Here is a 121,896-nt window from a genome sequence, read left to right as displayed (position 1 = left end):
TTTACTTCTTGGTGTCCAAACTTTTGAGCCATATATATAGATGGACACATGAAACATTCTTTACTATTCATAGAATAGAGCGATTTTGCATTAACTGAATTTCATAATATATACATTGATACAAATTTTACCCTAGATCTACATTTATATTTATCTTATAAATAAATAAGTCATTTTTTAAATATAAGCGACATAACCTTGACATTGACTTCCATCATCCTCAGACGACTACTTCATTACGTAAATCTATTTTTTTTTTCTTAAATTAATATAAAAAGGCGCCTTATCAAAGGGGGATAAATCGACTTCATCTTCTGTTCTTATCGGCCTCGTCATGTTTCTATCTCCCTTTCCTCGCATGTAGCTCGAGGTAGGAGTGCTTGTCGCCCTTGAATGAACGAGCACCAGGGGATAAGAGTGTACGCGTGCGTGAGTGTTTAAAGTGTGAGTGTCCGGAATGAAAGGGGGGGAGGGGACTGGATAAAGGATGGAATGAATTTTGTGAGAGAGGATTGAAAGGAGGAAAGGGGGAGGCAATTTAAAAAACAAAAAAACAAACTCGTAGTTTCGAAATATCATTGCAAAAGTTGAGTGTCTTTCAACGGTTTTATTTTTTTAATTTCACTCATTCACAACTGGCAACACTTGTTTACAGGTAGTTGGCCAGATTTTTATGAATATCCAATGTGTGAACTTTATATTTCAGACCAATAGAAAAAAATAAAAGCAAATCAAAAACGGAATATGTTTCTTTTAATTACGTATTATTTATAGCGATGAATGTCAGACAGTGTATCTTGTTATATGAAAGAATCTAGAAATCAAAGTAAAGTCTACATAGATTTATCAATTTATATTTACATTAATTAAGACCAGAGATCTTTCTATCGGATTGGTTTATATATTCTTTTATTTCATGGAGTTATTTCGATTAGTTCAATGCCTGCCCTCCACCATGAAGGTAAGTAATGCTATTAGCCTTGTGACCATCAGTTACTGTAAGTCTTTTTATTCTGCAGTTTTGAAAAGTCTAGCAAATCTTATCTTATTAATTACAAAACTTCATTCAAAAGTGAAGACGATTATGCCCTACGCCCATCCATGTGATAATCTAGTTGTGCATGTTAATTAGAGACTTACATTAAGTCATTGACTTTTCCTAGCTGACTCAGACAACACACCCAACGCTCTAATTGCACATTGGAAAAAGAAGCACTAGTACAAACTTGTCCTAGCATATGGAATAAGAAATGTGCGGCTAATGTGCCTTTTATTTGTGTCTTTCGGAAAAAATAAAAAAGAGTAAACAGTGGCATAGCTAGGAACTCGCCATCCTTTGGGGGGCCGGGGTGGCTTGATCTCTTTGGGGGGGGGGGGGGGCTGCATTTAGCGAAATATTTAATATGTAAAAAAATTTCGAACACTCATTTGAAGGCACTCGAGTAGGGGCCCGGGGGGGATTTTCAAATTTTCTCTCCCCCCCCCTTTGCCACCCTATCTACGCCACTGAGAATAAAGTGAAGAGAATGCTAGACAAAGTACCAATGATTCGTGAGTTCCATTCCTTCCCCGTTTAGGCTTATACGTTGAAATTAAAATAGGATTTCGAGGTATTTTTGTAGTCAAATATCATATGGCAGAGGGCGGGAAGGGGAGGGGGGAGGAAACAAAAAGGCGTCGAACAAATCAACAAACGGTTATTTTGTAAATCTATAAACGACCACAATGACGTACGCCTAGTTCGTTGAATCACTTATTGATAATTTGTTGATAGACTTATTGATAATTTGTTGATACACTTATTGATAATTTGTTAATACACTTATTGATAATTTGTTAATACACTTATTGATAATTTGTTGATACACTTATTGATAATTTGTTAATACACTTATAGGTAATTTGTTGATACACTTATTGATAATTTGTTGATACTCTTATTGATAATATTGTTGATACACTTATTGATAATTTGTTGATACACTTGTTAATACACTTTCGATGCACCTTTTGATACTTTGTTGATCCGTTGTTGATACACTTGCTGACATTTTGTTGATACTTTAATGATACTTTGTAGATTTTTGGACGCCAGCTTAGCAGGTCTACGTCACCCAGCCACACGTCTCGATACTTGCAGTCAATAGCCAACCCACATGTCTCTTGATACTTGCATCCAAAGGCCAACCCACATGTCTCTTGATACTTGCAGTCAAAGGCCAACCCAAATGTCTCTTGATACTTGCAGTCAAAGGCCAACGCACATGTCTCTTGATATTGCAGTTAAAAGCCAACCCGCATGTCTCTTGATACTTGCAGTCAAAGGCCAATCCGCATCTCTCTTGATACTGCTGTAAAAGTATACTGTATATAACAAAATACTTCCCACATTTGGGACCTTTCCATTACATAATTATTTTTTTACGAAGCTTATATTAACTCTGTAACTCTGTCTGACCGGTACAGATCTTAATTTTTTTTTATACCAGTTCCAATGCTCGGATCAATATAAAATTTTGCACACTTATTCATAAAGTAAATTCCCCTTTCAGACCATGTGGTCTTTTTGACAGATGATGTGAAGGTCATTTGTTTCTATGGCCTATGGTTTAGAAGGGTGTCATGTGGCCAGCACAACGACCAACCGCCTTTACTTTTCCCCAAATAATGTTAGGTACCCATTAGAGCTGGGTGGTCTCAGAGGCGCCCAAGGATCCCGAAATTAAAAACCGCCGGTTCGAAAGCCAAGCGCTTTGACGCTCAGCCACCCCGCTTTGTCGGGCCTACAATTATTCGTAGTCGATTGCAATATATGAATCAATAAACCAATTAACCAATTAGTAAATTAATAAGTGGTAATTACTTTTGATTTATTTAGAAAATGGGAGTTTAGTCTTGCAGCATTGAGATATATGGCAGTGATTTTGCTGTTCTTCTCCTGAGAATTTTTTTTTTTAAAGTTATTTTTATATTTAATTTCTTTCTCCACGTGTCTACATTTCAAAATAAGTTTAAGATTAGAAATTTTATGAGACAGATTTGAGGGCAATCTTTTCTTTTTTTAAACTCTGAGAGGAGACAACAATCTTTCACAACATAGGTGGTCCATCTCAAACTTGTAAACACTACAGAGTTAAGGTTCATGACATCAACAAATAACACCTCGGGTGAAGAAATAATAGGGGAGCGGGGGGACACGATGATACATTGGCTTCTGTGTTGTATCAAACCCGTTAGGGATGTTTACATTTTTTAACGCAGAAACATAGTCGGGTTGACCGATAATGTCGATACGATTTTTTTTAAGGTCCTGCGGGAAGAGACGATAACTGCGTTTGTGTTTTTTGTCCGTCAGCTTTAGATCTTGAAACTAAAAGTGCAATTGTGAAAAAATGTTAGTAAAATGTTTTACATGTTTCGGATGTTCCTTCAGAGTTGAAGATAGTTTACTTCCTAGTCCAAACCTCCCGCAAGACGACGGGGGATGGGAGCGGGCAAGGTTTGAACCCTCGACCGTCGATAAATCCGAACGACAGTCCAGCGCACAAACCGCACGACCAGGCAGCCATCCTGAAATTCTCATTCCCCCCCATCTTCCATAATCGTGCTCGTAATAGTTGTAACGTCATCTTATGATCTTCAGGAAGTTTTGTTCTTATGATTCATTATATTTATACACAAACATATAGACTATTTTGAAAACAAACACAAAATCATTTTAAAATCAATTTCGATATAATTTTTTAAATAATGCACCAAACATAAAAGTCTAATTTAAACTCATTAAAGATGCTTTGAAATTTATATTTTATTGGTTGCCACAGAGGTTTCAATAACCTAATTTATTACCGAGCGTAAATAAAACCCAAAAAAAAACAACAACAAGGTTACAAAGACAGTTTGTGTGGAAACAACAACTCAAAATCGGCCCCCAAAGTGGTCCACCCTGGCAGGTAAAAAGTTAGGTATCAATATTTTTATATCCTAAAAAAAAAAAAAAAGAAAGAACATCAGAATGAAATTCTATCAAAGACAAATAACAGAGAAGAATGGAGAAAGAAGGTTGACAGATCTTGTGTGGTGCCCTAACGGTCCATCAAACCAAAGGATAGGTGAAAGTGAATGTGACGCTAAATGCGAACCTGGCCTAACTGATGTCTTATAATGAATATCTAATTTATCTAATTGTTTTGTAAAGGGTTAATCTCTTATTCAAATCCTCAAAAAAAAGAAGAAAAAATCCTTTAGTTAGGCTAAGTGTTCTATAACTATGGCCTAGTACTGCAGTTCATGCGATAATATGAAAATCTACTTATTAATTGTTGTTTTAAATTATGTCTGACTTATATGTTTACTAAATAGATTTTTTTTCTCTTAAAAAAAAAGTAAAAATTATTTTTGGGTAAAAGTAGTAGTTAATAGAACAGAACTTACATAACGTAGCAATACAAATGTAAACATATTTTTTTAAAACAAAATTCTTAAAACCATTTGCATAAATGTGTTAAAAATATGGTAAACAGTTATCTTCCTTACTAAATTGCCTCCTGTGTTTGTTACTATTAATAGTGAATAGTTGTAAAAATGGTTTATTTTTATGAAAAAACTGCTTGCATAGTTGACTTTAAAAATTAAAATTTTTCACTTTCAGAAAAGAAAAAAGTAGCCGTTGCATCAGAACTTTGAAAGGTCTCAAATATCATATGTCGGATTTTCAATATCTTTTTCTTGTTTACGAGATCTAAACGAGACGGACGTACAGACTTTTTACACAAAACTAATAGCGTCTTTTTCCCTTTCGGGGGCCGCTAAACATTGTTACAATGTGAATAGATATGTCTATAAAATTATTTCTACATTGTGCGTGAGAGAGAGAGAGAGAGAGAGAGAAAGAGAGAGTGAAAGGGAAAGAGTGAAAGGGAGTGGGCGAGTGTAACATATTTATATTTATGTGCATTTGCACATTAGCGCGTCAGTGCAACACCGCTTTTGTCTACGAAATAAACGGAGCTCATAATATGTCTTCCCCCATGAACACTTGTCTTGCTAATTCTATACTAAGAAAGTAACCGTGTTAACGAAATGTAGACAATTGACATTAGTATAGAGAATAGAGTCTCCTTTCAACAGTTTGACGTTATCCTTAAATAGATAGGAATATATATAGGTCAGTACGTTATCCTTAAATAGATAGGAATATATATAGGTCAGTACGTTATCCTTAAATAGATAGGAATATATATATAGGCCAGTAGTATAAAAAATGAATAATGCGCGTTGGTCCGTAAACTTCGGGTTTAAGTACTCCGTCTGCTAGCCGCACGGTGCGCGCACTTTACTTCCAATAAGTAGATCTTTAGTCTCCTCTACTGTGTGCATTTTTTTTTGTCTTTTCGTAAACGAGTGATACGGAGCGTGGGGGTGTAAAACCTATAAATAGAAGAAGCGTATATTTGAGTCAACGAGGTGAGCGAGGAACACGCAAAAATTGAGATGTTTATATTGAGGAGAGGAAGTATACAGCTCGCTTTTCTTTCAAGAAGTTTTGGAAACGTATTTATGTTTTGGTTTGAACAAAACACTTCCGTGAAGATGTGTGAACCTAAAAAATGATTAGAACACCTGTCTTCTGACACCATTTTATTCACAACAACTAGAAATTGTTTGGAATGTTACATTAAGAATCCACCTTTCAAAAATCAACGATTTAAAAACAAAATGTGTTTAGTGTTAAAGATAGAATTGGATTGTATATGTTGGTAACGAATAAAAAAGCTCTGAAAATATACATTAATTTACGAAGTGACATCTCATTAATAAAAGATTGTGTAACTTCTGGAATGTGGCAGATGTAAACATCTGGTTTAAACTTACCAATTGTAACAGATACAATAATATTAATATTAGGACTATAAAACCATTGGTATTAGATATAGTATACAGTTTCCTATACTGAATATCTGAATATAGGATTAGTTCTTTGAACCCCTTATCACTTGACTGCAAGGGAATATAGGATTAGTTCTTTGAACACCTTATCACTTGACTGCAAGGGAATATAGGGATTAGTTCTTTGAACCCCTTATCACTTGACTGCAAGGGAATATAGGATTAGTTCTTTGAACACCTTATCACTTGACTGCAAGGGAATATAGGATTAGTTATTTGAACACCTTATCACTTGACTGCAAGGGAATATAGGATTAGTTCTTTGAACACCTTATCACTTGACTGCAAGGGAATATAGGGATAAGTTCTTTGAACACCTTATCCCTTGACTGCAAGGGAATATAGGAATTAGTTCTTTGAACACCTTATCACTTGACTGCATAGGAATATAGGGATAAGTTCTTTGAACACCTTATCACTTGACTGCAAGGGAATATAGGATTAGTTCTTTGAACACCTTATCACTTGACTGCAAGGGAATATAGGGATTAGTTCTTTGAACACCTTATCACTTGACTGCAAGGGAATATAGGGATTAGTTCTTTGAACACCTTATCACTTGACTGCAAGGGAATATAGGGATTATTTCTTTGAACACCTTATCACTTGACTGCAAGGGAATATAGGGATTAGTTCTTTGAACACCTTATCACTTGACTGCAAGGGAATATAGGGATTAGTTCTTTAAACACATTATTACTTGAATGCAAGGGAATATATGATTAGTTCTTTGAACACCTTATCACTTGAATGCAAGGGAATATAGGATTAGTTCTATGAACACCTTATCACTTGACTGTAAGGGAATACAGGGATTAGTTCTTTGAACACCTTATCACTTGACTTCAAGGGTAAATAAAGACTTAAGTTCTTTATAGTGGCATTTCCGTTATCTTAAAAATGCCTTCACTCTGGAGGTCTTCCTGAAATTTTTTGGGGGAACTTTTTAGCTTAACAGTTCTGAAAGTGTTTGGTTTCGTTAAAATAGTTTTTTTTTTAAATTGATCTATAACAAAAAGCCCAATTTAAGGTACTGACCAGACTAGTGCTTCAGTGATTTCAATTTAATATGCAACATACAAAAGAATAATGAATGGAAAACAAAGAAGACTATTAACTTTCAGTTGTAACTAGACTCGGCTGGTCATGAGACTAGGAATCTAATTGTCTTTAATTTCGTTGTTTTGTTTTTTTGTATTCATTTTGGTGTTGTGATCATTCTAGTCTAAATAAATAAACAAGCAAATATTTTATAAATTCCGTAAAAAAAAACAATCAAGTGTATCTAAAGGAAAGAACTGCAGCTATTTACAGCTATATATCTCAATATTGTAAGATTTATTTTCCCTTTCCCATATCAAACAAAATCATTTGATTAACACGATTTGATTACTTAAATGGATGATTATTTTGATTGATTAGTGTTTTTTTAGGGACAACGAAAAATTGTGCAAACTTTAATGTTGATCCGAGAATGGGAAAGGGTTGAAATAACGTGTTGATATAAGCTTCGTAATAAATAAACATTTAGAAAGTGACAATGTCGGGGAGTACACAGATACAGAATAGTACTAATATCTTAGCATTCAAAGCTATGTTATAAACAATATCTTAGCATTCTAAGCTATGTTATCACCAATATCTTAGCATTCAAAGCTATGCTATCACCAATATCTTAGCATTCAAAGCTATGTTATCACCAACATCTTAGCATTCAAAGCTATGTTATCACCAACATCTTAGCATTCAAAGCTATATTATTATCAATATATTAGCATTCAAAGCTATGTTATCACCAATATCTTAGCATTCAAAGCTATGTTATCACTAACATCTTAGCATTCAAAGCTATGTTATCACCAACATCTTAGCATTCAAAGCTATGTTATCACTAACATCTTAGCATTCAAAGCTATGTTATCACCAACATCTTAGCATTCAAAGCTATGTTATCACTAACATCTTAGCATTCAAAGCTATGTTATCACCAATATCTTAGCATTCAAAGCTATGTTATCACCAATATCTTAGCATTCAAAGCTATGTTATCACCAACATCTTAGCATTCAAAGCTATGTTATCACCAACATCTTAGCATTCAAAGCTATGTTATCACCAATATCTTAGCATTCAAAGCTATGTTATCACCAATATCTTAGCATTCAAAGCTATGTTATCACCAATATCTTAGCATTCAAAGCTATGTTATCAACAATATCTTAGCATTCAAAGCTATGTTATCACTAACATCTTAGCATTCAAAGCTATGTTATCACCAATATATTAGCATTCAAAGCTATCTTATCACTAAAATCTTAGCATTCAAAGCTATGTTATCACCAACATCTTAGCATTCAAAGCTATGTTATCACCAACATCTTAGCATTCAAAGCTATATTATTATCAATATATTAGCATTCAAAGCTATGTTATCACCAATATCTTAGCATTCAAAGCTATGTTATCACCAATATCTTAGCATTCAAAGCTATGTTATCACTAATATCTTAGCATTCAAAGCTATGTTATCACCAATATCTTAGCATTCAAAGCTATGTTATCACCAATATCTTAGCATTCAAAGCTATGTTATCACTAATATCTTAGCATTCAAAGCTATGTTATCACCAATATCTTAGCATTCAAAGCTATGTTATCACTAATATCTTAGCATTCAAAGCTATGTTATCACTAACATCTTAGCATTCAAAGCTATGTCATCACTAATATCTTAATATTCTAAGCTAAGTTATCACCAATATCTTAGCATTCAAAGCTATGCTATCACCAATATCTTAGCATTCAAAGCTATGTTATCACCAATATCTTAGCATTCAAAGCTATGTTATCACCAACATCTTAGCATTCAAAGCTATGTTATCACTAACATCTTAGCATTCAAAGCTATGTCATCACTAATATCTTAATATTCTAAGCTATGTTATCACCAATATCTTAGCATTCAAAGCTATGCTATCACCAATATCTTAGCATTCAAAGCTATGTTATCACCAATATCTTAGCATTCAAAGCTATGTTATCACTAACATCTTAGCATTCAAAGCTATGTTATCACCAATATCTTAGCATTCAAAGCTATGTTATCACCAATATCTTAGCATTCAAAGCTATGTTATCACCAATATCTTAGCATTCAAAGCTATGTTATCACCAATATCTTAGCATTCAAAGTTATGTTATCACCAATATCTTAGCATTCAAAGCTATGTTATCACCAATATCTTAGCATTCAAAGCTATGTTATCACTAACATCTTAGCATTCAAAGCTATGTTATCACCAACATCTTAGCATTCAAAGCTATGTTATCACCAACATCTTAGCATTCAAAGCTATATTATTATCAATATATTAGCATTCAAAGCTATGTTATCACCAATATCTTAGCATTCAAATCTATGTTATCACTAACATCTTAGCATTCAAAGCTATGTTATCACCAACATCTTAGCATTCAAAGCTATGTTATCACTAACATCTTAGCATTCAAAGCTATGTTATCACCAACATCTTAGCATTCAAAGCTATGTTATCACTAACATCTTAGCATTCAAAGCTATGTTATCACCAACATCTTAGCATTCAAAGCTATGTTATCACCAACATCTTAGCATTCAAAGCTATGTTATCACCAATATCTTAGCATTCAAAGCTATGTTATCAACAATATCTTAGCATTCAAAGCTATGTTATCACTAACATCTTAGCATTCAAAGCTATGTTATCACCAACATCTTAGCATTCAAAGCTATGTTATAACTAACATCTTAGCATTCAAAGCTATGTTATCACCAACATCTTAGCATTCAAAGCTATGTTATCACTAACATCTTAGCATTCAAAGCTATGTTATCACTAACATCTTAGCATTCAAAGCTATGTTATCACTAACATCTTAGCATTCAAAGTTATGTTATCACCAATATCTTAGCATTAAAAGCTATGTTATCACCAATATCTTAGCATTCAAAGCTATGTTATCATCAATATCTTAGCATTCAAAGCTATGTTATCACCAATATCTTAGCATTCAAAGCTATGTTATCACCAATATCTTAGCATTCAAAGCTATCTTATCACCAATATCTTAGCATTCAAAGCTATATTATCACCAATATCTTAGCATTCAAAGCTATGTTATCACTAACATCTTAGCATTCAAAGCTATGTTATCACCAACATCTTAGCATTCAAAGCTATGTTATCACCAATATCTTAGCATTCAAAGCTATGTTATCACTAAAATCTTAGCATTCAAAGCTATGTTATCACTAACATCTTAGCATTCAAAGCTATGTTATCACTAACATCTTAGCATTCAAAGTTATGTTATCACCAATATCTTAGCATTAAAAGCTATGTTATCACCAACATCTTAGCATTCAAAGCTATGTTATCACTAACATCTTAGCATTCAAAGCTATGTTATCACTAACATCTTAGCATTCAAAGCTATGTTATCACTAACATCTTAGCATTCAAAGTTATGTTATCACCAATATCTTAGCATTCAAAGCTATGTTATCACTAACATCTTAGCATTCAAAGCTATGTTATCACTAACATCTTAGCATTCGAAGCTATGTTATCACCAATATCTTAGCATTCAAAGCTATGTTATCACTAACATCTTAGCATTCAAAGCTATGTTATCACTAACATCTTAGCATTCAAAGCTATGTTATCATCAATATCTTAGCATTCAAAGTTATATTATCACTAACATCTTAGCATTCAAAGCTATGTTATCACCAATATCTTAGCATTCAAAGCTATCTTATCACCAATATCTTAGCATTCAAAGCTATATTATCACCAATATCTTAGCATTCAAAGCTATGTTATCACTAACATCTTAGCATTCAAAGCTATGTTATCACCAACATCTTAGCATTCAAAGCTATGTTATCACCAATATCTTAGCATTCAAAGCTATGTTATCACTAAAATCTTAGCATTCAAAGCTATGTTATCACTAACATCTTAGCATTCAAAGCTATGTTATCACTAACATCTTAGCATTCAAAGTTATGTTATCACCAATATCTTAGCATTAAAAGCTATGTTATCACCAACATCTTAGCATTCAAAGCTATGTTATCACTAACATCTTAGCATTCAAAGCTATGTTATCACTAACATCTTAGCATTCAAAGCTATGTTATCACTAACATCTTAGCATTCAAAGTTATGTTATCACCAATATCTTAGCATTCAAAGCTATGTTATCACTAACATCTTAGCATTCAAAGCTATGTTATCACTAACATCTTAGCATTCGAAGCTATGTTATCACCAATATCTTAGCATTCAAAGCTATGTTATCACTAACATCTTAGCATTCAAAGCTATGTTATCACTAACATCTTAGCATTCAAAGCTATGTTATCACCAATATCTTAGCATTCAAAGTTATATTATCACTAACATCTTAGCATTAGAAGCTATGTTATCACCAATATCTTAGCATTCAAAGCTATGTTATAACCAATATCTTAGCATTCAAAGCTATATTATCACCAATATCTTAGCATTCAAAGCTATGTTATCACCAATATCTTAGCATTCAAAGCTATGTTATCACCAATATCTTAGCATTCAAAGCTATGTTATCACCAATATCTTAGCATTCAAAGCTATGTTATCACCAATATCTTAGCATTCAAAGCTATGTTATCACCAATATCTTAGCATTCAAAGCTATGTTATCACCAATATCTTAGCATTCAAAGCTATGTTATCACCAACATATTAGCATTGAAAGCTATGTTATCACCAATATCTTAGCATTCAAAGCTATGTTATCAACTATATCTTAGCATTCAAAGCTATGTTATCATTAATATCTTAACATTGAAAGCTATGTTATCACCAATATCTTAGCATTCAAAGCTATGTTATCACCAATATTTTAGCATTCAAAGCTATGTTATCACTAACATCTTAGTATTCAAAGCTATGTTATCACCAATATCTTAGCATTCAAAGCTATGTTATCACCAATATCTTAGCATTCAAAGCTATGTTATCACCAATATCTTAGCATTCAAAGCTATGTTATCACTATCATCTTAGCATTCAAAGCTATGTTATCACCAATATCTTAGCATTCAAAGCTATGTTATCACTAACATCTTAGCATTCAAAGCTATGTTATCACCAATATCTTAGCATTCAAAGCTATGTTATCACCAATATCTTAGCATTCAAAGCTATGTTATCACCAAGATCTTAGCATTCAAAGCTATGTTATCACCAATATCTTAGCATTCAAAGCTATGTTATCACCAATATCTTAGCATTCAAAGCTATGTTATCACCAATATCTTAGCATTCAAAGCTACGTTATCACTAACATCTTAGCATTCAAAGCTATGTTATCACCAATATCTTAGCATTTAAAGCTATGTTATCATCAATATCTTAGCATTCAAAGCTATGTTATCACCAATATCTTAGCATTCAAAGCTATGTTATCACCAATATCTTAGCATTCAAAGCTATGTTATCACCAATATCTTAGCATTCAAAGCTATCTTATCACCAATATCTTAGCATTCAAAGCTATGTTATCACCAATATCTTAGCATTCAAAGCTATATTATCACCAATATCTTAGCATTCAAAGCTATGTTATCACCAATATCTTAGCATTCAAAGCTATGTTATCACCAATATCTTAACATTCAAAGCTATGTTATCACCAACATCTTAGCATTCAAAGCTATGTTATCACTAACATCTTAGCATTCAAAGCTATGTTATCACCAACATCTTAGCATTCAAAGCTATCTTATCACCAATATCTTAGCATTCAAAGCTATATTATTATTAATATATTAGCATTCAAAGCTATGTTATCACCAATATCTTAGCATTCAAAGCTATGTTATCACTAACATCTTAGCACTCAAAGCTATGTTATCACCAATATCTTAGCATTCAAAGCTATGTTATCACTAACATCTTAGCATTCAAAGCTATGTTATCACCAATATTTTAGCATTCAAAGCTATGTTATCACTAACATCTTAGCATTCAAAGCTATGTTATCACCAATATCTTAGCATTCAAAGCTATGTTATCACCAATATCTTAGCATTCAAAGCTATGTTATCACCAATATCTTAGCATTCAAAGCTATGTTATCGCCAATATCTTAGCATTCAAAGCTATGTTATCACCAATATCTTAGCATTCAAAGCTATGTTATCACCAAAATCTTAGCATTCAAAGCTATCTTATCACCAATATCTTAGCATTCAAAGCTATATTATCACCAATATCTTAGCATTCAAACTATGTTATCACCAATATCTTAGCATTCAAAGCTATGTTATCACCAATATCTTAGCAATCAAAGCTATGTTATCACTAATATCTTAGCATTCAAAGCTATGTTATCACCAATATCTTAGCATTCAAAGCTATCTTATCACCAATATCTTAGCATTCAAAGCTATATTATCACCAATATCTTAGCATTCAAAGCTATGTTATCATCAATATCTTAGCATTCAAAGCTATGTTATCACTAACATCTTAGCATTCAAAGCTATGTTATCACCAATATCTTAGCATTCAAAGCTATGTTATCACCAATATCTTAGCATTCAAAGCTATGTTATCACTATCATCTTAGCATTCAAAGCTATGTTATCACCAATATCTTAGCATTCAAAGCTATGTTATCACTAACATCTTAGCATTCAAAGCTATGTTATCACCAATATCTTAGCATTCAAAGCTATGTTATCACCAATATCTTAGCATTCAAAGCTATGTTATCACCAAGATCTTAGCATTCAAAGCTATGTTATCACCAATATCTTAGCATTCAAAGCTATCTTATCACCAATATCTTAGCATTCAAAGCTATGTTATCACCAATATCTTAGCATTCAAAGCTACGTTATCACTAACATCTTAGCATTCAAAGCTATGTTATCACCAATATCTTAGCATTTAAAGCTATGTTATCATCAATATCTTAGCATTCAAAGCTATGTTATCACCAATATCTTAGCATTCAAAGCTATGTTATCACCAATATCTTAGCATTCAAAGCTATGTTATCACCAATATCTTAGCATTCAAAGCTATCTTATCACCAATATCTTAGCATTCAAAGCTATGTTATCACCAATATCTTAGCATTCAAAACTATATTATCACCAATATCTTAGCATTCAAAGCTATGTTATCACCAATATCTTAGCATTCAAAGCTATGTTATCACCAACATCTTAGCATTCAAAGCTATCTTATCACCAATATCTTAGCATTCAAAGCTATATTATTATCAATATATTAGCATTCAAAGCTATGTTATCACCAATATCTTAGCATTCAAAGCTATGTTATCACTAACATCTTAGCATTCAAAGCTATGTTATCAACAATATTTTAGCATTCAAAGCTATGTTATCACTAACATCTTAGCATTCAAAGCTATGTTATCACCAATATCTTAGCATTCAAAGCTATGTTATCACCAATATCTTAGCATTCAAAGCTATGTTATCACCAATATCTTAGCATTCAAAGCTATGTTATCGCCAATATCTTAGCATTCAAAGCTATGTTATCACTAACATCTTAGCATTCAAAGCTATGTTATCACCAATATATTAGCATTCAAAGCTATCTTATCACTAAAATCTTAGCATTCAAAGCTATGTTATCACCAACATCTTAGCATTCAAAGCTATGTTATCACCAACATCTTAGCATTCAAAGCTATATTATTATCAATATATTAGCATTCAAAGCTATGTTATCACCAATATCTTAGCATTCAAAGCTATGTTATCACCAATATCTTAGCATTCAAAGCTATGTTATCACTAATATCTTAGCATTCAAAGCTATGTTATCACCAATATCTTAGCATTCAAAGCTATGTTATCACCAATATCTTAGCATTCAAAGCTATGTTATCACTAATATCTTAGCATTCAAAGCTATGTTATCACCAATATCTTAGCATTCAAAGCTATGTTATCACTAATATCTTAGCATTCAAAGCTATGTTTTCACCAATATCTTAGCATTCAAAGCTATGTTATCACCAATATCTTAGCATTCAAAGCTATGTTATCACCAATATCTTAGCATTCAAAGCTATCTTATCACCAATATCTTAGCATTCAAAGCTATGTTATCACCAATATCTTAGCATTCAAAGCTATATTATCACCAATATCTTAGCATTCAAAGCTATGTTATCACCAATATCTTAGCATTCAAAGCTATGTTATCACCAATATCTTAACATTCAAAGCTATGTTATCACCAACATCTTAGCATTCAAAGCTATGTTATCACTAACATCTTAGCATTCAAAGCTATGTTATCACCAACATCTTAGCATTCAAAGCTATCTTATCACCAATATCTTAGCATTCAAAGCTATATTATTATCAATATATTAGCATTCAAAGCTATGTTATCACCAATATCTTAGCATTCAAAGCTATGTTATCACTAACATCTTAGCATTCAAAGCTATGTTATCACCAATATCTTAGCATTCAAAGCTATGTTATCACCAATATCTTAGCATTCAAAGCTATGTTATCACCAATATCTTAGCATTCAAAGCTATGTTATCGCCAATATCTTAGCATTCAAAGCTATGTTATCACCAATATCTTAGCATTCAAAGCTATGTTATCGCCAATATCTTAGCATTCAAAGCTATGTTATCACCAATATCTTAGCATTCAAAGCTATGTTATCACCAAAATCTTAGCATTCAAAGCTATCTTATCACCAATATCTTAGCATTCAAAGCTATATTATCACCAATATCTTAGCATTCAAACTATGTTATCACCAATATCTTAGCATTCAAAGCTATGTTATCACCAATATCTTAGCAATCAAAGCTATGTTATCACTAATATCTTAGCATTCAAAGCTATGTTATCACCAATATCTTAGCATTCAAAGCTATCTTATCACCAATATCTTAGCATTCAAAGCTATATTATCACCAATATCTTAGCATTCAAAGCTATGTTATCATCAATATCTTAGCATTCAAAGCTATGTTATCACTAACTTCTTAGCATTCAAAGCTATGTTATCACCAATATCTTAGCATTCAAAGCTATGTTATCACCAATATCTTAGCATTCAAAGCTATGTTATCACTATCATCTTAGCATTCAAAGCTATGTTATCACCAATATCTTAGCATTCAAAGCTATGTTATCACTAGCATCTTAGCATTCAAAGCTATGTTATCACCAATATCTTAGCATTCAAAGCTATGTTATCACCAATATCTTAGCATTCAAAGCTATGTTATCACCAAGATCTTAGCATTCAAAGCTATGTTATCACCAATATCTTAGCATTCAAAGCTATCTTATCACCAATATCTTAGCATTCAAAGCTATGTTATCACCAATATCTTAGCATTCAAAGCTACGTTATCACTAACATCTTAGCATTCAAAGCTATGTTATCACCAATATCTTAGCATTTAAAGCTATGTTATCATCAATATCTTAGCATTCAAAGCTATGTTATCACCAATATCTTAGCATTCAAAGCTATGTTATCACCAATATCTTAGCATTCAAAGCTATGTTATCACCAATATCTTAGCATTCAAAGCTATCTTATCACCAATATCTTAGCATTCAAAGCTATGTTATCACCAATATCTTAGCATTCAAAGCTATATTATCACCAATATCTTAGCATTCAAAGCTATGTTATCACCAATATCTTAGCATTCAAAGCTATGTTATTACCAATATCTTAACATTCAAAGCTATGTTATCACCAACATCTTAGCATTTAAAGCTATGTTATCACTAACATCTTAGCATTCAAAGCTATGTTATCACCAACATCTTAGCATTCAAAGCTATCTTATCACCAATATCTTAGCATTCAAAGCTATATTATTATCAATATATTAGCATTCAAAGCTATGTTATCACCAATATCTTAGCATTCAAAGCTATGTTATCACTAACATCTTAGCATTCAAAGCTATGTTATCAACAATATTTTAGCATTCAAAGCTATGTTATCACTAACATCTTAGCATTCAAAGCTATGTTATCACCAATATCTTAGCATTCAAAGCTATGTTATCACCAATATCTTAGCATTCAAAGCTATGTTATCACCAATATCTTAGCATTCAAAGCTATGTTATCGCCAATATCTTAGCATTCAAAGCTATGTTATCACCAATATCTTAGCATTCAAAGCTATGTTATCACCAAAATCTTAGCATTCAAAGCTATGTTATCACCAATATCTTAGCATTCAAAGCTATGTTATCACTATCATCTTAGCATTCAAAGCTATGTTATCACCAATATCTTAGCATTCAAAGCTATGTTATCACTAATATCTTAATATTCAAAGCTATGTTATCACCAATATCTTAGCATTCAAAGCTATGTTATCACCAACATCTTAGCATTCAAAGCTATGTTATCACCAATATCTTAGCATTCAAAGCTATGTTATCACCAATATCTTAGCATTCAAAGCTATGTTATCACCAACATCTTAGCATTCAAAGTTATGTGATCACCAATATATTAGCATTCAAAGCTATGTTATCACCAATATCTTAGCATTCAAAGCTATGTTATCACCAATATCTTAGCATTCAAAGCTATGTTATCACCAATATCTTAGCATTCAAAGCTATGTTATCACCAATATCTTAGCATTCAAAGCTTTGTTATCACCAATATCTTAGCATTCAAACCTATATTATCACCAACATCTTAGCATTTAAAGCTATATTATCACCAATATCTTAGCATTTAAACCTATATTATCACCAATATCTTAGCATTCAAAGCTATGTTATCACCAATATCTTAGCATTCAAAGCTATGTTATCACTAACATCTTAGCATTCAAAGCTATGTTATCACCAATATCTTAGCATTCAAAGTTATTTTTTCACCAACATCTTAGCATTTAAAGCTATATTATCACCAATATCTTAGCATTCAAAGCTATCTTATCACCAATATCTTAGCATTCAAAGCTATGTTATCACCAATATCTTAGCATTCAAAGCTATCTTATCACCAATATCTTAGCATTAAAAGCTATGTTATCACCAATATCTTAGCATTCAAAGCTATGTTATCACCAACATCTTAGCATTCAAAGCTATGTTATCACCAATATCTTAACATTCAAAGCTATGTTATCACCAATATCTTAGCATTCAAAGCTATGTTATCACCAATATCTTAGCATTCAAAGCTATATTATCACTAATATCTTAGCATTCAAAGCTATGTTATCACCAATATCTTAGCATTCAAAGTTATTTTTTCACCAACATCTTAGCATTTAAAGCTATATTATCACCAATATCTTAGCATTCAAACCTATATTATCACCAACATCTTAGCATTTAAAGCTATATTATCACCAATATCTTAGCATTCAAACCTATATTATCACCAATATCTTAGCATTCAAAGCTATGTTATCACCAATATCTTAGCATTCAAAGCTATGTTATCACTAACATCTTAGCATTCAAAGCTATGTTATCACTAATATCTTAGCATTCAAAGCTATCTTATCACCAATATCTTAGCATTCAAAGTTATGTTATCACAGAGTGATAAAATGTTTCCTCGCCAACTATTAAACTCTCCGATGGAATGTCAAGAGAACGAGAGGTGGAAGAGAAAGGAGAGAGAGAGAGAGAGAACGAGAGAGAGAGCGAGAGAGAAGGAGAGGGATGTTTATTCCGGATACTAACATTCCTACAAAGATGAGTCAATCCCCAAGGAACTCCATTGAATTACTTGATCACATTATCTTGTCTCTGAGGTTCCCAAACGAAGGGCGAACATTGCCAATGTAGCCATGTGCAGACACTACTTAACAAACTGACAGGGGTGAGCTCATTCGCCCGTCACGCGGCACCCCACACACATGCTCATTAGTGGAGAAAGCAGGGGCGAATCTCACTGACATGGGCACAGCAAGAAGGTGGTAGACATACAGTCTTAGACTCAACTTCCGATACCATACAACCTCATGGACCTGGGGACTGCCATCATAGAATCGATATCAACATGGTTACACGTGTGCTAACAATAAATTGTATACCCTAGCAGTGGCGTAGCTAGGGTGGGGGGGGGGGAGGGAGGGAGGTCGTATAAATTGGAAAATTTCGCCCGGCCCCCCACTTGAGGGAGTCCCCCGAACGAGTGTTCGAAATTTGTTTTTACATTAAATATTATCGCCATTATCTCATGTCATGATGTCGAATCTCAAAATGCAGGGGGCCCCGGTCTTCTTAAGCTATCGTCTACATTTCGTCTTATTTTATTGCAAACTTTTCATGGGTGAAAAAGCTGGACACTAGAATCTGGATATTGGACAGTTATTTCGAAAACGTCTCTAGCGATTTCCATAGAAATGCAACAGTTTATGTTGGGAAAAAACTAGCTAATTGGAGACACAGTGAAAACTCTAATTTGATTTCTAACTTTCAAAATATAATCATTTTAAAATTAAATTATGCTATTTGGAACGAAATTTCAGCGGGAATTCCCAGACTCGACTCAAACGTTTCTTTGTATTCAGTAAAGAGTTGAATGTTTATGAACTTTTTGCGCACCGACTTATGTAGAAAGTACTAGGTCTAAATAGATTTAGTAATTTAGTTTAGACTTCTGTCTTATGGCGTTTCCAAGTCAGGATACATATCACTAAACTAGAATCTTCTATACTCTGAGATCTATACATGGGCGTAGCCATTCTTTGGGGGGGGGGGAGTGTGTGTGACGGGAAAATTGGTTCCGGACAAATTTTAAAAAATCTTTCTTCACAATTCATAATACGCTAGTTACTGAGTGCGAATTAATCGCTGTTACACAATGTCATCAAATTTGTTAAGGAGGAATAGGTGAAAATGTAAAAAAAAAATTAGAGAGAGAGAGAGAGAGAGAGAATGTCTGTGAAAAAGTGATTAAAAAGAGAGTGAGTGAGAGAAAGAGAGAGTAAGAATGAAAGAAAATAAATAGAGAGAGAGTGAGAGTACCTACCATTAGTATTATCAAAAAGCAGTATACCTTTCCCAACCCCTGCTCATTGATGGGAAGCTGACGGATGTCTTGTCAGCTAATTGAAGAGAGCTAGAGGCTCAATTAGGGTCGAGTCTTTGCACATGTAGCAGTTACCTGCTCTTTGCTCCATTGATTGTTGGTACATAGAAATACCACTTGGAGAAAACATATTGGGTCGGGGAGGTGCGGGCTTCCTTGGATTCCTTCGACTTCTTTCTTTCAGCCTGACGTTTGGAGTTGCGGACAAAAAAAAATGTGATCAACAAAACAAAAGGCGAAATCTCTTGGTTAAAAGAAGTTTTGAAAGTTTGGCATTGCTTGAAGCATCTTACCAACTTGTCTTTGTCTTACCTGAACAGTCTTTCTCTGACTGGGAAGAAAGTCTTAGAACATTTCTCCAAATAATAACTGAATGTGTTGGGGTAAAAGTATTGAAAGATTAAATAATCGCTCTCTTACGGCAGACCATGACAATGCGCAGCTCATGATGAATCTCAGCAATTTTCGCCATTAGTTCTAATCTTCTGATATTTTTTTTAAATTTTCCAGTGAATTTTTTTTTATTACAGAAATTGATGGCTGTCTGCCTGGTTGTGTGGTTTGCGCTGTGGACTTTTGTTCGATGATCTTGGTGGTTCGAACTCTGCACGCTCCCATCCCATGTCGTTCTGCGGGAGGTTTGGGCTCTTCAATTCTGAAGAAACACCCGAAACATGTAAAAACCTATTTAAAAAAAAAACATGACAATGACATCTTTGAGGAAATCATTGTCTTCAGTCACTCTATGGAAAAATCAAAGGCTCAGAGACCAGAGATATTTGAAAAATGTAAAATAATGTCTAGAATATCATCAATTAGATTTGAGTAAACTCTTAAGTGTCTGTAATCACGGAGCACCCTTAATGACACAGTTCCTGGAACTTGAAAACTTGCTCAAAACATTTACTTTCTGAAATATTGCATTATCCACCAAGAGACTGTGTAGAAAAAATTGTGAATTTGCACCATGTTATAATACCTGCTGAGAAATGTATGAATAAAATCAAAGCAAGAGATTTAACAGAAGAGAAGAGAATATTGGAATCGTTAGAAATCGCATATGGTGATCTCATTCTCTATTGCGAGGTGCGCTGGTTTACCAGATTTAGAGGACAAGGTCTTAGTAGACTTTGGAAACACAAAAATATTGTACATGATTTACTAGATTATCGAGATGTGTCCGAAAAATCCCATTTTGAAAAATGTAAAAAAAAAATGATTTTGTGTGGCGCATAAGAAATAAATAAAAAAAATAAATAAATAAAATTATGGTGCATGGAATCAAAAGGTTGGCCATACGTGATCAGACAAACGTCAGAATTGGAGAACCATTTTTGTTTTTTTTGAGTAGATTCCGGTAGACTGGGGTTGCTAGGGAGCTATATAAAGTACGTAGGAATTATCCATTTTTCAATGTATTCAATGTATTGTGTTTTAAATCTAGCTTTTAAATCTAGATATTCAATTTGACTACCATTTCTATTTAACCTTTATGACGGGTTCAGTCAATAGCCAACTTATCATTTTAAAATAGACATATTATTACACCGATAAAAACTAATTTAAGATGCCTACAAGTTACTTAAATACCAAACTTAAGCTCCACAAGAACCACCCACAAACTACTTAAGATGCTTCCGCTAACTACTTTCTAAAAGCTTACAAACTAAATAAGAAGCACTTACAAACTGCATAAGAACCGCCCACAAACCTTTTTAGAACCACCCACAAACTACTTCAGAACCACCCACAAACTAATTTAGAACCACCCCTAACTACTAGGAAACTTCTACAAACTAAATAATCTTTTGCAAACTCCTTTAGAAACTCACACAAGCTATTCGAGAGTTACCCGCAAACTACATGAGAACTGCCCACAAGCTACATAAGACTAAGAGACACCTACAAACTACATGAGAACTACCCAGAAACTACATTTAAAAAAAAAACGGCCACCAACCACACAAGGAACCACCCACAAAACTATTTAAGAACCACCTTCAAATTTCGAAAGAACCACCTACAATGCGACCACCTATTACAGAGCGACCAATGCCACTCGTCTATTTCCAGTCTCGTGAGGCCAAAGAGAAATAAAAGTCAGTTTTACTTTCCCCCTAAGATAATTTCGACAGACAGTTTGGAGCAGTCATAAATCAATGCCTGAAAGGAACGCTGCACAAAAATCATAATTAAATTTATACAACAACAAAATAAAAAGGCGAATGGAAGAGAATCCGGCAGAAGAAGAGCGAGACTAAGGGACATAAATAGAACAACAATCTGTAATATGTTAAGGCGGACGGGAGCAATGATGATGGGCCAGACATTTTTTTTTCTCTAATAGTTGCCAGAAGAATTTTTCAGTTGCTGCTTCCCAAACTTCTAATAGATTCATTAACTCAGCAGGATGTCTGATTGATGGATTGCATTACCGAAGCTCACATGGCGGTCCTTAAGGCAGCGGTTGAAGTTGTGGGAATTTGAGTTTCTCTGCTACTTTTATGGTGTCTGTGTTTTTATTTGAAATGAAGTGCGTGTAAATATCTGATGTCCTTCAAACAATTATTGTGTATGGGTGGGTAGGTTTTATAAATATCGTTACCCTCCATTATGCACTCATTGGTCAGTATAGTCCTGGATGATAGCCATGAATGCCCAAAGAGAAAATGAACTATAAACTCAATAAACTTAGATCTATGTTATTTTCTATTCTCACGATATTTTGTCGAGTAGTAGACACTTCGCAAGAAATGATCCACTCCACTCTAACTATAGATTGTATGCTCAGTACAATGATGCAATGGTGTATTACGCAAGACTTCTTGTATTCCAATCACGCCAGACACATATGCTTGAACTCTGTCTCCTCTCTCTCTGCCCACTCCCTCCTTTCTCGTTCTCTCTTCTTTCTCCGTTTCTCGTTTTACTCTCATTTCTCGTTATGCAATTGTTCCTCTCTTCTTGTGTTCCCTTCTTTCACCTCTTTCTATCTTCTTCTTCCTCCTTTCTTTACTTTTATCTCATTCTCTTCCTTTTATTCTCTTTGAGGTATTTGATAGTATTTCTTTATTTGACTAGCTCTTTCTTTTCTTTATAGAGTGGTATGTACCAGATTTAGTAATGGAAGACTTGCTGCTGTTGAGGTTCAAATGTTTAGTCCTTAATCTATATTGAAGTACATCCGTGCATTTCGATAATTTTTTCGTCTTCTTAATGTAAATAAAATCAATTATAAAACAGATTTAAAGGAATTTCCATATGCTGTCTCCTTCTAACACACTATTTATAATGAAATTACAAAATTTGATGACTATGTAACCACAAACTTTTTTTTGTATCATAAAGATTGTCTAATGAAGCTTTAAACCCTTATTGTACACAAATGTGTATCGAGATGTTGTACTTAAAGCTGTCTTGAACACCCTTTTTATAACATAATGTTACGATCTTCTCTGTCAGGCCTTCAGTAAACACTGCTAAACACAACAACACATCTAACACAAGAACTTGACAACAAGAGCTTCAATAAACAATGTGGCGGTTTTATTTACAAATACGTCAATATAGCCAATAAACACAAATGGCTACACTAACTTGAAATGCTTTCTTGTACTTAATAGAACTGCCAAACTAACACTACAAGTCTCTCTTATCTCCTTATCTTATATAATACACACGTTACTTCAAAAAAGAAGATGATTACGTCCTATGCGTCATGCATTTAGTCATGCAAATTAACCAATGACTTAAATTCTGCCAAGTCACTGGTTTTCCTGGCTAGCTCAGGCAACCCATTCCATGCTCTAATAGCACTAGGGAAGAAGGAGTATTTGTACGAATTTGTCCTAGCATATGGAACGAGGAATGTACCTTTATCTTTGTGTCTTTCAGAGTATTTTATTAAATTTTGTTTTTGTATTTCAAGATTATGGTTCAGTGTTTTATGTATAATTGCTACTTTACTTTTGAGTCTTCTGTCCTGAAGGCTTTCTAAATTTAGTGATTTTACTAAAGGTGTTACTCTAGTCAAATGTGAATATTCGTTTGTTATGAATCTCACTGCTCTATTTTGTGTGTGTTCCAGTTTCTTAATGTTTTCTTCAGTTGAGGGGTCCCAAACGGAGGATGCCTATTCTACTATTGGCCTAACCAAGGTTAAATAACATTTTAACATCTCTAGCGCGTACAGCTACATTCTCGAGGACTCAAAGGTACATCGCAGTCCTTCTGCTTGCTGTCCTGGACTCTACTGTCTTTTGTTACACACTGTGTCTCTTCGTGAAGGCTCTCGATCACATGACCACAACATGGGTCATACTTGCGGTTATTAGCGGTACTGTCCCTTGTCCATCGACAGCCGTTGACCCGTGAAATTGGCCTGAGTGGTGTGTATCACTAGGCCGCACACATTAACCCTTTCAGTCCGCCACAGGAGTTACTACAATAATATTAGTTGTTAAGCGGAAGTAGCAATTCCACCTACATTCTAGAAGTGGTAAATATTTTCATCTATTGCAGAAGACTATACATAGGAAGTAGCAATTCCACCTACATTCTAGAAGTGGTAAATATTTTCATCTATTGCAGGAAACTATACATAGGAAGTAGCAATTCCACCTACATTCTAGAAGTGGTAAATATTTTCATCTATTGCAGAAGACTATACATAGGAAGTAGCAATTCCACCTACATTCTAGAAGTGGTAAATATTTTCATCTATTGCAGGAAACTATACATAGGAAGTAGCAATTCCACCTACATTCTAGAAGTGGTAAATATTTTCATCTATTGCAGGAAACTATACATAGGAAGTAGCAATTCCACCTACATTCTAGAAGCGGTAAATATTTTCATCTATTGCAGGAAACTATACATAGGAAGTAGCAATTCCACCTACATTCTAGAAGCGGTAAATATTTTCATCTATTGCAGGATACTATACATAGCTAGCTGTTTGGTCTATCCGGTGTATATCTTCATTTGCAGCTCAATGATTTTTTTTTTAAATATTAAATTGGCGCGACATTAAAGTTCAATGCAACATCCTAAACGTTGTTGAGACTATCGTGAAATCCCCCAGATTTTTTTTTTAAAGGGCGTGTACTACTCCACATAAGTCACACGTCAGTAAACTTTTTTTACAATCGAATTCGTAATGCATTTGGCTCGTCTGCTATTTAAACGTAGATCCGGGGGCGCTATCGGTTATCCAGTTTAATGTTATATTGTTTTCTCATTCATGATGGTGAGTAATGGCCCCACTTGCCCCTCGTGAGCCAGACGTTATCAGAACAAAAGGCCATAGCTAGAAAAACATGTTCCCGAATAGCACATATGTGTTTACTTTTTTTTTTTTAAAACCGCAGCTTCTACTTGTCTCCCCCTTGGATATCTCACAGTGACCTTTCAACTTAATGAACTGGATTATGGGTAGCGACGCAATTAAGCTAATCAGCCAATAGAAACTGACAACAAGGTTGCATAAAGGCATTGTTTATACCCATGCGACTTCTATTTCTTTGGGAAACAAAAGTGTTTGCTACAAGTACGCAGTGGTGGCAACGTACAAATAGGCATACCAAGTACAATTAGGCATACCAGGTACAATTAGGCATACCAAGTACAATTAGGCATATCAGGTAAAATTAGGCATACCAAGTACAATTCATCATCGTTGTATATATTATATTTTTTATTGACATAATAACGAATTTATAAACATGATTCCTGAAGGTTATACAAAAGCTTTATTTATGATACATATGTTATAATGTTATACGTAACACACTATGTTATGCGTAATCTTAAAACCATAACGAATTCAGCTCAATATTTAAAGGGGGAATCATTTGAGTCTTGGCTTTCTTTGTCACAGTTACACTGAGGCTCCTCCCAAAAAAAAAAAAAAGAAGTGACTATTTTCAAACGCATTTAAACAAAAATATGTGACAAAACGGGAAGAGAAAATTCATATACCTATATAAAAAAAAGGAATTTTACATTCTTTCAAAAAGTTTTGGAATAGTTTTACACGCTTTTATACTCTTCACAAGAAGTTAGTTTGTGTATATCTTTATGGAGAAGTATATTCTTTTTGAAAAGTACAATTGAATGTGAAAACTATCAAATTGTAAATTTTTCACATAAGGTAAGAATGAGAATATTTTTTACATATACTCTTTAGAAGTCATCAGGGAATAGCCGCTATAAGTTTTTGTGTGGTCCGTCCGTCCGTCCCATTTACATCTCAAAATAACTAATAAAGAGGATGAGAATCTAATAACGATTTTTTTTAAAGATATAAAAAAATATTGTTAAATTAAATTAAATATTTTTTTGTCATACAAGGTACTTACATTTTAAATAAAATGTTTTTTAAATAAAATGTTTATATTTGTTTTAAAAGAGAAAAAAATGCATTTGGTTTGTATATAACTCGAATATAGTTTGAAAACAACAATTAATAAGCATCTCGTGACACTTCACCGTTATTACCATCCATAGACATCTATTTGCAATTTTAAACAAAGAGGAATATTTGTTCCTTGACAAAACTATTAAATCAATTAGATAATCATTCAATAACATCAGATAGGCCAAGTTCACATTGAACATTAGGTTCATAACCATCATTTCATTGAATACATGAATATTATCAATGTAATAATACTAGCATTAATAAATCTCCGTATCCTGTGGTATCAAGTCGTCAGTCGGATTAACAATACAACAGTATCTGTCACTAAATTTCGACCCCTCCCCCTGCAAGGGGGGGGGGAATTTATTTCGGGGGGGGGGGGGGGGGGGTCTGCTAGGCCCATGGTGTCGACTGCAAACCCTTAGATAAACATATTTCTCTAGTTCCAATGCATTGCTTTGGAGGGTTGAAATAATTAACGTAATCAATTTTAAATTCATTTTTTTGTTTAGATCTGAAGTCAACTCCGGTACGCAGTATGACCTTTAACCCTCCTTCTATCAAAATAAATGAAATAAAATTGAAAAAAGAAAAAGAAAAACACACACACACACACGTTTTTCCCCAGTCTCTTAAGGGTTCATACAGTGCTCTGTAGAATCTAAAGATTAATAAAAATTCATAATTATAATTAAGTTAAAGGGAAGATATAAACCAGATGTGTAGAGGCACTGATAAGATGTTGGTGAGGGAAAACAGTTTTATTTATAATATCGACATCATAGAGAAATAGATCACAACACATTTTGTTTGTTTATTCAGTGAGTACTCTGGGATACAATAGAAAGTAGGCCCACAATAGAATCATACACTTAATACAGTGCTATACATTTTAAACAAAGTCAGGTATACCGATGAGTGGTAAACTAGAATCTAGAATACTGAAGTGTTATAAATGGTTGAGAGGCTAGGTACGCTTCAACTTGGCTTGGCTTACGACAACCCGACTCGAGCAGAGTTGTGTTTACGCCGGAAAAACCTTCTCACAGATACCCCCTCCCCCAAATGGTCACAAAATGAGATTGGACCATAGCGCTCTGAGAATGAAAGTAGCGCTGTATAAAAGATAAAATATCTAAACACATACGCCGCTATTTTGCAGGGAAGGCCTTAGTCCACTGCAGCCTATGCGACCGTAGTGGGCCCCGCTTTTTCACTGGCCCAAGGCCCAACGCTCATTCTATGTGTAAAGTATTAAATAATACAATTTTTAACTTATAATAGATTAATCGCGGCTTTCTGATTTACCAAAAGCTCCTGGAAATCTCCTGAAATTGCAAAATAAACGAAAAAGTCCCGGAAATCTCAGGAAATTATTAAAATTTTTTGAATACTCATAAAAATCTCCTAAAGTATAGACAAAATTGTCATTTTGGGGTGTCATTCAATGTGGAACACGCCAATCCTACGCGCGATAAAAAAAAAACGGCATTATACAATACCCATAATTGTGGAATCTGGTGAAAGAAGCTTCTCGATCTCAAACTAATGAAGAATTATTTGAGGTCAATAATTCTCGAAGATAGATTGAAACATTTGGAAATTCTTGCTACTGAGCGTGATCTTTGTAGGAAACAGAATTTTTATGATATACTGTATGACTTCGCTACACGCAAGGCTCGTAAAGTAATTCTGTACGTAGTAAAGAATGAATAAAATGCAAAGAAGAATTTATTTTCTAATACAAACTCTTAATTTTCACTTATTATCCGTACACCTAACCTAAATAGGCCCTGCGCAATCCGTTTCGCATAGGGCTCGGCAATGGTTAAGTCCCGCACTGCTACTTAGTGGCGGGTGAATACAGAGAGGACTACTTGTTCTCCCCCCACCCCCTCTTGTTAGCAAAAGTTACCATGGGATAACTCTAGTTCGACTTGCAGAAATAAAAGAGTTATCTTTCCATGACATTTGGTGGTGCCAGGCATGGTTGGGCCATGAAGAGAATTATATATAGATAATAAGTCAGAAATAATAAAGACTGTTACAATTAGGTCTGGTATAAGTCTGATATAAAGATGTTAAAGATATCTAAATCAGTGTCAGGTTTTTTAAGCCTTGACCCGTTTGCAACCCCCCTCCCCCCATTAATCAAATTTTGTTGATATGAATACTTAATATAAATACAGATGGGGATGCGTAGCCAAGGGAAATACTGCATTCCTCATTAATCTTCGGACTCGAAGACAAGCTTTATTATTGATACAGGTGATAGTCAATATAAATGTGAACATTTTTTGTTTGTCGCCAATTCATTTGAATGTTAATGTTTCCAAGACTTGTTGTTTCTAGAGAACATTGTCTTCCGGAACAAAGGAACATCTAGTAAAATACTCAGAAAGTCACAAAGATAAAGGCACATTCCTCTTTGCATATGCTAGGACAAATTCGTACAAATGCTCCTTCTTCCCTAGTGCTATTAGAGCATGGAATGGGTTGCCTGAGCTAGCCAGGAAAACCAGTGACTTGGCAGAATTTAAGTCATTGGTTAACATGCATGACTTAATGCATGACGCATAGGACGTAATCGTCTCCTTTTTTGAAGTAACGTCTGTTTAAAAGTAATGTTATAGAATATAAATAAAAAATGAACTTTTAACTTGTTTATAAGCTTTGGACGTTCCTTCAGACATGAAGATAATTACGTCCTTGCCAAAATCTCCTGCAGGACGTCAGGGGTCGGGAGCAGGCAAGGTTGAAACTATAGATTATCGGGTGTGAATCCGACACGACGAGGCGTGAATTCTCTATTGCTGAAAATTTAGTCGACCAATTTTACTTGAATTAATTACATACGAAGAAAGAGAGAGAGAGAGATAGATAGAAAGAAAGAAAGATAGCGAAAAAGATAAACGTATAGCCTCTAGTTGCTTAACTCACGGATACACTCGGTGTAGGCTCATCGGGTCACTTCAGTACATAACGTCATTTCTCATGAAATCAAAAATACCACGTGATAATGTTATGATGTCATGGCCAATCCTAAGGGGAAAAAAAAGTTATAATTTATATTTCCTCTTCCAGAATTAGTAACTAGAAATTGGCGCTGAGTGAGTGAATGTGAGTAACACGGATGTATAATGTAGCAAATCTAAGGCAAGCACTCAACGAGAAACAAATAGTTAGATATGGACTTCACCTACCAAGTCCTACTTAACACTAGAACAGACCACCGACAAACTTCCCAGTGTCGCTTCAGGTCCTCCAAACAGTTAACTGGTATCACGCAGGACATCATTTAGCCCCAGACAGTTAAGACATAACCTTCAGATCCCTTCAGCCGGATCTACAACAGTCCTTCCTGTAGAATCAACATGTGTTCTACATGTTGAATGGTGCTCTGATGCGCACCATCAGTGTCGGCGCGGGAGCGGAGTTACAACAATAATTTTAAACGCAAGATAATCTTAAATATCTTTGAAAAGAACAAGCTAAAAATAAAATGTAAAAGACGGTCTCATCAATATAAATACTTAGAACATTCCCATGGCCATATTGATGAAATTATTTTAAAAAATCATGCAAAGCATTAGGAGTTATAAATTATAAATTATTTTTTTTTTACAAGTAATGCAAGAACATAAAACTAAACGCCAATATTATAATATGCGTCCTTGGTTTGGCACCCCCTAAACTCAAGAAAAACATAAATAATATAGAACAAACGCAAAATAGACGCATGAAATTTTTAGCAAACGAATATTTACATTTGATTAGAGTAACACCATTAATAAAATCACTAAAATTATACAACAAATTCACGACAGAAGACTAAATAGTAAAGTAGTGATTGTAAATTGTACATTTAACACTGAACCATAGTTTACAAATACAAAAAAACAAAAAACCTAATCAAAACTCAGAAAGACACATTCAGGAAACCCAATGAATCAGCAGAGGTTAGGGCTGTAGAGGTTAGGGCTGTAGAGGTTAGGGCTGTAGAGGTTAGGGCTGTAGAGGTTAGGGCTGTAATTAACATACACAAGATTAACACTTGCAGAACGTAATTAAATAATAATTATAATATTAATAATAATAAACTTTATTCTCCGTGAAAAAAAAATGTGTTTTGCAATTGTGCATCACATCTAACAATACATTAGTACAGCCAAACATCTGTACAGCACACCAAATTTACAATCATACCCCAGTTTGTCTTTGACGTTACATGTGAAACTTACCACAGCATGTTGCAATTTGAAGAAACGTCTCCTTAGAGCAAGAAAAATACTTTAATAAAAGAAACAACAACAAAGCTTATACGAAATGTAATTGTAACAATGACTTTTGATCAGCCTCGTTAATGCTATAAATTTAGAGCCAATTTAGACCCAAAGTAATTTGTGTGATTAGAAATATTTTTGCCGATTGTTTTTGTTTATCGCTATTTCATGCTTTTAGTTTTCTCAATACGCTATGATACTATCACTTATCTGGGGTCTTATCACTTATCTGGGCTCTTATCACTTATTTAGTCCAGTTAGGAAAATGGGGGAGGGGAGGGGAATAAAAAAAAGGGATATCTGTGTAAAAGCATTTATAAAAATAAAGGGGGAACGACCTGAATTCAAACTCATGAGTCAAGCCGACATTCTAACCACTCTGCTAGTGAAGTGCTTATGAAGTGCTTATGAATACAGTGACCGTATAGTTGCTTACTGTTTGTTTCAAACTTACTTTCAAGCGGTGACCCATAAAGATGACTTACCCCCTTAACCAATCCCTTAGTCTGTCGGACCATTGGGGCACAACACAAGATTTGTAGACGAACTTTCTCCACTCCTCGCCTCTCTCTTTTGCATTGGATAAAGCCTCTTTCAATGGCAGGCCCGTCCATTCTTTGATGTTGTCTTCCCATCACTTTCCCTGTCTGCCTCTTCTTCATTTCAGTTCTGAAATACCCTCCCTGGAGTCGTAAAGCGGATTCTTGAAAGCCTGTAGCTGGTTATTGAAAGTTTGTAGCTTGTTGTTGAAAACTTAGAGACGGTTCTTGAAAACTTATAGCTGGTTTAAATAAATGTAATTTTACATTTACATCCAGAAATAAATAAAATCTTAGATTTCAAACAGAAATAAATAAGCAGAAAAAAAACAACAGTATAATTTTAAATTTCTCTCTAGAAAAGAATGTAAAAGTACTATTACCTTTCCATCTAAAAATAAACAAAGTTTTACATTTTATATCTAGGGCAGTAGAAGTAAGTGCGATTTTAAATGTCAAAATCAAATTTAAATATCTTTATATAAATCTAAGCACATGCAGCCCCAGGCATGTTATAACCGGCACTGCCAACGCGTAACAGCAGGTCTTTGTACAATATAATCTATCCATAAACACAGGCTGCATCAATCTCTCTAGCACGCTATTAGCTGCAACCACCAGCCATGAAATAAGAAAGGAGATTAGATGACATGCTGTACAGTGCGCAGCACTCATGTCTTCAGGTGGAAGGTCTGGTTGTTTCAACAGACTCCACCGTCATCATCTCCACCTATAAAAGTGTCGTCAGGTGTGGAACATGGATTGAGTTAAAGTCATGGGGTGTCAAATTGTTGTCTGCTGGGGCGCAATACAGATTTTTAAATATATATATATATAAAATACTTTTTTTTTTAAACAAAGATTATTTAAGGGAAAGAACTACACATTTACTGCCATATTTCTTAATACTGTAATATTTATTTACATGTTTCTATATCAAACAAAGTTAAATAATTAACTGGTCAATTTTTTTTTATTGATTCGTTTTTTTGTAAGGGACAATGAATAATTTTGCAATGTTTCAGCCTGATCCGAGACTGGGAAGTGAGAGCAATAACGTGTACACAATTTTGTACCTTACAGACAGAGTGAGTTTATATAAGCTTTGTAAGAGAATTGAGTACACTTGAACCGAGCTTCTAAAAGACTTTATTGATAAGGTTACCAGACGTCAAGCAAACGAAGGACATGACCTCCTTTTCGGGGTCACGGCCTCCGTCTGGCAGGCTTTGGTGTTGAGTGTGAAAATGTTCGTCTTTCCACTTTGTTATTGTAAAGTAGACCAATTTTAACCCTTCATAGTGCCTGGTTTAACTCTTTTTGAATAGTAGATCAATTTTAACCCTTCATAGCACCTGGTTTAACTCTTTTTGAATAGTGGATCAATTTTAACCCTTCATAGCACCTGGTTTAACTATTTTTGAATAGTAGATCAATTTTAACCCTTCATAGCACCTGGTTTAACTCTTTTTGAATAGTAGATCAATTTTAACCCTTCATAGCACCTGGTTTAACTCTTTTTGAATAGTAGATCAATTTTGATCCTTCATAGCGCCTGGTTTAGCTCTTTTTGAATAGTAGATCAATTTTAACCCTTCATAGCACCTGGTTTAACTCTTTTTGAATAGTAGATCAATTTTGATCCTTCATAGCGCCTGGTTTAGCTCTTTTTGAATAGTAGATCAATTTTAACCCTTCATAGCACCTGGTTTAACTCTTTTTGAATAGTAGATCAATTTTAACCCTTCATAGCTCCTGGTTTAACTCTTTCTCTCCGTAATTATTTTCCTCGTTTCATAGTATTTTTCATTTTGCTCATTTGTATTTCACTTTTCTGTTAGGATTAAACTGATATAACTTTTTTGTTTGTTATCAGAGAATGTTATATTTGGTATTGAGTTATTGGAGAATGCATACTGTTTTTACATAACACGAATACAAGACACTCTTCTTCATGAAAGGGTGTCGTATAGTCGAAGGCTGTTCGAAAGAAATCTATCACTCAACTTCCTCATGTTTTAAGTTTGTTTTTCCCTGAATAAAATGCTATAATCGAAAGGTAGTTTCTTTGTTATTCAACGTACGTTGGACAAGACGAGAAAGGAGATTCCACTTTGAGAAGCAATTATTCCACTTAGTAAGAGGGACTTGTGTGTGTGGTTGCAAACATAGGTTTGAAGGAATGATGAATTGCATTTAAGGGGAGGTCCTTTCGTCTAAGAAAGGCGATCTTTGGATCTACACATTTTACAGACTTTGATTTGATGAATTTTTAATAATTAAATACATTGTCGGCCTAGTTAAATTCGTGTGTGTCTTCCTTTGTGCGTTCCGGTGGCCCTATGCTGTGACAAATTTAAAGAAAATTCAATGAAAAGCAAGTCGCAAGCGTATATAACAGGACAATCCACCGTGTAACATTTAAGAATATTAATAGTTCTTCGCGAACTGTAATAATATAGATTCTTATTTAATTATCCAAGAAATAATTTGATTTATACTCTATTATATTGTTTGTAATTTTGTTTTAAAAATGGTATTTACTTGTATACACAGTTTGCATATTTAATTTTAATAATTAAAAAAAAAACACCACAAAACCAGTTAACTGTTAATTCTAAAAACTCAATCCCGTACACGTTTATATATGCCCCTAATTTAAACAATCCGTTTTCGTTTTTAGTTACTTCCACAAACAAATATCCTAAAAATATTTATTTATAAACTGTGGGGCCAAGTCCTGACGGGGGATGAGGGACGGCACACGACGTCTAGATAGATGAAGGGGCGGGGGAGAAGGGAGTCACAAGGCCGGTAAATTTATTTCTCAAGGAACATTGTAGTTGTACTTTTGGATATTAACCAGATAGAAGGGCATTATTTAAAATACTTAAACGTAAGACACATAGCTTTATTGAAAGGAGTCTATATCAATATTGAATAAGAACTTTTTGAAGCAGACATTTCAAAATAGCTCCGCTAATGCTATTCTTCTCGACTTTCTCAACGGTCGAATTTCTCTCAACACTCGTTCAATGTTTCCTTTCACTACTATATCTCTCAATAATGTACAATTTATTTCCCTTTCTCACTAAAACAAAAAGATACTAATAAAAGTAATTAAATGACTAATTGATTATTTAAACAAATTGATTCATGTTTTGTTAGGTACAATAAATAGTTATTTTAAGTTTCAACTTGATCCGAGAATGGGTTTGGGAAAAATAGCGTCTACAATTATCTAAGGGAACAAACCCCCATATATTTAGCCATATATCTCAATACTATAGGATTTTTTTCTATTTTTTTCCATTTTCTAATCAAACAAAATAATTAATTACCAGTAATTATTAGACTGATTGTTTTTTAAATTGATTCCTATTTTGTTAAGTACAATAAATAAATGTGTATAATTTCATCTTGATCCGAGAATGGGTGTGGTAGTGACAGAGTAAGCTGAGATAATCTGTCAAATTGTCAGCAACAAGACATCTTGCTTCCTCTCCTGCTGGGAGCTCCTTTCCAGACTGTGCCAAAGAAAAAATAGTGTGCTGTTCTCTTCAGTTGTACGGAGTGTTGGTTTTGTTGGTCTGCCTAAGGTGGATTAGGAAGGGGCATTCAAAGTGGATATGGTTTACGGTTTCATAAGGGTGTCTACAAAGGGGTAGGTGTGTGGAATTTATTTTGTTCAGATGGTAGACGTCTTGCTTAATAACACGAAGGCTTTCTCACGACGACCACGCCCAGTACAGACGCTACACATGTCTCGAATGACCTGCGCATAATAGTATTGGTCAGTGATTCCTCCTTCTTTATAAAACTTAATAAGTCATGCGTATTAACCCGTCGCAACCTTTGTCTTCTTAACTTTTTTTTGTATTCACGCTCTTCTTACTGTGAGAAAAAGGTTCGTTGTAGACGTCAGGGGAATGAGTTTTTGAGGGCAGGAAAACGGTTATCGAAGGGATGTTGATGCATCACCAGAACTTTCTCCCAAAAAATATTTGCAAAACATTACCAACACAAATTAATGAACGTACATTGCAAAAATTTGGATTCCTGATATATTGTAAATATATATGCAAAGAAAAGTAGGAAAATTGTTTTGTAATTAAATATTTCTAAGTTTCTTTTCTTTTTTTCATTATATTCTTAAACAATCCCAGACACCATTGTGGGAGCTTACAGTGCTCCCCCCAGAGCTGACTGAAGAGAGGCGCGAACGAAATTATTTTGGTGCGCAACTGTTAAAAGTTTTAGAAACACAAATGCATAATCTTAAGTATAACGGAATTAGGAAATATTGAATTATAAAAATCAATAGTTTCTTAAAGAATACATTGTCATTCCATTTTATTTATTGATTATAAAATAAGTGTTTGTGTTTTTTCATAGTTTAACACAATGGGATTTATGTTTAGCTATTTATGTCTTTGATCCAACGCACCTCTTAAGTTTTAGCCTTGGGTTCGAATCCTAAAAAAAATTAATTTACACACTTTTTTTTATATCTTGCTGAGCTGGACAGACGAAACGACAGACAATTGACGTTAACTTTGCTTTTGGAAGAGATAAAGTAGAACTGTACATTTCTTTTTGCCAAGACACCCGCAATAGTGAAAATTGTATTCTCGATAGTGCTTTTAGTTTTGAGATCTTTATCTACCTAGGCTCCTTGACTCGAGAACGTCAAATAGAAGAAACCTTTATGAGGTCATTCTGTTGGTTTTTCATCGTTTAGACCAGTATCATGGCTTCAAAATGTAGTTTAAAGATAATTTTTTGACTCTCACTGTAGATTTAGAGATGAGGGCCCTGGCCAGGGGCGGACTGGCTATATGGGCATTTGGACAAATGTCCGGTGGGCCGGCACCCAATTGGGCCGGTATGGCCACCGAAAGGGCCGCATGAATGCCACTAAATAAAGACTCTATAATATTTTCTTTAAAAGCAACGCTTTGAGCTTCGTGATTGAAAAAAAACAACATCTTATACACATTAAAATCTAATACTATTCTAAAGCATTGTCGCAAATATAGGTAGGACAGGTATGATTGGATGCATATTAGTATGGTAAACTATTTTTGGGCCGGTTTGTATAGAAATGCCCGGGCCGATTTTGACACCCAGTCCGCCCCTGTTCCTGACCATGCAATTCAGATGTTATAGATGGATTTTAACAAAGACTGCATTCCTATTCCAAAAAAATGAGATAACCCGAAACAGAAACTCAACGGCGATTGGGTCCCACGATGAACGTCTGAGCAATGTTAAATATCGGAAGCTGAGGGTGTACGGGCATAACAGGAGATCCTCAGTACTCGATATACCATTTCTGTAAGGAAAATTACCAGAGAAAAGAAGGATAGACAGACAAAGGAAAACAACATCAAAGAATTAATGGCTCGCTCTCTCTCATCGAATGAGACTCTCCTGGCGAAAAAACAACAGAAGACTGGAAAGATGGTCAACAGATCTTGTGTAGTTTCACATCGGTCCAACAGACTAACAGACAGATGGTGGTGAATTACACATGTATTTTATACAGAAAATAGTTTTTATAATTAAAAAAAAATACGCTATTGCTTTAAGATGTAGAAGTAAAAACTGAAACAAAAATAAATAACGAAAATGGTTTCTATTTGTGAAACTTCAAAGAGCACGTAAATTATCTCCCCTATTTCTCTCAGAAAAAGCTAATTTGGTCTTTGAAGAATACTCAACAGTTACGAGAAAGTAACAGAAAGTGCCTCTGGGTGAAGGGGCAAAAGGCGGGGTGGGGGGTAGAAAAAAAACGGACAGGAGGAGGCATACATTTTGTATAATTATATTCCACTTAAAATAAGACATTTTTTATGTCAAGAGGCCGAAGAGGAATGTCAGGGAGCGAGTAGGCAGGTGATCGTGGTCCACGCACCATTCTTGAAACGGAGGCAATGTGAAGAATTCGTTGCTGTATTCAATAAACAACAGATTACACTGGGGACGTGACATAAATCGATGCAAAATTCTATTTGAATAGTTTTGTTTTCAGCCATTTTTATTTCAACTTTTCTACTGGTAATTAGAAACTACAATGATTCATTTTGCTTTGGTAATTAGACAGTACCTGTTAAGCATGGTACGCTAATAAACTGTGAAAAGTGACAGCCGTGAAGATCTGTTTCTAGCTCTAGATGTTATCTATATCAGAATGAACTAGAATCCAGGCCTGAACGATCGGCTGGAAAAGAAAAGGTCAAATACCTGCTTGAAGAAATTCGAGATATATTTGGAAGTCAATTTGTGATTTTTTTCATGGCAAATCAAAGATCTAACGTTCTCGTTGTGTGTGTCCATTGAAATTTTCTTTTGTTTTATCGACGCCTCTATTCAAGGTACATTAGTAGGTCCTAAAAATAAGTGCACTGGGGTCTTGAGTTCTCTGTGTGTGTGTGTACTGGGGTCTTGAGTTCTCTGTGTGTGTAGTGGGGTTTTGAGTTCTCTGTATGTGTGTACTGGGGTCTTGAGTTCTCTGTGTGTGTACTGGGGTCTTGAGTTCTCTGTGTGTGTAGTGGGGTTTTGAGTTCTCTGTATGTGTGTACTGGGGTTTGAGATCTCTGTGTGTGTACTGGGGTCTTGAGTTCTCTGTGTGTGTACTGGAGTCTTGAGTTCTCTGTGTGTGTAGTGGGGTCTTGAGTTCTCTGTATGTGTGTACTGGGGTTTGAGTTCTCTGTGTGTGTACTGGGGTCTTGAGTTCTCTGTGTGTGTAGTGGGGTCTTGAGTTCTCTGTATGTGTGTACTGGGGTTTGAGTTCTCTGTGTGTGTACTGGGGTCTTGAGTTCTCTGTGTGTGTACTGGGGTCTTGAGTACTCTGTGTGTGTACTGGGGACTTGAGTTCTCTGTGTGTGTTCTGGGGTCTTGAGTTCTCTGTGTGTGGACTGGGGTCTTGAGTTCTCTGTGTGTGTACTGGGGTCTTGAGTTCTCTGAGCGCCTCTGTTACACCATCTGTCCATCTATCTACTTGGGAGCGCCTCTGCAACATCATCTGTCCATCCATCTACTTCGGAGCGCCTCTGTTACACCATCTGTCCATCCAACTACTTGGGAGCGCCTCTCTTACACCATCTGTCCATCTATCTACTTGGAAGCGCCTCTGTTACACCATCTGTCCATCCAACTACTTGGGAGCGCCTCTGTTACACCATCTGTCCATCCAACTACTTGGGAGCGCCTCTGTTACATCATCTGTCCATCCAACTACTTGGGAGCGCCTCTGTTACACCATCTGTCCATCTATCTACTTGGGAGCGCCTCTGTTACACCATCTGTCCATCCAACTACTTGGGAGCGCCTCTGTTACACCATCTGTCCATCCAACTACTTGGGAGCGCCTCTGTTACACCATCTGTCCATCCAACTACTTGGGAGCGCCTCTGTTACACCATCTGTCCATCCAACTACTTGGGAGCGCCTCTGTTACACCATCTGTCCATCCAACTACTTGGGAGCGCCTCTGTTACACCATCTGTCCATCCAACTACTTGGGAGCGCCTCTGTTACACCATCTGTCCATCCAACTACTTGGGAGCGCCTCTGTTACATCATCTGTCCATCCAACTACTTGGGAGCGCCTCTGTTACACCATCTGTCCATCCAACTACTTGGGAGCGCCTCTGTTACACCATCTGTCCATCCAACTACTTGGGAGCGCCTCTGTTACATCATCTGTCCATCCAACTACTTGGGAGCGCCTCTGTTACATCATCTGTCCATCCAACTACTTGGGAGCGCCTCTGTTACATCATCTGTCCATCCAACTACTTGGGAGCGCCTCTGTTACATCATCTGTCCATCCAACTACTTGGGAGCGCCTCTGTTACATCATCTGTCCATCCAACTACTTGGGAGCACCTCTGTTACACCATCTGTCCATCCAACTACTTGGGAGCGCCTCTGTTACATCATCTGTCCATCCAACTACTTGGGAGCGCCTCTGTTACATCATCTGTCCGTCCAACTACTTGGGAGCGCCTCTGTTACACCATCTGTCCATCTATCTACTTGGGAGCGCCTCTGTTACATCATCTGTCCATCCAACTACTTGGGAGCGCCTCTGTTACACCATCTGTCCATCCAACTACTTGGGAGCACCTCTGTTACACCATCTGTCCGTCCAACTACTTGGGAGCGCCTCTGTTATACCATCTGTCCATCCAACTATTTGGGAGCGCCTCTGTTACATCATCTGTCCATCCAACTACTTGGGAGCGCCTCTGTTACACCATCTGTCCATCCAACTACTTGGGAGCACCTCTGTTACACCATCTGTCCGTCCAACTACTTGGGAGCGCCTCTGTTATACCATCTGTCCATCCAACTATTTGGGAGCGCCTCTGTTATACCATCTGTACATCCATCCGTCTAATCGATGCCCAGACTATGTTCCGCTGGTCTTGTCCGACCCGTAACGCGGAACTAGGCAATCCCCTCAAGGCTACTGCCCGCATTACATGAAGAAGCCTTTGCCCTCATTTAGATGTGCATCTCTCTATTGGTCTGAGTCTCAGTGATTCAATTAGTGCTTCTCTACCATCAAATAGAGATATTTACCAATAAAAACGAACAGAAGTTTGTTTCTAATACAAACTTCTTTTTTACCCATTTTTGTGAATTTACCTTGTTTCATACAAAAGTTTATCACAGTTATCTGTTCTTCGTTTTGATGTTTAGAAATACAGTAAGCGAGAAAAGAGAAAGCGATATGATAAAATGGTGCGACAATATATGGGAGCTAAAGAAATAGGTGAGAAAACTGAAAAGAGGAAGATTGTTAGAGATTTTAAAATAAAAAGACAAAAAAAAATATCTCGACCAGGCTATAATGATCAATCTTACCAACTAAATAATAATAATAATAAGGCTTATCTTCGAGTCCGAAGATTAATGAGGGATGGAATATTTTCAGTGGCCATGAAGCCCCAGCTGCAACCTACATATTTTGCCACATCCAGCGCAGGCATAACCATTGTCCGCCGGTGCTCGATTTAGATTATTTTTTCACCGACCACGTCTGTCCAAAACAAAATACCAACAAAATATAAATCTAATAATAACGTTTTTGTGATCATAGTGGAGCGTAGTATTGTAGCTTAGAGTGTAGTTTGTGCTTGGGTAATGCTTTAAGGTGCTTATAAATTATTTCGTACACTTTTTTTTATGTCTAATCGAAAGGGTTAAATTTTAAAGTTAAATTTTATTTAAATCTTTAACCCAAAAAACTTGATTCATTTTTATGTGTAAGGCCAGGACCGGATGTAACTAGATCTATAGGTAACACAAGATAGGGCTTAGGGCCACTGGCGGATCCAGAACTTTGGAGTGGGGGGGGGGCGATTTTTTTCCTAACCCTAACCCTAACGCCCAGTAAACCCTAACCCTATGCATAAACGTGCGTACAGCATATATATATATATATATATATATATATATATATATATATATATATATATATATATATATATATATATATATATATATATATATATATATATTATATATATATATATATATATATATATATATATATATATTCGATATATGAGAATAAAATAAGACTGTTTCTCAATCTTCGGCGAAACAAAAAACGAAAAAAAAACCAGTCATGTTGAGGCCTTTCTCTTGCAAACTTGGAGGTCTGGGCGATCGCTGTAAGCTTCCTCAGTGGAGCCCCGACACCCAAAAGCGTTTTCTTGCATTTTTCACTGCAGAAACGCATTCTCCTGACATCTACAGCTCATTATTTATTAGTGGGGTTCGGGGCGAAGCCCGAACGCCAAAAGCGTTTTCTTGCATTTTTCACGGCTGAAACGCATTCTCCCGACATCTTCAGCTCATTATTTATTAGTGGGGTTCGGGGCGAAGCCTCGACGCTAAAACGTTTTCTGACATTCTTCACTGCAGTAACGCATTCTAATATGAATTTATAGGCCCTTAAATACATTGCAAATAAAACCGATTATCTCCTTGAAAAGATAAGATACCCCACATATTTAGATTAAGGCTTTGAGGATCGCCGCCGAAAAAAAAATTATTCGATAAATAATATTCAATATAATTCAAGGTTTGTCCGATGGGGGGAAGGTGATTGCATGTATCACACTTCCACGTGTTTATATTATATAGATATTCGACTAATTTTGTTCACATACTATGATTTCTCCATAAAAGTAGGACCGCCCCCCCCACTCAAAGGGTTTAGATGGGAAGGGCGGTGGAGGTATTCGCTCCTCCCCTTCCAATCGGCCAACAGGTGAACGACAATATAAAGACCGGTTAAAATACCAATAACAAGTTTTAATCATATAGATACTTAATTGATTCTGTTAGCAAGCTGTGATTTCTATAAATAAATAGGACCGCCCCCCCACTCGACAGTTTATGGTGGGGGGGGGGGGCGGATTGATGCCATCGCCTCTCCCGACCCTACTAAATCGGCCAACATACTAGAGGAGGGAGGGGGGGGGGCGAAATAATCTAAAAATAGGTTGAAATATAAATAATTAGTATATATTATTAACATAAGTAATAGATTCATATATAAATTGTGTGAATTCTATACTAAAATTCGTCCGCCCCCCCCTTCGGAGGGGGGGGGTCTGCAAAGTGGGGGGGGAGCGATCGCCCCTACCGCCCCCCCCCCTGGATCCGCCAGTGCTTAGGGCCCCCAAGTAATATTAACACTGACATATAATATCTAGACTTATAAAGTGCCTCAAAGCGACCCATATTGCCAATAGTTTAGCGCCTTTTAAAATGCTAAATGCGGTACTGGGTGAGGGCCTAAGGCCTTGGCAGACTCAAAGGCTCTGCATTAAGATTATATAACTTAAGTTTTTATATATACAATTATACATGGAACCAACATGGCCATTAGAAGCAGTCGATCAGAACTCAGTCTCTATCCCATACTGCACTATTCATATCCCGTCTGGGACTCGCTGAAATCCTCCTCCCCCCAGTAAATAAAACATTAATTAACCACGCAGCTCATCTAACAGTTAAACTAATTTAATTTGAGTGAAGTCCCAGTGTACCATTAAAAGATTCTTAACTCTCTATGCCTGCTGTTTATGAACTTTGATTTATTCCTTTCTCTGTGGCCATTAGTGAGTTCTTATCGACCCCATTAATGCCTCCAGAAACTCAGAGGTCTGGCCCTTGTCACATTTACATCCGTGCTACCTATATCAAGAGCTTCACCTTCCTACCACACATTCACCCCAACACCCAAACACTACATCTACAGTGCGACGAGTGGGCCATCAGATAGCTTCAGGGCTGGAGCTTTCTCGGAATTCCCAGTCCACGGGAATACCCATCCTTTGTGAAAGGCTGTCAAGGAGTCTGGCTGTGTCGTTGATGCGAGAGGAATTGTTCGTGTCTCTAAGATAAGGCTGAGACAAGTGCGCACTTTCTTAAGATGCCCAGGAAATTTCCAGAATAAATCTTTATGTTTGAATTTATATCTCGAATGTTATGCCCCTCCTTCTTGCACTCCCCTCCCCCCACACCTTTTCTTTTTTTTTTTTTTTATCTCCCGGTTGTATTGCACGGATTGAAAATGAGACAGTGATAAAAGTAGATAAAACATCACCAGTGATAAAAGTAGATAAAACATCAACTGCTTGGCGGTCAGTTAAAGATGTTCCTACTCTAGATTTAAACCGGAAGTCGAACATCCAAGTATGTCTTAATTCGCAGTCAAGCGTCGATAAGAGAACTCGATAAGCCGCCGGTTTGTAGGCTATATTGAAAAATAAGATTTTAATACTGACAAGACCTAACAAGCAAAAAAGTTTAACATTAACAAGACCTAACAAGCAAAAATGTTTAACATTAACAAGACCTAATAAACACAAAGTTTAACATTAACATATACTATAACAAAAAAGGTTCCACATTAGCAAGACCTAATAAACAAAAAAGATTAACGAATAAGTTTGACATTGGCAAGACCTATGAAGCAAAGAATTAGCATTGATTTGAACATAAGCAATACCTACTGAACCGTTTTATATGTTTTGGTTGTGCTTTCAGATTTGAAGGTAATTACTTTAAGCCCAAACCTCCCGCAGGCCGGGACCATCGAAAATCAAGGCCACCGAACGACAGTCAGCCACGACCAGGCAGCCATCCATACTAAAAATGAGATCACATTGTTAAAAAGTTACCCTTTCAGTGCTTGCGATCTATACGGTCATCTGTTTCCGTGGCCCACGCTTCACGAGGGTCTCATGTGGCCAGCACAACGACCAACCGCTTTGACTTTTCCCCAACTAATGTCATGTACCCATTAGAGATGTCTAGACCCGATGCGCATAATGATTCAGAAATTAGAAATCCCAGTCTTCACCAGGATTCGAACCCAAGACCCTCAGTTCGGAAACCAAGCGCTTTATCGCTCAGCCACCGCGCCTCCATCATATTGTTAAGCCATTTTTAGAGAGAGAGAGAGAATTAAAGAGAATGAGAAGAGAGAATGATATACATAGAAAGAGAATGAGAGAGAGAAAGAGAGAGGGAGAGAGAAGAGAGAGAATGAGAGAGAATGAGAGAGAGAATGAGAGAGAGAATGAGAGAGAGAGAAAGATCGAGAGAGAGAGAATGATAGAAAGAATGAGAGAGAGAGAGAAAGATCGAGAGAGAGAATGATAGAGAGAATGAGGGAGAGAAAGACCAAGAGAGAGAATAAGAGAGAGAAAGAGAGAGAGAATGAGAGAGAGAGAGAGAGAGAAAGATCAAGAGAGAGAATTAGATTAGAGAGAGAGAGAGGATGAGAGAGAGAATGAGAGAGAGAATGAGAGAGATAAAGATCGAGAGAGAGAGAGAGAATGAGAGAGATAAAGATCGAGAGAGAGAGAGAGAGAATGAGAGAGAATGAGACAGAGAGAGAGAGAGAGAGAGAGTACTTCAATTCATTTCTATAAACAAATTGTTAGAAGATGTTCACATTCACAGCATACTTTCTACGTGTTACAACCATGTTGGCAGCCTGAGACTAAATGACGACGTGATTGACTGTCTGTAAACATTCTTGAAATAACCCAAAATGAAATATGTTATTGCATTGATGCTATTTCAATTACATTCTAAATATTTTTTTTATAACTTTTACTTCTATTTCAGATATGTGATGAGATTAATTAAAGTTGAGTTGAACAGCGAGCCCTAGTTCAAAGGTTATTGACCTGCAGTGCAACATAATTTTTAGCAGTTGGTTTGCTATTTCTGTATAGGCCAACACGAAGCCAGTGGTTATTTGTTTTTAAATTTTTCTTGTAAATACACACTGGCATCGAGGATTACATTAAAGAAGACTTCATTTCTACTGGACAAACACATTTTGTATCAGATTTGATCAGACTCTAATTGCATTCTGGGATACTTCTGCGTAAAAGTTGTATTGTTTAAAGTTTAAAAAAGTGTTGCTCATTGATGGCCTATAGCGGCCCACTTGTGAAATATATTCTGCGACCATCTGGCGAAAGAGAAAAGCTGTATTTGATTGGACAGACGAAAGTCATGTGACCATGGGCTCAAAAGGTGAGTTGCAAATACAGTTACAAACAATTAGAGCTTTTTTTTAAAAACAAAACAAAACAACATAACGCTTCTGACAAGAGATTTGGCAGGGGCGACGACAACAAAAGTATATCGCACAGAGGTAACCTGACAGAGGCAGGGAAACGCCTCGTAAGATGCCAAAAGTAGGGACCCAGTATTAAGAAAGTTGAACTTGTAACTAGGCTGTATTCATTTGGATTTGAACTCAATATGTTGTGACCTTTGACTCTCAGAACTTTGACTCCCAGGACCAAAGACATGTCAATTAGACGCCGAATATTCTATCTCGCAGAGTCCGCATACCCCCCCCCCCCACCCCCTCTCATCCCAACACATTCTCTTCCCATGTTAGGTGACAATGATAGGTGTAGGACTATGGAGTTTCTTAAGAGAGAAAATAACTAAGGCAGTACACGGACAATACCTGGAGGGGGAAATCACTCTCTTCTCCACAACCGTCTGTTGATCAGCAGACACAAGGACACGTACAGACTGTCTCTCTGTCCAAACCTCTAATCCCTTCAATCCCCCTCCCTATATTTTGTTTTTTTGTTCTATAAACACACATAACAGTAAATAGCTTGAATTCCCAACACCTTCACTCGCCAACTTTTCATTATAAGCGTAGCTCTATGTTTGTTATCTCCCTTAGCCCAAGCAAAGATAACTCCATGATGCCAACTTTTGTTTTCCTTAAAAAAAAAAAAAAAAAGTACTCCATTAATTTTTTTTTTGGTTCCAAGAAATACAATGAACACCAAATGTACATGTTTTCTAGCATTTTTAAAAAATGTTTCGGCTGAAGTTTTTCAAACTTTTTGAACTTTGCTGAGAAAAAAACAAAACTTATATTGCAATAGTGAACAAAATGTTTATTATAAAAAGTTTAGTATTTTGTAAATTATCATGGTGATCACTCACGTCAAAACGGCTGCTCCAGAACGGCTCGCGCCAAAGCGTCCCGTGTCATTTAATAAACTAGAAGAACCAATTAACGTAGGCACGAGTAGAGAGTAGAAGGCATTACTATTGTTGGAATGTCTGTTAATAATAAGCTAAGATAAGAGAATAAGAAAAGTTAGAAAACAAACGCAAGCTTTTACGCGAGGCCTATTATTTTTGATATATCTCCATAGTTGTATGTGTATTATCTTTATTATTAAATGTTCTAATATATCCATATGATGAACAAAGAATCCAATCCTTCATTTTTTTTTTTCTGTGCTATCTTTTTATTCATTTCTCCAAAGGTCATCTCTCCACCCCAAACAGATAAATCTGTCTCAGACACAACAAAGGCCATCTTTGACCAAGAGACCAAAGGAAATAGAAGACGCGTGTGTGTGTGTGTGTTTGTGTGTGTTTTGGCTTGTGTGGGTTCTACTTCTGTATGCTTTGCTTGGCCCATCAACGCCATCTAGTGACGGGAACTAAGCGAACTTTTTAAAAAGTCAAACTAAAACTAAGTTTCAACTAAAATAAAAATGTGTGTCTGTTCAACGTTTACCACCGATTTCAAAAGATAGTTAAACTAAACTAAATAAAATTAATTAAACTTTAGTAACTTTTCATTTTTTTTTTAAGGGGGGGGGGGAGGAGAGTTGTTCGATCTAGATCCAGCTAATCGAACCTCGAGCCCGCTCATAGGTAGCCAAGACAAGCCAAGTTAAAGCGAACTTAGCCTCTCGACCACGCTTCCCACATTGTAGAAACCTATAAAAATTTGAAAACAAAAATGTCTAAATAAATATGTGTCATGGGTTTGTATTTTTGCCTTGAATTGAATACCTTTAGAAAAGAAGGGTACTTTTATTTTTTTACAAAGCTTATACCAACTCACTCTGTCTGTCTGTCTGTCTGCTTAAAGTGTGAGAGTTATTTCTTCCACAATCATTCACGGATCAAGTTGAAACTTCACACAATTATTTACTGGCATAGACAAGACATGAATCAATAAAAAAAAAAATTAACTAATTAGTCATAAAATACTGGTAAATTAATTATTTTTTTTATACTGACAAGGGAAACTAATCCTCCAGTTTTCACAGATATGGCTAAAATTGTTAGGTTTAGTCCTCTTGAATAATTGTTAACGCTATTTCTCCTTCACGCATTCTCCTATAAAGTTGATACTTTAAATAATTATTTAATGTAGCTAAGAAACCATGAATCAATAAAAATAGAAATACTCAATTAGTCAATTACTTATTGATAATTTATTATTTTATATATCAAATAAGGGAAACAACTGTACATTATTGATATATATATATATATATATATATATATATATATATATATATATATATATATATATATATATATATATATAGTTTTAGGGGTGGAGTTCTTCCCCTTTAGATAAGTTTTGTTTTTTCTTTAAAGAATTTTTTATATTTCGCTTGCTAAAAAATTATATTGACTTACTATATAACGTAAAATCTTACAGTAAAATTTAAAGTTGCATTAAGAAATAGATCTTGAACTTCAAACGTAGATCTTAACCAAAGAAATAAAAACGATTTTTTGTTTGAGTTATAAGAAACATCTTAAAAGAGTTTCAGTCTTAGTGCAAAGGTAGATCATCATGCATGGGCTTGCCAACTTGCCAACCTGGCTGATGCACTATTTTCTAGTCTGACCACTCAACATACACTGACTATTGCGTAACGCGAAAGAAAAAAAAAAGCACAGAGTGGTCTTATCATCATGGACTAAACGTCACAGAACACTACATGAGTAGGTCTATCTGACCAGGTTGTTATAATTAGTCGAACACACAGCTATTTACTTTTTGGGGAGGGAGGGTGTGTAACCATTTACGTGTAAAGATAGATCTACTTACAAGTTTGACAAGCCATGCCATTGTTTTATTTACTTGTCTGACCACTCAACACACAACAAACGCTATTTCATAAAGCGCAAGGAAACAAAACGCAGATTGTCTTGTCATCATCGACTACACACTAAAGTACACTAAGGCTACATGACTACTACATGTGTATGTCTAGCTAACCAGATTGTTAAAATCAGTCGGACCCACAGTCTACTTACATTATGGGCAGTGATGGTGTGGATTAATTCTTTTGTCCTAGAGTTGGTTATCGTTATATATAATACTTTTATCAACATAAGCCTGTCTTTAGATTTGGACCTAGATTTCAATCATCAGCCTATTAAAGATGGTTCCCGGTCATTTCATCCCCGGTCATTTCATCCCCGGTCACTTCATCCCCGGTCATTTCATCCCCGGTCACTTCATCCCCGGTCACTTCATCCCCGGTCATTTCATCCCCCGGTCACTTCATCCCCGGTCATTTCATCCCCTGGTCACTTCATCCCCTGGTCACTTCATCCCCCGGTCACTAAATATTGACCTAACACGCTTATCAGATTTCCACTATAAACGAATTAAAATTTAACACCACCATCGACAACCCCATCAATAATATTGCGTTGAAGCTTTTGACAAAAAAATGTTTAACAGCTTTTATAATGCTGCTACTACAGACATATATATAATTATAAATATAGGCTGGAAAATGGAAATTGGTTTTCTTTGGTGTGAGACAAATTTGTATGTACTATATCTCTTAGACCATATTGAAAAGACAATTGTGCTATAAATTCTAGAATGTCACATTTCATCATATATATAAAACCTTGATCTTCAGTTGTGGAAAGTACGTAATTACCATATTCCCGAGATTTTACCTCTATATCAAAATCATAGGCATAGGAATCTATATATATATATAGGTTTGTGATGTGGATCTATATATATATATATATATATTAGGGGTGCACCGGATAGTACTTTTTGATATCCGGCCGGGGCCGGATATGACCGGATAGTAAAATTTGATATTCGGCCGGAGCCGGAGCCGGATACCGAAGTGTCTTGTTAATAGCTTGTGTTGCTGAACATTTTACGAAACTGTTAAATAACATGTGACCTATATTGGTTGGTTTTATTTTTTTTCCTTTTATATACCTTATTGTTTTAAACTCTGTTACTGATTGATTTATTCAAGCTTAACAGTATTTCTAAAAATCTGTATAGCATGAGTGTGTCTGTGTGTATGTACGATGCCACCAACTGTAAAGGATGTGTGTAGGAAGGTCAATGTAAACAATGTTAGTATATATTTAACTAGTTACTAATGTAAATCTCTCATAAGTAAAGTGCATCTGCCTTGCATAGTGGTCGGATGTATGTGTTCATGAATTTCAGACCATCAACTTGGTCAGATATACCTAATGAGCCTACACATGTAGTCCTAGTGTAGTGTGTATAGTTGTTTGTGTTAACCATCAAGAATTGTTTTTTTCCTTGAGCATACGCACGCAATAGAGTTGGGTGTCAGTCAAAAAAGATAACACATTGGCATGGTCAGTCAAGCATGTAGATAACTTATACCCGTCCACTAGTTAGAGGTCAAGGGTTACGCTCCAGCATATTGTTTCTTTGTTTGCTAGATCTGCGGTACTATTATTCAATTTATTTTATGTGATTTAAAAATTTACTGTAAGGTTTTCCGTTATTTATTAAGTCAAAAGAATTCAACAATGAAATTAGCTTTCTTTCTAAAGGTTTTAATACAAGGCAAAAAAATACACACACGCAAACATGCACATCTTTGTTTTATTTTATTGTGCAAAGAACGTACGTAAGAAACATTAAATGCAAAGAACTTATGTAGGAAACATTTTCCTTAATTATTACTTATTAATTATTTTATTCGTCGTTACAATAGGGAACGATAGTAAGCCTATGGATGTCAGGTGTGTAAAAGTCGTCCTGGCCTGATATACAGTGGCTAAGTACGCATCTTAAGTAAAAAAAAATAGTAATAACAAGGAGTTAATTGACTGTCAAAAATTATCATGAATATTGTTATCAAATCAAGACACTTAACTGCAGGAGTAATATTCAAGTTAACACGTTAGAAAAATTATTTAACCGTAATATTTATTGACAGTGTAATATCCTTTGTTAGCACGTTGTGCTTTTTCATTCTGGTTAAAAATGGTCAATGTCTATCAATAAATTGGGTGTCAAGGACCAAAGAAATAAAATAAAGAGTAGGGGGTGTTTAGCCATCCATTTAAAGATAGCCCTGGTCCTGTCTTCTACAAAATAATTAGTTACTGGCTTACTGGGCTATATAATCTCGCGGTTTGTGTTCTGTGTAGCTAAAGGTCACTCGTTTAGGTGCGTGTGATCTCTAGTCCAGCTTACTAATTAAGATTTATATTCAAGTAACTCGGCACACTTGAAAAGGTGTGGCCTCTAGCCCACGTGATTAAGATTTTTTTCCAAATAAGCAAACTCTTTGTCCGGATACCCGTGTAGATGTTTGGCTTGAAGTCCAGTCCACCCCCCTCCACCCCCAATTAAGATTAACTACTAAGTAAACAAACATAGTTCCCTCGTATAAGGCATCTTAGCCATCAGTAGTGTTTCTACTTTACCACATCTTAGCCATCAGTAGTGTTTCTACTTTACCACATCTTAGCCATCAGTAGTGTTTCTACTTTACCACATCTTAGCCATCAGTAGTGTTTCTACTTTACCACATCTTAGCCATCAGTAGTGTTTCTACTTTACCACATCTTACCTTCGTCCCAGGAACTGACGCCAGCACATTTTCGGTCGACTGCTGCTGTGCTGTTTTCCCTCATGTTTAGAACTGCCATGCTTTCTATTGTTATTAATAAATGTCTACTTACAGTATTTAGAAGTAATATAAGTTGGTCAGAAATGTCGGGAACAAATAAGTTGGTCAGAAGTGTCGGGAACAAATAAGTTGGTCAGAAATGTCGGGAACAAATAAGTTGGTCAGAAATGTCGGGAACAAATAAGTTGGTCAGAAATGTCGGGAACAAATAAGTTGGTCAGAAATGTCGGGAACAAATAAGTTGGTCAGAAATGTCGGGAACAAATAAGTTGGTCAGAAGTGTCGGGAACAAATAAGTTGGTCAGAAGTGTCGGGAACAAATAAGTTGGTCAGAAATGTCGGGAACAAATAAGTTGGTCAGAAGTGTCGGGAACAAATAAGTTGGTCAGAAGTGTCGGGAACAAATAAGTTGGTCAGAAATGTCGGGAACAAATAAGTTGGTCAGAAATGTCGGGAACAAATAAGTTGGTCAGAAATGTCGGGAACAAATAAGTTGGTCAGAAGTGTCGGGAACAAATAAGTTGGTCAGAAATGTCGGGAACAAATAAGTTGGTCAGAAATGTCGGGAACAAATAAGTTGGTCAGAAGTGTCGGGAACAAATAAGTTGGTCAGAAATGTCGGGAACAAATAAGTTGGTCAGAAGTGTCGGGAACAAATAAGTTGGTCAGAAATGTCGGGAACAAATAAGTTGGTCAGAAGTGTCGGGAACAAATAAGTTGGTCAGAAGTGTCGGGAACAAATAAGTTGGTCAGAAGTGTCGGGAACAAATAAGTTGGTCAGAAATGTCGGGAACGAATAAGTTGGTCAGAAGTGTCGGGAACAAATAAGTTGGTCAGAAGTGTCGGGAACAAATAAGTTGGTCAGAAATGTCGGGAACAAATAAGTTGGTCAGAAATGTCGGGAACAAATAAGTTGGTCAGAAATGTCGGGAACAAATAAGTTGGTCAGAAGTGTCGGGAACAAATAAGTTGGTCAGAAGTGTCGGGAACAAATAAGTTGGTCAGAAGTGTCGGGAACAAATAAGTTGGTCAGAAGTGTCGGGAACAAATAAGTTGGTCAGAAGTGTCGGGAACGAAAGGAACAGTGACAACACGAAGATCGACGTTCAACATTCGGGAGTTCCCGCTTAGAAAGAAGGCAAACGGAATCTGTTGGCGTCAGTGCCGTATTTAGACATGAAAAGGCTCTAAGCTATTTGAGATGTGGGTCTCTTTTTGGGGCCGTATGTCCAGATATTATAAGTCTGTGCTAAATATTTCTTGGTAGCCCTAATCTTAAGATTGTGTTGTATATAGGTAAACCAGGTCCAGCGGACGTAATGATTAAGCCAAACAGCTGAATATATATGTTATTTGCAATAGGAAGCTGCGGTGAACAGGTTACTTCTCCAATAAAATATTAAAACAGACGCTGGACGTAATTTTGCCTATTGGATAGTTTACTATATTCACAGTCGTAAGTATTAGATCACTTCGAAAATTGCTTTAAAAAATATATGACCCGAATTAAACATGCAGAACCAAATATGAATCAATCATAAATACTGTATAACACATAAATAACTTTTTTTTTCTACTCCAGATATGAATGTAATATAATTTTCTCTATTGCCTAGAATATATACATATGTATGGCTATGGCTGCTACGTTCAAAAAAGTTCAAGTATAGAGATTGGCTCCATAACTTGTACCAGCATCTTACTTTACCAATTATTCTTCAAATGCAGACTGAAAAATATTTGTTAATTGCATCATGTTTTGTTATAGTCAACACTGTTGATATCATGAACATGAGCAGAAAACAGGGATGTGCGTTTCAACCACTACCACACGTAGAATTGTTTTACACATTCTAATTGAACTTTTTAGGTTGTAAAAAATTAATTAAACTACTATTTTAACTAACACTTGTTTTCTAATTAAACTTTAGCCTTAATTAACATTTTGTAGTTAAACTAAAAGTTTCTACCTTTTTAGTCTACATTTCCCCATCACTAATGCCATCACTTGAGTTTCAATGATGGTACCGAGATGTCTACATTTCCCCATCACTAATGCCATCACTTGATCTCAAGCGATAGAGTCATTGAGTTGCAATGATGAAACCAAGATGAAACGTTTTATGTATGTGGTCCTGGGGAGGGGCGGACATCTTTCAAGTTGGGCTCTAGAACAATAAACAAAGAGGCTTAGTGTGGTCTGTTTTATTTGTACATAATGAGAAATCACGTGACTATTTAAACAGTCTCTAAGACATGTTCGTTTTGACTCAAGACCCGAACCCGTTCCCTACTGTAACGAACAGTCTTTCATTTTCATTTGGAAAAGACATTTTAAAAAATGGCGATTTATAGGCAGGATTCCAAATACAATATTTCCCCCCTCCCACACTCGCATTCACTCACCCACTCACTCTCTCTCTCACACAAACATACACACACTCACTCTCACACACAAACAAACACACACGCAGGCACCTGTTCTGATGAAGACTTAGAGGTCTATTTCTTCCAAGTATAACAAGAAAATAGTCTCGCGCAATCCCAAAACACTAACAGCTCTTTTGTCACTTGGTCTCTTTATTTGGTATAAGGAGGAAGGACATGGGGGCGGGAGTGGGTTCCTTTTATTACAAAACTTATGTCAACTCACTCTGTCTGTCTGTCTGTCTGGTAAAAAGTATGTACACGTTACTTCTCCCAAACCCATTCTTGGATCAAGCTGAAACTTCACATTCATTGACATAGACAAGACATAAATAAATAAATAAAAAAAAAGTAACCAATTAGATACTTAATTATTTTGTTTAATAGCAACAAGGGAAACTAACACTTCAGCATTCACAGAAAAAGCTAAATTTGTTGGTTTTAGTCCACTTAAATAACAAAAAAAAAGAATCAATAAACACAAATAATTAATGAGTAAATTAATTATTGATATTTAGATATTTTGTTTGATATTGAATTAGGGAAATAACTTGTACATTATTGGTAGATATAGTTTTAAGGACGAAGTTCTCCCTCTTTAGATAAGCTTTGTTTTTTTTTAAAGGCTTTTTAGCTATTTTGCTTGTTATCTCGAGACTTTCGTTCAAAATTTTAAATTGTATCTTTTTTATCTATCAACTGGTAATTAAATAGTCACAGCACATCATTAATTAGCCTTAGTACTTCATTAATTAGCCAGAACGCTTCATTAATTAGCCTTAGCACTTCATTAATTAGCCTTAGCACTTCATAAAAAAGCAAGAACACTTCATTAAATAGCCTTAGCACTATATTAAAAAGCCTTAGCACTTCATTAAATAGCATTAGCACTTCATTAAGTAGCATTAGCACTTCATTAAATAGCCTAGGTACTTCATTAAATAGCCTTAGCACTTCATTAAATAGCCTTAGCAATTCATTAAATAGCCTTAGCACTTCATTAAATAGCCTTAGCACTTCATTAAGTAGCCTTAGCACTTCATTAAATAGCCTTAGCAATTCATTAAATAGCCTTAGCACTTCATTAAATAGCCTTAGCACTTCATTAAATAGCCTTAGCACTTCATTAAATAGCCTTAGCAATTCATTAAATAGCCTTAGCACTTCATTAAATAGCCTTAGCACTTCATTAAGTAGCAGGGGCACTTCATAAATAGCCTTAGCACTTCATTAAATAGCCTTAGCACTTAATTAAAAAGCCATAGCACCTTATTAAATAGCCTTAGCACTTTATTAAGTAGCAGAAGCACTTCATTAAATAGCATTGGTACTTCATTAAATAGCCTTAGCACTTCATTACGTAGCCAGAGCACTTCATTAAATAGCCTTAGCACTTCATTACGTAGCCAGAGCACTTCATTAAATAGCCTTAGCACTTCATTACGTAGCCAGAGCACTTCATTAAATAGCCTTAGCACTTCATTAAGTATCTTTAGCACTTCATTAAATAGCGATAAAACTTAAGCTACAAATGAACACGTAGTATAAATTATTATTTTTTTTGTAATCGATTCTTACTTCATGATCAAACGAGAGACAGTCAACTCAACAATCCTATTTGTATTTGCCATTCAACAAAATAAAGAGAATAGGGATCGATACCACAACATCCGAATTATGAGCGCGACGCTTTGTCCGTTCAACTGTTCAAACATAGATCTACTTTTACAGGTGAACTTTGTGTGTCTTTTGACCAACTACCAACTTTTTGTTTCACCTGCTAAGTGGGTCAGCTATTAGTCAACATTGTTTACCTGCTAAGTGGGTCAGCTAATAGTCAACATTGTTTACCTGCTAAGTGGGTCAGCTAATAGTAAACATTTTTTACCTGCTAAGTGGGTCAGCTAATAGTAAACATTGTTTACCTGTTAAGTGGGTCAGCTAATAGTAGAAATTGAAAAAAAAAAGGCATTTAAATTTTCAACTACCGGGAAGAAGATTAAAAACTAATTGCAAAAAAAAAATGTTCCTTGATCTCAAATCTTGTTTTTCTCACTATCATTTAACCACAGGCATTTGCATTGACTGAGTGATGTACTTTGATCCACCTTTCGTAATTCGCCCCCCCCCACCCCAGAAACGTCTTTCTAATCGCCGTGCGGACAGAAGAAGGGTTCCCAATGTGATGAATTCTTTTTTTTCTGAGGAAAACTTGCTTCTGAGATTTACCCAGATAACCCAAGCTTAAACTTACACTTGACTCACTCTTTTCCTTTTCTCTGCCACTGTCTGTCTCACTGTCTGTCAGGACCAAGCTTCTTGAAAGGGAAACACATTTCAAAGCGGCCTGCAGTGTCCATTCGGGGATTCCCCCCCCCCCTTCTCTGTTTCTTTTTAGTCCTATTTATTGTTCAGAAGAAACAAACACACGTTTATACCTAAGTCCTCAATGTCCTCAATGTCCTGAATGGACCTTTAAACGTTGACAAAGAAATTCAGGCTGCAACGTGTAGATGTCAAATTCAAAAGCTTATTGTGAGCAGTCTATTCTCCACACTGGATGTCACGTTCATATCTTTCATTGTAGGCCACTATTGTGGAACAATTGTGAACAGTCGCTGGAAATCATTTTTTTTAAATATCTGAATTAGACTCTATGGAATGGCATGAAGAAGCGCGGTGGCCACCTGACCCACACTTTTTTTTTCACGAGTTTGAATTCCAGTGAAGACTGGGATTTTGAACTTCCGGATGTTTTAGGGCGTCACTGAATCTTCCAAATCCATTATAAACCTGACATAAATTTGTAGAAAATAAATACGTTTGGTCCAGTGGCGTAGCAAGGGGCCCACAAATGAGTGTCTGAATTTATCTTTATTGCACTTAATATTAAATATTACGGCACTACCATGTAATCTTGCTATTCATGTTGTTATATAAGTTAGTGACCCTGTTGCATGTATTCCACACAGATTAACTATTTCGTGCGGGGTTATTCTCAGGGAGTATCCTGAGTTATGTATCATTAAGCTCTATATTGATTAAGTACATTTTCTCATGTCATGATGTCGAATGTCAAAATGCAGGGCCCCCTAAAGAGGTCAAGTTCCCGGCCCCCAAATCCCTAGTCACTGATTTGGTCACTGTCTTGGCCACATGAAAACCTCGTTAACCGTTGGCCATTAAGGTATAGAACTTTTACATTATCTGCCTCTTAACCCAACTCTAATAGGGAGGTAACTTTGCACTGATTGCTTCGCTTTCCAAAAACATGAATCTAAAATTATCGAAATGTATGTTCAGAATTTCGCGTAAAAATTCTATTAAAACCCAGTGAGACCACGCTGGATTAGAGGGGTGACTCGGAATTTTACTCTGAAAGATCTTACAGGTGGAAACACTGAGAGTTGTGAGTACATGTTCTCGCCACCGGGCTAGAGAAAAACTCCAAGGGAAGAGATAGAAGATCGCCAACACCGATAACTCCTGGTGGCGACGATGAAAGAAAGTGGTTGTCGAACGTAACCGAGACGCTCAGCGAGTCAAGTCAGGCGAAAGACCAGACAGGGATGAGCAAAGTGCGAGAGAGGAGAGAGAGAGAAAGAGAGAGAGAGAGAGAGAGACAAAGACAAGAAATGGAGAAAAATTAAAAACAAGAAGAGAGAGAGAGTGAGAGATAAAGCCGTCAGGTCTACTTCCAGGACTAGGTAGAGGTAAAATTGCAGACGATAATTAAAAAAAGTGGAGATAAAAAAATGGAAGACTTGAGAAAATAAAATAAGAGAAGAAAAAAATAGCCGAAAATTTTCCAGATTCTAAAACGGAATATTTTCTTTCAGCAGACGTTCGGTCCATTAGATCTACAGTCAAGAGAGTCAAACGCATGTACACTATATAGTCAACTTCTAGCATCACCAACAGTCTCATGAGCACCAAATAACTAATGTCCTACTAAACATGTCCTTCTGACTACATACTACGTAAATATGTTTCAAGTGTTTAGTCACGAAATCTCACAGAGGCGGATTAATATTTGTGTCCTGTTGTTTCGTGTTATTTCTGATGAATGTGGATAACCTTCTATTGTGTGCGCATGATTCGAGTGTTGGAGGGTTAAAATTCTGTGGATTACTTGTGTATACTTTAAAAAGGCAAATTCCATGGTACGAAAAATGGATCAGAGCGATGACCTATGCAGGTAATGGTGAGACTTGGTTCTGTTCGTGTGAGTTTGTGTGTATCTTTAGTACCAAGATGTTATTTAACCCATTTCATGTCACCGACATTTTTAAAGGCCGTACTTGTACAAACAGTAAAGAATGTTTTTACCTTCAAATTGAAATAGGTTTTTAGAAACATCAAGTGGAGGTTAAAGATGAAATGAACATGTGGAGTGCAAGTTTTAAATTCACTGTAATGTTTTTATTTTATAATTTACGAACCTACTTTACATAATTATTCGCCAAACTCATTTAAAAGTAAATATTTTTTTTTCTTTTTCTGCTGAATGTTCTAGAATTGTAAACAAATATCACTTTTTAGCTTCGCGACATTTTAGAGGTAAATTATTAACTTAAAATAATTAATTTAAAAATTATAACTTAATAAATTGTCATGTTTACTCTTATGATGTATTGATATTATTATATAATAATCATTATCTTCTTAGAGATTCGGTTTCATTTTTTTAAAAGCTTATATCAAATCACTATGTCTATGTTTCTGCATGTCTGGTAAAAAGTTTGTGCATGTTATTTCTCCCACATCCATTCTTGGAACAGGTTGAAGCTTTGCACATTATTTATTGGCATCGACAAGACATGAATCAATGAAACAAATTAGTCAATTAATCACTATTAATTTATTATTGCGTTCGATACCAATAAGGAAATTTAATCCTTTAGTATCCACACATATGGCTAAATATGTATGTTTTGTTTTGGTTTCCTTAGATAATTGTACACTTGATTTCTCCCTCAAGCATTGCTGAACCAAATTTAAACTTGAAACAATTGTTTATAGTATCTAACAAAACATAAATCAATAAAAAAACAACAACTTATAATTAGTTAATTAATTTTTGATAATTAATTATTTTGTTTGATATTGAAGAAGGGTAATAACTTCTACATTATTGAGATATAAGTTATAGATGCGGAGTTCTTCCCGTTAAATAAGTCTGCTAATTACAATTATGATAATTTACTATCTTGTTTGATATTGAAGAAGGGTAATAGCTTCTACATTATTGAGATATAAGTTATAAATGCGGAGTTCTTCCCCTTAGATAAGTCTGCTAATTACAATTTTTAAAAATATATTTTGCTTGTTTTATTTTAACTTGTTTCGGAACATCGTTCAGAAGATTGAAGATTGCTTACATCCTAGACTATTCCTCCCGCAGGACGGCGAGGGATGGCGGCTGGCAGGTTTGTAGCCGTGGGCATCGAGACGACAGTCCAGAGCGCTTAACACGAACAAGCAGTTGCTCTAAATGTTTCTTTATGAGGTTACAGTGAAGATGAGTGCGGACAGTGTTCTCCACTCCTCTAGGCCAGAAACCATCCCTAGTAGATTATCAATTAACATACTTCCCAATCAACTATTTCTTTATATAAGCGTTTTTTTTCTCTCCTAATCGACGACACCATCGTTGATTTTGACCTCATTAAATTAAATTAATGTTTAATTTTTTAAACTTGACTTTGAACTCTATAAAAAGAGCATGCATTTCCCTTTAATTCTATACTAAATACAACATTTTCTGATAACAAACAACAAAGCTATTGAAGACCAATCATAACAAGGTAGTGAAATAGTAATGAGCAAAATGAAGAATTCCTTCAAAACGTGGAAAAATAATTACGGAGAGAAAGAGTTAAAGTATTTTTTTTTAGGTTTTTCTTGATTCTATCCTATATACACTAGCCTCCAAATATTCATGTACTATATATGTGTGCGACTAAAACGCACTGAATTTTTCAGAAAATTATAACGCACTTAGTTCTTATATTTATCAACACAACCTCGAAATATTTTGAACTTTGTATTTGCGCCCTCTTACAAATCTAGAGGTAGACGCTAACCAAACTATTCTGTGATATAGACCACTCTACCATTCCCCAGTGTTATCGCTGCCATCTACGACACATCAGTTGTCCAGCAACGCCAACAAGGCAACCATTGCTCACGGATCAGGGACGACTCTGCATGGTTCTCCTGTAACCATAGAGAGGTAAATACTTGACCACTAAACATTTTAGAAAGATTTTTATAACATGAAAATAAAAAAAAAACATTTGAAGTTCTTTTCTTAAATTATTAATATTATTATTATTATCATTTTTGGCTTGATTTTTATAAGCAGTGCTGCTTAATCTGGACACATCTTGATAGCATTGTTTTGCTCTTTTAATCAGTTCAATTCAGTTCATCGCTATTGTGCGAAGCTTGCCAACTATTCGACTATTGTGTACTAATTATAAGAAGGAAATGGGAAGGTTTTAAATAATAGTACAAATTACAGATTGCAATTTAGTCCCTTAAATAAATTTGTCAATTTTTTTATGTAACCATAACCAATTATGTAATGATCTATATTAGAAGTGCAAAATACTACTGACTGACTGGGTCCAGAGAAATAGAATGAGTGCGGTAGAGGGAGCAGTAGAGAAAGAAAGCGAGAAGTAGAGAGAAAGAGAAAAGGATATATCCAATTCAACCTAACAGATATCAGAATTCACCGGCTAAAAAAGTTTATTAGTAGAATCGTTAAAATGCAGGCAGTTTTATCGGAAGTGCAAAGAAAAATAAGGCGGCCTGGGAGGGGGTCAAAATAAACAATTTTTAGCCTAAGAATAGATTACTAAGGGTAGCTGATTTGTAATGCTGCTACTGTATTGACATCTAAGGTAGAGCTACATTTACACGCCTTGGCTAGAGGGTAGCTGATTTGTAATGCTACTACTGTATTGACATCTAAGGTAGAGCTACATTTACACGCCTTGGCTAGAGGGTAGCTGATTTGCTATGTTGCTACTGTACTGACATCTAAGGTAGAGTTACTTTTACACGCCTTGGCTAGAGGGTAGCTGATTTGTAATGCTGCTACTGTATTGACATCTAAGGTAGAGCTACATTTACACGCTTTGGCTAGAGGGTAGCTGATTTGTAATGCTACTACTGTATTAACATCTAAGGTAGAGCTACATTTACACGCCTTGGCTAGAGGGTAGCTGATTTGCTATGTTGCTACTGTACTGACATCTAAGGTAGAGTTACATTTACACGCCTTGGCTCACTTATCGTCGACATATTTTGTTCACATTCCCCAAGAGTCATTTGTTGGTATCCACCTTACTTCAGTCATAGCTTTTTGTTGCCCCCACGGTCAAATTATAATATAGTCAATCACGTAATGGGGTTAGTGACAGTCCATTTTATTTATAAAAACAAACAAAAAAAGTCGTTTTTGCATGTTTTCCTTTCAGACATCATGCTAAACCAGCGCCTACTTAGAATACTTCGAATAATGCAGATATAACTTGTGGTACAGCGACTTCTGGCTCGATTTCATCAGACGTCGACTTTTTTTTTCGTCTGCTGTCTTTTGGCTTTTCGCCTGAATTATTTCTTTGTCACAATTATTTTCATCATCGTTCTTCTTGTAGTCAACGATGAAATCCTTCAAATAGTCGGCCCGAAAGATGTTTCATTAGCCTGACATTCCGTGTCCCGAACAAGCCGAATAGTGACCAAATAACGAAGGTAATACATGCACCATTATCATGTCCCGATTTGTTATTTGTATTTGAGTCTAAAGCTAAATCACTGATGCTCTACTACGGACCGCGTCTCAGGGACGTTGTTTGCTATCTGGCCTATGCAAATTTATTCAAACAGTGTGTCTTCTTATCTTATAAATAATTTCTGACGTACTTTTGATAAGAAGTGTGTTTGTGTTTCTATGGTGACGATGAGAAAGAGTTAGCGATTGGGTGGTTGCTATGCAGTGTGAATGATGCAAGATAAGCGGCGCCGTCGAAAGCTGTCTTGGGTAGACCTTCGGTAAAGTCCAGTAGGGAAATCGGCGCCGAAAGTTCCATTATCCCGTTGATCATTAGGAATGCTTTTATCCAACAAAAAGGCCTGGACCATGAGCTCTTCATATATGTGTTAGCCTCATATTCCTATACTGTAGCCGCCACTGTTCCGTGCAGGCACCGTGTGTAACGGTGTGTCGGACTTGTTGGACTGGGTTGCTGGCTTTTGTTCCATCCCCACCACGAGTGAGTTTAAAAAATTAAGCTCATCCAGGGTATCCAGAGTTTGATTTTAGTTTAAAATACCATTTTACAATTTAATTTTAAATTATTACTAAAGTCTGCTACATTTATTTCCTTTCTTCTCAAATTAAATTTGCTATTTTGTAATACAAATTTTGTTATGTTTGTTCACAAAAAAAGCTTTTCAAAGTTATTTCAAGTTTTGTATAAGTTACGCCTAAAACTGTTTATTTGTCAACCAGTAGTTGGATATATGGTCATATTACAAGATCCACGGAGCTCGCAAAGACTTCAGGGAACAGTACCAGGAAAAAGAGAAGAAGAGACAGATAGAGAAATGGGTGGGAGGACAACATAAAAGAATGAACGGGCCTACCATTGAAAGAGGTTTTAAACAAGGCAAAAGACAGGGAGGAATGGAGAAAGACGGTCGACAAATCTTGCTTGGTGCCCCAACAGACTAAAGGATAGGTAAAGGTAAAAGTTGGGTGCTACAAGTCAACGACCGTCAACAACAATCTTCAAAAGAAAAGAATTCCGTCCTAAGCGTATGTCCATGTATTCATCTAGTCGTGCATGTTAATTAGAAATTTAAACTTTGATTTTCCTGGCTGATCCAGTGAATTCTTACCATGGCATTAGGGGAGAGAGAGAGCACTTGTACGAATTTGTCCTAGCAAATGGAATAAGAAAAGTGCCCTATGAAGTGCATAATCAATTTATTGCCGCACTTACACCATGTCTGAGCGGAAATAATAAAACTACCGGACTTCAACGTGACCACGTGACATTTCTCTACTAGTATGCGTCTTTTGGACTTTAGATGTCACTAGTGCAGGGGTCGGCAACCCTTTGAGTCGGAAGAGCCAAAAATTACAATTTACAAATTTCAAAGTTTTTAAAGAGCCACATTTTTTTTCCTTCAAAACATAAATAGTACTCGATGGCGTTGCATGTTTTAGAAAGTTTGGATACATTTGGCTCATAACTTGTTTTTAGTTTCAAACACGGCTCTAAATTTTCATTTTATAGTTGGCTTCTTACTTTACTTTTAATTATATTAATGCAAGATAACACTTGCTCGCACGAATATGTCAATCTGATGATAGACAGCTTTCCAAATGCAAACTTCTTTAACTCGCTTTTGCAATATGGAGGACTGTTCCATGCTTCGAATATAAGTGCCTCAACTCGAGGCATTTATTTAAAAGCTTTTCATTTTTTGTTGCGTTACGTACATACATCTCTGGAGCTCAAACTCTTCCAACTTGACTTTCAACTCTGTAATTTAACCACTCCACAAACTTTTACTTTTTAAATCAATCAATTGCATGTTTAAAGATCCAGTATCAATTTCAAATGGATCAATGTGGACTTCGTTACTATTTGTGTTGAGAGGATTTACTCTAATGTGTGAATGGTTTCGTCGTTTTTGAATAGTTCAAACTGTCAACAAATTCATCTTTAATTTTATCCAAAACATCGGCTGGGTTTCCCTTTCCTTACAGTTTTAGACTCAACTCATTTAACTTCTCTGTTATATCAACCAAAAAGTAAAATTTTTGCTACCATTTGTCGTTCTCTAATTCAGGGAGATTAATGCCTTTGTCATTTAGAAATGTACTTATTTCATTCAAGCACAAAGCAAAACGTTTCAACACCTTACTTTGGAAAGTCATCGCATTTTATTGTAAATTACAAGGTCGGAATACTGAGTCTCCATTTCGTTAAAGAACTCTTTAAACTGTCGATGGTAAAGTGCTTTTGGCAAGATGCTGTTGATTAATCTTGATCATCAAATTCATGACCTCAACTATTTTGGCCGGAAATGTTTGGGCACAAAGCGCTTCTTGGTGCATTTTGCATTGAAACGTAAGAATTTCAAGATTTATTTTGCTTGGATGAATCGTTGTTGCACTTTTATTTTATCAGTCATACTTCTGGCTCCATCAGTTGCTAATGAAAAGATTTTATTTAAATCGATCTTATTGTCTTCAAGGTATTTTTGCAAGGCATTCACTCTATTTTCCTCTCTAGTTTGTGACGAGAGCGGTAGCAATCCTAGAAGTTCTTCTTTTAGACCTTGGGAAGACATATATTTGACAAAAAAAAAGGGGCAACTTGTGACTCATTTATAGCCAGTGATAAGATAGAAAAAAAAACAACTGAATATCTTTCACCTGCAAATATGTTACATTTCAAGACATGGGGGAGGGATGAGCTGAAAAGCGAGTACGATTGGCTGAGAGATAAAATCGGTGCCTAATCCTCGTTAATCGATTCAGAACGATTTAATTTTTTTAAAGTTTAAAATAAATCCTATTTGCGTATGGAACTAAAGAGCCGCAGCTTAACATCCAAAGAGCCGCATGTGGCTCGCGAGCCGCATGTTGCCGACCCCTGCACTAGTGACGACAGCTACAAAGACACCGTAAGAGCTCCTTCAAGGAATGTGATATTGACATTCACGGCAGGGAAACACTAGCTCTCGATCACTCCACATGGCGTGAAGCTGTGAGTCTCAGAGTCACGAGATACGAAGCAAGGAGAGCGGTCAGCATTAAAGAGTGCAGAACCAAATAAAAGCTGAGAGAAGAAGCAGGCCTATCTGCAACTGACCAAACCTACCCATGTCACGAACGCGGCCGGCCTTTCAAAGCGAGGATTGGACTTTAACAGTCATCTTCTAGTTCATAGGACGTGATCACGAAGGAGGATATATATATATAAACTGACGACATACTGTCTGACCTATAGACCTGCAAGGGGATCATTAGGGCCGGCTCTAACAATTGCGTGGTCTTATGCGAAACGAATTTTGCGGGGCCCAGTCTGGGTAGGGATAAGGATAATAAATGAAAATTAAGACTTTGTATTAAAAAATAAATTCGTCTTTACGTTTTATTCTTTCTTTACAAAGTAAAAAAAATCAAGATCAAATTTACTTTACGAGCCTTGCATGTAGCAAAGTCATACAATATATCATCGAAATTCTGTTTCCTACATAGATCACGCTCAATAACAAGAACTGCCAAATTGTTCAATCTATCTTCGTGAATTGTTGACCTGAAGTAATTTTTTATTAGTTTGAGGAGCGAGAAGCTTCTTTCACCAGAGGCCACAGTATCAGGTATTGTTAAAAATAGTCTGAGGGGACAGATAAGCTAAATTTTCTACTGGGGTTTGGTGTTATTTTGGTAAAATATGCCTTAATGATCACAATTTTGTCTATTTTTAGGAGATTTTTGTGAGTTTTCAGTAGATTTGAATAATTTCAGTAGATTTCCAGGAGCTCCAGGAAAATCAGGAGGCCGGGAACAGTGTTATACGTTATTATTGTTTAATTTAAAAATTTACACCTACAAATAGCACGGTAGCATTGGTTGCATTGGTTACATTTGTTACTAATTATGAGATTCAGACTGGCCATACTAAGTAATTAGAGTTGTTGATATCAAAGTTGGTAGACCGAATTTACATTTAAACGTGTAATGTGTGAGGAAACATTGTCACTGATGTATCTTCCCTTTAACCTTGCTATGTCAGCTTGATTTTTTGATCACCTCTTTCAACATAATTATTTCTGATCGTATACGGGAGGGGGGGGGGAAAGAATTAACACAGATAACAGTCGTAATACATTCCTTCAATATTTAAAACATATCCAGTTTGCAAAGTAAAGTACATGCCAGAAGTCACCGAAAGTCACAGCGACCTCTGAGTTCATCAAGGCAGATAAGACCTGCCCTACACAGAGTGGCTTAAATTGTGCAAATGTCCGGCTTGTACTCTGTAGGTTTCTCTTATTTCCTAGTATCACATCCATCAATGAACTTCAGTCCTTTATAAATGTAAACACACAAACTCACTCGTAAATAGCAGACAGAGTGCACAATTTTTTTTTGTCAGCCTGCATCCCGAACAGGTGTTCATGTAATCTGTTCACAAGAAACCAGTTACTCAGAAACGCTTCAGTTTTGGTAGCTTTTATTTTCTTTTTCAATCCAGGTCATAATGCTAACGCTGAAAGTTTTTCCACTGTTTTACAGACAGTGGACAGACACAAGGCAGAAAAAAAAAAACTCTTCTCTGTTACCAGACGAACTGCTTTGAAAAAAAAAAAGTCCTACTAGTTTTTTTCTGTTTGTATTCACAAATCATTGAAACGTAATACTATAAATACAACATGTATTAAACAAGGCATTAAAACGTGGCCTAGAGTGGCCTTGACCTAAATTTTAAACTTTGTCTTTTTAGCGGCCCCCGAAAGGGGAAAAGACGCTATTAGTTTTGTGTGGAATGTCTGTCCGCCTGTCCGTCCGTCGTCCCGTTTAGATCTGGTAAACTAGAAAAGAGAGTGAAAATCTGACATCATAATATTTTAGACCATTCAAAGTTCTGATGCAACGACTACTTTTTTTCTTTTCTGAAAGCGAAAAATCTAATTTTTAAAATCAGTTATGCAAGCAGTTTTTTCATAAAAATACACCACTTTTATAACCATTCACTATTAATAGTAACAAACAGGGGAGGCTCTTTAGAAGTGGAGACACTATCGTAACATATTTATAACATATTTATGCAAATGGTTTTAGATTTTTTGTAAAAAAAATTTTTTTATTACATTTGTATTGCTAAGTTAAGTAAGTTTTGTCATACTAACTACTACATTCACAGACTAAAAAAAAAATTCTTTTTTTTAAAACAGAAAAAATCTATTTAGTACGCATATAAGTTAGACATAGATTAAAACAACAATTAATAAGTAGTTTTTCATATTATCGCGTGAACTGCAGTATGACATATTGGAAATAGTACACTGAACTATTTTTTTTTTTGCGAAATGTTTTTTTCTTGAAGATTTGAATAAGAGATTGACCCTTTACAAAACAATTAGATCAATTAGATATTCATTATAAGACATCAGTTAGGCAATGTTCACATCTAACTTCACATTCACTTTCACCTATCCTTTGGTCTGCAGGACCGCTGGGACACCACACAAGATCTGTCAACTTTCTTTCTCCATTCTTCTCTGTCATTTGTTTTTTTATAGAATTTCATTCTGATGTTCTTTCAGAAAATATTGAAACCTGCCTTTTACCTGCCTGGGTGGACCACTTCGGGGGCCGATTTTGAGTTTGTGTTTCCACACAAACTGTCTTTGTAACCTTGTTTTTCGTTTGATTTGCGATTTTTTTTTAAATGATACTTTCTAAGGTCTAATGGGGCATGTTGGCCGAGTGGTAAAGCGCTTGGCTTCTAAACCGAGGACTTTCGAGTTCGAGTCCTAGTGAAAACTGGAACTTAGAACTTCGAAATTTTAAGGACGCCCCTGAGTCCACGCAACACTAATGTTTACCTAGCATACGTTGTGGAAGTATAGGCGTCTGGCCTTTGTGCTGGCCACACGACACCCTCGTTAACTGCCGTGCATAGAAACACATGAGCTATACATTATATGAAAGCTTCGATCTCAAGGTGTGATTGGGGTATCTCTTCTTATATAAGAGCTTGCAGGAGTTTGGTAACTCTTGATAAGATACATGGAGAGAAACCGAGAACTGACATTGACATCTTTTGATAATGTCCTCAACATTGTGTACATTGGAGAAACATAAAAGGTCAAACTAAGGTCAAATAAGTTAAGAGTTTAGTAAATTCATCAGACACAATGGTCTGCGTAAGAAACAGACAACGAGATGAGATGTCTTGGGATGTACGACTCAGTGGCATTAACTACTAGATTACCTAATTGAGGGGCTAGCGTTCGAATCCTGATGTAGACGCTTGAAAATTTTCATTCAAGATTTTCCTCGAGTTGTGTTTGTTGTTCTCTCTCAGCCAGCATGAAAACCTTCCTCCTGACTCCAAATCGCACTGCCCATACTATAGGAGCATGGAAGAATACTAGACAATAATTATGATAATAATAATAATAATTGACATCGCCGTACCGCTGTCTTATAATTTAAGAAAAACTGAAATTGAAAAACAACGAAAATATGGGAACCTAGGCTTGGAGATTAAGCGTTTATGGAAGTTATCTAAAATAAAAATATACCCCATTGTTATATCAACCGAGGGGATAGTAACAGCTGACCTCACAGATACCTTTAAGGCCCTTAGCATTCCTAGGAATATTCTCGTTGCCTGTCAGAGGGCGGTACTGCTGCAGACCTGCCACATCACCAGAACATTCCTTAGGGGAAACTGATAAAGGGACTACAATGAATTGTCTCTATCGAACGAAAATTGATCCTTGTAGTGCCAGAGAATGAATACGCGTTCGTTTTTAACATAATAATAATACATTGTTTCCCTTTAGCGAAGTTCGACCCTGGTAGTGCCAGAGAGTGAAAATTTAATTCATTTTTAAAAATAATAATAACATTAATACAATTTTCGGACTAGACAAAAAAAATTTAGAGGGAAAAAATGACCGACGTAAACAAAATGGTGCCAGGTTGTGAAACAGTCAGCGTTTGTGACCACCACATTCTATTAGTTATGTTGGTGGTTAAGTATTCAAGATGGGCATCATGACGTCGATGTGAAATTCAGATTCTGATTCGCACCTGGTGGTGAAGTGACTAGCTATGCGTGACCTAGTTGAACGACCTGAAAAAAAAAAAGTCCAGTGATGTATGATCTGAACGAATTAATCGTAGTTTAAAGCGGCGCAAATGTTCTCACTGCTAATGAAGATTGACGGTAACGGTCTTAGAAAGTAGGCCGCCATTACGTGGAATGTTCTTGGCATTTCCGTAAGCTTTCTCCTTTTGTTAGAGCGCATTCTTTTTTTTTCCTTTTTGCATCCAACTTCCAAGATTTATATGGCACGTGAGGCTGAGTGGTGTTACCTGCTTGACCTCTCAACTTTGTGGGCTCGAGTCTGACAAGGAATTTTTTAATTGGAGATTTCACTCGAATTGTGTTTGCTGAGTTATCCACTCCCCCCCCCCCCCAAACCACCCAAAAATAGGGGGGGGGATAGTATCATAGTAACAACTGACCTCACAAACACATTCAAGGCCCTAAACATTCCTAAACATTCCTAAGATTCTCGTTCCATATCAGATGGCAGTACTACTGCAGACCAGCCACGTTACCAGAACATTCCTCATAGACGCTGTTAAATGGACTACAATGAATTTTGTTTCTCTTTCACGAATCTCAACCCTAACAGTTCCAGAGAATGAAAATTAGTTCATTTCTACCATGATAATTTCAATGTAATACTAATAAAGACTTGTAAATCTGATTGTCCAATCCAGGCTCGTTGAATGATTTATGTGAGCCTTGTAGACCATGTCTTGTATGTTATAAACTTTTTGACTGCTTTTCAATTTGAGTAATTATTTTGCATTGGTTTCTGTGCGAGGAAATGTGCGACTGATGACGTGGGGCGGAGCGAGACCAGTTGTTATCTATAACGATTGGTCTCGAGTGGAGTAGATTCTAGATCACCAGATGACCTTTTCCATTGCACCTATAGCACTACTGTAACTAAAATAAGGGTTTCAGAATCTAACATGCCAATAGGCCCTAAATGTTGGCATGGCTGCTGGTAACAGTCTACTGCACCTACAGAACATTTACACTAGTTATGGCATTACTGGAGACTCACATATTAAAAGTGAATAGGTCATACTGTGTCAACAGGAAACGATTAATTTATCTTATTTATTACTATAAATTAGGGGTGCACCGGATAGTATTTTTTGATATTCGGCCGGAGCCGAATATTGCCGAATAGTAAAAAAATGATATTCGGCCGAAGCCGGAGCCGAATACCAAAGTGTCTTGTAAATAGCTTGTGTTGCTGAACATTTTACGAAACTGTTAAATAACATGTGACCTATATTGGTTGGTATTCATTGTTTTCCTTTTATATACCTTATTGTGTTAAACTCTATTACTGATTGATTTATTAAAGCTTAACACGGACCTAAAGTGTGTGTATCACGTGATAGACGTAAGGCAATTTTTCCCCACCGTTCGGATTTAGATTCATTTAAAATGGTTATTACTAGCACTAATTTAGATTAGTATCGCAATCTTGGTCTTTTCGTAAATACATATTATTCTAATTATCTTATCTTATAAAATACAGACGTTACTTCAAAAAAGAAGATGATTACGTCCTATGCGTCATGCATGTTAACCAATGCCAACTCACTGGTTATCCTGACTAGCTCAGGCAACCCATTACATGCTCTAATAGCACTAGGGAAGAAAGAGCATTTGTACAATTAAAATGATCACATTATTTGACATATAATCAGGGCCGGATTTAGACTTGATATGGCCCTACTCTATTAGAGACGTTATATATTCGGTTTTCGCATAAAGTAAGGAAACATATTGTTACACAATTGAAATAAACTTGAACTTAAAAATTACATTTATTCACAACAAACATATTATCGACAATTTTATGGGGGGACCTCACAAAAGTACGGGCCATAAGTTATTGCATGTGTAGCCTATGCGTAAATCCAGTAGCAAACGTAATTAATAAATTAGTTCACTCTCAAATATGTGATAGATGACAGAATGAGCAGCTAACAAGTCATACAAAATAGCTCCTCTTAAACGGCTTAGGATCGGGTTTGAATCTCGTGGGAACTGGGGCGTGGATTTCTTGGCATGTCCTTTCCCTTGACTCTTTCATGTTTATGTCTTGTCCAGCAGTTAAGTGGGATGTGGCTGCGCTGGTCACTAACGACCCTCTACGTACTGCAGCTGCTGGTGCTGTCCAGCATGGTGGCCGCCTACATCTACAGCAACATGTCCAAGACCTCAGCCCATGAAACACCACAGAATGTATCCCAGGTGGCTGCCGTGGACTCAACGGCCCAGGAGCAGAAAACCGGACCTAGCAATTCAGAGCCACAGGTATGTGCGGATATGTCTGTACGTCTGTCTCTCTAATTGACGGTTTGTATATTTATCTCTTTAGCTGCATAATTGGTCAAAATGTACATTAGCGTGTACTCTGTCTCTGTCTCTTCCCTGTGTGTGTGTTTTACTTCTAGTTCTAAATATGTATTTATTTTTATTGCAAAGCAAAACTGTTACTTAAAAGGAAGTAACTGGAGATTCGTATATAAATCATACACTTTTGCGTTTATTTATTAATTGATTTTGTTTTTGTTTCTAGCAAAAGATATACCATTTTTTCCCACTACAATCATTTAAAAAAAGACGAGCAGACTTGAAATAAACAACTTCAAATAGCTGTTGACCTTATCTATACATTGTTTATTTCGATAGTGTGAGCACTCTTGAGTTTATCAGTTGAGTGCCTTTTTTTTTCTTTCTTATATTGACTCAACAGACAGTCCCGGGGTGTAAATCTAATGAGCCAGGTCCTGGAGTGTAGACCCAGTGTGTTTGGTCTCAGAGTGTAGACCTAGTGTGGTTGGATTTGATGTTTCAGAGGGATCAGGGTCACCAAATCAACCGAACAATCTGTGAGGTGGTGCAGCAATACATGTACACATTTGGTCTAGCTCTGAGTAGATGATTCCATACGTAGAGCTGAACAATGTATGGTAATAAAATTTACGGACACACTGTATACAGTCGATAGTTTTGCTTGTTTAAAATTATATCATTTAGGGGGAGGGGGGTTGCTTCAATTGAAACAAACAAAAAAATTAAGTAATAAGTACATGCCCCCCCCCCCCAAAAAGGAGATTCAAAAATAGAAAACAATGAACTGACCTGTCAATGCACAACTAGGATGTATGATCAGCCATTCTTTTACAATAAAGTGCTAATGGTGGCCATTGGTGAAGGGTTTATCTCAAATTTACATAATAGACACTGACAGATAGACACATTGATAAATTTATACATATATTTGTAGATAGTTAGATAGATAGATAGATAGATACTGCAAGTGTGAAAGAGGCGGGTATCAATTCAGAGGAAGATAATAAGAGAGAGAGAAAAGTCGAGTAAAAGAAGTAGGGGAAATATAAGAACGAAACAGAGAGAGAGAGAGGGAGGAGAGAGAGAGGGGAGAGAGTAGAGAGGAAGGGAGGAGAGAGGAAGGGAGGAGAGAGAGAGGGAGGAGAGGGGAAGGGAGGAGAGAGGGAGGAGAGAGGAAGGGGAGAGAGTAGATAGGAAGGGAGGAGAGAGGGAGGATAGAGAGAGGGAGGAGAGAGTAGAGAGGAAGGGAGGAGAGAGAGGAAGGGAGGAAGGAGAGTGGGGGAGAGAGAGAGGGAGGAGACAGAGGGGAGAGAGTAGAGAGGAAGGGAGGAGAGAGAGAGGGAGGTAGAGAGGGAGAGAGGAGAGAGGGAGAGAGGAGAGAGAGGAGAGAGAGAGAGAGGGAGGAGAGGGGAAGGGGGTAGAGAGGGAGGAGAGAGAGATGGAGGAGAGAGAGGTGGAGGAGAGACGGAGGAGAAAGAGCGGAGAGAGGGTGAGAGGAGAGAGAGAGGGAGGAGAGGGAGGGAGAAGGGAGAGAGGGAGGAGAGAGAGGGAGGAGAGAGAGGAAGAGAGAAAGGAGAGAGAGGGAGGAGAGAGAAGGGAAGGAGAGAGAGGGAGGAGAGAGAGGAAGAGAGGGAGGAGGGAGGGAGGAGAGAGAGAGGGAGGAGAGAAAGAGGGAGGAGAGAGATGAAGGAGAGGGGGAGGGAGGAAGGAGAGAGGGAGGAGAGAGAGAAAGACAGAAGAGAGATGGAGAGAGGAGAGATAGAGGGAGGAGAGAGGGAGGGAGGATGGAGAGAGGGAGGAGAGAGAGAAAGGCAGGAGAGAGAGGGAGAGAGGAGAGAGACAAGGAGGAGAGAGAGAGGGAGGAGAGAGGGAGGAGGGAGTGAAGGAGGGGAGAGAGGAGAGAGAAACAATGAGGAGAGAGAGGGGGAGGAGGGAGAGAGGGAGAAGTGATGGAGAGAGGGAGGAGATAGGGAGGGGAGAGAGGGAGGGAGAGGGAGGGAGGAGAGGGAGAGGGAAGTGAGAGCGAGGAGAGAGAGAGGGTGGAAAGAGAGGGAAAAGAAAGTGAGAGGCAGGAGAGAGAAAGGCAGGAGAGAGAGAGAGAGAGAGGGAGGGAGGCTGCCAACATAGTTGTTTAGATTGAAGTCTGTAGTCAAGGACGTCTCATTTCTAGGACATCAAATTGACAATCTTCTTTGATGTAATAGAAACCCGAAGAACAAGCGACTTAAGCCAATACCTCATCTATGAGTTCTACACACAGTATCAATTCAGAGGAAGATAATAAGAGAGAGAGAAATGTCGAGTAAAAGAAGTAGGGGAAACATAAGAACGAAACAGAGAGAGAGAGAGGGAGGAGAGAGAGAGGGAGGAGAGAGAGAGGGGAGAGAGTAGAGAGGAAGGGAGGGGAGAGGAAGGGAGGAGAGAGAGAGGGAGGAGAGGGGAAGGGAGGAGAGAGAGAGGGAGGAGAGAGGAAGGGGAGAGAGTAGATAGTAAGGGAGGAGAGAGGGAGGATAAAGAGAGGGAGGAGAGAGTAGAGAGAAGGGAGGAGAGAGAGAGGGAGGAGAGAGAGGAAGGAAGGAAGGAGAGTGGGGGAGAGAGAGAGAGGAAGGAGACAGAGGGGAGAGAGTAGAGAGGAAGGGAGGAGAGAGAGAGGGAGGTAGAGAGGGAGAGAGGAGAGAGGGAGAGAGGAGAGAGAGAGGGAGGAGAGGGGAGAGAGTAGAGAGGGAGGAGAGAGAGATGGAGGAGAGAGAGGGGGAGGAGAGACGGAGGAGAAAGAGCGGAGAGAGGGTGAGAGGAGAGAGAGAGGGAGGAGAGGGAGGGAGAAGGGAGAGGGAGGAGAGAGAGAAAGACAGAAGAGAGATGGAGAGAGGAGAGAGAGAGGGAGGAGAGAGGGAGGGATGAGGGAGAGAGGGAGGAGAGAGAGAAAGGCAGGAGAGAAAGGGAGAGAGGAGAGAGACAAGGAGGAGAGAGAGAGGGAGGAGAGAGGGAGGAGGGAGTGAAGGAGGGGAGAGAGGAGAGAGAGAGAGAGAGAAACAATGAGGAGAGAGAGGGGGAGGAGGGAGAGAGGGAGAAGTGATGGAGAGAGGGAGGAGAGAGGGAGGGGAGAGAGGGAGGGAGAGGGAGGGAGGAGAGGGAGAGGGAAGTGAGAGCGAGGAGAGAGAGAGGGTGGAAAGAGAGGGAAAAGAAAGTGAGAGGCAGGAGAGAGAAAGGCAGGAGAGAGAGAGAGAGAGGGAGGGAGGCTGCCAACATAGTTGTTTAGATTGAAGTCTGTAGTCAAGGACGTCTCATTTCTAGGACATCAAATTGACAATCTTCTTTGATGTAATAGAAACCCGAAGAACAAGCGACTTAAGCCAATACCTCATCTATGAGTTCTACACACATTATTTGAACCATCCCACTACCAGACGCGGCCTTAGGGGATGGCGTGTGCAGCAACCGGCCAGGGCCCCGTGGCTGAGGGGGGGGCACCCGAGATAGGTGATTACTTTGTCACCGTCAGCGTCGAATACCAGACCAGTTCTCATCAACGAGGACTTACTACTCACTATATCCTAACACCATGAGAGCTCTTAGCATGACTTGTTTGGTTTCGAAGTACCGTATTGCCAGATACGTAAGGTACAACCTTAGGCAACAATAATAAAGACTACCACGAGAAGGACGGTGTGTTAAAAAATAAAGGAAATTTTCCTTTTCAGACCTTGTGGTCTACTAGGCATATGATCTGTTTCTGTGGCCTACGGTTAACGAGGGTGTCATGTGGCCAGCACAACGACCAACCGCCTTTACTTTTTCCCCAAATAAGGTCAGGTAGCCATTAGAGGTGGATGGACTCAGAGGCGCCCGAAGATTCCGAAATTAAAAATCCCAGTCTTCACCAGGATTAGAACCCAGCACCCAGTCCGGAAGCCTAACGCTTTACCGTTCAGCCTCTACAGCAGCGGTTCTCAACCTTATAAGCTCAACGACCCCTTTTTACAACCCCCCCCCCACTCTGCCGCGACCCCCCCCCCCCACACACACACATACAGCAATAGAAGAATAGACAAAAACAATTCATATTTTCGATGGTCTTAGGCGACGCCTGGCAAATCGTCAATCGACCCCCAAGGGGGTCGCGATACACAGGTTGAGAACCCCTGCTCTACAGCATGATGTGTTACGGTTTATATATGGACTATGCTTACGGCTCCCGGGCCCGCTTATGCCACGCGCCTGTTGCCCCAGTACTGCTAAGGCCGCCTCTGTTCCCACAACTTAACACACTTTCAACCAATTTATCTTTGTTTTTTCAGGTTCGGCTAAAGCCTATATCGCTCGCTTACTTGAAAGAGAATTTGAAACACGTGACATCGCAAGCAGATTTCACGCGCCTGTTTGTCGGGCTGGATGTAAAGGATGCACAGCTCAGCCAATTGTTAGAAGGAAATCAAAGTAACCTTGACTACAGCGACAACTTCCGGATAGCGGAGAATGGGAGTAGTCTGCAAGAAGTAGAACTTGAGAGCCCCGATTATCAGAATGACAATGCAGCCTCGTTTGAATCAGAAGGTTAGTTTGTTTTTTAATTTGTCAGTGATTTATTAATGTATTTGGCTAAATATGATTATTTATAAATATAGCATAATTTTAAAAAATTAATAAAAATAGTTGACCTCCTTCAGTCGTAGAGCGACTGAGGTTTATCGCGAACACTTTTTCATGTGACTGTGGAGCCCTTTTTTGGAGAAACATTCCCGTCCACAAATATCGCAGGTTAAGATGGTTTTTGCTTTGGTGGTAGAGGAGCCTGCCATTTTCCATGTGGCTCACTTTTCTTCCAGAGCTGAGGCCCATGTTTTCTCGGTGTCCATAGCTTTTTTGGTTACCGTCTCTCTCCTACTAGTGCGGTCTAAGGCTATGTCTTCCCAATGGTCAGTATCAATGTTCACTGTTTTGAGGTCCCGTTTTTATTATATCCACGTAACGGAGGTGGGGGCGACCAGTTTTTCTTGAGCCAGACGCGATTGTCCTCCATCCGGCGAACATGTTCTTGCCAGCACAAGCGGCGTTGTCTGAGGACTGTAAAGATGCTGGGAATACCTGTTCGCGCAGGGATCTAAGTATTTCACACTCTTTCATTTGATTTTCAAGATCCTTCAGAGACATCGCAAATGGAATAAGTTTATTTTCCTCTGTCGCTTTGCGTAGGTGGTCCACGACTCACTGCGTACAGTAATGTACTTGTTTGTCTTGTTTTACATTTTTTTTAAATTCTGCTTTTTGTTTTTGTAGTGCAAATAGCACCGAAAACTGAAGCGAGTGATTCCCTTCCACACAAGCATGCCACCATAACATGTGTAATTACGATATTAAGACCAAAGTTCATTTTTTATTTCTTATTTCATTAATGTTCTCTGTTTTCCAAATGTTCACTTCTTCATTCCAAATGTTCACTTCTTCATTCCAAATGTTCACTTCTTCATTCCAAATGTTCACTTCTTCATTCCGAATGTTCACTTCTTCATTCCAAATGTTCACTTCTTCATTCCATATGTTCACTTCTTCATTCCGAACGTTCACTTCTTCATTCCAAATGTTCACTTCTTCATTCCGAATGTTCACTTCTTCATTCAAAATGTTCACTTCTTCATTCCAAATGTTCACTTCTTCATTCCAAATGTTCACTTCTTCATTCCGAACGTTCACTTCTTCATTCCAAATGTTCACTTCTTCATTCCGAATGTTCACTTCTTCATTCCAAATGTTCACTTCTTCATTCCAAATGTTCACTTCTTCATTCAAAAGTTTAGTTTTTTCTTATTGACTCCAGTGTTCCAAGCAGCTGTGCATCACGCAGCTGAGGATTCTACAATGCAATATCCATGCAAAGTACCCACACCCTACATCCACTGCATCACCGACCCTCTCCAGCCTCTCAAGCTTTACCTCCCGGAGTGCGTGCAGCTCCACAGGTGTATGAACTTCTCGGGCTGCTGCAAACCCCCAGACATGGAGTGCGGCCCTAAAAAAGTGGATCACGTCAGAATGGCATTTTTAGTAAGTAGATTGACATTTGTGTTAAGTAGTGTGACACTTTAGTAAGTAGCTTGACATTTGCATTAAGAAGGGTGATATTTTAGTAAGTAGATTGACATTTGTGTTAAGTAGAGTGACAATTTATCAAGTAGTTTATCATTTGCATTAAGAAGGGTGATATTTTAGTAAGTAGATTGACATTTGTGTTAAGTAGAGTGACAATTTATCAAGTAGTTTATCATTTGCATTAAGAAGAGTGACATTTAGTAAGTAGATTGACATTTGTGTTAAGTAGAGTGACACTTTAGTAAGTAGTTTATCATTTGCATTAAGAAGGGTGATATTTTAGTAAGTAGATTGACATTTGTGTTAAGTAGAGTGACAATTTATCAAGTAGTTTATCATTTGCATTAAGAAGAGTGACATTTAGTAAGTAGATTGACATTTGTGTTAAGTAGAGTGACAATTTATCAAGTAGTTTATCATTTGCATTAAGAAGAGTGACATTTAGTAAGTAGTTTATCATCTGCATTAAGAAGAGTGACATTTAGTAAGTAGATTGTCATCTGCATTAAGAAGGTTGACCTTTAGTAAGTAGATTGTCATTTGCATTAAGAAAAGTGACATTTAGTAAGTAGATTGACATTCGCATTAAGTAGAGTGACATTTAGTTGGTAGATTGACATTTGGATTAAGAAGAATGACATTCTAGGAAGTGAAATGGCTATTTTTCTTACACACATGTACAAAGACATTAAGTTTTGTTTCTTGAATTGCTTCAATCATAATTGACTTAAACATGACTGAAGCCACTGAAGGATTTAGTATAGAAAGTGGACTCTCTGACCTGACCAATACTTGGTCGTTAATTGTTTCTTTATAAGCTCTGTTGATCTGGTTGTAATGTACAAACCGCATTCAGACAAAAAAAAATCCTTCACAAGTCCTGGAAGAAAAAAATTTAAGAATGTTTAAACCAATAATTATGCAGATTAGAGTGTTTGCGATTTTTAAAAAAAAACTATATTGATATGTAAAAGATGTTAGTCTATAAACGACCTTGTACCCTATGAATGTTGGTCTATAAACGACCTTTAACCCTATGAATGTTGGTCTATAAACGACCTTTAACCCTATGAATGTTGGTCTATAAACGACCTTTAACCCTATGAATGTTGGTCTATAAACGACCTTTAACCCTATGAATGTTGGTCTATAAACGACCTTTAACCCTATGAATGCTGGTCAAGTGATGTGCAAAAGTAAGTATTAATTAGAAAGGGAAAGGGAGTTCATGAAGTCTCGACTACATCCATGTCTAACATTAGCGAGAGACGTCACTTAGCAACAGCACGATGCTAGGTTTTAGCATCATTTGTCTGGTAATGTCAAGATTAAATCCAGTGCTAGTCGTCTCCCTTTGGCAGCAGGCGTACTTACCTGTTAATTGATGGGCCCCAGGTGCTCGCTGGGAAAGGGAAGGGCACTCTTCAGTCGAAGGATGTGATTTCGGAAGAGTCAGTGCTTGAATGGTCCTGGGTTGTCTCCCGTCATTTACAGATTTGCAGTACAGATATAGATCTAGTTAGATAAATATTTCATAAATATACAATAGTAAATAAATAAATAAAATAAATATAGATACAAGATATACCAACAAGACATTTTTTAGCTACATTATTTAGCTATGTTGGACTTGGAGGCGCGGTGGCTGAGTCATAGAGCGCTCAGTTTCCGAACCGATAGGTCTTGGATTCGAATCATGGTGAAGACTGGAATTTCTAATTTCGGGATCTTCATGGCGCTTTTGACTCCACCCATCTCTAATGGGTACCTGACATTAGTTGAGATATTGAGCTATGTAAAGTTTGCATTGTTTGGATTGAGATATTGAGCTATGTAAAGTTTGCATTGTTTGGATTGAGATATTGAGCTATGTAAAGTTTGCATTGTTTGGATTGAGATATTGAGCTATGTAAAGTTTGCATTGTTTGGATTGAGATATTGAGCTATGTAAAGTTTGCATTGTTTGGATTGAGATATTGAGCTATGTAAAGTTTGCATTGTTTGGATTGAGATATTGAGCTATGTAAAGTTTGCATTGTTTGGATTGAGATTTTGAGCTATGTAAAGTTTGCATTGTTTGGATTGAGATATTGAGCTATGTAAAGTTTGCATTGTTTGGATTGAGATATTGAGCTATGTAAAGTTTGCATTGTTTGGATTGAGATATTGAGCTATGTAAAGTTTGCATTGTTTGGATTGAGATATTGAGCTATGTAAAGTTTGCATTGTTTGGATTGAGATATTGAGCTATGTAAAGATTGCACCACTTTCGTAGATGTAGGAATTTTACAAATCAAATGGCCATGATCATGGGCGTAGCCATGAATTGTTTCGGGTGGGGGGTTTGGGGGGGTATTCCCATTCAAGTCAATTTCTTTTGCAGCTCCTTCCATATTTTGATCACTGCGTAAACTATAGACAAATATTTAAACAACCTGGTAAAACGTCTATAACAAAAAACAGTAATCTGCTGAATGGCCCAGGTCACAGACGGTAGACGTCAACTCTTCTTTCCTCGGTAGAAGTTTTTGTGGTCCTGGGGGTGGGGGGGGGGGAGCTTCGATGGAAGTCTTGTTTTTCTTTTATTTTCTTTATTTATTTCTTCGCACCCTTTCAATCACTAAATTTGTTTTGAGTTTTAGTCCCTAGGGAAACTGTCGGGAATGAACTGCCCTCCCTGACACGGGGGGGGGGGTGTAACTCGAACGTAGCCGAGAAATTTCAGCTTCTTACAGATTCCCTTCATAATTTGTAACAGTAAAAGTCAAATCGAATCAATTCATTTCAACCAATAAAACGTCATATTTATAGCGGGACGTCACACCGAGGATATTATCTCGGTAAGGTCACGAAGGTCACCGAGAGAAAAGGGGAGGGGGAGGGAAATTTATTTATCCCCATGCCTTGCCATGGCGTTTCAGGTAAACACCCCTTCATTTGTGTTTATTGTCGACGCCCCGTCATGTTATAGCCCCCACCGAGATAAATGCTCTTGATTTTATTTCCCCTCCCCCCTCCATTATATTTAACCTTGCTTCAAAGATGGTGGATAAAAGTACCACCTAGATGACACCGAGAACCATTCAGGGTTACGGCTATCATAATTGACTAAAGGGCTCACAACTCACAAAAGAGTTCCAATGAAAATGATTACATACGCGCACGCACGCAGGCACTTACACTAACGCACGCGCGCACCCTCCCTTCCCCCTATTCCCAACGCAATCTTTTAGTGTCTAGACCTAAAATTATGGTTGCATTTAATGGCGTAACGTTTTATGACACAGCACGCTCTGGGTGTCAGAAGTGGGATAGACTAAAAATTGAGCTACTTGGAAATACTCAGACAAAGCGTTGCGTACACGGGACGTGTTATAAGACAGCTAATACCGTTAAAGTAAAACAAAAAAATGTCATAAAATTGAAATGGTTGATAAGATATTACATAGCTACACTTTCTGAGATATTTTTTTCTTCTGATAACGCGAATATCCAGCCATGATACCCAGTATTGTGATCCGGGTATATTATATTAATATATAACATATAAATTAAAGAATTTCAAGTTACTGGTTCTACAAACATAATAAATACAATATATTAAAATGTGTAAAATTTACTTCATTTTGCCACTATAGTAACAAAAAAATAATTTCAAAATGCTTTTTTTTTTTAAAAAAAAAGACAATACATTCTTTATACAACATACGAGCAATTATTTTGCTATTAATATCTGATGAATGTTAAATTTATTTTGAAAAGAAGAACATTTTTTACCCCACCTAATCTTCACCCCTCCCAGAGAAAACAATCCTGGTTAAGAAATGGTTATAAATCTACTAGACTTTATACTATTCTAATGATAGGTCTTTAGACCTAGACACAGAAGACGGTGCGCAATATGTTCCTGAACATTCATTGATTAAACTCTTGAACGAATACCGTAAGACATATAGTCTGTTGGAGCGAAATTTAAATTTATACATTTCCTTTTATCCTTCGAAAAATGTAAAACTAGAGTTGTCCATGTGCGACCAAAGAGCTAGTAACTCTTTTTCCAACCATATACATCAAATCTCACATTTCTAGGAAAATCGTTAGAGCCGTTTTCGAGAACCCTGTCCACCTAGGTTTCCCCCCCCCCCCCCATTCGGAATGTGCGACCTGAATAAAAGTGTATAATAAATAGAATGGACTTGCATGAAATGTTTGAAACTGTAGCAGTCGTGTCTAAACGTTGTAGTGCTATTTGAAATGAAGGATTGATTATATACGATGATTGATTATATACGATGGTTGATTATATGCGATGATTGATTATATACGATGATTGATTATATACGATGGTTGATTATATGCGATGATTGATTATATACGATGATTGATTATATGCGATGATTGATTATATGCGATGATTGATTATATACGATGATTGATTATATAAGATGATTGATTATATAAGATGATTGATTATATAAGATGATTGATTATATAAGATGATTGATTATATACGATGGTTGATTATATGCGATGATTGATTATATACGATGATTGATTATATAAGGTGATTGATTATATAAGATGATTGATTATATAAGATGATTGATTATATACGATGATTGATTATATGCGATGATTGATTATATAAGATGATTGATTATATAAGATGATTGATTATATAAGATGATTGATTATATAAGATGATTATATGCGATGATTGATTATATAAGATGATTGATTATATAAGATGATTGATTATATACGATGATTGATTATATGCGATGATTGATTATATGCGATGATTGATTATATGCGATGATTGATTATATAAGATGATTATATGCGATGATTGATTATATAAGATGATTGATTATATAAGATGATTGATTATGTAAGATGATTAATTATATGCGATGATTGATTATATGCGATGATTGATTATATGCGATGATTGATTATATGCGATGATTGATTATATAAGATGATTATATGCGATGATTGATTATATAAGATGATTGATTATATAAGATGATTGATTATATAAGATGATTGATTATATAAGATGATTAATTATATAAGATGATTGATTATATGCGATGATTGATTATATGCGATGATTGATTATATGCGATGATTGATTATATAAGATGATTGATTATATAAGATGATTGATTATATGCGATGATTGATTATATGCGATGATTGATTATATGCGATGATTGATTATATAAGATGATTGATTATATAAGATGATTGATTATATAAGATGATTGATTATATGCGATGGTTGATTATATGCGATGATTAACTGTGAGGCGATTAAGTGTGAGGCTTGTCACCAAAGGGAAGTGGGCTTAGTATTTTAGTGATCTGTGATTTAACAAGAGAAATATTAACATGACAAACATGACTATACTTTTTGAAAAAGCTAATTATCATTCATGTAATTTACATAGCGATTGTTTTTTCTCTTAATTATTAATGAATGTTAGATTAGAAAACAATGGAACATTTTGACCCCGTCCAAATCCTGGCGTATAGAATGTATAGTTCTACTACAGTTTATAAAGTCCAATGATAGACCTTTAAATCTAGATTTAGAAGACGATGCGCAGAATGTTTCAATGCATTATTATTTTTTTAAACTTTCCAATGAATGTGACATAGTCCGTGCAAGATAAACATGTTCTCGTTCTCTAGCCAATTTTTTTTTTTCTTTTTAAGTTTTAAAAAAAAAAATTATAACGGCCAAAACTAGAGTACTAATTCTTTACCCAACGATATACAGTAACTGTCAAATTTCTAGGAAAATCGTTTTAGGTTTCTGTTTCTACGAAGTTATGAATTGAATAGAGGTAAAAAAAAAAAAAAAAAGAAAAACATGTGGCTAATTTATTTTTACTGGAAGAACAACTATCTTGTGTATCTACAGGTGGAAAAGTTGCGTCTGCATTAGTAAAATATCTATATGTATGTAGGACAAATGTAGGGTATTATAAGGGGAGTTAACTATTATTAAACAAATGGAAAAATAATAATGCTGGAGGAATTCAAATTGGGTCTAGCCAGCTCAAGGAATTAAAATAGCACACCCTGGATGTCTTAGTCTTAGCAGACGACTAATCTCTGAGCTAAATGTCTGCGCACTTAGCTTGCTGCTAATGAAGATAGTGCGGAAGATTGGCGGGACATGACTAATAGTTCACCTGAGAGAAGAAACATTTGTTTCTAGCCTCGTCTGCTTATGCTAATAAACCGCTAGGGAATTCTGGGATATAATTATTGGGTAGAGAAAGAGCAGAAAGGAAAGGGAGAGCCAATTTAATCACCAGTAAAACAAAAAATGCAGCTACCGCCGAGGTTTAGCTCACAACAGTAGAATCCCCAAGTGATTTTTAGATGCACCCTAAAGGGGAAAAACCGTAATTAGTTGTGTGTGGTCTGTCTGACCGTCCGTCCGTCCGTTAGCTTGTCAAATTTTGATCTCAAAAAATAAGAATAGATATTGCAGATATTTCCGTTCTCTCTCTCTACTCTATCTAATCGACTTCATAACATAGTCAGTTCTCTACGAAAGTCTCTACTTTATAACATAGTCAGTTCTCTAAGCAAGTCTCTACTTGATAACATAGTCAGTTCTCTATGCAAGTCTCTACTTTATAACATAGTCAGTTCTCTACGCAAGTCTCTACTTTATAACATAGTTAGTTCTCTATGCAAGTCTCTTCTTTATAACATAGTCAGTTCTCTATGCAAGTCTCTACTTTATAACATAGTCAGTTCTCTATGCAAGTCTCTACTTTGTAACATAGTCAGTTCTCTACGCAAGTCTCTACTTTATAACATAGTCAGTTCTCTACGCAAGTCTCTACTTTATAACATAGTCAGTTCTCTACGCAAGTCTCTACTTTATAACTTAGTCAGTTCTCTACGCAAGTCTCTACTTTATAACATAGTCAGTTCTCTATGCAAGTCTCTACTTTATAACATAGTCAGTTCTCTATGCAAGTCTCTACTTTATAACATTGTCAGTTCTCTACGCAAGTCTCTACTTTATAACATAGTCAGTTCTCTATGCAAGTCTCTACTTTATAACATAGTCAGTTCTCTATGCAAGTCTCTACTTTATAACATAGTCAGTTCTCTATGCAAGTCTCTACTTTATAACATAGTCAGTTCTCTATGCAAGTCTCTACTTTATAACATAGTCAGTTCTCTACGCAAGTCTCTACTTTATAACATAGTCAGTTCTCTACGCAAGTCTCTACTTTATAACATAGTCAGTTCTCTACGCAAGTCTCTACTTTATTACATAGTTAGTTCTCTATGCAAGTCTCTACTTTATAACATAGTCAGTTCTCTATGCAAGTCTCTACTTTATAACATAGTCAGTTCTCTATGCAAGTCTCTACTTTATAACATAGTCAGTTCTCTATGCAAGTCTCTACTTTATAACATAGTCAGTTCTCTACGCAAGTCTCTACTTTATAACATAGTCAGTTCTCTACGCAAGTCTCTACTTTATAACATAGTCAGTTCTCTACGCAAGTCTCTACTTTATAACATAGTCAGTTCTCTACGCAAGTCTCTACTTTATAACATAGTCAGTTCTCTACGCAAGTCTCTACTTTATAACATAGTCAGTTCTCTATGCAAGTCTCTACTTTATAACATAGTCAGTTCTCTATGCAAGTCTCTACTTTATAACATAGTCAGTTCTCTATGCAAGTCTCTACTTTATAACATAGTCAGTTCTCTACGCAAGTCTCTACTTTATAACATAGTCAGTTCTCTACGCAAGTCTCTACTTTATAACATAGTCAGTTCTCTATGCAAGTCTCTACTTTATAACATAGTCAGTTCTCTATGCAAGTCTCTACTTTATAACATAGTCAGTTCTCTACGCAAGTCTCTACTTTATAACATAGTCAGTTCTCTACGCAAGTCTCTACTTTATAACATAGTCAGTTCTCTATGCAAGTCTCTACTTTATAACATAGTCAGTTCTCTACGCAAGTCTCTACTTTATAACATAGTCAGTTCTCTACGCAAGTCTCTACTTTATAACATAGTCAGTTCTCTACGCAAGTCTCTACTTTATAACATAGTCAGTTCTCTATGCAAGTCTCTACTTTATAACATAGTCAGTTCTCTACACAAGTCTCTACTTTATAACATAGTCAGTTCTCTACGCAAGTCTCTACTTTATAACATAGTCAGTTCTCTACGCAAGTCTCTACTTTATAACATAGTCAGTTCTCTATGCAAGTCTCTACTTTATAACATAGTCAGTTCTCTACGCAAGTCTCTACTTTATAACATAGTCAGTTCTCTATGCAAGTCTCTACTTTATAACATAGTCAGTTCTCTACGCAAGTCTCTACTTTATAACATAGTCAGTTCTCTACTCAAGTCTCTACTTTATAACATAGTCAGTTCTCTATGCAAGTCTCTACTTTATAACATAGTCAGTTCTCTACGCAAGTCTCTACTTTATAACATAGTCAGTTCTCTACGCAAGTCTCTACTTTATAACATTGTCAGTTCTCTATGCAAGTCTCTACTTTATAACATAGTCAGTTCTCTATGCAAGTCTCTACTTTATAACATAGTCAGTTCTCTATGCAAGTCTCTACTTTATAACATAGTCAGTTCTCTACGCAAGTCTCTACTTTATAACATAGTCAGTTCTCTACGCAAGTCTCTACTTTATAACATAGTCAGTTCTCTACGCAAGTCTCTACTTTATAACATAGTCAGTTCTCTATGCAAGTCTCTACTTTATAACATAGTCAGTTCTCTACGCAAGTCTCTACTTTATAACATAGTCAGTTCTCTACGCAAGTCTCTACTTTATAACATAGTCAGTTCTCTACGCGTGTTTTGACTTCATTAGCATGTAACGTTTCTAAATACCCCAAGTGCTGTTGAAATACATAAACTCAATGTAATCCACATTTATCTCCCTGAATACTGCATCCTATTCCTTCAGTCACGTCAGTCTATATACCCACACCAACTCCATAAGACATATATTTTTACAAAACGTATAGTAATTCATTCCGTCACTTTGTCTGTCTGTCTGTCTTTCTGGCTGCAAACTGGCAGGATTCTTGTACACGTTTCTTTTCCCTTTCTCGGTTGTAATAGAAACTGTGCACAATTATTCGTTGTCCCTAAAGACATGAATCAAGAAAAAAAAACAAGAAATTATTAATTAGATAGTGATAATAAATTAATTTTGTTTGATACCGAAAAGGAAGAAAACTACAGAATTGAGATATATGGGTGTAAATGTACAGTTCTTTTACTTATATAAGTTGTTTGTTTTTTTCCAAAGTATTTTTTAAAATATTGTGCTCGTTAAATGTGTATTTTAATGTTCAAACAGTTTTGAAATAGTTTCAATCAATTGGCTTGGAATAAATGGAATGGCAGTGACCTACAAACTGACATTAGACATTACGACACGATAGTTATAGTCATAAAAAACTGTCAAGTGACTGCCAACACTTTATGGACTGCTAAAACATAATTGACTGCCAGTGACAGCCAGGACTTGATGGACTGACATTGATTTCAAATACTTGTTTGATTGCTAGAGACTGTCAGGACTTGAAGAAATGACATTGACTGTCAAGTTTTGATTGATTGCTAGTGATTGCTCAAATATGATTGGCTGTGATTGATTTCATGTTTAAGAGCAAGCTTATTAATAGCGACTCTAAAATAGAATAATCGTATATTAGTTTTAAAACTTTCAATAGTAAACTTTTTTTACCAAGCACAGGAACTGTGTCTCAATCTAAATCTTGCCGGAAAACTCTTACCAACAGTGTTTTAAAATGAAACATTAATTGTCTTCGTCATATTTGCCAGGGCTAACAATCTTCAAGCATACGCATAATTAGTTTTGCTTTCATACTATCCAGAGCCTAAGTCCTTGCGTTCAGTCTGGATCAAAGTTTTGTTTCTTCCTTTCTTACCTGTTGAATGTCTAGTGCCGGTTCTAGTTGGCTATGATAAGGACGTGCTATTTATGGTTCTTTGGTAGGCGCTCATCAACATTTAGACTTCTACTGCATAGGCGTGACACGATGATACGAAAAGAAAGAAGGAAGGTAGAAGCAAAATATAAGTATAAAAAAAACGAGCCGACCCTCGGGGTAGCATACGCCCCTCCCCCCCCCCCTCTTGTTTATTCTGAGCCTCGTTCTCTGTCACCTCGAAAGTTACGTGGGGTAACTCTAGTCCGACTTGCAGAAATAAAAGAGTTATCTGTCCATGACTTTTTCAAGTGTTGTCCTGCATGGTTGGGTCACGAAGATAATTATATATATAGATCCTTTAAAAAAAAATGCTCATCTAAAGGGGAAGAATTCCGTCCTTAAAATTATATCTATTAATAATGTACAAGCTGTTTTCCTTAATCAAACAAAATAATTAATTACCAATAATTAATTGACTACTTGAGTATTTTTGTTTATTGATTCATGTTTTGCTAGGTACAATAAATAATTGTTTAAAGTATCAGCTAGATCGGAGAACGCGTGAGGGAGAAAAATAGCGTTAACGATTATTTAATGTGGACTAAACCCAACAAATTTAGCCATATATGTGAATACTGAAGGATTAGTTTTCCTTCTTAGTATCAGATAAAATAATTAATTACCAGTTATTAATTGGCATTTTTGGTTACTTTTTGTATTGACTCATGTCTTGTCTATGCCAATAAATAATTGTGTGAAGTTTCAACTTGATCCGAGAATTGGGTGTGGGAGAAATAACATGTAGACACTTTTTACCGGACAGACAGAGTGAATTGATATAAGCTTTGTAAAAAGTTCTTAACATCATGAAACTCAAATGCTTATAATTCTTATGCTCTTGGATAAACAACACCCACCCAACTCGCTGATAGGTGAAATTACCCAGTTGTGTATATTGAAGGTATATTGGAAACAAAGTATTATTATTGTATCATTGATGATTAATTTATGCTTAATTTACATATAATCACATCAGTCATTCTGCAAAGAGTCCCAGATAAATCTTATTAACCGTTCGATGAAAAAATAATGACACAGATGAAAAAAAGCATGAATTGTTTTTTACCTTTACCTTTACCTATCCCTTAGTCTGTTGGACCGTTGGGGCGCCAAGCGAGATTTGTAGACGTCTTTCTCCATTCCTCTCTGTCTTTTACTTAAAACCTCTTTCAATGGCAGGCCCTTTCATTCTTTTATGTTGTCCTCCCAACGCTTTCTATGTCTGCTTCTTCTTCTTTAACCCGGTACTGTTCCCTGAAGAAAGGTCTTTGCGAGCCTCGAAGACCTTGTAATATAAACCATGGATTTAAAGCTTACGTTTTTTTTAACGATAGCTAGCAGGTCATCATGGGGGAACAATCGCTGCGGTAACCCTAAATTAGCCATGAATTAGTTAACGCATAAAAGATATTTAAAAGGAAAGAATATACAATACAATGACTCCAATCCTCAATAATACAATAGAGTAAAAACATGATTGCATATATCAATGAAAATAAAACTTGCTCTCATCACTCAAGTCTAGATGTCAATTATTTCCTAGTGAAAACGAAGTAAAACTGTTTTAGTTTTTTTTGGGGCTTCAGAGATCTAGCTTGGAATACAGTATATATTCCCGAATGATGGCTGTCTGGTTGTGAGGTATGCGCTCCATGCTGTCGTCTTTAGGGTCTCAGTTTAGAACCAAACCCGACAACATTCCTTTCTGTCCTGCAGACGTTTGAGCTATTATGTAACAATCTAATAATCTGAACAAGTAATGGTCATTGATCTTTTCGATGTAAAACAAAAATTCACGTTTTGTTAGGTACAATAAATAATTGTTTTAATTAGTAACTTGATCGGAGGGAGAAATAGTGTTAACAGCTATTTAAGGGGACTAAACCCAACAAATTTAGCCGTATCTGTGGTTACTGAAGGATTAGTTCCCCTTGTTGCTATCATACAAAATAATTAACCCTTCGCCAGAATATCGCATTTCTTAAAGGACGTTTTCGCTATGTTGTGTCTGAAGCATAAGAACATTATGGATAAATAATGGCAATATTAGTGGTAAATAAGGGTACTACATACTATGGGTTCTAGTATTTTACCTGTGATACCGGTGAGAGGTAGTAGACTGTGGTACGATGGATCAGAGTTACCTACTTTTTGAATAGTTAAAAAACATTAACTTCTTCTAGTCGCTGAAGTGTTGGTTTAAGCTGAATTACTCCCCTTTATTTAAAGGTCGTCGTTTGAGTCTTAGTGAACACAAACATGAAATAGGACGAAACTATAGAAGCAATCTTCCATGTTCATAAGCTCTTCCCTAGCAGAGCAGTTAGCGTGTTGCCTTGAGAAGCCTGCGAAGGCTTTATCCCGCGAGTTCCTCTTTTCAACTGTTCCAGGTAGGATCATAGAGTATTGAGAAAGCTAAAGGCATGAAATTGCTCTAAACAATATTGGTCAAACTATTTCCAATCGCCCAGATTTATTATTGTTTGTCAGATCTATTACAAATGTAATAGCATGTTGGGCCAAACGAATGGATACAACTACACTTACTATAAGCCTTGTTTTATGTTTAAAAAAGAATTTTATTTTGGTTGTATTTTGCTTGTTACAAAGTTTATATAAGCTCACTCTGCCTGTTTGTCTGGTAAAAAGCTCGAATGTCTGGTAAAAAAGTTTGAACACATTATTTCACCTACACCCATTCTAAGATGAAGTTGAAACTTTGAGAAATCATTCATTGGTGTAGACTGTAGAGTGTAGACAATACTTGAGCAATAGTAAAAAAAATAAATTTAGTCAATAATTAATTATTTTGTTTGATACCAACTAGGAAATAAATCCTTCAGTATTCACAGATACGTCTAAATATGTAGGATTGAAACTTCAAACCATTATTTATTGTGCCCAACAAAACATGAACCGATTAAAAAAAACAAAAACAAATTAGTCAATTAATTACTTATTATTATTATTTATTATTTTGTATGATATCGAATAATGGAAATAACTTCTACATTATTGAGAGATATAATTGTAAGTTCCGAGTTCTTCCCCTATTTAAACTTCTCTTTTATTGTTTTTTAAAACAAGATTTCTTATATTTTGCTTTCGGTAGTTAAAACATTGTACTTGTCTTTAAAATCTTTTTAGCGGCCCCCGAAAGGGGAAAAGACGCTATTAGTTTTGTGTGAGATGTCTGTCCGTCTGTCTGTTCGTCCGTCCGTCCGTCCGTCCGTCCAGTTTAGATCTCGTAAACTAGAAAAGATAAGGAAAATCCGACATCATAATATTTTAGTCCATTCAAAGATCTGATGCAACGGCTACTTTTTTCTTTTCTAAAAGCGAAAAATCTAATTTTTAAATCACTTATGTAAGCATTTTTTCATAAAAGATACACCACTTTTACAACTATTAACTATTAATAGTAACAAACACTGGAGGCTCTTCAGTTGGGGAGGATAGAATGAACCATATTTTTATTACATTTTTGCAAATGATTTTAGATTTTTTTGTCAATTATTTTTTTTTTTACATCTGTATTGCTAAGTTCTGTAGGTTCTGTCCTACTAACTACTACATTTACTCAAAAATAAATGTTTTTTTTTTTTAAGAGAGAAAAATCTATTTAGTATGCATATAAGTTGGACATAATTTAAAAAAAACATTGAATAAGTAGTTTTTCATATTATCGCGTGAACTGCGGTTCAGTACAATATACATAGAATACTTAACTAACGGAATTTTTTTTTAATGAAATGTCTTTTCTTTTCTTTTGAGGATTTGAATAAGAGATTAACCTTTTACAAAACAATTAGATATTCATTATAAGACATCAGTTAGACCAGATTCACATCTAACTACGCATTCACTTTCACCAATCCTCTGGTTTGCTGGACCGCTGGGGCACCACACAACATCTCTCAACCTTCTTTCTCCCTTCTTCAAATTATAGAATTTAATTCTGATGTTCTTTCTGAAAATATTGATACCTGCCTTTTTACCTGCCTGGGTGGAGCACTTCAGGGGCCGATTTTGAGTTTGTTTTTCCACACGAACTGTCTTTGTAACCTTGTTTCTTTTTCTAATTGACCGTAAAACATACTGTATTCGACCAAAGAAAGATTGCATTTAGCCGTAAAAAAAGATTGTATCTACACTATTTTGCTGTTGTTTTTTTTTTGTAAAGTATTGTTGGCAACCAATGTCTATGAACTCGGTTTAGGTCAGCGCGACCAGTGTAGATATCTCTATCTAATCACCTTCCTTCTACCCTTCTACATTTTTTTTCCAAAATCAACAGCTTCCATATTGGCGTCATGATTGCTTTTTTTTTTTTTTTTTTAAAGAACTATTTTTTAATGCGTAAAGTGAACATCAAGCTAACATCCAGGTCACTTATCGTGTAAACATTTCCTGTCAGGTCACGGGGGTGAGAGGTGACTCACTTGCAGGTAGACACGACACGCGAGCCACAAAGGTCAAGGCTGCATGCAATCTACACCTGTTAAATTATTATCATCAAAGATTTATATTTTAATAAGGATAACAAGAAGAACAAACAAAGTATGAAAAAGAAAATACTTTCAATAGGCAAAGGTTTATTTTAAGGGAAAGAACTGCACATGTACAGCCATATATCTCACTACTGTACGATTTTTCCCCTTTCTCTATGAAACAAAATAAAATAAATTGTTATTAATTAGGTAATTTGTGGTTTTTTTTTATTAATTCATATTTTGATAGGGATAATGAATATTATGCAAAGTATCAACTTGACCCGAGAATCGGAAGTTAGAAAAAAAAAACGTGAATAAAATGTTTACCAGACAGACGGGATGATTTGATGGAAGCTTTGTAACTAGCAAAATATAAGAAAAATCTTTAAAAAAAAGCTTATATAAGAGAAATGATTCCGCACTTAAAATTATGTCTCTCAATAATGTAGAAGTATTTTTCCATTATTCGACACCATAAAAAAATAATTAATTACCAGTAATTAATTGACTAATTGATATTTTTTTTATTATATTGATGAATGTCTTATCTATGTCAATCAGCAATTACAAATGCACACAATTTCAGCTTGATCAAAGATTGGGTGCGGGAGAAATACCGTGTACAAACTTTACAGCAGACAGACAGAATGAGTTGGCAGTTGGCATATCGTTGTAAAAATAGCGACATTTGTCTCTTTTGAAATGCAAGCATAACTCAGAGACTGATCAATTGTTCAATGGATGTCATAAAACAGGTTTCCTAGCAGCATTCCTTGTTAGCAATACATAATGACGCTGATATCAAAATATTAGCGAGTCAGCCTCAAACCTAAACACAGACCGTTATCCTTGCTGGGTACGTACCAAAAGAGATCACCACTGTCCTTGTCCATCGACACCCGAAGCAGTGGCGTAACTAGGGGGTTTTGAAACTGATAGCGTCCATAAGACAAATGATAAAAAAACAACCTACCTGTTTACATTTCTGTGGAAACCTTGACGCATACACTACGTTACAATGTCAATCCGATTTCCGAGACGCATGTCGAGGGCCGCACCACAACGAAAAATTATCAAGTCCAATGAAACAGAGCCTCTTGCCTTGGAAATTAATTATGAAATATGTCGGAGGTTTCAAGTACGTCGAACTAATGACCCACTGCCGTAGTTTGGACATTACCGATATTCTGTGGCATAGTACGTCTCGAGAGACGATCTTTTACCTTTGCAACTTCTTGTGTGGCTAAAGAGGCCAATCCTTGATGCACAGATTGGTCACATGTTGGGCATATGTACTCCTCAGGCGCCGTTGCATTTTCTCCTTTCTGTCAACTACTGTAGGGTATGGCGTCTGAAATCCGGGACACTTCCTTTATGCTCGCTCTCTATGTCAATCTATCCAATGCCCCTTTTCCCAGCTGCCAGTGTCGATTTTAAAGAGCTTCATGTCGCGTTCCCATACATCCCGTATACCATAAAAGTGGGCGACCAGCGGCTTTCTTCCTTTTATTAGATCGCCTTACAGGATGTCCTGTGGAAGTCGACCTACTGGCATTCTACGAACGTGGCCAAGCCAGCCGAGGCGTCTTCTGCTGATAACAGAGCGGATGCCCTGGCACTCTGTTCTTCGTAGCACTTCCTCATTGATTATTTTATCTTGACCCCTTATTTTAAAGATTCGCAGTAGGCAATGGAGGTGGAAGACATTCAGCTTTTTTTCCTGCCATGAGTAGGTTGACCATGTTTCACTTCCGTACAGCAAGGTGCTCATCACACAGATTTATAGTATCTAATTATTCTATGCATATTATGTGTTACAGTAGAGTTAATGTTTCTCTTTTCGACTCAGGTAGTTACGCTTGTGGACAATGGCCATGTCTTGAAGGAGTCGCCGGACCAAGGGGCGATTCTGCTCTATCTCCAGAATCACACAGAGTGTGGCTGTATGTTCAAGAGAAAGGCAAATGAGTAAGTTATTTAAGAAAAGAAAAACTGATGTTCAGGGCCGGATTTAAGTATATGGGGCAGAATTTGTGTTCACGCCCCTGCACTTTTTTTCGACAGCTTTAATACCAAATACCAATAATCCATGGATTAATTGGTGAATTTTTTTTTTGTAAGGTACAATAAATAATACTTAAAGTTCCAACTTGATCCGAGAATAGCTGTGGGAGAAATAACATGGTCAGTTATCTAAGGGATGAAACCCTACATATTTAGCCGTATTTGTGAAAACTGAAGGATTACTTTCTATTGTTGGTATCACACTAAATAATTAATAACCACTGGACGCAGACTAAAAAAGCTCATAATACGTAAGTGGTATAATATGAAAAGTCATCACGGAACACCCATATTGATGCAATAACACGATTATAAAGAGAGTTTGTGTTGTCACACAAACTCAGAGACGGCCCAACTGTAGAATTCATCCATGGAACAGGAATATTCAAGCTTGTTTGGATCGTTTAAAGTAGGAAATTAAAAAAAAAAATTCGGAGTGATTTTTCATACAAATAGATTCTAAAAAATATTACATCATGGTTCAAATTTACACAAATGATCATTTGCATTAAACATTATCCAACTCAAGGAAATTTCGTTGTGGGTTTCAAATTCACTCTGATTGCTTATATAGTTTGTTCTTTTCTTTCTCAGATGCACAAAACAGTGTCCAGCCCCTTTTAGGTTGACCCGCGAGGGACACAACTGCGTCTGTCAATGTTTTCCCAATGGAAAAAAATTCGAGGAGGAACGCATCTGCAAAAAGATTATGAACGGCTTGCAAGAGCTGTCTCACAGTGGATTGGTGTAGGTTATCTAGTTCTTTGAACATTTTAATAATAATAATTATAATAATAATAATAATAATAATAATAATAATAATAATAATAATAATAATAATAATAATAATAATAAATCTTATGATGGTTAGTGGTGCTTTCGAATGTGGATTTGTTTGTGAGGCGGCTCTGTTGAAGGAAGCGTTTATTCAGAATGCTATCTTGTATGTTCTAGTATGGCATTCTTATCTTATCTTATATAATACAGATGTTACTTCTATATTATGTTTAGAAATACTTATAGAAGTGGTATAAATCCCCTGCCTCGTCTTGACTTATTGTGGTGGAAGAGTAATCTTCTATCAATATATATAATTCTCTTCATGGCTCAAGAGTTTGGACACCAAGTCATGGAAAGATCACTCTTTTATTTCTGCAAGTCACGTAAATTTAGAGGCGAAAACAAAAGAAGGGGGAGAACAAGTAGTATTCACCCGTCACTAAATAGGAGGGTCGGACTTAACCATTGTGACCAAGAAGTCATGGAAAGAGAACAAGTAATCTACTCTGTATTCACTTGTCATAAAACGGATTTCGCGGGGCCCAGTTTGGGTAGGAATACGGATCATAAGTGAAGAGTTTGTATTAGAAAATATCTTCGTCTTTGCATTTTATTCATTCTTTACTACGCACAAATTTACTACACGAGCCTTGGGTGTAGCAAAGTCATACAGCATATCATAAGAATTCTGTATTCTACATATATCACGCTTAATAGCAAGAATTACCAAGTGTTTCAATCTATCTTAGAGAATTGTTGACTTCAGGTAATTCTTCATTAGTTTGAAGCGCGAGAAGATTTTTTCACCAGATTCCACAATTACGTGATAATGCCGTTTTTATTTTATCGCGCGTAAAATCGGCGTTTTTCATATTGAATCACACCCCAAAATGACAATTTTGTCTATATATTTCATGAGATTTGTATGAGTTTTCAAAAGATTTTAATAATTTCCGGACTTTTTCGTATATTTTGTAATTTCAGGAGATTTCCAGTAGCCCCTAGTAAATCAGAAGGCCGCGGGAAATCTGTTATCAGTTATAAATAAAATGGTTTAATTTAATAATTTATACATCTAGGATAAGCGCGGGTCCTATGAAAGTGCGGGGCCCACTGCGGTCGCATAGGTTGCAGGGCCTAAGGCCGGCCCTGGAAAATAGCGGCGTATGCTACGACGCCGGTTGACTTGTATCTATAATTCTCTTCGTGGCCCAAACATGCGGTACACCACGATAAAAAAGTTAACAGTTTTATTTCTACAAGTCGGACTAGAGTTACCCCACGTAACTTTCGCGGTGACAAAGAGCGAGGCTCAGAAAAAAAAGAGAGGGGGTTTATGCTACGACGCGGGTCGGCTCGCACTTAATTCTTTCATCTCTATTCTGATTTAGATTTAAAACTGGATCAGTTTCTTGTCATTGTTCTTTTTTTATTACTTTACCTTTACCTATCCCTTAGTCTGTTGGACCGTTGGGGCACTAAGCAAGATTCATCTATCTCTATTCCTCCCTGTCTTTTGCCTTATTTAGAACCTCTTTCAATGGCAGGCCCATCCATTCTTTTATGTCGTCCTCCCATCACTTTCTCTGTCTGTCTCTTATTCTTTTTCCTGGTACTGTTCCCTGAAGGAAGGCCCTTGCGAGACCCGAAGATCTTATAATATGACCATAAATTTTAAGTGATAATTAAGAGAAATTGTTCACTTACAGCTAATGTAATTTGTTCACGTTTCCTTAATTCATACAGTATTAATATATATTGTTTTTTTACTCTACTGTAGATGCATAAAGGAAAATAAATGCTACGAACCTTCGTGCGTAATAGGAAAATTTAACATCTTAAAAGGAGTTTGTCCTCTGTCCGAGGAATACATGTTGCACAGATATCTTTTCAATTCTTCCGCGGAGCAGATGATGTACTATCAGCATCTTTATCGATTTCAAACTACTCCGTCTTACAACACTACGTTACGGCCTCGAACTCGCAGACCTAGCACTGCAAGGTGGGTTACTACTCCCAAAGTGACGACCACAATCTCAATGGACAGTGTGAACGCATCGCAACAACAGAACAAAAGCCAGCCACGGCCGCCGCAGAAACAGTTTTCGAGCCACGCTCATCACGAGAAGCCCCACAGAAAGTTCAGGAATAGAAAGAAAGACAGAGGGAATGCTAAGCTTGCGCCCACAACAGTACCAAAGACAAAGCCAACAGCGCCAGCCGAGAGCAGCACCAACAGCACTGCAACGCTGGTCACGTCCACTTCTCCGTCTTTTACAAATGAGAAAATAACTAAGGATAGAGACAACACATATCCGATTACTCGAGATACGGAACCTGTCAACTCTACGGCGGAATCGCCCGGACCTACGAATAAAGAGTCCACGGTGACGGCTAACACTACAGAGACAGTTCTGCCATCTGACGTTCCGTCGCGGAAAGACGAAGAGACTGCGACGTCTCTCCAGCCAGATCTGAGAACCATCAGTTCGACAGCTGAATCGCTCAAGACTTCGGACAATGAGTCCGAAAGAGCTATCAACACCGTAGAGACCATGTTCCAGTCAGACATGCCTGCCAGGCCAGGTGACTCTTCCTTTGGCAAGGAAGGAGTCAACAAACGCTCGCTTGGGCAACGGAGCGCCCATCACGCGATTCCGGAATCGCTTCCATCCAAAGAACATTTGTCAAGAGCTTCGTCGAAAGTAGACCATTCTGAAAACAAAAGAAGTTCAGAATCTGAGCTTTTGTCACTGCACTTTAAGAACTCAAAAGTGTCTAACGCGGATGAATATTACGAAAGTTCCGGGGAAGATTACGATCAGTGAAATGTCTAGTGATTTGAAATACTTTATAAAAACCTACAGAAAGGATTCGAACAAAAACTGTCACGGGACGATTGATGTCATTACGAGCTACGTGTTTCAGAAATTGTCTCATGAAATAGTTTGTTAGTCCTTAATTAATAATAGAGGATTTCAAAGTTATTTTATATATTTTTAACATTAATTTAACATTTATAAATGCAAAATATAGGCAACTGAAACCAATATATATATATATATATATATATATATATATATATATATATATATATATATATATATATATATATATATATATATATATATATATATATATTACTGAGAAAGACAAATAGGAAATTTGATTTGTACTCTTTTAGAAACTCAAAAAAAAAAATCGCTTAATCATCAACTTTCTAAACTTAAAATTCCACACATAAAACTTTAAAGCCATATAGAAACAAAAACTTGCAAAAAAAAATAATAAATATAATAAAATATAACCAACAGAAAACAAATAAAGTAAAAAGATAAACAAAATGAATAAAATTGTTCTTGAAAAAAATTGTTGACTTTCTAAAGTACAATTGTTTTTCTGACAGCATATTCTCAGATCTTTCTGCTCTCGATAACAGACGTACAAACTTGAAAAACGCGAATGTTTGCCACATCCATCAATGTCCCTCGCTGAACAATGTACGCTTCGTGGGAACCTACTCAACAGAACAATAAACCATCACACACACATACAAATAAAGAGTTCGGAAAAAGTCAGAAGACAACGAAACAAACAACAAACAAAACAAAAACAAGCTGCGTTCTGCCTCAGATAACCTGCTAAATGAGTTACCTAGATGGCGTTGTTGTTACGCTTTGCGCATGCGCTGCTGTTGCCTCGAGAGTCGCAATGGTAATGGCGGGAAACTTCACGCCTGCTGCAAAGATGACGGGTTGAAGGCTGGAATGGGTGTAAGAAAAAGTGTTTTGGTTTAAGGATAGATGCCAGCGACAACTGTTAAGTAATCATGGTGGCCATGTTAGTCTTATGCTTGGGGAAATGACAAATGGATTTCTGATAGTAGTTTTAGAGAGAAAATGAATTTAGTTTTCTGTTAAAAGATTTGCTCTTGCCATCAAGTTCTTTTTTGTATTGCTTCTCTCTCTCTCTCTCTCTCTCTCTCGCTCTCTCTCTCTTCCTCTCACACAGACACATTTTCAGACCTTAGAATAACGCAGGTATTGGAAAGATGCTAACAGAGCTTTTATAACTTTTTATATTGATAAAGAAGAAACCTCTGCTGCTAAAAATCAAACCTCAGTTCAACTCAGGTCTAGTTTTATCCAAAGCTGCATCCCAGTTTGACTGTTTGGTATAACGCAGAATTTGTTGCCTCATTACAAAAAAACAGCTAATTTGACATGACGTTGTAAGCCGTTAGCGAAATAGCTTTAGGGGTATGAGATATTGTGATAACGCTTATAACAGTTTTGATAGGTGATGCAACACACACTTTCATTAAATGATAAAATAGTATCCCTATAGAAGCAATGCTTTAGCCTGACACTAGCATCAATAAAGCTTACGTTCTTTAAAAGAAAAAGGAAAGTACCACATTCAGGCCTTGAAAAATCTCAGACCTTTACTATTTCTAGTAATGACCTAACTGATTGCATTAGCATTGGAACACCAATGTAACAATTTGTGGAGAACTGCGAAGTTCTATAATATAGAAATATGAAAATACAATATAGGATAATGAACTATGACCAAAAAAAAGTTGACTAGTTATCCAAACAAGAACCAACTGGAGTCTCTGGACCTTGTCTTACCACCTAGCTTAGAGCCATCCTTTAAAAGCAATTAAAAACTAACACTTAAAAAAAAACAACTACATCATGTTAAACCAACGAGTTTAGACGTGCAATACTTGTATGTATTAATGAGAAAGCTATCTTAAAATACCAATGTGTATGAATTAATATAATAAATATAGATATACGAAGAAGGCGCTACCTAAATTGAAATGATATTTAATCTGACTAAATCTTAAGAAAAAAAAGTATTTTATGTTTATCCTTACAGGGCCGGCCTTAGATAATTGGAGACCTTAGGCGAAGGGAATTTGGTGGCCCCAAATGAAAAAAAAAAAGATGCGAAAAATGAACAGCGAAAAACTTAAAATGACACAAATTATTTCAAACCTAGTGTGTTATATAACAAGAACAGTGGGCACAAGTTTTACTTTTTTTTTCCTCTCTAAAAAAATGTTGTAAGTTCTGGGCGAGGCCCCCACCAATCGAAGGCCGCCTTAGTAGGCCTAAGGCAGGCCTTGATCCCAAGTAAGCATTCATTATGAACAAAAGTAACATCGTTTGGTAACTTCACTGTATATAGCCGAGAAGATTAAAAAGTGCCTTTGCAAGAAAATACTAAACCTTAATTTTAAAAACAAAAAAAATAATTACTTAACTTATTACAATTCTAAAAAAAAACAAAACAGAAGTCAATTTTAATATATTTTTCTATAAGCGACGACAAACTCACATAAGTACTCTTTCTTTACAAATGCCATTATATCAGAGAATGGGTTACCTGAATCAGCCAATAAAAAAAGAAATGACAAACTTTTTCTACTTGCTTTTGAGTTCAAATTTTGGGGTAAGAGTGCAGCGCTTAACTCATTTAACTCTCAGATATATCTGTGACCTACACCTTAACATGTTTGACATGAACTTTTCTTTCGAAGAAACGTACGTCTGCTCTAAGATAAGAATACAATGTATAATATAAGAATGTAATTATAATATAATATAAGAATGTAATGTATAATATAACATAAGAATATAATGTCCGAAGCAGAGAAATATTTACAAAAAGTCTTGAGCATACTTTGTTTTCACTTATTCTCTGAGTTCTTTTCTTCTCAGAGGTCTCATATTCTCTGAGATATAGGCCTAGAATATTTAACATTAATTTTAACCAGCTTGAAGTTTACCATAAAAAGTAAATTTAGGTTTATTTAATTTCCTTTCAACTATCCCTCAGTTCAACTATCTGAATATCCGAGAAACATTTTTTTATTAGCTTATGTTTCTTCTTTTGTCGGTTGTCATATCCAAATTTAACAAAGCAAGATTTCGAAGTTGGCACCAAAGTCTTAAAACAAACATAAAGTAAGAAGCTGACAGAATGACGTCAAACTAAAGTGTTGCCAAACTATGTATTTACTTGGATGAATAAAACATTCTAATGTAAGAAGATATGCGCTGATAGGTCGTTCGGTTGTCTCGATTGTTCCAGGTTCGTAGCATGCCCGCTGCCCTTCCCCGTCGACCTGTGGCAGCTTGGTCTAGGAAGTAGATTATCTTAAGGAACATCCGAAACATGTAAAAAAAAAAAAATAACAAAAAAAAAAACCCCAACCAACTTTAAGCGTTATAAAAGCACGCTCTCCATTTTAATTCATAATATACTAAATATTTATACTTAAAAAATAATATTATATACTAGCCGGATATGACCCGCAGCCTGCTTGTCTTAGTAAGGGTATAACTGATCTACTGGATTGAATTTAGATTTATGCTCCCTTCACATATTTTTAAATTATTATTTTGCCACAAAAATAAAGGTAGAGTGTGAAAATGAGTTTACCCGCTCAGCCGACATATTCGTATCTAATATAAAATACTGTGAAAACGGGTTTACCCGATTTGTTAAACGTTTCGTTCTTTAATAAAGATACCATTAGATAATTTTCGTCTATGTTTAGGGCCCGCCGGTTATGGGAAGGACATTAAATATACATTTCGGTCTCAGCCATTATCTATGAAACATTTATACCAAGTTTTATCAGGATTAGTCAAACGGTTGTGATTTTTATTCGGGATATGTATACATAGCCTACGTACTTTCATAAATACGCCTTACTTTCTGCTTTGTATATGGAATAACTAGTTGACAACATGTATTCTATTATATTGTTTTATAATAAAACCTTTTTTTAAGCTTTATGAATTGTAACATAGTCGGTTGTATAAACTTATATCTCGTTTCTTTCGCGCATGCGCACATTTCTGAAAATAACATTTCATTAGCGGCCCTCGAAAGGGGAATAGCAGCTATTAGTTTTGTATGCTCTGTCTGTCCGTCCGTCCGTCCCGTTTAGATCTCAAAAACTAGAAAAGATATTGAAAATCCAATATCGTGACATTTTAGACCTTTTAAAGTGCTGATGCAGCGACTACTATTTTATTTTCTAAAAGCGAAAAGTTAAATTTTGAAAATCAACTATGCAAGCAGTTTTTTTATAACAATATACCATCTTTACAACTAGTCACTATGAACAGTAAAAAAAAAAAAAAAAAACTCGGGAAACTACTTAGTAAAGGGGTGATCTCTTAACATATTTTTAACACACTTATGCAAACGCTTTTACATTTTTTGTTAAAAAATGTTTTTTTTTAAATGTATATGACTTACTTAAATGTTTTTCTGTCATACTAGCTGCTTACATTTTAAATACAATGTTTAGTTTTGTTTTAAAAGAGAAAGAATGTATTAAGTATGCATATTAGTGAAACATAATGTAGGACGACAATTCATACACAGTGTTTCATATAATACACATGACTTGTAAGGTTATAATAACTTAATGATATCATTTGTAAATTAAACTGAAGGGAAAGGTTTCTTTATTGAGGCCTTGACTGAAAGAGATTGGCCCTTTACAAAAACATATTAAACCAATCGGATAATCCTTCAATGACATCAGCTAGGACAGGTTCGCATTTAACTATATCTTCTTATCTATCAGTTCATTGAATATATATGAAAATTTAAAATGTAATAATAATTTAAAAATATACGTGTCATGTGGTATCACATCGCTAGTCGAACTAAGAATACTATTTAGTGTACTCTGATTTGGACATGCGCACGTCTCTTCTTTTTGTATCGACAAAGTTATTGTTTCTAGTTCATTGTTTCCGATATTATTTCTGAAAATAAGGAAAACTGCCTTTTTACCTGCCTGAGCTGACCACTTTGGGGGCCGATTTTTGAGTTTGTGTTTCCACACAAACTATTTATGTCACCTTATTGTGTTAACGTATTAGTTACGTCTATGCAATACTTTTGTGTCCGTTTCCTTTTTTCGTATATTAACCCAACTCAATGTTACCCAAACATTGTCCCCATAATGTTTACCTAATGTTTACATCAGTCAAATGTGTGCCTTATAATTAATTACATCTTTGTAAAAGATCTACTTAATTTTTTCTCTATGTGAATACATTTATCTAACTGTTTACCAGTTGTTGTTTTTTATAACGTTTGTTCTTAATGATGCTTTATGTTGCTTTATGTATCAAACTGTTTATAAGATGCAATCGTTTAAACAGTCTTTGTTTTATATTCAAAAAACATCCTTGCCATTTATAATCATTTTAGACTGGATCACGCCAAGATCAAGTCTCTAAATATGTATAGATACTAGTTGTTATACACTGTATCACGTCAAAATCAAGTCTTTAAATATGTATATCAACTATTTGCTATAGACTGGGTCATGTCAAAGTCAAGTCTTTAAATATGCATATCTACTATTTGCTAAAGACTGGATCATGTCAAGGTCAAGTCTTTAAATATGCATATCTACTATTTGCTATAGACTGGATCATGTCAAGGTCAAGTCTTTAAATATGCATATCTACTATTTGCTATAGACTGGATCATGTCAGGGTCAAGTCTTTAAATATGTATATCTACTATTTGCTATAGACTGGGTCATGTCAAGGTCAAGTCTTTATGCATATCTACTATTTGCTATAGACTGGATCATGTCAAGGTCAAGTCTCTAAATCTGTATATCTACTATTTGCTATGTACAAACTTAAGTTTACCTATACCCTGTATATACACCAAAAGTTGTAAGTAGCTATGACGGCTCACAACTGTGTGATGACAACCCCTCCATATATATATATATATGTCTTCTTCAAAACGTCTTGCTCCAGACTGCAGTAGTGAGCTCTATGAAATCTGTCCATCTATCGTATTGTTAGTCATTCTCCTAGAGACTCAACAAGACCCATATTAAAGTGATCCAAAAGTCTGTTATTGCATCGTTATTTAGGACAATTTTCCGTATGTAATCGTTTCCAAACTATCTGTTTTATAATCATTGTATAACTGACATTGACAAAAGAGTTGACACTATACTAATGTGTATAAGGCTACCCACAAACTCTATAATTATAATATTAGCCGAATAATAATAATAATTATAATAATAATAATAATAGTAATAATAATAATATTGTTTTCGAGTCCGAAGATTAAGAAAAAAGTGCAGTATTTGATTCAGTTACACGAACCCATTGGAAACCTAGATAGTTTGAACATTCGACACAGACAATGTAATTGTTTGTCCTGATAGTGCCTATAAGTTCACTTCAGTCTATAACAATGATACTTTTGTAAACCCATGATACTTGTTTATAGGAAACATTTCACAATGTTCTGGTGTTTTGTGTTTCTTACAAATTTTTGTGTGTGCGTGACTTTATAGTGTTAAGTAACCAGGATAGAAACGGGAAGCCATTGAGAAATAGACACCTCTATATGAACTATTAGGAACGCACTATCGCTGTAGTTGATTGAATTATTGAATGGGAACTAGACTAGAAAGTGGTTAAAATTATCGTAATCCAATTAGGCATTTTTTAGGCCTAATTATAATTTTTTATGATTGCATTCTAAATTAATCTCAAAGCAGAGAAGATTAATTATTTAATCAACATACAATAAACGAGATGCAATAATATAATTTCTTATGCTGGTCTGTTTTGTCTGTTGAAGCTCATTCGATATTTTTAGATTACTTTTTTGGGGTCAAAGTGAATTTAAAAATTGACAAAAATAGAGACTTGTAAATATAATTAATACTATAATTAGAAAGAACTTTAGAACATAACTTTTGATCATGTATTATCTCCACTGGCATACATCTATTTGCCATTTATTTCCTAGATTATTTATTATATTTATTTTATTAGAAAACCAGCTAGATCTAGATAGAAAAATAGAGTGTAAAATAAAATCACATAAAAGAGGACAAAATAAACATTTATATGGTATAAACATATAAATTTATACGGTATAAATATAAAAATGTAGATGGTATAAATGTATAAAAATATATATACTAAATAAATTATGCTAAATAAGAATTGTTTGGGTTGTAATTTGTTCATACATTTTTGTTACAGTTCATTTTTTTAATATTCAATGTCCCCCATACCGGTATAAATACCCCAAATTTTACAAAGCTGATATCAACTCTCTGTCTTATACAATATATGGAATACACTCTACTTCTCCCACACCCATTCTTGGATCCAATTGAAACTTTACACAATTATGTATTGTTCCTAACAAAATATGAATCAAATAAAATATTAACAATTTAGTTAATTGGTTATTGATTATTGGTAATTAATTAATTATTCTGTTTGATATCAAAAAAGGGAAATAAATGCTAGCTACATGAATCAATTTTAAAAAGTTAACAATTTGTTAATCAAGTACATTTCCTCTTTCAGACCTTGTGATTCATTGGTCATATGATATAAAGGTCATCTGTTTCTGTGGCCCACGGTTAACAAGGGTGTCATGTGGCCAGCACAACGACCAAACGCCATTACTTTTCCACTACTAATTTCAGGTGCCCATTAGAGCTGGGTGGACTCATGGGTGCCATTAAGATCCCGAAATTAAAATCCCAGTCTTCACTAGAATTAGAACCCGGGACTGCTCGGTTTGGAAGCCATGCGCTTTACCACTTAACCACTGCGCCTCCTAGTTAATCATTTAGTGGTAATTAATTTCGTTTCAAATAGAAATAGGGAGCCTACTCATACATTATTGAAATAAATACATATGATTTGAGCTTATCCCCCTTAGATAATCTTGATTTTTAAAGACGTTTTTAATACATTCATAAAGTCAGCGAGAAATGCCGAGAATGCATCTCAAACAATTATAAAAAAAAAAAACGTTTTTAAACCGACAAAGTTGTCAACTCCTTCATCAATAATAATCACATTTTAGATTTTTTATTTTTTAATTATCTTTTATTTACATATTTACATATTTATTTTCATTTTGAGTTCTTCTGTATATAAACATATACGATATTTTCTTTTCTTTCAGCCATAAATCCTATTAGAGATTATCAGATACTTTGCTCATATAGACGTTTGCATCTTGAATTTTATTTTAAATTTCTTGAAAAGGGCAAAGAAATTCTTATATGGTATTAAACATGTATTGCTTTCCTTACTCTGTACACCGGATACACCAAAAAGGCTTGCTGTTTATGGATTCGCCTCCATTTTATTAGAATCCCTCCATGATATTCAAGTTCGTTTCTAATTTGATGTTTGGCCTTTACGATATCCACATATTTTGTATGTTGACATCTGGATAGAATAGAAATGCTGTCAACTAGGTCACCAAACATTCATTTAGATTGACTTCCCTTTTCAAAGACAAACAGAATCAGAAGGTTAGAAAAAAAAAAAAGAAGGTCAGTGTCAATGTTATGTTCCCGATTCTTAATAAAAATCCTTTATTTCAATCACTGTTGCTCAACCTTTCCCCATCTTGGGAACATGAACATTTTGTTCACAATAGGACTGTCTTTTTCACAGCCAAACAAAAAAAAAAAAAAAAAAAATCAATAAAAAAAATCGTTGAGTCGAATAAGAACTCTGTGGGGAGAGGTTTCAAGGACTGGGTTGCATCGCGTCACTGGCTAGATAGAACCTAAACCGATGGTCATAGTAGGCCTGAATGCTGACCTGTGACGCGGTGACGCGCTATTGGTCTACACTGACCACATGTTGTCACGTCACATGTCAGTGTCAGGCCTCCTATGGCGATTGGTTTCAATAGGCCCCGCTGATCGTAAGTTGGTCAATAGTTTAAGTAAATACCTACAAATGACCTTGACCTAGATTGCCAGTTTTGACAGTCGTGGCTCGTTGACACATAAAACAAAAAATTAACCCAAAATATTTTTTTCCATTACACTGGAGTGTTTTTACTTTTCAGTCATTTAGATTCTTTTGAACAAAAAATATTATTAAAATGTTCATGTTTTTATATCATAACAAAATAAACACAATGGTATAAAAAGGATTTAAACTTGTGTGGTTTGATTATCTTAAGCCATTAAATAGAAGAATATTTAACACTGGAGATAGCTTCCTCCTTTTTTGTGTTTTGTTCGTCCCCATTGATTGTCTGCCTCCCTACACCGATACAGGATTTACCAATCCACCTGACTGGACAAAGCTTTGCTATTTCTTTTTAAAACAACATCAACAAATTGTAAGTGCCTAGAAAATAAATCTATTCTGTTGCCATAGGTAATTAAAACAATATATTCAAATACACCCGATTAAAAAAAAAATCAGACAATGTTATCTTGAAGAAGAAAAACCATTTTATAATTAGAACAATTATAACGGTCAAACAAGAGTTTTCCCGGTGTGGGAAACGCGCTTGTAATTCTTTTCTCAGCAATATACATTAACAATTAAATTACTATGAAAGTCGTTAGAGTCGTTTTCAAGATTCGTGTCCAGGTTCCATCCCCCATGTAGGAGTGACTTAAACATAGGTATTGTCATATATTGAAGCTCTCATGTTATTACGTCACAGCATGACACGTGGGTTTCGTTAAAGAACAACAAATAATCACGTGATCTAACGTCTGCATTTTATTTATGTGTCCACGCCTTATGTCCATGTCTATGATTTTTTTATTATATTCATTACATCGCTTTTATTAACCCACTCTGTGCCTTTCCTGTATGTCTCGCAATTATATTAGAACGTTTATATATCGCTACTTTCATGCTTATAGCATGCGCAAAGCGCTATGGTCCAATCTCATTTGTGGAGGGGGTATCTGGAAGAAGGTTTTCCGTGCTGCCCTTTAGGCGTACGTCAAGCAACTTTCATAGCCAAGTCAAGCCTCACGACCACACTTCCCACTATTTGACTACTTCTGACTGTTTTACGTGCTTCGTATGCTCCTTCAGAGTTAATGTTCCTAGTCCAAATCTCCCGCAGGACGGCTGGGGATGGCAGCGAGCAAGGTATGAGCCCGGGACCTTCGAGACGACTGAACAGTCCAACGCGCTAACCGCACGACCAGCCAGCCATTCAATCGTCATCATATTTTGCGCACAAGCTCGTGTTCGATGACAACACATGAATCAATTAACAAAAAAATGAGAACCAATTATTTAATTAAATAGTTAATAGTAATTAGTCGTACTTATTTAACTTTGTTAACATACAGAGAGTTAACTAAATTAAGGGGAGATAAGTTGTGGGCGGTATGTAAACAATAGCACTACACACCTGTTTGACTTCTCTTGGTGAAATGAAATAAATGAAAATGGTAGGCCTAAGGCTTGAGTGTGACACGCTTGAAGTTCAATGTTTGGGTCACAGATCTGCTGACTGCCTCTTACGTTGTTAAAGTAGAAATAGGACGAAATGGGAAAAAAAAGACAAACAAGGTAATCAAATATTCGAAAAACAAGGATTTATATTCAAGTATAAACAGACTCAAAAGTAGAGTATTATTCTGGGCTAGGTCTCACAACCGTGACTAGATATTCCAAAAAAGTGGCAATGGTAGTCACGAATGAAAGCGTTGTGTTTGAATCTCAGTTTAACACAAACTGAACACAACACTTGCATTTGTTTTTCATCACCAATATTATGTTCTACTTCCTTGTGCAAGCGATTGTTCCATTTTTTTAACGCATTATTAATTATTTATATGTAATTTTTCCACCGTATCTTATACTTTAATCATATTATATAATTTATTAAACTCAGAAATCCAAGATAAATTTAAAGAAAACAATCCAGCTTACTCCTTGGGAATGACCACTAATCTTAAAATGAAGGAACTAGATGAATCCCTAAAAGCCCTCAAACCAAAACAAGCCCCGGGCCCAGACAAAATATCAAATGACATGCTTCTTCACTTGGGTCCTCAAGCCAAAAGAAAACTGCTACAATTATTCAATGCTAGCTGGAAATCTGGCAGAATTCCAAACATCTAGAAAAAAGCCATTATGATCCCTATACTAAAGCACGGCAAGCCAAGAAATAAACTGGATAGCTACCGTCCCATCAGCCTCACTAGCTGTACCTGCAAACTGATGGAAAGAGTGATAAATAGAAGGCTGACATGGATCCTTGAGTCAAATAACCTACTCACTGAAGCCCAGGCTGGCTTTAGAAAAGGCAGATCAACAGAAGATCAAATTGCCTTCATCACACAAGAAATAGAAGACGGCTTTCAAGAAAAGAAACCAACAACAATTGTGTGGGTTGACTTAGAAAAAGCATTTGACAAAGTCTGGGAACAAGGTCTCTTGCTCAAGCTAATCCAGCATCACATATCCCACAGAATGTACAACTGGATAAAGGAATACCTAAATAATAGAAAAGCCTTAGTTTGCATGCAAGGACAAAGAAGCCACACAGTGGGTATAAAAAATGGTGTCCCCCAAGGAGGAGTCCTATCCCCAACACTTTTCCTAATATTCATAAACGATCTAAATCAAAACCTACCCAAAAAAGTTAAGAGCAGCATGTATGCAGATGACCTTGCCTTAATTAGCACAGAAGAATATGTAGGAACATCGAAATTTCGATTACAAGATGCTCTTGATAAACTCAATAATTGGTCCAAAGACTGGGGCATGTCCATTAACACAAAAAAGACAACATATACCATATTCTCACTGTCAACAAAACAACAAACAATAAAATTAACATTAGATAAGGAAGCTTTAGAAAAAAATGACAGCCCTACTTATCTTGGAGTCACCTATGACCCGAGACTAACCTGGAAAAAACAAATAGATAAAACACAGAGTAAAGGCATCCAGAGACTATCCCTCTTGAAAAAATTAGCTGGCACAGATTGGGGAGCAAATCACAACATCCTGAAAAAGACCTATACCAGTTATGTAAGACCTGTACTAGAATATGGTGCCACAGCATGGGGCTCAGCAGCCCAAACCAACCTTAGAAAAATAGACAAGGTTCAAAATATTGGTCTAAGGATAATGACAGGAGCAATCAAAACAACACCCATAAGAGCTATGGAGGAAACCGCTGCCCTGATCTCTCTGGATGAAAGAAGAGAAATAAAAATCCTTTCCCAATTCACAAAATTGGAAACCTTGGAGAGGCACCCACTCAGAACAAAAATCCACAAAACTGGCACAAAAAACCGTCTCAAAAGGACCAATTTCATACAGGAATCTCTAAACCTAAAAAAGAAACACCAACTTGAAAAAATTACTCTGGAATCCTCGATACACTATAATGAATCTCCACCCTGGGACGAAAGCCCTCTTCCTACTATAAGGGACCATATTGAAAACATAAAAAGAAAATCTGATTACAGACCAACAGAGCTCAAGGAAATAGTGAACTGTTTTCTACATACCAATTACCCTAGCAATCAGTGGATCAGAGTTTACACGGATGGCTCATCCCATAAAGCCACCACAAATGGAGGAGCTGGAATACTTATCGAATGGCCAGATGGAGGAAAACTAGAAAAATCCTTTGCAACTGGAGAGCTCTCTGACAGTCACAGAGCAGAAAGGGAAGCACTAGCTGCTACCATGCTAGCAAATCATCCAAGTTCCCCTCACAGTCAGATTGTCTTTCTAACAGACGCAAAAACAACCCTCCAAAGCCTGCAAAACTCTGATTCCCCTTATATTAAAAACCTCAGAACAGCACTCACAAAGCTCAACCACAACAGCAAAAAAACTGTCATTCAATGAATACCAGCTCACATACAACTAGCAGGAAATGAGAAGGCTGACACACTCGCCAAGAGTGGGAGAACAAACTCACAAGTAAACTCTGCTCTCTATCCAGAAGAAATGAAGAAATTAATTGTAGATAAAATAAATGAGAAATGGACGAGCTCCCATCCAAATCACAAGAAAGATGATGCTTACTATAAGCTATCCCGACAAGACCAACGTCTAATCTTTCGACTCAGGACCGGACACAACAGAATGCGACAACACATGTTCCGGAAGCTCAAAATTGGAACCAGTGAAATCTGCCCATGTGGAGTATCACCAGAAAATGCCGACCACGTCCTCCAAAACTGCTCTCTCTACCAAGAGACCCGTATAAGACATTGGCCCCAAATCACCCCAATAGAAAGAAAACTATATGGAGAGCTCCCTGATTTGGAAACCACTGCGCAGTTCATCTCATGTATTGGTCTAGTCATATGAACACTCCAACATAACAATGAGAACGATGAAGAAGAAGAAAAATATAATTTATTATAACAAACACTACAGCATCGGTGGTCTAGTGGTAGAATACTCGCCTGCCACGCGGGTGACCCGGGTTCGATTCCCGGTCGATGCAATTTTTTAACATATTATTTCTTTTAATAAAATCAAATCAAATAAAATGTTAGAAATAGCTAACAGATTTTAAAGTTTTATTTTTTTTTTTAAATATTAATAGTTTACTGTACAAAATCTGCTAACATACGGAATAAGTTGTTGGCAAGGCAACGCCTCATCTAAACTGTTGCGACGTCTTGAAAACATCATTAAAAAAGCATCAAAAATTACACTCACAACATTACCACATTTAAAGGAACTTTTTGAACAAACGTGCCTAAGAAAAATCGAAAAAATCTTGGAAGACAACGGCCACCCGCTCCATCAGAACTACGCCAGGTCGTCGCGAAGTGGGCGACTTCTATCAATCAAAACAAGAACGGAGCGGTACAAAAACTCGTTCGTACCTCACTCGGTGAGACTATCACCGCCACTCATTGATCAGGGAACATGAAATGCACCAAGATACCTGTGTGTAGTCGCTGAATGAACTCTTTATGTTGTCTGTTGTATTTATGTGTATTTTTCTGTTGTGTTGTCTTTATACGAGAAACGAGTCCTTGTAATCACAACAAATTTCCGTAAGGATCAATAAAGCAGTCTTAGTCTTAGTCTTATATATTACAGACGTTACTTCAAACAAGACATTAAATAGCTAACAGATTCTAAAGTTATAACTCTGTTATTCGTTTTCACTAATTTTCAATAAATTAAGAGTTCCTTTTAGGTGAGTGCATTACTTACGATAGCAATAAAAAGTTCTATTTCTATATTTAAAAAAATAAAATAAAACGCTCTGGATTTAAACCAGTCGTACGTGGACAGAATTCCAACCCGAATCAAGACACAGCCAACGTGACGTCACGATCAAGAACACATTTTAAAAAGCTTGCAAAGCATTTTTACGAAAATAATTAATATTTGATTTTTTCATGATTGCCTAGCGGTGGTAGCTTTAAAATATAATGTTTTATTTATCAGAAAATAACAGCCATCTATTCTATACTCTTAATGGCCCGGATTGATTTAACAATCATCACTGACTCTCCCACTTGCCGAGGAAAAAAAGATACGAAAATATCGCGTTTATCTCTTACCTTGGACAACTAAGATATTTTCATGATTGAAACCACAGAGGTCAAATTAACCATATGGCATTCTTTATTCGCCATTTCAACACCATATGTTTTTGAAAGACCACATAATACAGAATTTACACCTCAATGTTTTTAATAGCTAAAGCTTGTACAAGTTGTCCTTCCTGTTCGCTCCAACATGTAGGCCTAATTTCAATTCTTCAAATTTACACTTATTTTTAACCTGATCTGGATCTAGAAAGGAAATCTTTACCATCTGAATCTGAAGTATTTTATAATGACTACCCACAGTTAAAATGAACCTCTGTAATTTATAATAAATGATTAAATAGACATGTAGATCTCAAACAAAAATCCAACTAATTCTCAAAGTAAATATGAGACAAAGATCTACTAATCTAGATCGGTAAAACTTTACATCGAAGGACCCTAGTTTTTCAGGTCAATTATTTGGCAGCTGTCTATCCGCACGTATGATGACGTACTGACGTGACCTCACCTGCTCGCGCGCGCTCTACTAGCAGAGCGCGCCTGGTCACTGTCCCTCTCTCTCTCTCTCTCCTATGGAGTTCTTTCACTTAGATGAGCATTATTAATTTTAAAAAAAAAAGCATTTTTATTTTAAGTTTTTGACAGCATATTCCTGATTTTTTTTGCTTTTGAAACTCAAATGTTTTCTACGTGGATCAATGCACTGCGCTAAACATATAATTGTACACTTGAAGGAAATATACTCATTGATATACTAACCATCAGACATAGAATAAGAGTTAAAATAACAAGCAAAAAATTCACAAAACAGCGAAACCAATGGAACTAAAAAAAAAGCTAAACAAAACAAGACAAAGAGAGTGAATGTGAACTTCCCAAATCATAGGCGGCCTCTATGTGTCCGTTGTTTAGTAAGCAATGCCATTAAAATCAGGTTTCGATACGTTCAGACCAATTATCGGTATCAGCTAATTGAACTTTTTCTACTCTAGATTAATTAAGCACGTCGCCTGAAGGGGTTTAAGAGACACTTTCAGCCGTCAAGTATAAATTGACCTAAACAAATTATTATGCACAGCGTCGGTGGTGTAAAGGTTAGCATGGTTGCCTTCCAAGCAGTCGATCCGGGTTCGATTCCCGGCTGACGCATTTTTTAAATTTATGCTTTTTAAAGTTGATTTTTATAGAGACTCTCTTAAAAGAAAACCCGTTATTTGCATTGTCCCTCTGTCATGCTATTGAAATTACAAAACTACTAAAATTCCTGTTTCACCTAATTTATGACTTGCAAAGTTTAGTTAAGTACTGGCTACTATTTTTGTCTCAAAATGAGCTCACATGTTTAAATTTGTTTTTATTCTGATGTTTTTTGTTTCTTTTCATAACTATGCACTCTTGTCAAATAAAATTATAGAAAATATAGTTTCATACCTTGCGATCTATGGGGCAGATGAAATAAATGTCCTTTGTTTCTGTGGCCCACGGTTTACGAGGGTGTCATGTGGCCAGTACAGCGAGCAAACGCCTTTACTTTTTGCCACCTAATGTCAGGTACCGTACCTATTAGAGCTGGGTGGACTCAGAGGCGCCCTAAAGATCCCTACCATTTTGGGAAACCACCAATCTATATTGTGTAATTGTAGAAATAGGTCACCTTTCTTTTGTACGGAATCACACCAAATATAACTTGGGCATTATAGTTTATTTTTGAAGTGTGCAATATTATTTATTATATGCCAACCATAGACTTATATATAATAATAATAATAATAATCTTTATTATCCGTAAGTAAATATGTCTTACAATTTGTGCATTACACCAAACAAAAAACATTATAACTATAAGAAACCAAAGTGTACATTCACACCAGACTCACTCATAATTTACATGTGACAAAGTTTATACCAGATTGTTCTTATTTAATGATTTGATTGCCAGGGGAACAAAAGAGTGTTTGTGTCTGTTTGTCTTTGCTAGCGGTGTCTTGTATCTCTTTTGTGATGGTAAAATCACAAAATCCTGACACAAAGGGTGATTCTCTATTTCGAGGATCTTGTTAGCTTTTTTATAGATGTTTGTCTCAAACAACTGCCCAAATGGGGTTTGTTTTTTGCCAATGATTTTGCCAGCAGCATTGAGGATTCTATAAAGTTTATTCCTATTTTTAATGCTCAGATTGCCATACCAGGCAGTGATATTGAAACTGAAAAAATTGCAGATGTGAGCGTGATAAAACATAGCCAAGGCCTTTTCGCTAACATTAAACGAGGACAGTTTTCTTAGTAGTCGTAATCTTTGCTGCCCTTTTTTGCTGATATAATCAGCATATATATATATATATATATATATATATATATATATATATATATATATATATATATTGTATCTAGACTGGACATTTAGATCTTTTAAAACTACAAAAAGTGTCGTGAGATTTTTGAAAAAGTTGAAACAAGGCATTATTTTGTAAAGTAGTTATAAGAAGTGAAGTTGTTTTTTTTTTCAACTCTAACCTATGTAACTTACAATTTAATTTTTAGATCTAGATCTAGTAATTTAAGATATAAAATAAGAGTAATCTCGTCTCATAATTATTATTTTGCAATTTTTAGATACCAAATCTAAAAATATATAGGTAATCAATCTATTTAAATGTACATAAGATGATTAAAATAACAGACATGAATTATTTCGATCTAGGATTTAGAAACATTAACTCAATGGTAACTAACAGGAAATGGCTTTCTTAGATATATTAGCGTGAGCGTGAATATATAGTTACAATATCTATCAATTATCAAAATCCAATCTGGAAAAATGGTAAATGAGCGTCTGGCTTGCTACCTTGAGAGTGCCCGTCTTATGGCTCCAGAACAGGCAGGTTTCAGTGCTGGAATGTCCGCTATAGACCAAGTCAACATCTTTGTGCAGAGCGTAGCAGATGGATTCCAAAGAACCGAAAGCACATAGGCAGTCTTCATTGACTTAAAACAGGCATATGATAAAGTATGGCGGCCTGGTTTACTTCATAAGATAAGAGCCGCGTGGGTGCGGGGACGGATATTTACTGGATTAGAGACTTCCTACAAGAAAGACAATAAGAACAAGGATGTACGGAGAAGTCTCAGGGGAAATGACCCTCGAGCACGGCCTCCCCCAGGGCTCCGTCCTGTCACGCGTCCTTTTCACAGCCTTCATAAATGACCTACCGGCTCAGCTAAAATGCCAAAAGCTGCTATATGCGGTTGATATTGTCTTTTGGAAATCCGGAAGGAGCGCAACCTCTATACAAAAAGTGTTGCAAGAAGATCTCCATACGAAAAATGGAGGCTAGAAATAAACATCTCCAGCACGGTCTATTATCTTTTCACGCTGGGGACTGGCATTCTCGGGCAACCTTTCCGGCTCTCCCTCAACGGAGTGCCTCTCAGCATGGAAAAGCTACCCAAGTACCAGGTGTAACTTTAGATCGTAAACTAAAAATGTGTGAGCACATCCAGGAAGTTGCAAGAAAGGCCTTAGTGAAACTTTGCATTGTGCGGAAGCTGCCATTAACGAAGTGGGGAGCCCCAGCAGACATAATCCGATCACTGTATTTAGGAGCAGTCCGATCACAGATAGACTACAGCCTACCTGTGCAAATTTATGGCTCTAGGACTGCTCTTGAACAACTTAATAAAATACAGTCCCAAGCCCTAAGATTTGTCTGTGGAACCTTTAGGACAAGCCCAGTAAATGCGGCTGAAATAATGGCTAATATAGGTCCACTAAACCTTAGGAGGGAAAGGTCAGTACTAACCTGCTATGAGCGGTATAAAGGCTGGATGAATACCTCTCAGCTAAAAAACTAGTGGATAGTAGGAAATGCAGAAGACATATCCAGATGTAGTCTTTTATGCATCATGCCACTAGACTATCCGATAAAGCTGGCCTCTCCACCAACCGACAAAACATTCAACGTTTTCATCCCCTTCCCCCTTGGTGTCGCCCAACGACCCTAGACATACGCTTGAAACTAGTAGAAACTAATGCCACTAAGTTAAGCCGTTCATCTAACAACCTTCAAATTCTAGCATTGGAGACCATTAATGCTGTCCAGGACTGAGCAAGCTATTATAGCCTTTTGGCTATGGCCAAATTTCGATTCACGGTGCTCCCGCTGGGAAGAAGAGGAAACTGTGTCTTGTATTCTGTTTGACTACCCCAGACATGCTGATCTGCGCCTCGACAGATCTGGGAAACGAAAAATTCTCGACCTGTATGATGACATGTATGCACTATGCAAGACTGCAAGGTTTCTGTCCAGGGCTTTTGCAAGAGAGGATTTAAATCTCTCAAGCCCTCACTCTAATGGAGTTTGATGATGATGAATGGTTACCTAAAATTAGTTTAGTTAAAGTAAAGGCGGCTGGCCACATGACATTCTCGTTAACAGTGGGCCACAGAAACAGATGACCTTTACATCATCTGCACCGTAGATCGCAAGGTTTGAAAGAGGTACTCTCCTTTTTAGTCTGCCTCCCTAGAAAATGTAAATTGACACCATTATTCCCTGTGATTAAATAATGTCAAAACGTGACCAGACTTGTTGACTGTCTGTAAGAAGCAAGCAAGAACAAAGCGATGAACAGATCGATGGCAATATCTGATGTATGTAATCTTTTCTCGTTCTCTCTCTCTCTCTCTCTCTCTCTCTCTCTCTCTCTATATATATATATATATATATATATATATATATATATATATATATATATATATATATATATGGCTCTCTTCTTGGAAACTTGTTAGAAATCCCCATAAAAAGTATTGATAGGCAAAAGTAAACTTTAATATTCCGAGTGTTTCTGAAGTATCGATTAGCATGCACCTGGTTATTAAGAAGGAATAGTGCCATAACCCTTGACCTACCATAGCTGATTTCTTCCGGGGCATCGCATGTTGTAGAGGTGACCTTCTTGCTGTGTTCTTACTAGTACAATATGGGAATACTAGGGACTCGTGTGCTGAGATACGTTATAGGTGAAGTCCAGCTAATTGATCTTGTCTACTCTAAATTAATTAAGCACGACGCCTGAAGGGGGTTTAAGAGACACTTTTAGCCGTCAAGTATAAGTTGGCCTAAACAATTATAAATGCGCAGTGCGGTGGTGTAAAGGTTAGCATGGTTGCCTTCCAAGCAGTCGATCCGGGTTCGATTCCCGGCTGACGCATTTTTTAAAAATCTTTTCTTTTTAAAGTTGTCATTGCTTTTTTTAGGACCCTTTCAAGAAGAAAAGCCGTTACTCGCAGTGTCCCTCTGTTAAAACCAGAAAACCATTAAAATTCCTTTGTCACCTAATTTATGACTTGCAAAGTTTAGGTGTACTGGCTACTATTTTGTCTTCTCAAAATGAGCTCACCTGTTTACATTTGTTTTATTCTAATGATCATTTTTATTTCTTTTCATAACTATGCACTTTTGTCAAATAAAAAGTATAGAAATTATAGTTTCAGACCTTGCGATCTATGGGGCAGATGATATAAATGGCACACGGTTAAAGAGGGTGTCATGTGGCCAGTACAACGAGCAAACGCCTTTACTTTTTGCCACCTAATGTCAGGTACCGTGCCTAATGATCTGGAAGGACTCAGAGGCGCCCTAAAGATCCCGAAATATAAAATATCAGTCTCCACCAGGATTTGAACCCGGGACCCTTCAGTTAAGAAGCCAAGCACTTTACCACTCAGCCTCCTTAAAATGATAGATAAAAAAAACCTATATAGTTTTATTCTGAATAGTCAATAGGTCCAATATTTAAAGGAATATTAAAGGAAATTATTGTTTTGTAATTCTTCGTTACATTTATACACACAGTCTTGTTATGTGTCAAAATATTCATTTGAGGTTAAACGACCTGGGTTTAAATGACAGGGGACTAATTGTCCAGGGACCAGCGATTGATTTAGGCTTAGGGCAATGAGGCATCTTGACATCGAATAATAATGTCGAAATTACAAAAATAACATTTAAAATAAATAATTAATGAATGAAAATAATCATAGCAAAGCCGGGTTGAGTAAGTAGCATGTATATCTATCTAAAACTATCTAGTAGTATAGATAGTTTGTAGACTTGAGAAGTTCAAATGGTATTTAAAGCAAACTATCTTTTTTTTTTTCATAATTTCATTCCGTACTCTGACGGAGGCTACTAAGTGTGACGTTTATTATCGAAGAAAGTGGATACAAATAGTAGGTATTAATGTTGTTAACTATTTCCAGTATTATCTCCCTTGTATAAGCGCACTAAATGTTAAAACTAAAATACAAACGAAATGAGTGAATAAAGAAATCGTACTTGACAGATGTGGTGGTATAAGTTGAACGAGTTCCCTTGAGGGTTCTTGAGTCCTGAGTGAACATTTTAATGCATTTAAAAAACGATCATGTAAACATTCACCAAGATACCCCTTTCTTCCCTCCCCCTTTTTTCAACTGGTCCAAACAAGCGATAAGATCATAGCGCATTGAGAAAGCTAGAAGCTAGACAAAACCAACTTGTAGACTATTTCTAATCGCACAGATTTATTATGTCTGTGTCATTGGTGGGCTACATATTTAATTACTTGCGTCATCCAAGCTTATTGATACAATTACACTAGCCGATTCAGAACTTTGGAGTGAGGGGGGGGGGAGGCGATTTTTTTCCGAACCCTAACGCCCAGTAAACTCTAACCCTATTGCATAAACGCATATACAGCAAAACAACTTCTTAAAATAATTATGATAAATTCATGTGCAATTACATAAACTCTGTCGCAGTATTTGACTATTCTGTTTTAAAACTTCATGTTTTCGTCTGGAAAGGGGCGGGCACGGTAGAGTGAAAACGAATTTCCTCGCTCCTTTTTAAATAATCTGCTACTGATTGCATCTGCCATTAAAAAAAAGAGGGTGGGGCGACTCGATATAAGAATTTAATATATAAAATATATAAATTATATTAGTGACATATTTTTTTTTAATTTTGAAATTTCTTAACTAAAATACAAAAAGAAAAAGTATTGGTTGGTACGATTGGCGGAGGGCGGTTGCATGTATCGCCCTTATCACCTGGTACAATCCTTTTTCATTTCATATTTACACACGTAGATGGCAAAAGAAAAAATCTGATTCTACCACTGGCAGACAAGAGTTATGCCTGTGCTAATGTGGCAAAATATGTAGGTCACAGCTGGGGCTGAGTGGCCACTGGAAACATAGCACTCCTCGTTAATCTTCGGACTCAAAGACAAGCCTATCATTTTTGAAACATAGTTTGTAGCTTCTGTAAATACATGAACTGCCATCATCAATGACACAAGTCCCCTGTGAGTTTGATGGCTTATAAACATCTTACTTCTTTGCCTTCTATTAAATGTTCCTTCTCTCTGTTCCACTACTTGCGTTTATTCAAATATCATTGAGATACGTAACATGTCATCGTTTAGAAAATAAAAGCAAGAATCTCAGCAACTTGTGTACAAGTCAGAAGTCATTAATAACAATTGCCAAGGATGTAAAACTCACCCGCTGCGTGACAGCTGGAGTCTATGCTACCATAAAAAGAAAGCAATTTTTTTACTTAACGGAACACATCGCACATTCTGAGTAGTTCGCGGAACACTAGGATTCCACGGAACACAGTTTGAGAGACACTGAGATGAGAGATGATTAAGTATCGAGATCCTCAACGGTGAATTCCAATCGAAATATTACGACAGGAAAATCTTTCAATAATATTGTAATAACTGAAGTGAGGCAACTCAACGAGGCACATCGATATTTATTGACAAGACCTCACAGGTACACAAACAACATCTATCTTAGGCACAATCTCTCCATATTGGCTCTCTACTTGGGCGGAAATCGTTTGTCTCTCCTAATGTCAACATCCGACTTGTTTAGTCACAGATAGTGCGCACCTTCTTTCTGCACTATCTTGGATGGCGGTGCGCATGGCAAAGTCATAACATTATGTATGGACAATTTTAACAGTTCATTTATTTATGTGTGTGTAGAAAAACAAACAAGTCAAATATCATCAATACATTTTCTAAAACCCTTTTATACATCTTATAGAGCAATTATTTTGCTCTTGATAATGTTAAACAATAAAAAAAAGGGACATTTTTTTATCCCGCTCCATACCCCCCCTTCCCCCACGCCCCTCCCCGAGAGAAAAAAAGTCTTGGCTAAGTGAATGTATATATCCAATAGACTTTTGTCAGTAGGAAACACATAAATAAACGAATAGAACCTAAATAAATAGTTCTAGGCCTCCCACAATTTCTAGCAACACCACGAAATACTTGTCCCCCCCATCAGCTCAGATCAGATCGGAACCTTACAAGTTGCACACTTCAGGTTTAGCAGAGTGGGTTTTAACAGTACAAGTGGCTCTGGGCAACTAGTGGATCAGGGGGGGGAGGGGGATTGACCCCACCCCCCCAACCCACTCGACCGATGACTTTGACGGGCGAAATTTTATTTTAAAAAAACTTACACTTTGTGTACAATATTAATAATTTTATTAAGAATATTTACTAATTATTTAATTTTAATCAGTATACCTATTCTAGTTTTTGAAATCTTAACGGGACAGACGGACAGACTACACAAAACTTAGCGTCTTTTCTCCTTATGGTGGCAGCTAGTAATTAACCTTTTTACAAACAAACAAAAAAGACTTTTGTTTACAAATATACCAAGGTTCAACTTAAAAGTAGTAGTGAAATGTTTCTTTAAACAAGATAGAGCTCAGTCAAATATTCAAAGTTTCTGTCGTGATGTCTCCTGTTTCTCCTCTTCCAATTCCCCACTCTGTATTTGATTCACTTGAATTACGACAGACCTCCTCGTGGTTACATCAGAATCTGTTTAGCATACACCCCAAGACATCCGCCCAACTTTTATGATTACATCAAAAAAGCCCACACACTCTATAAACTTTCTTAACACGAAGATTATGTTAGGACTCTCCCTCACTCCCAAAGCCCGCACACTCTATAAACTTCCTTAACACGAAGATTATGTTAGGACTCTCCCTCACTCCCAAAGCCCATACAACCTTTGGCGTTCCACCTGGTCAGGTAGGCCAAATATCTCATCGGATCTTTTTTTCTCTCTTCCTGGCACCGATAACCAAAGATAAATTAATTAATTTTTCATTGGAAATTCCCTTTTTAGATTACTAGAGATAAACAATCTCTTTGTAAATAATAATTAATTACTTTGTTATTGGAAATTCCCTTTTTTAAGACAACCATTTTATTAAAAGTAATACTTTTTACTTCATTTTAAGTCGCCTTACGAGAAGGCAATACATTAGACAATGATTAGACTACTAAAGATGTATTCCTTAACCATCACTAATTATTTTAGTTTAGTGTAGGTTATAAAAGTAAATTGGTCAAAAGGAAGTAAAAATGGACCTCTTGGAGGTTCGCCTTAACATTTTAAAAAATAACATTTTGACCTTTTTCTTTAGGTGGGTGGGATAAACCGACAGACGAGGCATACAAACTGAAAAATAAATACGTTAAGAACAGTGTATAATGAGGGAGACACAAATAGCACACAAGACCAACAGACCTTCGGAATACAGACATGCAACGCACGATACAAATAAAAAAAATGAAATATACACACACAACAACGCTTACTGCACACACAACACAACATAACACAAACACACACACAACAACGCTTACTGCACACACAACACAACATAACACAAACACACACACAACAACGCTTACTGCACACACAACACAACATAACACAAACACACACACAACAATACTTACTGCACACACAACACAACATAACACAAACACACACACAACAACGCTTACTGCACACACAACACAACATAACACAAATACACACTCACACAACACACACACACAACACAAAAAACAACAACACACAAACAACACAACACAACAAAAGCACACACACAACACACACATACAAACACATACACCAAAACAACAACACACACACAGCACAACACACCTAACAAACACAAAACACACACACACAATAAGACAAACACACACACTACAACAAACACACAACACAACACACCTAACAAACACAACACACAAAACACATACACAACACACACAATAAGACAAACACACATACTACAACAAACACACAGACAACACAACACAAACACACACAACACAACATAACAACAACACACACAAAACACACACACAACACAAACACACACACAAAACACACACACAACATACACACACACACAACAACACACACAACATATACATACAAAGAACACACACAGAAAACAAACAACACACATTACACACACACACACAACAGAACACACAACACAACAACACACAACAAAACACACAACAACAACACAAACACACTCACACAACACAACACAACGACACAACTACACACACACAACAACACACACACAAACACAACACACACCAAAAACACAGACAACAAAACATTACACACACACAGACACATTCTACTTTCTGCTTATAGTATAGATAGACTTTATAATATTCTAATAATGATAGGCCTGTAGATCTTTCTGCTTTATAGTATAGATAGACTTTATAATATTGTTATGACTCTACATTGCGCACTGTCATTTGGCGCGATATTGTGTACCCATAGACATAAATAAATATAGACTGGAAGTAGGAAGTTATTTTTATTTGGGGGAAGTCAAATACGTTTGATGTACTATATCTATG

General features: G+C 36.2%; 1 protein-coding gene and 2 non-coding genes across 8 annotated transcripts; all 3 read left to right on the top strand.

Moving 5' to 3' along the window:
* Positions 1–487: 487 nt before the first annotated feature.
* Positions 488–105,207, top strand: LOC106075612 (uncharacterized). 6 transcript variants are annotated; one of them, XM_056038566.1, is made up of 9 exons: positions 488–961; positions 44,503–44,919; positions 59,175–59,283; positions 70,031–70,234; positions 74,575–74,830; positions 76,092–76,318; positions 92,755–92,873; positions 93,564–93,716; positions 95,530–105,207. In XM_056038566.1, exons 4-9 carry the CDS (start codon positions 70,040–70,042, stop codon positions 96,575–96,577), a joined length of 1,998 nt encoding a protein of 665 aa, XP_055894541.1. In that variant the 5' UTR covers positions 488–961; positions 44,503–44,919; positions 59,175–59,283; positions 70,031–70,039; the 3' UTR covers positions 96,578–105,207. The 6 variants fall into 6 exon arrangements, with proteins under 6 accessions (XP_055894541.1, XP_055894540.1, XP_055894542.1 ...); XM_056038565.1 differs by having other exon boundaries at positions 70,028–70,234; XM_056038567.1 differs by lacking the exon at positions 59,175–59,283.
* Positions 105,208–109,986: 4,779 nt separating this feature from the next.
* On the top strand, positions 109,987–110,057 carry Trnag-gcc (transfer RNA glycine (anticodon GCC)). Its single transcript has one exon. It is a non-coding gene; the product is annotated as a tRNA-Gly (tRNA).
* Positions 110,058–112,203: 2,146 nt separating this feature from the next.
* Trnag-ucc (transfer RNA glycine (anticodon UCC)) lies at positions 112,204–112,275 on the top strand. Its single transcript has one exon. It is a non-coding gene; the product is annotated as a tRNA-Gly (tRNA).
* The last annotated feature ends 9,621 nt before the right edge of the window (positions 112,276–121,896 follow it).

The sequence above is a fragment of the Biomphalaria glabrata genome, chromosome 8 (assembly GCF_947242115.1).
Source record: "Biomphalaria glabrata chromosome 8, xgBioGlab47.1, whole genome shotgun sequence".
Taxonomy (NCBI): domain Eukaryota; kingdom Metazoa; phylum Mollusca; class Gastropoda; family Planorbidae; genus Biomphalaria; species Biomphalaria glabrata.
The sequence above is the reverse complement of the archived record's forward strand: the minus strand, read 5'-3'. Positions and strand labels throughout refer to the sequence as shown.

Coding starts and splice junctions, on each gene's coding strand:
- LOC106075612 (XM_056038563.1), top strand. CDS start 57,209: ATGGTACGAAAAATGGATCAGAGCGATGACCTATGCAG. Junction 74,831..76,091: donor AGCCTCGTTTGAATCAGAAG/GTTAGTTTGTTT, acceptor TATTGACTCCAG/TGTTCCAAGCAGCTGTGCAT. Junction 92,874..93,563: donor TTCAAGAGAAAGGCAAATGA/GTAAGTTATTTA, acceptor TTTCTTTCTCAG/ATGCACAAAACAGTGTCCAG.